This window comes from Telopea speciosissima, chromosome 4 (assembly GCF_018873765.1).
Source record: "Telopea speciosissima isolate NSW1024214 ecotype Mountain lineage chromosome 4, Tspe_v1, whole genome shotgun sequence".
In the NCBI taxonomy this organism is placed as follows: domain Eukaryota; kingdom Viridiplantae; phylum Streptophyta; class Magnoliopsida; order Proteales; family Proteaceae; genus Telopea; species Telopea speciosissima.
The window spans coordinates 21,441,664-21,565,614 of record NC_057919.1 but is presented as its reverse complement, the minus strand read 5'-3'; the positions used below and the strand labels follow the sequence as shown (position 1 = coordinate 21,565,614).

The 123,951-nt window shown below is 39.8% G+C and overlaps 3 protein-coding genes and 1 long non-coding RNA gene across 6 annotated transcripts; 1 reads left to right on the top strand and 3 right to left on the bottom strand.

The window, feature by feature from the left end:
- Nucleotides 1–5,503: 5,503 nt before the first annotated feature.
- Nucleotides 5,504–8,748, bottom strand: LOC122657562 (transcription factor SAC51-like). 3 transcript variants are annotated; one of them, XM_043852300.1, is made up of 4 exons: nt 8,560–8,748; nt 7,554–8,119; nt 7,244–7,385; nt 5,504–7,146 (listed from the first exon to the last, which is right to left on the bottom strand). In XM_043852300.1, the coding sequence occupies exon 4, from the start codon at nt 7,127–7,129 to the stop codon at nt 5,879–5,881; it is 1,251 nt and encodes a 416-aa protein (XP_043708235.1). In that variant the 5' UTR covers nt 7,130–7,146; nt 7,244–7,385; nt 7,554–8,119; nt 8,560–8,748; the 3' UTR covers nt 5,504–5,878. The 3 variants fall into 3 exon arrangements, with proteins under 3 accessions (XP_043708235.1, XP_043708236.1, XP_043708234.1); XM_043852301.1 differs by having other exon boundaries at nt 7,554–8,121; nt 8,564–8,748; XM_043852299.1 differs by having other exon boundaries at nt 7,554–8,117; nt 8,564–8,748.
- A 23,210-nt stretch (nt 8,749–31,958) lies between these two features.
- Nucleotides 31,959–111,849, top strand: LOC122659801 (ATP-dependent 6-phosphofructokinase 5, chloroplastic-like). The gene is made up of 13 exons (XM_043854935.1): nt 31,959–32,319; nt 53,663–53,753; nt 55,448–55,521; nt 93,909–94,020; nt 94,452–94,547; nt 94,675–94,776; nt 94,898–94,972; nt 97,638–97,778; nt 97,960–98,076; nt 98,211–98,315; nt 105,257–105,337; nt 106,794–106,922; nt 111,502–111,849. Exons 1-13 carry the CDS (start codon nt 32,021–32,023, stop codon nt 111,667–111,669), a joined length of 1,590 nt encoding a protein of 529 aa, XP_043710870.1. The 5' UTR covers nt 31,959–32,020; the 3' UTR covers nt 111,670–111,849.
- Nucleotides 100,974–120,634, bottom strand: LOC122659803. The gene is made up of 3 exons (XR_006332554.1): nt 120,247–120,634; nt 113,996–114,000; nt 100,974–100,987 (listed from the first exon to the last, which is right to left on the bottom strand). It is a non-coding gene; the product is annotated as an uncharacterized LOC122659803 (long non-coding RNA).
- Nucleotides 117,798–120,233, bottom strand: LOC122659802 (cyclin-D3-1-like). The gene is made up of 6 exons (XM_043854936.1): nt 119,874–120,233; nt 119,219–119,305; nt 119,016–119,114; nt 118,696–118,900; nt 118,446–118,567; nt 117,798–118,321 (listed from the first exon to the last, which is right to left on the bottom strand). Exons 1-6 carry the CDS (start codon nt 120,192–120,194, stop codon nt 118,094–118,096), a joined length of 1,062 nt encoding a protein of 353 aa, XP_043710871.1. The 5' UTR covers nt 120,195–120,233; the 3' UTR covers nt 117,798–118,093.
- Nucleotides 120,635–123,951: the final 3,317 nt, after the last annotated feature.

Genomic DNA, 123,951 nt, shown 5'->3' with positions numbered 1-123,951 from the left:
GTCAAGCAGTCTTTAGTGATGACTGAAAATCCATGCATAGAATCTAAACTTGGATATAGCCAGTTGTTTGAACTTTTCTGTTCATCAACCTGCTTATATTCTATGACCATCATCTTTCTGCACTTTCTTAAGAGTCGCATCACTCCTCAAAAAGTTAGGAAAGCATGAGACCAGATATGAATGGGAGAAAAACAAACAAGTATTAGAAATTTCTTGGGTCTTGTGAAATCCTAAATCAAATCCATACAGTGAATTAGAACATGATTGAATAAAGAAAACAGGAGAAACAGTGTGTATCTTGCACCCACGTATGTTGAAGAAGATTTGGTAAAGTTCCCCACAATGAACACGAACGAAAATCTTGGTTAGGATCTTCTCCAGTCTTCTTGTCTCACATGCACTTCTCAAATTCTTGGTAAGAAGAACAAAGAATGAGATCAATTGATTGCATGGACCCCAATCTTATACTTATAATACAAAACCTTAATTCTTGTCCACCCCCCACAATGGAAATGACTAGTATACCTCCATCAACCTCAAAGTGGTCTCAAGCCGGGTTTTATGCCCATGGACCCACACCAATAGCTAGGGTAGCCCAATATAACTTTGGAAATATCTTACAACAAATACCCCAACTAACATGATCTCTCCTTGAAATTCAGCTTTAGAGATGGCCTGATAGAAACAATCTGAAATATAGATAAGAGTTATAAAAACTTATCTGAACTTAAAAATCGTACACAAAATCACGAACTTGAAAATACTGAGAAAAAAAAAACCTTAAAAAAATAAAAGTTGGGATTATCTCAGAAATTATTAGTAATAGTGAGACAAATGGCTGAACCTCTTCTCTGTTTATAAGAGAAGAAGAGACATCACCAAAGGTTGTCTCCAAAATAGATACCCACAAACATATCTTTCCCCATTTCTCTATTGACCATTTAGAACCTCTGATTCAGGGCAGATTCAAGATCCTACAAACCTTAGTTTCTTCAGGTATATTACTCCCACAATAACAGAATTAACAACAGCAGAATTTCTAGATTTGCAGCTAAAGTCTCAGCATGAAAGACACCAAAAAAAAAAAAACAAAAAAAAAACAAAATTAGTAATAATTATCGGATATAGGTAGTAAAGTAAAACCAGTAGCTAGCTCGAACCAAGTAATATTCTAATGTTAACCCACAACTAAACTCCATGCGCTCGCAACCAAAAAGTCTTTTTTTATCTTACCTCTTTGTTTGATCCGTGTTTTGTTGTATAAATGTCGATATCAGAATCAGCCTCCATTGAAACAGGAAAGTTTTGGAAGGTGAGGAGGGGAATTTGTTTTTTTTTGGTCAAATCGACGGAAAAATCAAACCTAACCGAACTGATTTCTTAATGGACCGGCTTCAGTTTGAGATATTATACAATCAGCTGCAAACTGGACAGCACCGGAACGAACGAAAACCACATCAAATATGGAAAATCGAACCGATACCAAAACCAAACCGATATCAATCCGAAAACCATAAAAACGAATGTGTTTTTTTTTCTCCATCATTATGTATATATATGTTAAACTGAATTTAAACCGGACCAAACCTGATATTAAATTGATAGCAACTCGACAAAAGAAAACCCAAAATAAATCAAACCCAAACTGAAACTAAACCTTCTCTTATTGGTTTCATCCATTTTCATCCCGAAACTGATTCAACCCGATCAAAATCGGACTGAACCAACCGATTGACACCTTCACACCCCTATTATGGACCACAAAAAAAGGCTTCCTATATGGGCCGTGTAAAGAACCCTGGCACAATTTATCCACTAAATTAAAGCACTAATTTAATTTCAACATTGTAGTCATAGCTGACTTGCGGAACCCAATGTGGAACTTTTGGTTCCATTGGCAGTTTGAGCCGGTTTGAGGAACCAAATCTGTTAGTTATAAGTTTTCAAATGGGTGGTCCGGCCCAATGGGTTTCTTAGCTCTTGTGGTTACAAGTTTAGTCTTTCACTCTTCTGCTCCTCTTCCATAAGCAAGGTCCACACTTAAGATGGAGCTTAAACTGGTTACAAGTTTAGTCTTTCTCCATATATGTTCTAAATGGTGTGTCTTGGGACTGCAATACTAATTGTATAATTCATCCACATAATCATATATCTCTTCAGCAATAAATCTTAGGGAAAAGGTTGGACACGCCGTGGGGGTGCCCACCCTACGTACATCTATCTATCTCCCTCCCCCCCCCCCCCCCCCATGGGAAAGGATCACTTGCCCCTCCTATCCCACCCCTCTCATTGGGGCAAGACCGCTCGCTTACTTAAAGCAATCCTCTGCCAAAATCTTATTTCCCATGTGAAGATAAAGAGTTTTACAAATTTTGTTCAATATTCAACTTGGAAAGTTTTTAGTCATCCATCATCCAGGGTGAAGAGAGAAATCTTTTCATTCATGGTAGTGAATTGACTCTATAATTGGATTCTGGAATAGTGAGTCTCATCATTAATTGTTGTGAAATAGGTATAGATTTTATATGAGAATCACTTATCTGTTGTAAGAATCCTGTAGAAGAGTGTGACAAACTTGAGTCCTTGTTTAAGATGAAGATGGAAGGCTAAGACGTGCCACTTGCCACTCTCCTAAAGTCAGTATTTGTCATTTTTTGTGCAACCGAATTTGAATGTAAAACTGTCTCCAATATGGTACATTCTTTGGCTTTCAGCAGCAAGTGCACTCATTTGATGCGCCCTTTTGAGTATGTCAGAGTTGTGCTCAAGCCAAATTTGGATGCAATACAATCGTCAAGACACCATATAATGGTTTTACAAGAAAACGGGCAGCATTAAAGTATGTAATAAGAGAAAGAGAGAGAACACGAATTTGTGCATTAGCATTTGAAGGCACGCACTCCCTCTATTTATAGAAGAGTATACACCCCTTTGAGGTATCCCATGGAATGAGTGTGTCCATTGGTTCCAATGGATAGGAATGCAGTTATGCACATAGACATATTTATACGAATGGGATTGTCTCACACATTAATCATTTAAGGCCTCTAAGAATTAAAAGAGTATGTGTTTTGAAGTGAAGCTAGTGTCCTTCCTCCTGCGAAGATAAACACTTTCTTTCAAAACACTGTCTTTATAATTCCAATAACTATGTATATGTCTCTTTTTTAACTCATCGACTTTCAATGTGGGACTATACATCTCATACAAAAATGCATTACCTAAAAAAACAAAACACAAGAAAACAACAGTACGGACAAAACCATACAGAACGAAAAGCACAATTTCAATAGGGAGATACGATATTTTGGAAACTCTTTTATTAAAAACCCATTAAATAAAATATCAACTCCTAGCAGCGAAGCTCCAAAATACCTTAATGTCATGCAATTATAGGAAAGATAGTCTTCCTCATATGTTCCATGATTTAAGCTTTGAACCAGTCCTGATTGATGGCGATTGAAGTCAAAACATTGAGCTAGAAGCACCACCCATTGTTTTGGAGAGAGGGAGAGAGAGAGACAGAGAGAAACAAATTTTATATATTTAATTTAAGAGGTACATATGTAAACAACAATTGATCAACTCAACTAGTCTTTAAACTCGAACTAACTCAGTGCGCTCATGCATTATAACTCTTTTTTTTAATTTTGAATAGAGCGCACCCACTAATGCCCAATGGCAGTGGCTTCCAAGAGCCACACTCATATAGTCATATATGCAATAAAGGAACGTATAAGACACTGGCTTACTGGCCAACCAATCATTCTCCAAATCTCTGTATAGCATGCCTTAGAAGAGTGCCTGAATAACAATAGAGACAGACAGCTTTAGACCATTCAATCCAAAACACCAAACCTACTCTCTGCCACTCCCAACCTTTCTTTAGCTGCATTTCGTTCCCTAATTTCTAACACCAGAGAGAGAGAGAGAGACTCATTCTTCCATGCCAACTGGGCATGCCATGTTAACGATTGCCATTGGCTGCATTGATCAGTTGCAACTTTCCGAATCTAGCTCTTCTCAAGTTCCCTGCCCGGTCAGGTTCGTAGGTTCCTCTCATAGGGGATCAGAAATGACGACCTCACCCCAGGCCCGAACACACTGCCCGGGTGGGGTGAGGTCGTCATTTCTGCCCTCCCTATGAGAGGAACCTACGAACCTGACTGGGCAGGGAACCTGAGAGGAGAAAATTTGCAACTTTTCTTTTCATAGGTCTTTTCAGGGGTGTCAATTTCAGGCCCACACGCCAGAGACCGGCCCTGCCCATTTAGTAAACGTGTCGGGCTTGAGCCCAGCCCGAATAACAGTCGGTCGTTCTCGGTGCAAGGGTCCATTTATGACCCATTTATAGTCCATTTTGCTCAGTCCGACACATTTAAAGCCCATTTAGCCTACTTAAGAACCGTTACCCGACCAACCATTTATAAATGGAACCATGCCCAGCATACTACGAGGCCCAATTACTTGAACGGGCTGGTCAGTGGTCAGTGGTCAAGGTGCAAGTTCCTAAAGTAGGGACGTCCGATTTGGCTCGACCGAAACTGGCCTGGCCCGGCCAGGCCAATTGACACCCCTAGTCTTTTGCTTTTGCAACTTGGTCACCTAATATACCATCAAGTGTGAAATGAAGCCTCACAACATTAGACTTTGGCCACCAGAGCAGACCAAGAATCCCCACATCGCTTTCTCATTCTATAAGCGTGCATGCAGCAATGTAATTACATTTGCATAAAGACAACCAACCAGGTGAACAGCACATCACATACTTTTAAATCAACCCTAACTCATTACTCATTTCTCATAACATACCCTTAAAAAGATACCCATGAAAGAAAGAAATCCTTATTTATTTGTTACAAAAAGAAAGAAAGAAAGAAAACATTATGATGATGATGATCATTATCATAAGAACCATAAGAAGAGAGTGAGACATCAAGGAGAAATATCATTATCATAATTAACCCAGTGGAATACAAAAGAAAAGTTACATAAAATATACTTCTACTCAGTATAATAATGGGTTGGTAATGGGGCCCCCAATAGGACCCACAACAAAGAGACATGATGGAGACTCTTCCCCAACCCCTTCTCGAGTTTGTCCCCATTAATCACCAAAGCCCTCCCTTTCTTTCCTTCCTTCCTTCCTTCCTTCCTTCCTTCATGCTTTCTATGACTTTACAACAGCGTAATTTTAGACAAACCATATCCAACTCTTAAAAGTTCACAAACAGTAAAACATGATTCAAAAGAGAACAAAAAGAAAGGGAAGGGAGAGAGAAGGGCTTGAATAATGGGACCCAATTCCACCGAACGCGCATGCACGCTTCTTATCCTATGACCCACCACCACCACCCCTTCAACAGGATCATCGGCTCATCATATCCACAGTTCCCCCACATCAGTTCATCAATTCCAACCTTGGGTAGCTTTCTCACAGCCCTAGAAAATTTACACACCAATTAATCATTTTCTGGGTCAATCAGACAAAAACACCATTTTCCCTTCCAACTGAATCATCATTCACATGAACTTATGATGAACACTTCCCCTTCCTCAAAACTCTTAATTAGGGCATCATCCAGTATTCCCACGGGAAGAACCAGGCCGCCCCAATTGCAGAAACTACTGATTCCCAACTATAATCATTTCAAGTCAGGAATAGTAGAAGACTGATCAGCTTAGAGCTTTCTCAGTTTCTCTCACTCACCACCCTTTTCTTTCATCTGGGCTTTGGATTTGAGACTATAGATACTCGTTATCCTGAAGAGCAAATCCACCATAAGGCTACTACGATACTAATAGTCTAATACTGCATCTAAAGTCATACAACACAACCATGACTAACTACTGGTCTACTGGTACAGGGAAGATCTCTCTAATTGAGAATAGTAGTAGAGGTCCCAAGAGCTTTGGCTTTAACCTTCAGAGATCTCAAGTACTGGATTGCTTCGTCAAGGACCATTGCTGCATCCTTGCCCTTCCCACCAGGAATTATGTTCTGCAGAATGCTCACAGTTTCCCTTATCCTTTCCTTCCTTAACCGCTTCTGACCCAGCGGCAATGCACCCATCTTTCCTCCCTGGGCCCTGCCTCTAATGCAGCTTGATTCTGCATCGTCCTCGTACTCCAACAACAAACCATTGGGTTTTGCTGAATTTGCAGTGTCCATGACTGAACATGTTGCTTCATGTTCTCCATCAAGAAGTTTCCTCTTCTTATTTGGGCCACCTGAACTAGCAACTTCTTCTTCTTCTTCTTCTTGCTTCTCGTGGCCTGTCATTTCACTAGGGGAATGACCAGTGCTAGCTACCTCATCATCTTCTTCACTACAGCCAGTATCTTCATATTCATCATCCGAGTACAATAGAGCATTGAGTTCTTCTGTGTCTTCACGCATTTCACTCCCACCATCACTCTCGTGATTTTCATTCAATCCATCTGAAACAATAACAGGCCCAGATTGATAGATTGGATCCCTATTAGCTGCCAGTTCTTCATGTATTCCTTTAGCATCAAACTGGCTAGGAATCTTACAACTCTGGTGTTGGAATGGAATTGTAGGTGCAATCACAGAACTGATAAAGAAGCTTGTTTGATTCCCAGAGTGATCGAAAACAAGGAATCGCTTCTGAACAGAACCTGCTTCTGCATTGGGTGTGGCTGCCACCTGACCAAAATATCCATTAGGAAATGCAGAAAACTTGTCTTTAGCAATGCAATCCGATGAAGCAAAGGCTGCCTGCCAATGGAATTGCTTCTGAACAGAAGCTGGTTCTGCATTGGGAGCGGCTGTCGCCTGGCTAAAACATCCATGTGGAAGTGCAGAAAATTTGTCTTTGGCAATGCAATCAGGGGGAGCAAAGGCAGCATGCCGATGGCGTGGTAAGCAATAGAACCACCCTTGCTGTTCAACTGGTTGGGCCGTTTTCAAGTTGCCCAATTCAGGAAATGCAAACCCTGGCAATGGCATAGTGTCATTAGCAGAAGCCATGCCAGTCTGGGGGTTTGCATAAGCAGGGAATGTATTTTCAAGCCCCAAACTCAGAGGAGGGCTCATGCAGTTTTGAAAGGGTGATTGCAAGGCAGAATGCTGCTGATGAATCCAAGAATCACAGTTCTTTCCCATTCAACTAACACAATCACCTGAGACGCAGAAAAACACAAAGATATTACAACTGGTTGATCTAAGAATCGAAAACAAGTTACATCCATTTCTAGCATCAAGGTCTTGGAACCTTACCAGAAGTAATGGTTACAAATGGCTTGTTTGCTGCCTCTCTCAGGATTAACGAAAATAACTACAACCTCCAGCTTAATTCAAAGATGCAAATCACAAAGTATATCTACGTAACGGGCTTGAGTAAATGACGAAAGTATTCAGCCTGGCATCACAGGAAAGAACAGTTTTTATTATTACAAGTCTCCATAACAAAAAGAGAAATTAAGACTGCAGAGACTATTTGCATAATCAACCTCTCTCTAGCTCAGAAACGATTACAGATCCCATTATAGAAACAGATACAGAACAAGATTAATTTTCCTTTACTCACCTGACAATCCTGCAACGGTTGAAAGCATGCTATTACTCTAACTATAATGGTCGCGCTCCCAGCAATCCCATTCTCATGTTTCAAAGCCCGGAATCTTGTTTGGCTCGCTGCTTGGCTTACCATAACTTCTTTTGACCCTTTTAAACACCCCACAATCTACCCAGAAACCAGATGACAACTGAAAGAAAGAGGCTAACAGACGAATAAAAGACCAAACCGGAAAGAAGGCTAAACTTCAAGTACAAGCCCAGATTAGATTTAGAACAGACGAGATTAACTAGTAACGAAAGGGTTTGTATTACTTGTCTTGATTTCAGCTAATCCTAAGGACGTAGCAAGGAACAACGACGAAGAGGTTGGATCCCATGGACAGATAGCAAAAAAATAAGATGTCAGGAAACAGGGTTCAATCCAAGAGGAAGAGTTACAGAATAACTCGACAATACAAGTTTAAAGACACAACTCTCCGGTACACATCAACAGATAAACTCAACCACCGCATGCTGTACTCTCTCTTTGCAAACAACAGTAGCCACGACGATTTCTTCTGCTACTACTCAACTCCTCTCTGCAATAGTTTCAAACGAGAGTTAGATCTTGAGCTAGGCATGGTAGTTAGACCAAATTCATTTGCAACAACCCATCAAGCATCTATTTTTCATCCTCTTTTTTTTTCTAAAAAAAGCTGGAGGAAAAAAAAAAAGTTAATAAAGAGGGAGCTTGAAATCCCAATAGGTAAGTAAGGATGTTCAGATCTTGCGATTTGTATGCCGAAACATACTGTTAAAAGGGAGAATTTTTCAGAAACTACTCAAAATCTTTGGAATAAACATATCCTTCATTAAACTTGTTAGAATCTAAATGGGTTTTTTCTTTCTACCGATTTTCTCCGTACAACAGTGAGAAAAATCGTTCCTTTTACTCAAAAATATAACAGAAAGGAAGAAACACCGAAACAGGAAACAACAAGAAGCATTAGAACCAAAAGTATCAAACACCAAAGAACTTACAGAGAGAATAAACAAGTTGAAACCCAGATAAAAGCTTCAGATCTCAACTGCTCAGTTCGATGGAGAAACTTAAAAGGCGAAATCAGAGATCCCAGACAGGGAAGGGAAAGGAGAAACGAAAACGGATTACGGATAAGAAGCTTAGCAAGAACTCTGAGAAATACACACCCACTAGAGTCAAAAGCAATTGACAGAGCACAAGAATGGGGCATCTTAACATTATATAGATATTGAAATGACGATACTACCCCTGTTTGGGAGAGAAATTATTTCTATAATAAAATATAAAATAAATCAATGAGTTAATTATGTCACGGAAGTAATGATCTCTGAGGGCTCTGATCAGTCCACCCCGTTCATAGGGGTGGAGGGTAGAATTGGAATCCGATAGAATCTTCTTCACTGGAGAATAATCATGCTAGTATCATCTTATTTCTCAATTATACCCCTCTACTTTTTCCATAACTACCTTTTTATGCCATAACCTGAATAATGGCATGTGGGCATAGTTAGTGAGAACTGTGAACGTTTCCCATTATTAAAGTTAAAAAGCAATCTAAGAAAGGAGAGGGGAGGTTCCTGAAGGACGAGGAAGAGAAGCCATGAATATGCTTTGTCATCCATAATTGGATTTTTATTTTTTTTTTATTTTTTTTTTTTATTTTGATAGGAAAAGAAAATTATATCCTCATTCCAACAAATTATAGAAAGAGAAAATATGATGACAAAAAGATTTTAATTGTTCCAAAATATAAATAGAATTAGTCCATCCAAAATTCAAACCCCATTGTAAATCTTTCAAAAGCCCCCTAGCTTATGCTTCTAAATATTTACAAGGCAAAATATTGTTCATTTTCACAAAAACAAACATTCTATTGTACAAAATTCCTATTAGCCCATCTTGCTTTGTACAAGAAACCCATGCACAGGAGGGGAGGAGCATCGACGCTACGAGAATAGGGGTTTAATCATTTCAATGGGGGATCACAGGGGTGTCAATTGGTCCGATTCTGGTCTATCAGTCCGGTTTCTTAATGGTTCCAGTCTTAAGGAGTCAAGACCAGAACCGGATCAATAAGCTAATTGGTTCCACACTTTAGATCCAGGACCATTAACTAATAGGTGGGCCAGTTCTGGTTCCTAAACAGTTCCAAGCAGTCCAAATTTTTTTTTTTAAAATCCCCTAACATATGATACATATATTTAATAATATTATAATAAAACACTAACTTCAAACACATGAGATATGGTTCTTTTTTTTTTTCAAATCACAAAACTAGTTTATATTACCTCTTGTTTTGTATTTTAATTAAATAAGTAGGAACACCACCATTCTCATAAGTTAGGATTATTTTAAGGTATGTTTTGAAATTAGCATTCCCAAATGAACATCCATGTGAAAATACATTTATTTAAGGACGCTTGAACTCTCATTATCATTAATGACGCATTTTCTCATTCAATCTACAAATCCAGTTTTAATCATAGTTGGAAAATCATATTTTTTTTACTAGACTTGTCTTTCAAAAAAACCTTGTGACTCGGCCTTATCAAACCCGGTCAAGGTGAGTCACGCCTTTTAATTTTTTTAATAAAATAAATATGTATAAATTAGTTTAAAAAATAAAAAAATACAGAGAATATTGAAAAACCAACAAAAAAAAAAAAAAAAAAAAAAAACCCCAAAAAACCACATATCAATGCATTTTGAGTTTATACCGTTGAACAAAAGGAGATAACTTAGGAGTTGAGAGTTTTTACTATTTTAGAATATGGATTTACTATTTTACTCAACTCATATTCTAAGTGAATCGGCTTTATGATTTTTTTTAAAACGACTAAACTCTCCAAGCTTGTCATGACTCGGGTAAAAATACCGAGTCTTATTTGACTCGAACGATTTATGACCTAGTCTCGTCATCTTTTACCCTGGCCTAGTCTACATGTCTCTTGATCAGGTTTTCTAAAATTTTGACTCGACTTGGGCAAATCGCCCTGTCAAAACCTGGTTTTCCAACTATAGTTTTAAGTGAATGTAGATATACAATAATGAAAAAATGTTCTCTAGGGGGTGGGGGCGCAGGCCACGCCCAAACACAGTGGGGGCCGAAATGGCCGTTCCGCCCCCATGAAAGGCGGAAAGTCTATCCCCAAGATGCCAACATGCGCTCTCATTGGTTGCCACGAGCGCTTGGCCCTTGTGCTCTCCCACAGAGAACGCTCCTGCCCTACAATAATAGAAGAAATAAAAATCAATAAAATTGTTACAATGTTAAATGCCAACAGCCTCAAAACTCATTAATCAGTTGCAACCATATATATGAAGAACTACTTACCCTCCCCTCCACCAAAAAAAAAAAAATCAAATCAAGTCAAATAAAGTAAAAAAGTTTTAACATACTTAATTACTAACTGCTAAAAAACAAGAATTTTAGGTCTAGTTTTAATTACATTAAATGAATATAACATATCAATACATAGAAACACCTAACAGGGTGGTTCAACGGTCAAACTATCAAAGAAAATTTCGCGCAATTAGTATTTGAAGGGACTCTCTCCAAAAAACAAAAAAAAAAAACATAATTTATTTTATATCTATGTTTCTAGGTAAAAATAATGTAAACAAAAAAATTTAGATTAAGATCATGTTTCCATTCGAAGTTTTATCACATATTGATGTATACAGGATCGACTCTCCAATAGATAAATAACACGGGGGAGTCTAAGCTTGAGACCACGTGAATAGTCCCACTTGTGATCAGTTCAAGAGCACGAGAAGGCCTCTAAAGCCAAGATTCCCCAAATTGAACCGACAACTAGAGCCTTCCACGTGACCACTCAATTTGAGATTCCTCCCTATGCCAGTTGTAAGTCAGTTAGACGATTTCCTCTCAAGAAGGCGCACTAACGTAAGCCTAGGACCACTTGGGCCTAAAGCTTGCATAGACTCGACACATTCCTTCTTGGAGACATAATTATAAACCGCAATAATCAAATAACACAAAGTGAAACCATTCTATCATAAGCCTATTGTTCTTTTTGTCTTAGTTCCATAACTTTTGTTTCTCTAAAATCTGGTTTAGGCATTGAAGAGTCTTCGAAGCAAGGCATATTTTAAGAAATCGTTTTCCTTTTATATGTTTTTGGACATGTTTTTTTTTTTTTTTTTTAATCTAAAAATAAATTGAGATTCCACTGTAGTCTATATTTTGATCAAAATATTGACTATATCAAAAATATCACCAATAGTACTTCATTAATATGGCAGGTGGTTCAATAGTCAAACCAAAATACAATAGTTTTGAGATAATGATTATTAAAATTGCAGAGTTGAATGGTCAAACTATCTTATAATCCAAGCTTCAAAGCAGTACTACCATCCAACGGTGTCGTAGTATAGGAGACAAATGAGTTAAGAAGACATTACTTTCTTACATAATAATAATACTATTTACAATTAATGCCCCTACAACATTAAATCCTCCAACCCCATCTGTAATTTTAACCTTCTTATTACTTATTAACAACATTCACCATTAATTTACTAATATTTATGTAAAAAAGTTTAGTTAAATCTTTCCCAAGCCTAGTTTTTGCTCTTCATTTCACCATGTGCCACCTATCCTCCTTGTCTTCTCACACAAGGGGATGTTCTGTTTGGACTCAAAAATCCCAAATTATGGCAACCACTTTCCATCTATCCTTTTTAACCCCAAAAGGTTGCAAAAAAAAAAAATACTAAATCAAATACTATCAGTGTGACAATCAGATTAAATGGCTATTTAAAATTAAAGAAAGGAAAAAAGAAGGCTAACTAGTCATGTTGTTAGCGTGGTTCCTGCGCTTAGACACAAACCAATGTCTTTGTGTACGAAAAGACTGTTCAACCCCCAGTGAAATAAAAAAATCAAATCCAAACCAATGCCTCTGTGTGCACTTTCATTAGTTACCGCACTAGTGTAGGGGCTAAATGATGGATTAGCATTCTCTTGTCCAAAACAAAATTTTAAGAACGGTCTATACCTAATCGTGTGGCCTATGTCGCTCTCGTTCCTAAACCTAGAAGCTCACGAAAGTACTACGCTGTCCCATGGAAATGTAGAAATCCCGCCCATGATGATGCTTTACTACAACAAAACACACTTATAGTTACATATAGACTCTAGAGGCCCAAACAACGATCTCTTTCCCATATATAAAAATTAAAAGGAGAGAGAATGATGCTTGATTGCATGGCCCCTACACCAATGCAGGGGCCAAATGAAAGCGCATTACCAAACATCCAACATGGGGGTAGGGTGGTTATTTTGCCACCCCTATGTTTGGGCATAGAGTCACGCGACCAAGTAGCGTTCTAGTTCTCATAATTAAATATAGCATTGGATTACTAATTATAAAAGCAGTCCAAATTCTGTTAAACTAGCCCTCACAGACTGAACCCATGAGTCCTTATCTTTTTTGTTTTCTTTTTCTCTCAGTATTTATCCCAAAGTAGTCGAAAATTAAAGTAGTTGTAATTTGTCTACTTCATCAACTTCACATGTGCATCTTTGATGCCTCATGCCTCACAAGGCAATCAAGCTACTCCTCACTCCATTATTGGTCGTCTTTGGTGCTCTTAAGGAATTTATTCCAATTTCTTTGATGTTCAATTCAATGATTCTCTTCAAACTGCTTCAAAGGTTCCCGTCCCACCCACCCGTGCATTGTATACACCTTACAAGCTAAGAAGTTGGATGAGGAGAAATAAATAGAAATTTAAATGAAAAGAGAGAGAGAGAGAGAGAGATCAAATGCATAGATAGGTATCCAATGTAGTAGAATTAAGGGTTATGAGTAACAATTATTCTACCTTTGACTGAGTCAAAACATTATAAATTGTATGGACATGGGGCATGGGACCCCTTACACCTTTAAAAGAGTAGAGTAGACACGAGTGAGTGATGGGCCATGTCTGCAGCTTGTATTGATTCTATGTGTTAAATGTGTTCATAACAGATGTGATGAGTGACCCTGGCCCACATAAGAACTTAGGTTATTGAAATGATTGGTGGGCTAAGTAATAATCTCATTTAATTTTAATCATAAGGATCGATGGTCCATATTTTATAGAACAATGAAAATTGTTTATCAAAAAAAAAGAAGTTTGTTAAAAAAAATCATATATTTTTATAGAGAAAAAGAACGCTAATTGATCGTGTGTGATGAGCGGCCCTGCGTCCTAACACAGGTTACATAAAATGACCAATATGTCTTCAAGAATTTCCATCCTTCTATGGGGACACAACGGTCATTTTGCATGACCCTGTGTCTAGGCGCAAGGGGCACTATTTATTTGTAATTTTCCTTGATATGGGTTTTACTTTTAGATCACTAAATAATACGCATTAATAATAAACTCAAAGGATGTGTCTTTTTCTGCCTGGATCAACCGGTTCAGTTACCCTTTTCACCCGGTTTGACAGAAAGTAAGATAGGCATCCAGTTTTTAATCCATTTTACTTTCATCTTGATTGAATCAACCTAACCATAACTTTAGTATGAAAAAAAGATAGATAAAAAGACCACCCTACCCTCCTCCCCCTTGAAAGGTGAAAATTCAGTCCCTCTAGATATACCTTCATATTTATTTAATCTTTCATTTGTAGACTTCATCTAAACCAAAAATAAAAATTAAATAAAAAAAGAAACAAAAACAAAAGAGAGAGAGAGAGAGAGAGGGGGGGGGGGGGAGACTTTTGTTAGCAATACATAACCCCATTACACAAAACCTTAATTTATACTGAGACACTGCACCAATGAATATACAATAATAGACAAATAGAGAAAAGAGAAAGTTAAAATAGGAAAAGAAAAGAAAGGGGAAAAAAAAATAACAGAGCTGCACATGATTCCATAACCTGGAAGATCTTATGCACAGAAGAGAAAATCTACAGTGTTAATAATTTATGTATTATCTTACCCAAAAAATAATAATTTATGCATTATGGTATAAAGAAATGAACATTATATGGGTAGTGTCATGCTCTATTGTTTAGGGTGGAGGGAACAGGGAAGAACACCCAATCAAGTTCAGCCCCCTTCCCCCAAGGTCCACGTTTTTAGCTGAGATATATTTATTAAAGAATTGAATTCCCCTTAAAAGCTTATTTTATTAAATCTAATATCCAACTTATTTATAATCTCCATTATTTAAAACATCATTAGTCCATGCTTGATGATCCCATACATGACAGCAAGATCTAAAGGGGAAAGGGTAGTCGTGCAATAGTCACTCATTAGAAGGAATTCTTTTGGAAGGTCCTATGCAGAGCACCACTACCTTTAATACGGAGAAAAAAAAAACTATTTAGGGCTTTCTCATTGGTTTATGGTTGTGGAGTCCACCACACACCCACTTAACCACTAGGGTCTCCTAATTGTTCTGAGAAGCCAAATCAATGGTTTTCTATGATTAAGATGATCAACTTAATTGGTCATTTTTAGTGACACTTTGCAAACCCTGATTGGTGGAGATGAAAACTTTTGAATAGAAAAATCTATTTGAGTCAAGGGTGGTAGTGGTGGTGGTGGTGGTGGTGGTGAGTGGGACATTGAGACCATGGAGGGAGGAGCCATTTGGTTGTGGATTCTCCAACAAAAACACCCCACGCTTGGAAAGCCAAACAGTACCCTCTCCACCATGCCGCACTAAAAGATTACAGGTTCATGCTTTGCCCTTAAAAAACCAAAAAGAAATATAAAGGAAGGGAATCCATGCTTATATGTTGTTTATATGTTACATATACAACCCACCTCCTTAAGAACTTTTATCCCATTTAGTATTTAAAAAACTTAAAATAAGTAACCCAAAAAGCCCCTTAAAAAGTGTCAATTCCTCACTTAAAAACTTTTTCTTTCTTGGTGCACCCTCCTCTCCTCTCCAGTCACTTGAAATTTGGTGAAACAAAATAGAGGGAAGGGGGTGAGGGGTAGGGTCCAATGGGTCCCACACCCAAATCCTTTTTGTTGCCAATACTTCAAGTGATTGGAGAGGATCCAATTGGCCTTTCATTTTGGGAAGTGGGTCAGAGAGGCTGAGATGGAAAGTGGACTGGGTCAACTTATTTGATTGAAACCCCATCATCAAACACGTGTGAAAGGCACGCTTATGATATGATTTTGAGGTTGGGTGGACAATGAACATAGATGAACTTGAAAGAGCTCAACTCCCAGTAAAGCCTAATTAAAGGAGAGGTACTACCAATACTATTGTGTGTGTGTTTTGGGTTGTAATTCCATGGGAATGTTGAAAGCAATGTGTTCTGTTTTAACTTTTGAAAGCTTTTTAAAGTTGAATTAGAGGGTTTGTATCACATTTAAGCATTAACTTGTGTTTGATGGAACATCATTTAAGACTTTGTTGTTGCACGCTTATGTGCCTTGGATTGCAAGAAAACTAAACTCATCATGGTCTCTTATAGAGATGTGACTTTGAAGGTAAAACTTCAATCGATCCTTCCATCTTTTTACCATGAGAGGAGAAAATTTTGTGGAGGATGAGACACCATTAATCCCTTTCATTATGCTTTGTTCTAATAAAGCCCAGTACAATATTTCCTATAGATATTAAAATACTCATACGAGAATTCCATGCCGTATGATAACTTGGTAAGGAAGGTTCTGTCGTATACTCGTATATGATAGAATGGTCACATTCCAATCCTTGGCTTCATGGACTAGTTGTTCAAAAAGCCATGTGTTGTCCATATTTTTCTCATGAATGAATCTTCTACTTACCGAATGATATACCTACAATCAATCCATTTATGGCAAGTTGACATCTGGCAAGGGTAAGATGAGGGATTAGAACTACTACTACTATGTAGATTCTCTAAGTCAACATTGCAGTGTGCCAAAGATGTTAGAGCATGCCATGCCGCCATCTTCACACAGAAAGGTCTAGGCGCACCATCTTCACGCAAAAAAGTCTGAACACAGTGCTCTCAAGCAGATAGATCTATAATCTCTATCGTCATGCTAAGAAGTCAGGTTAGATCATTTACCATTTCTGCTATAAATAAGAAGGTGAAACTCAAAGTAAACTCTCTAGACTCTATTGCTTTCTTATCACCCCAAACTCTTATCATGTTGTTTGGATTCTGAGTTAAGCATCAGAGAGTCCCTCATGAATCCAATGCCGCTCCTCACTTGTACTCACTCCTTAATTTAAAGTGTGTAGGTCTCGTGTGACATGTCATCCATTTAAATTTCAGCAACAACACTGAAAAGAAAAATTCCTATGTCATATAATGCATGACTTTCAAAGCAAAGCACATCTAACAACAGACTCAGCCTTATCCCCACTTTATCCGGTGAGAGGGAAAACAGGGTTACAATGATTAAAAGGTCCTCAGATAAAAAAGAACCCCCAAACAACAAGCTGAGGGAAACTTAAAGCCCATTTAGCAATACAATGAGTGTGGGAATTCTCAGCTCTCCTAACATGAATAAAAACATGCACAAGACACAAAGCTCTGTTAGAGGAGTTAGAATTGCAAATCCTCTAAGCAACGAACCAGAACCTGACAGTCTGAGTGGATGGAGCCACGAAGGAGTCCAACAATTCATGAAGTGACCATAACAAGCCTTTCTATCGTTGCTTCACCAATAATTGTTGAGGGGTACAGCTGGTGATTTTAGCTATATAGATTTAACATCCTTGTCTGGTCAATTAGAATAAAACATCCTAGCCCCATTGCCATTGGCATTGTTTCTAAGGAGGATTATAGCCAGCAGATGTTAAGAAAGTTTTTACTTATTGTCTCCCAAGGTTTTGTGCATTGCCGTGCATTATTCACGATTGTGCATAAGACGTGGAACGGAGATAATAGGGGGGTCAGGCCGAACTCTTCGTCCTATTTAAATAAACGTTGGATCCTTTGTTTAATCGTGCATGAATCCCTTCCCATATAAATAATTTAATTTGTAACTTTATTTTTTTACTCTTAGTACAACTTACTTATTTTAACAATGTATTTTTTTTTAATCATTTTATATGTGTACTCGAAAAACATGTAAAATAGGTATAATTCTTGAAAATGACATGATAATAAGTACAATTTTCAAAATTTTTTTTTTCTTTTGAAAAACATTTTTACCTTTAATTTAAAGAACTTTTGGTAATAAATCAAAGGGTAATCAAACAAAGGTTACACATTCTAAATACACAGATGGGGCGAAATGACCACCCGCCCTTAGAGGTGTCAATCAAAATATCAATCACATGTATGGTAATAGGTGGTTTATTTTATGTTAAATTGCATTTTCAACATATGAATAAATCATATAGGAAGAAAGTTCCTTTTGAGGGTAGTATATATATCGTTCGTACCAAGACATAAAGGAGGGTAAAATAACCATGCCGGCCTCATAATGCCTACATGTGCTCTTATTAGCCCTCGTACACCACAGGGGCCGCTCCCCCACCCCCTCAAAAAAGAAAAAAAAAAAACCAACCCAATCTTATAATAGAATCAAATCATCCCATCTAGTGGCACTGATTATTTTTGGAGCTAAAACTTATCACAGTAAACTTAGGTGGCTAAAATGTATATATGGAAAAATATGTAAGCCTGCTACATAGATAAAATAATCAAAGGTTGAAGTTTGAATTCAAGCCATTATAGTAGTGTACATATTTAATTTAAAAATATGAAAGTGTAGATGGAGGAGGTGCCACCATTAATTCACAGATGCCCTTATCACGATCGATCGAAACAGTATTTACCAAAGTCAAAGAAAGAGGTAGATGAGGCTTGTTGAATTCAAATTAGCCCATCAAATTCTAATTGGAGAAGGAGAGAAAGTCATACCAGTGTTGGGTGATATTATTATAAATTAAGTTCCATGGTTGACAACATTGATAAACACTTTATCTCCTCTGCGGACATGCAAAGCTGTCCCTGGACTGTCAAGATTTTCTTGGTGCTACACAGTCTGGTATACGAAGTTTCAGTGATCTGAAAATGGCAAACAATTCTTTAATTAGGGCTGATTTAGGGATCTGATTTGGCATGATTTCTGATGTGACAAATGGTCACCAATCGACCAATCCTCAGGCGACACGTGGCAAGGTAAAGAATACACTCCGACCCCTTACCCGACCGAACCTAGCCATACAAATCCCCTACGGACCAGAAAAGAAACCAACTTAACCGTACGGGTCGAACATCGGACACCGGCCGCCTAAGCTAACTATCTTGGTTAATTTCCGTTTGGCCAGAAGACCGATCCAAGAAGTCGGTCCAGTTCCAAGAAGTCGGTCCAGTTCACTCAGCCAACTCAGATTCATTTACCCATAAGCATACACCCCCACGTCACTCATACTCGGCAGACACATCGGACGAACTCTTAGCTTGAACAACAAGTAATTAAACCCCTACGGTAAACTAACTTGACCAATGCCTAGGCCGGTTAAGGTCACATTTTCTTCATGATTTCAATTCCAACCTGACTGGTATCTAACTTGGGAAGCAACACATACACATATACTGATTGAGAAAGTTATATACCGATTTATCATCTTAATTCTATACATAGCAACGCCAAATCTAGGTAAAAGGGTCTTTCATTTCTCTACTTTTGTATTTGAATATTATCTGTTGTAAGAGATCTGACTTAAGCATCGAAGTGTCTCGATCGATTTAGATCGGCACTCCTTTGTCTTGTACTATTCTCTTGGGTAGGTCAGATCGACCACAGAGGACACCAGATCAGATCTCACTCCAAGAATTTCAATACATGGGTAGGATTTTCAAGGATTTTTATCCTCTAAAGTTCGCATCTCCCCGTTCTTGGCCCAGTACCCACCTAAAAATTGGACATGTGGACAAGACAAATCCAACGATCATTTTTAAATCAAACCACTTACCCACCCAACCCTAACCCATTCGAGTGTTTCTCTTTCATTGCGGCGCCCCATCTCTTCTCCTCTTCATCTTCTTCACTTTGTTGTTCATCCTTTGATCATTGACAAGGTAGGTTTTGATTTATTTGATTAAATAATAATGACCATTGGATTTGCCTTGTACTCGTGAACAAAGAGATCAATGGAACTATTGTTCATAAATCAATTTTACTATTCATAACCTCATACTCATTAATAGTAATTCACAAATCTTCTCACAAATATTAAAATCATTGGATATTCAATTCATTATTTCATACTCAATAATTTTTTTATCAGTTTCATTAGGTTTACTTTTCGATCTAAATATCAGTCGATTTGATTTGATTTGATCTGGTTTTCATTCTGTCCCATCACTAGTCCAATAAAACTCGGTTCGGTTTATTCGATGACTTCGATCCGGAGTTTTTCAGTCAGTTTTATCGAGGCTTCGAGGTTGGTTTTGACTCTTCATGTTTTCTTATTTTTTTCCTTTCTGGTTAACATGTTTTGACTCCTCTAACAAGTAATTATAACTAATGACAAATTGGTACATTAATAATATTACTAATTAATAGTAAAAAATGAGAAGAAAGAAAAAAACAAAAAAGAAAAGAATAAATGGGTGAGGGCGTGACCCGGAGATACGCCGACCACGAAATCTTCAGGCTCAGTAAAATCTGCGTACTTTGAAAAAGCGTATCACGCGGCTTCACCCTCCCCACGCTTCCCCATTTCCTTATCCTTTTTAGTCAAAATTTTAAAAAACAACCAATCCTACACAAATCTAAATACTCTACATTGTTTAACCGTCGGATTTCCATTCAGACATACCCACGACAATCGAACGGTTTATCAAACAGATTGGTTTCGTAATCCAACGGTGCGCACTTATCATCCCATACTGATTCAGAGCAGTGGAAACTGTAGAATGGTAGACTTTGACATGGTGGATGCCTCGAGATCGCCGGCTCGAAATAAAAGATGAAACAATGATGAGCGCGAAAAGAGGATTACGGAGTTTGGGAGATTTCCATATTCTCGGCACGCGAGGGGATTGCCGAGAAGGAAGGAAGGAAGGATCTTGGAATAATGGCTGGCGGCATCCACGTGGCGAATCGATTCGATGCACGCGTGGTTCGTGGATCGATGGAAGTATAGACTATAGAGAGGTAGGTAAGGTAAGGTATCCTGACTATCCTCTATCCTTAACCTTTTTATAATGAGTCTGAGTCAAACTTTAGTTAAATGCCCTTCCCCTTCTTCCTCCTCTGATCCCCCTCTGGCATCGTTTCAGGGTTTTCACGTTTTGTTTTGCTTTTTATGTCGAGTCGTACGAAGGAGAGAGAAATTAAAAAAAAAAAAATGATAGATGCCAGGTTGGTATATACACGTGTCAACCTAGAGATGACCTCCCAACGTCGGCTGTTATTGTGGAAGTGGAAGCCGCCACGGGCATGCTTTCTTTCTTCTCTCAAAGCCTAACATTTTCACTGCGGTGGAATGTGGACTCCTCAGTCCTCGGTCCTCAGTCATCGCGCATGCCGTCCAACTTCTACAGACAGTCACAGTGAAGAGAGCGATGTCCTAAGACTCTATAACTTGATCCGTGATTAATTTAAATAGATTCTCTCTCCAACATGGGCTACAAAGTTACAAACATGGTTTCAAGTATGGGTGTCTGTATCGTCCGATACCGGATTTGCATGTGACTGATTCTAATACTATGTCAATATCGTGTTGATGAAATAATACGGATAAGGGGTAAGATGGTAAGAAACTCCATTTTTAAAGAAAAACAAAAGTTAAACTTGTTTGATATGGTGCCAATCCAATAACATCAGGGTTGACTCTATCAGATTCAAATACCGCATACTAAAACCATGATATCAAAAGGTGGAGGACTAAGAGAGAGATATTGAGAGACATTACGGTGGGAAAGAGATTGAGATCCAAGCCAAAAATTCTGCACTATAGCCCTTTTTGGTCTCTTGGGTACCCTTCTTTTCCTGGGGTAACCAACCACGGGCAAAGGTGACTGGGCATAGATATAGAGGTAGAGGATGCTAGAGGGGTTAAGAGTAATGGAGAGGCTGCAGGAGGGGATATTGTATGCTGATAAGGAAGTTTACTTTTTTTAGGGGGGGAATCAGAAATAAGTTTGAAGTAGAGACATTTAAGTGATTATAGGTTAAGTTTATGGGAGTGATAAAAATTTCCTCTTTTAGAATTAGAATCCAAAACAATCATAGCCTAAATCAGTGGATCAGTGCATGTATGAGGTAACCACACTAGGGTTTCGTGCACTAGCCGTTCCTGTTGCAAGGCCTACTAAAGGTCTTTAATAAACTTAGATCTTTTTTGCTGTCTAGCAGTTTTGAATAATGGAGTTTGAGTTATAATTGGGCAAGTATAAGGGATTAAGAAATTAATCTTTAATTAATAATCAATAGTTTCTTTCATATAAAAAGGGTCTGTTTGTTTCGACGTAAAATTCTATCTGAGAATTTTTACTTGAAATTTTTCACTTCAAAAAATTTGACTTCAGTTTGTCAATGCTTATTTTTTTTATGGAAACAAACATTGGAAACTTTTTCAGGTAAAATTTTACATTTAGAAACTAAAATTTTAACAAAAAATTTATCAGGTAAAATTTTATGCCAAAACAAATGGAGTCTTAAGTGGAAAAGTTAATGGAGAAACTGTACATGCAGAAGAAGATAAAGGGATTTGCATCTAGGAGCTTAGAAATTAAAACTTGATGCTATTGGATTAAAAGCTTCTTCAAATGGAAGGATTAAATATAGATGTAAATCAAATGAAGAAACAACACAACAGGAAGGAAGAAAAAAAAACAGAGTAAGGATTAGATCAAATTAAAAATAAAATAAAGAGATGAATCAACTAAATTACATTTCTAACATCATAAGAGAACTTATTATTGCAACTAATAAATTGGACTCTAGCCCAGCCCAATTCCGTTCTTTTTGTAATGTGGGCTGGGCTCGGGATATGTTGCCCTAACCTGTTTCTGAACCAATTATACCCCTATCTGGGACTTAAAGTTTCGTGTATTTTTTTGTTGTTGTTTGATGGGCAGTTTAGAGGAAGGCAACACGCAAGGTCAAATGGCAGGAATAAATATTGAAGTTAGAGTAATCTTATAAAAAGCTTTTAATACTAGAAGTTCCAAATCTAGATTGGCTTAATCAGTAAATTTGAATGGGTTTAAGGGAAACATAGCTGCATTGATTTTATTTAGGGGTATGAGAGGACAACTCAAAATTGAGCTAGATCAGCTATTGTCCAAGGGAAGAGATGTTTATGGGTCAAGCCCATCTACCCCAATTTAACTTTTTGATGGGCTAATTTTGATCCTAAAGATCCAAAACTATTATACATACAAGTACTTGGTGTGTTTGTTTTGATCCTAAAATCAGGCCCATTGTTGGCCACAATTATGCAAGTTACATTTTGGATGGACAACAGCGGGTCCTATCTTGGGAGTGCTTTTAGCATTATACGATGAGTAATGATGTATGAAACTGAATGTTGGACAGTAAAGAAATAACATATAATCAAACTTAGTGTAGTTGAAATAAGGATGTTGAGGTGGATTAGTGGTAAAACTAAAAAAGATAAAATAAGGAAACAATAAATTAGAACTCATTTAGGAGTAGCTCCGTTACATGATAAGTTGCCAAAAAGTCCATTGAGGTAGCATAGACATGTGTAACGGATTCCTTATGCTTTAGTACGAAGGGGTGATTTGATTCAAATTGAAGGAGCTAAAAGTGTTACGGGTACACCTTTTTTTTGGGGGGAGGGGGGGGGGGGGGGAGGGGTAAGAGGGTGCACCTAAAATTACTCTAGGAAAAGTGGTGAGAAAGATATGCATAACTTAGGACTAGTAACAAATATGACTTTGAATAGAATTGATTGGAGAAAAATGATCCATGTAGCCACCCCGTCTAGTTAAAATAAAGTTGAATTGAGTACAAGATATCATATAAATAGATAATGGGCCTAAAACTTTTGACTTTACGGGTAGATTAGATGATTTGTAATTGGTTATGGTTATATGAGGTGATCCTTGAATTAACATTATAAAAAGGGCAAGAGAAGGCTAACTGGTCATGTAGCCTCAACACCAATGCGGGGCCAATGAATGTGCAGAGAGGTATTGGTTTGTATGGGGATTTCCAATTTCACTAGGGGTTGAACGGGTTCTTTTTCCCTTATAAAAATATCTAATTCTCTTCATTTAGATAGGGTAACGTGTTGTCAGACAAGGAGGGTGAAATTATGTTATCCTAACCATCACCTTTGTCTTGTAGGGTAGGAAATCTTAGCCTTAATGTCCAAAGTAGAGATGGTTAAGGCCAAAGAACGCTGCTTGGTCGCGTGGTTCCTATGCCTAGACATAGGAACACACAAAATTACAATCTTGCCCCATTGAAATCAATAGTGCTATCTATGTTGATGCCCTTGCGCAGGCTCACATTGGCCCCTGCTGGTGTAGGGGCCGTGGAATCAGGCAGCGATCTCTGGCCCAATAACAATAAGCATGGATGCTTGACTCCAATGTAACATTGAATGGTCTTGGATGAGCATGGGCAGGCCCAGGCCCATGACCATATTACCAAAGGATGTTTGGGTGGGGGCCTTCCCTATTCAAGTGAAAGCCCTCTTCACATTATCGTTTTCCCAGTTGGGCAAAGGAGAACAAGTGGGTTCCATTACAGCTTTAATGGTTTGTTGGGGACTGATAACAACAGTATGTCAGTGGCAGTCGAATCTGGATCTGGATAAAAAAAAATTAAAATCTACCGTTGGATTTTACATTTTACACATGTCACGCTCCTGTTACTGGGCAGGACAGATGGCTGCTATAGTCAAGCCGTAGAGGATCCAGATCCATGGAATGCAAAGTTTATTTTATATGCACAATAATATTATATTAACATGATTATGCTATTGATGCATGAAATCAGAATTAACATGAATTTTATCAAATGTTTTTTTGGTAATTTATTTTATGAATTTAATTGCCCAGAAAACTCTTGTAATGGAAATAACCATATTAGTTTAAATGCATAGAAAAATTTATTAAATACAAAACATAATTAGTTATTATGACCAAAAGATCAGCCACCAGCTTGAAAGTAGTTTACTTTCTTCCACCGTCTCATAGACACCATCTTAAGGTTCACAAACACTTATAGGATTTTAATATATTTCTCAAAATATCTTCTCGATACCCCCACATGCATCTAAATCTATCACGATGAATGAATTCCCATGCACCATAGCTGAAGGAAAACTTTATCCAATTAATGTTGTCCTAGTTGTGTTTCCATATTTCTCAAAGTTCTTCATGACATGGGAGTGAAGATGAAGATTTGATTCATGCATGAGCCAGATGTGGTGGGTGATCAAACTTATAAAAAGTCCTCCTCAACCAATAATGAATAACCAAACGGACTCAGTTCATAATTTACAATAAAGCTGTGAGCACAAAAATGAATCCTTTTATGATCGAATATACAAAAATCACCTAGACGATCAAACACACAAGAAAAAACCAAACAAAAAGAAAGCCAAAGGATTGAAGGTTATATAAAAGAAGATAATAAATCAATAGGAGAAAAGAATAATGTTTATACATTCGATTTATACATCGATCGAGTGCTCTCATCGTTGATTGATAGCATTCTCAAGAACCAGCATCAAGCGGCGAGCCATTACATCTAGTTCCGCCGCTCTTTGCTCTCGCCACCTCTTCTCAAAATCTATTGCCCTCCCCTGTTTCAACGATTCCGCTGGAGTAGACGAAGACGTAGACGTCTGGTCCGAATAAAGAAGCTCATGGCGAACGAGTGTCATTCTCACCTCCTTGTGAGCTGCGGCCTTAATGGAGAGGAGTTGGGGTTGTGGCTGTGGAGGGGTCGGGGTTGAGGCCATGGATGGATGGCTTTCCCTTTGGTCTTTGGGAGAAAAGGGATTGGGGTTTGATCAAAACTTCGAAGGTCGAAGGGTGAAGGGCTCACTGACTCGCTGCACGAACCAACCAACGAACTTCAACCTTCGCGCTAGTTGCAAGAGGAGGAAGATGAAGGAGTGGGTTCGCGCCAGATGGTGTAAGAGGAGGAAGACGATGGAATCGGTTCGCGGCAGACAACAGAAGTTGCAGAGGGACAACTTAGATCTTCGACTTCGCCAAACGGTGCAAGAGGAGGAAGACGATGGAGTGGTTGTCGAAGGAGTGGGAAGAGACGATGTTACGGTTTTGATTTTGAAAATGGGAAGATGAATGAATAGTGTTTCATTTTAGTTTTTTTTACTTTAGATCGGTCCGGTTTGGTAAAAACGGTTTTGGTCTAGATGGGTTTGGTTTTATACAATTAAACCACTGAACTCTTAGATTTCAAAAAAATTTAAAATCTACAGTTGGATTTTACTCTTTACACATGTCACGCTCCTATTACTGGGCAGGACAGATGGCTGCTATAGCCAAGCCGTAGAGGATCGATCCCGTAGAGTCTCCATGCCATAGTTGCTTGACAATGACCATCATGAACTAAGCCTCTTACCTGTTCAGTTGGGAGTGGGTTGAGGAGGGCTTCTTATAAGTTTGATCACCCACCACATCTGGCTCATGCATGAATCAAATCGTCATCTTCACTCCCATGTCATGAAGAACTTTGAGAAATATGGAAACACAACTAGGACAACATTAATTGGATAAAGTTTTCCTTTAGCTATGGTGAATGGGAATCCATTCATCGTGATAGATTAGATGCATGTGGGGGTATCGAGAGGATATTTTGAGAAATATATTAAAATCCTATAAGTGTTTGTGAACCTTAAGATGGTGGCTATGAGACAGTGGAAGAAAGTAAACTACTTTCCCACCCGTTAAGCTGGTGGCTGATCTTTTGGTCATAATAACTAATTATGTTTTGTATTTAATAAATTTTTCTATGCATTTAAACTAATATGGTTATTTCCATTATGAGGGTTTTCTGAGCAATTAAATTCATAAAATAAATTACCAAAAAAACATTTGATAAAATTCATGTTAATTCTGATTTCATGCATCAATAGCATAATCATGTTAATATAATATTATTGTGCATATAAAATAAACTTTGCATTCCATTTTAGGTATTTTGCATATTTCTAGCATTTGGGTCATTTTTTCTTTTTACCATCATATTTTAAATTTAAATTTTATTATAATTATCGAGAAAGGGATCTACAGGTTGTCCATTTATATTGGCATCTTACACGCCAAGTTAATAGTTGACAACAACACAATATTATTAATGAGAAGAGAGAAGAGCCACACATATTTAATTAGAGAGATAAACTCTGAGAGGGATAAATTCTTTTCTATAATTATTTTGTACATTCTTTCTATGTTTCTCAAAAGAATTAATATCATATTAATATTTTTTTATATTTTTAAGGTATTTTTTGTATTTATTTTGTATTTTATAATAGGATATGTCATTAAGAATATTTTTGTCATTTTTAACATGTATTTTCCCATGATTTAAAAAATGGTTTTCTAGGTTATTTTATGTTAGTATATACTGTTTAGGAGTATTATGATTTATTATTATTATTTTTGATGTTTTTAGGATATTTTATTAATTTTTATTATTAATACATTTGAGAGGCATTTTGGTTACTTTAGGGCATAATACGTGCTTATGATTTTTTATATGGTTTTTTGATCATTTTTAACATAAGTAGGTGTTTTAAGTTTTCTCATATTTCTTATAAGTTTCTTATTTTTAAGGTATTTTTAGGGATTCATGCACTAGAAAGGTATTTTAGCATTTCATGTATTTTTTAAATTAAAAATTCTTATTTTATTTTTTATGTTTTAATTCTCTTTTTATATGTGATGATGTCAAAATGGGATAACTGCGTGCATTCATGTGATATAATTATTCCTTTTTTTTCTTTCTATTTTTAGTATGTTTAGTAATATTTCATGCATCATTTGTTAAGTGGCATTGTAGTAAATTATATGCTCATAATTTAGGGTTTTGATTTTATATTTTATTGATAAACACTAGCTTAGGTTAGTCGACTGACATTTAAATTATTGTAAATTTTTTGGTTAAGTTATATATACTCTTATAGCACATTACATAAGTTCAAAAAATATTAATTATTTAATCAATGGGGAAAAGAATGATGCCAGCTTGCATAGTGTATGCTAGAGCCTTCTCTCCTCTCCCTCCTATTAAATGATATACCTACCCCTATTGTGGGAGAAGAGAGATAAATAAGGAAGGCTAATATACTATGCAGTTGGACAGGGACTCAATCCCTTGATAAAAATACTAAGTGCATGGGAAGAATGTCTTAACGGGTAGACCGAGGTGTCAAACATATTTCATGGTTTGCAACGTGACATGAACTAGATCTTTTTGCTGTACTAGTTGATTGGAGTCATGTATGTTTAATGTAGATACTAAATCTAAATCTAGGCGGTGACTCTTATTCCTTCTCTTCCAAGAGGAGGATTATTTTCTCGAAGATGAAAATCATTGTTCTCTATTCACATGTCAGGTTTCAATTTATTTGAAGTTCACCCGACGCTAAATAATGCTTTCAAAAATTCAGGACTACCAAAGGGTTGTATAAAAATGCTCAGACTATCAAGAAAGTGTACAACTCTACATAAAAAGTCTGTTGATTCTTCATGTTTGTTCAACGTTTGATTGTTCAAAGACTCTATCATCAAGTCATTCTTGAAGGAGATCTTTTATGGTGAGTAGTTTCTCAAAGGATTAAATGAAGAAAGAGTCTTAATGGAGAATAGCTTCAATAATTGCACATTATTGGAAGTTATGCGCTATATTTGTGAAAATTCACTTCGCATACGTGAAGTTTCCCTGGACCCCTTCGGCAAGGCAATGATGTATTGGATTATCCGGAATATAATCTATTTATTTTAAATAGATATTTAATTAACAATAATAAATTAAGTAGTTAATGATCTTGAGGGTTCTTGAAGATTCAATAGATTCTAGAGAACAAGGAAAAAACATTTAAGACAAATGTGAGACATAAATTGAGAGTAAATTGTCTCCGTCAAGGAAGGAAGGTCTAGGACTCTAGGTTATATAAGTCAAGGATGCAAATAGATAGTAAAAAATCCATATTCGATTCGCATCTGCATCTGTTTATAAGTATCCATGTTTGGTTAGGCGATATTCGGATCCAATTGCAACCGATTCATGGTTCCATGATGGAACCAGTCGCCACCATAGTTTTAAGAATAGGGTATTGGATCGGTGAATCGGCTAACATTGATACTGATTTCTACTATTCTTAATTGTTGCTTGCTGAATCGAAATTGGATTGATCAATTCATAGTTATTTTCTTTATAAACCATCTTGAATTGGATTGATTCCCCGATTTTTAAACCGCTTCGATTTTAACCATAAAATAACTTAGATTCCCAATTTCTAAACTGATTCAGATTTATTCGAATCCAATTTTCAAATCGGAATCGTCTCAGACCGATTGTGTTTCTGATTCTGAGTTTAAAATCTGGGTTGCCAATTCGCCACCCTCCCTTCCCCCATACAAAAACAAAAAAAAATGAATAAACATCTAGTACACCCCTTAAGGTTTGTTCATCTATCTTGTAACACCCCCCCCCCCACGCAATTTATTAAAATCTTACTTACAGACCATTGGGAATGACAGAATATCCATACCGTTAGAATGAACAAGTTAAGTGATGATGTCATCAGTTCATAAATATGGAAATGACCAAAATCACCTTCTTCTTCTTCTTCCCCCTCCTGCAACTCCACAACCACCACCACTGCTACAACCCAATCCAACGCCACCCGCCCCTTCCCCACGTTGCAGCCCAATCCCACCCAACACGTTTCCCCTCCCTCTATTCCTTCTCCAAGGATAGAGGAACTCACACCCAAAACCTTGGGAAAAAAGGGAAAGAAGGGAGATTGACCCAAGTCTTTAAGGGACTGAATACCGCCGGATACAGGGAATGATGAGGAGAGTTTAAGAAACTCAAATAGGAAGGAAGACAGACCAGGAGATAAGAGTGATCAGAGAAGAGATTCAACCACGGAGAGGCGAGGAGAGAGTGTGAGGAGAGGGAACAGCTGTACACACAACTCACAACCTGTGAGGAAAAGTTGCAAATTTCATTCAATATTCAACTGCATTTCTAATCAATAATTACAGCATTTAGACTCTTTCAAAACTGAAATTGACTCAAAACAAGAAAACTAGAACAAATTTGGACTCTGCTCTACTCCCTATCCATTGGTAACAATAGAATAATGTAACAAAATAAAATAACAAAAACAACCCCAATAAATAAATTCCTAAATACTAATCCTGGTTCTCTGTTTTACCCCTGCCCTCTGTTCTTCTTCTTCCTCCTGCATCTCTGTTTTTCCCTACCAATTCTAATTTCTAGGGTTTCAACTAACATTTCAAAAAATGAGAGATCTATGGATCGACCAGTGCGATTCTTATCGGAATCGGCTGGAAACGGAGTAGAATCCCTCCTGACGATTCTTGCCTACAAATCGAGGAAGTTTATAGTGATTAATGGGTATTTTGCAACACTTTGAGCAATGCTTCAGGCATTCCCTCTCTTGGACTGGGCTTCTAATGCGATTGTGGAGGACAATTTATCTTTGCTTTTCTTTCATATTTTAGATTCAGATTCATTTATAATAGGGATGCCCATTTCTTGGAAAGGGAGCTTCCATTTTTGGGCTGAGGCTGAGATCGCAGCAAGGGATGGGGTTGCGGTGAAGCAGGGTGTGGTGGGTTGGAGAAGGAACAGAGGGAGGGGGAAACGTGTAGGGTGGGGTTGGGTTGCAACGTAGGGAAGGGGGGGTGGCGTTGGGTTGGGTTGCAGCAGTGGTGGTGGTGGCCTGTGGAGTTGCAGGAGGAGGAGGAGGAAGAAGAAGAAGAAGAAGAAGACGACGACGATAAAGAAAGAAGAAAGAAGGTGATTTTGGTCATTTCCATATTTATGGGTTGCTGACATCATCATTTAACCTGTGCATGTTAACGAAATGGATATTCCGTCATGCTTAGGGCGTGTGTAAATAAGGCTTTAATACACAGGAGGGTTACACGATAGGTGAACAAACTTCACGGGGTATAGAATATGTACTATATGTTTACTCAAAAAAAAATTAAAGACAGTGACCTTCAGAAATCAGAATCGAAATCACCTGAAGTCCACAGGGATGCACCCGTATTGTGACAGAGACAAGAAAAGTCAGCCAAGGGAAAGGAATATGCGAATCTGAACCTTTCTGATTAATCACATGTATAAGTTAGTTGAATTCAACCCGTATTATAGATTTAGACAGGTGACAGCAACAATTTATCATGACACGTCAACCCTCTATTGGTTCTTTACCGTCTTGACCTGTAGACACCGAAAAAGATTCCAAACCGCACAGATTTTTTTTCCCTCTTTAGTCCTTTACACGTACTTACAGCTATGATCACATGACTCTCGTTTCACCCACAATTACTCATGGCCCCCTAAGACCTACCTTGCTGTAGGAGGACAGACTATGGCAATTGATGAACCGTAAGATTCATATGTTATTATCGTAGGATTAGAATCTCTGATCTAACAAGTAATTGATTCCAATCCAATGGATCCACTAAAGGAAATGTAATTTCTTATTTTTTGGTTGTCAATGTTGGATATGAAACAACTTTATTTTTTTGTTTTGGAAACTGGAGGTGTTTCCCGGGAGATATTGTGACCCCATGTTTACCTGGGAGTTTCTTCTCAACCAGGTGGCCCCAAAAGGGAAGCGAAGTCATATCTTTAGTTTCCTTAGGCCTCGTCCCTTGCCAACTCATGCTGCACCTTGTGTTAATAACTTTACATTTTTCATTTTTGAGGATTGGTGTGTGATTTGTGTGATTACAATTTTGTAAAAAAATAGTGTGTGGGTTTAGTCCCACATCGGGTGTGTGAGTGTGATGTGCGTTGTATATATTTGTCATTTCACAGGGCTAAAAAATCGGTTAACTTTTGGGACTAGTGTGTGGTTTGTGTGATTACATTTTCATAAAAAAAAAAAAAAAAAAATTTACATTTTTTAGGTAAAAATGAAACAACTTTACGATTAGGTAAAAAAAGGTATCAAAATGGCGTTTGTTGAAGTCAAACTTCGTTATAAACGTGCGTTAACCTGCCTTTCCGCGCTTTGTTTTCACCGTAGAATCTTCTGTTCGTGAACTGGAGAGCATGCACGACAAGGTCAAAAAAGTAATTTCAAGCTCCATTCGAGAAGTGAGAGAGTCGTTGGCTTGTAAATTGTAAGGAAAGCCGCCTACTCATACTTTGAATAATAGTGTACGGACACCTATCTCAGTTATTGTTTTCACATCCTCCTCTGCTTCAACTCCATTTATATCTCTGCTCTTCGAATTCTCACAGTAGAGAGAGAGAGAGAGAGAGAGAGTGTGTGTGTGTGTTTTGATGGAATCAATTTCGCCGCCGCCGCTCGGCGCAAACTTCGTTGCTTTATCATCGGTGAAGAGACCTGCTTGCACTGTCGGGTTTTCTGGTTCAGTCGCTCCAAGATTGAGGAATTTTGAGAGAATTTGCAAGAGCAATCGTGTTTTTTCGGAGACGAAAAATCCGGAGATAGATTTCAGTGATCCTGATTGGAAGACTAAGTTTCAGGCGGATTTCGAGAGGCGATTCAACATTCCTCATCTTACTGACATCTTTGACGACCTTGTTCCTATTCCGTCTACTTTTTGTCTAAAAAGCAGGTCATTTTTCTCCTTGCATACTTTGTTTAAACTTCGAAGCGTTGTTTGAGTTGTTATTTACTGAGAATTCTCATAGTGTTCACGCATTCTGAGCATAAGGTGTAGCTTCGTCGGTTCTCGCTTTGTAAGCAATTTGTTTCTTAGTTTAGTTGCTGCAATTGAGTCGGCTTTTGTTAGGTTTTTGTTATTGGACCTTAAGGCTACAGTTGGTTGCGTTCTCACATAAAAGTAAAGGAAAAGTAAAAGACAAGGAAAAGCCAGTCTCTTCCATTGCTTGTTAGGTTGCTTTGGGAAATTGAGGGAAAAGAATACTTTCTTCAATTTTTGTTTGGTTGTACAGGTGGAAAAATTGAGAATATTCAAGGTATATGGTTCTCTAACACACATGCGCGCACAAAAGGTAAGGTTTGTAGTCATCAGCTACATTGGAAGAGTAGGGCTAGTGCCACTGTTGCATTGAAGGAAAACCCAGAGATTAGAGAAGAAACTTCAACTCTTCCCCCCCCCCCCTTCCCTCCCACACATAAGAAACAGTGTATATATTTTTGCAACCACATACAATAGATACACCACAGTATGAAAAGCTTTGTTAATTGACAGAAGAAGTTCTGACTTCTGAGGCTCACAAGGAGAAAGATCACCACTTGCTAAGGAGTCCTTCGGGCTTGGCCGCTTGGGTTTTGGTGGATAAGGTAGAGAGGTTTTGCAGTGGTATAATAGATGAGGAAATTATGTAATTAAAAAAAAAGAAGAAAATGTGTTAAGAACATCCCCAAATTTCCCTTCCCTCCATTTTCCCACATAACGGGTGAGACGAATTTTTTGGGAGAAAGCATTTTGCTGTCTCCCAGCGGTTCCAATTGGTTCTCTGTAGTAATAGTTTCTTGTCTCAGATGAGTTTCAATAACTCTCTCCCATAATCTCAGAATACGACTCATTAATTTTATGCCTCTATAGTTATTGCATCTCTAAATATCACCTTTATTTTTATAAAACTCGGAACCACAATGCTTCTCCTCCATTCATCTGGCTTTAAGCTCTTATTTAACTAGAGACATTCAAGGTCAGGTTCCTTGGTGTTTGATTTTTTGCTGATGATGTTGTTTTGGTGGGTGAGACAAAAGTATGGATTAACATAAGATTGGATGATGGATATCAACCTTGGAATCAAAAGATTTTACGATAAGTAGAATGAAAACGGAGTATATGGTGTGGAACTGTAGTTACACTAGGATAGATAATGAGGTGGTGAAAATTGATGAGAGGGAGATTCCGCAAAGTAATTATTTTAGGTATCTGGGCTCAATCATAAATAAAGAAGGTGTTATAGAGGATGATGTTTCACAAAGCATTAAAATAGGATGGATGAAGTGGAGAGGTGCGTCCAAAGTGTTGTGTGATTGACGTATTCCTTTAAAACTTGAAAGAAAAATTTATAGAATAGTCATACGACCAGCTACAATGTATGTTGCAGAATATTCGGCAAGAAACATCATATAGATAAACTCAATGTAGTTGAGATGAGGTGTTGAGATGTATGTGTGGCAAAACTAGGAAGGATAAAGTAAGGAATTATTAAATTATAGCTGATTTGGGAGTAGCTCCAATACATGATAAGCCACGAGAAATTCGTTTGAGTTGGCATGGTGATGTAGCAATAGCCTATCCAATGGGTTTATTTGAGTCCATTAAACATGTATTTGGACCATGTCCTGGGTCTATTCATGCTTACCGAGTCAGCACTCTATGAGGAGATTGACATGCATATAATGGGGGGCCCCAGCTAGCATTGAAGACCAAGTTGGAATTCAGCCAACAAATTCCAGCACTTGCGTGGAGATCTTGTTAGGCTTAGATTTAATTAGTTATTTCCTATTCCAATTATTATTGTAATAGCCAATAGGATTCTTTCTTATATAGTCAGTTTAGGATTGTTTTAAGTCTTCTATAAATAAACTGTATTAGCCATTGGGGAGAAAAAGATTGTTTAGAGATTAATAAAAGTTTGAAGAGATTACTTCAAAAAGGCTGTGAGATTCAGTTTTGGTGTGATGCCATTACACTATTACAGTGAGAGACAGTGATGCAAATTCATCATCGAAATAGGCTTATTTCTTTAGAAATAAGTCTAGGGTTGGGATATATATATGTTGGGCCTTTGATCCCAATGTTTTTTTATGTAATATGCCACTTTTATGGGCCTAAAGTTGGGGTACATGAGTTGCATACGGGATTAGCTCTATACTTAGTTTATTTTCATGTTTTTAATGTTTTAAATTGAACCGGTCCAAAGCTGGTTTGAACCAGTGGTTCAATTTAAGTGATTTTATTAGTTTTTCTTTTAGTTGTCTAGTTGGGTTGGATTAGGATTCTATTTTGAGTCTATTTCAGTTTCCTAGTCAGTTTAAGTTAGCTAATAGGTTGAGGATTGGGTTAGGCCTTTCCTTTTTAGTGTCTAAGTCTATTTTGAGTATTTTATATAAGTTTGTAAGGGAGGCCAGCATTATATACGAATTTGATTAATGAAAAGCTTTTGTTTGCTGCCATAGCTGCTCCTTTGCTCCTTGTGAGTGTGCATCCTTGTGGATCTCAAGGTGGATAGGGTGGGTGGACTCCTGTGACTCCTTGCATCGAGAAGATCGGGAGGTTTCTTCAATTTTCAAGTTGCTGCTTTGGAGTTCTTCAAACCAGTAAGTTTGATTCAAGGTTTCAGTTATTCCCTTCTACTTCTCATCCTCTAACCTAAACTTACCTTCCCCATCGATCCAATTCAGATAATTAAACCAGAATCCTTATTCCCTCCATAAATCATCATTAAACTTCATCCACAGCCTTCATACTTTACTCGACAACAACCCTAATTTCAATTCTCCATTGCAGCCTTATAATCCCTTAAACCCTAATTAAGTCCTATAGTCCTCACTTCAACCTAGACCTAACTACCCATCAAAATCTGATCTTTTTATTTTCATCTCACTCCCCATACTGCCATTAACACTCGACCAGCTCACTTTCCCCAGATACCTTCTCTAAACCCTAGATTCTAAAAACACCCAATTTTTACAAGGCCTCTAACCCGAAACCCTAGATTTCCAACTTCATCCAAATCAAACCAAACTTACATTAATAGACTCCTAGAAACCTGCACATCTTTACCAAATAAAACCCTAGCTCAAAACCCTAACCCTAACCCTAATTCTGCCCTAGTTTATCTATTCTGTCCCATTCGGCCAGCATAGTTAAAAAATCTGATTGAATTGGCTCCTAGTAGGTCTCCTACCTATCTAGGACTACTTTAGTCTGACTTATCGGTGGGATACCATAATCACCTTATTAATTTCCTTCTTCGTACCCTATTTTAGTGCAACATAGGCAAGGATTTAATTATTGAACCGTATCGTCTTGTCTCGGCCGATACGTATCGGTATCACAGGGTATCGATACGATCCAATGAGATATGTCTCTCTTTTTTTTTTTTTTTGAAAAAAAAAGGTATTGATCAGTATCGCATTGTATTGGCTAATACGGTACGATACGATACATATTGATACTCTTGATACGATTGATTTGGGGGTTGAAATTTAAAAAAAAAAGTATCGGTATGTATCGCATTGTATCGTGCGATACGGTGCGATACAATGCTATACATTGCGATATGCACATTAAAAGGCACATGTGACTTTAGAATCGTGATTCCAGAAACCAAAAAGCATCAATAGCACCTGGACGGACAAGTTATCACCGAAAACTTCAATTTTTTTACATCTTCTTTCATATTTCATGCTTGGGGCTTTTATTCCTTGCTGAAAAATGAATCAAATCAAGGAAACAAACTGCAATATTATTACTTATTTATATTGTTTTTTGCTCTAGAGGTGTATTCTCTATGTGTATTTGGACCATTTCCATGTGTATCTGTAGCATGCGATACATAACTTTGATACGATATGATATGTCTCTTAAAATCACCCCACCGATACGATACGCGATACGGGTACTTTAAACCTTGAATACAAGTACTATATTTCTGTCCATTAATTGTCTATTCTGTTTTCAGTTTAAATCTCAGATTTGATGTGTTTTAATTTCCAGATTTGGTGATTGTTATTGATGGAAATTTCCTAATAAATTTAGAGTCATTAACCACTGTTTTAAATCCTGCGGCTCCCCTGTTTATTTAAGAGATATGTTGGGGTCATCAAGTCACCCCCTAAAGGGTAACTCGACCAGGGTTTGGTGAGTTTCTGACCTGTGGATTTGGATCTACTGGAAATCTCCCTATTTCAGTCTATTTGTGCCAAGATTTGATGTCCTTTCGATTACTTTGAATCTGTCCATCAGAATTGGACCAGGTTTGGGGAATTAACTGAAACTACCTAGTATGAAACTGTTAAGAGTTCATTTAATAAGGGTACTTTGGGTATTTTGACATTATGTGGTATTGTGCTTTTACTTTGTTGTAATATAGGTTCAGGGGTAATATTGTCCTTGTACCTATAGTGTCTAGGTTCATTATGCACATGTTAAATGTGTTAGGTGTGTTAAGTGTGGTAGGTGTGGTAGGTAAGGATTGAGTAAATCATTCCATATTTGTACTATTCTGAAGTTATAAATAAAGGCTTGGCCTCTGTCTCATAGGCAAGCCAGATTCACGGATTTCTACATGGTATCAAAGCCAAAAATAATCCGGGAATATGGGACCTAAAGTTCTTTCTGTTTTTTTTCTTTCTCTTCCTGTCGTGATCTACCGCTAGCAGCACCACCGCCCTCCACCACTTCCGTCAGCAACACCACCACCCTCCGCCAGCCTCCTACACTTCCATCAGCCTCCGCCAACCCTCATACCCTTCCACCACTCTCCCGCGACCTCTCTCTTCTTTCTTCCTTCGCGCGGGAGCTTTTCCCAGCCTTGCAGATCTATTTTTGCACCCCTTGGTGGTGAGTTGACTCCCACCAAGGGCCTTTTTTCCTGCAGAATTTTAAGATCGATGCAGTAATTTTTCTGCAGCTTTTTATCAGGTTTATGCAGTAATTTTTCTGCAGATTTTTTTGGTTATTGACAACTTATCTTCGACCAGCAACAATGCTTGACACTTCTGAGATCGCATCAGCCTCTTCTGGCCTCGACGGCACGTCACAGCGTGATTTTGTTCCGTTTCCAGCCAGCCCTATTAAATTAAATGGGGCCAATTACCTGTTATGGTCTCGTTCTTGTTTGTTTGCTATCGGTTCCCGTGGTCTCTCTGGCTACATCACCGGAACCTCTGTCAGGCCTTCTGAAACTGGAGCTACGCAAGATAGGTGGGTGAATTTTAATTTTCTGGTTATGTCGTATTTGGTCAACTCCATGGACCAAGAGATTGCCGGACGCTACCTTTTACTTGATTCGGCTGCCAAGATCTGGAAGACAGCCCATGACAGCTACTCTCAAGTGGGCAATGCTGTCCAGTGTTATGAACTTCGTCAGAAACTCCACCCCACCAAGCAGTTAGAGCTGACCCTCTCTCAGTATTACAATAAAATGTGCACAATGTGGCAGCAGCTTGATTTTTTGAGGACCTTCACTGCCACTTGTGATGTTGACACCACTGCTTTCCGGAAGTGGGAAGATGGCTTACGGGTGTTTTATTTTTTGGCTGGTCTCAACATTGAATTTGGTCAGATCCGTGGCCAATATTCTGAATCGTGATCCCCTACCAACTCTTGAGCAGGCCTATGCGATTCTTACAGCCGAAGATACTCGCCGGACAGCTATGATTACTCCTGTCACTCAGGAACGATCAGCCCTACTTTCTGGTTCTCAGCCTACTTCTCGTGGTAATTCTTTCCGCAGTTTTGGTGTTACTAGTGATCGCCCTCCTATTAAATGTGATCATTGTGGGAAGGAATGGCATACCAAGGATTGTTGCTGGAAGCTTCATGGTCGCCCTGCAGATACCCGTGGGTGTGGGAGGGGTGGCTCCAATCGATCTAATAATGTCCGGGCAAACCAGGCATCTACTGAGGAGCGGGCAACTACTGATCTATCTCTTTCCCAAGTAGTTGAAGAACTTCAGCATCTTCGGACTATGATGACTCAGCTGGACACCTCTTCTTCTGGGCCTCCTTCTTTGTCTGCTTCTGCTGTTTCCTTGCCATCAGATTCCAATACACCTCACTCTTCAGGTATTTCATTTGGTGGGAATTACACCTCGGTCATACCTGACTCTTGGGTTATTGACTCTGGTGCAACCAATCATATGATAGGTTCTTCCTCCCTTTTCTTCAATTATTCTCCTTTATCTGGTCATAATAAAGTTCGGGTTGCTGATGGGTCTCTCTCGCCAATTTTTGGCAAGGGGTCTGTTCAGTGCACTCCTTCTCTTTGTCTTTCCTCTGTGTTGCATGTTCCCAAATTCTCTACTAATTTATTATCCATTAGTAGTTTAACTAGGGACTTAAACTGCAAAGTAATTTTTTTCCCCAATCATTGTTTATTCCAGGACTTGGTAACGGGTTGTACGATTGCATGTGGTAAGGTGGTTGGTGGTTTATATGTGCTTGACAGTTCGCCGACAGCTTTGACTTCTCAGCCGTCCTCTTCTACTTATACATCTGCATTACTGGAATTAAATAAGTGGCACCGCCGTTTGGAGCACCCACCATTGCAACTCTTATCTACTTTATTTCCTAGCTTATTTAAGCAATGTAATCCAAACAATTTTTCATGCGATGCTTGCACTTTAGCAAAGCAAACTCGGAATGTTTACCCTATTTCTGACAAAAGAAGTATGACACCATTTGGATTAATTCATTCGGATGTGTGGGGACCAGCCCGATGTGTTTCTACTTCTGATTTTAGATGGTTTGTTACTTTTATTGATTGTTTTAGTCGCACCGCATGGGTATATTTGATGCATAGCAAGAGCGATGTTTTTACTTGTTTCCGTCTGTTTCATAAGATGGTTCAAACACAATTTGATGCCAAGGTGAAGATTTTACGGTCTGACAACGGCAAGGAATACATGGATGGTGCTTTTCGCACTTACTTGGATACTCATGGTATTATCCATCAGACATCTTGTGTTGATACTTCGGCTCAGAATGGTGTAGCTGAGCGTAAGAACAAACACTTGTTGGAGGTTGCTTGCTAACTTATGTTTGCCATGCATGTTCCCACATGTTTCTGGGGTGATGCTATTCTTACAGCTACATACCTGATCAACCGTCTTCCTTCCCGAGTCATCGATGGTCGCTGCCCATTAGAGGTATTATTGGGTTCTTCTAATTTTGTTGTTGACCCCAAAATTTTTGGTTGTGTGGTGTTTGCCCGAAACCATCATATTCATGGGAAATTTAACCCCAAAGGTCTTCGGTGTGTCTTTTTGGGTTATTCTGCTACCCAGAAAGGGTACAAGTGTTACCACCCCCCTACGAGAAAAACATTTGTAACAATAGATGTTGTCTTTCGGGAGTCTGAAGCTTATTTTGCACTACCGGTACCTCTTCAGGGGGAGATTCCAGATGATGAAGATGTACCTTTGATTGCTCCTCTAGATGTAAATATGCCTACTATAGAGGATGTGTCAGTTGAATTGGAAGATGGGATTACCAGTCAAGAACAAGAGCAAGGACAACAGTATGAGCAGCCTATAGTCCAGGGGGAGTCTAGAGAATTAAAGGAATTGAAGACATACTCACGTGGGACTCACTTCCCTCCTCATGGAACTGAGCACAAAGAAACCACCACCACTGCTCCCACACAATCAGCGCCTACTCCAAGTCTTACTCCTCACTTTGGTAAGCCTATTCCTATACCTGATCCCAGTCTTGATCTTCCCATTGCTGTCCGGAAACTAAAGCAGAGCTATACTCAGCATCCAATTTCCAATTTTGTTTCTTATAATTCTTTAACTCCTGCATTCCATGCCTTTGTTTCTTCGTAATCCTTTGTTTCCATTCCTAAAAACAGGCAGGAAGCAATAGCCGAGCAGAAATGGAAGGAAGCAATGAATGAAGAGATGTTTGCCCTAGAGAAAAACAAAACTTGGGACTTAACAGTTCTTCCACCAGGAAAGAAACCCGTTGGCTGTAAATGGGTCTTTGTTGTGAAGCACAATTCAGACGGGTCAGTAGAGCGATACAAGGCGAGGTTTGCTCCTGTGGTAAAAATGAGCACAGTTAGAGTCATCATCTCTTGTGCAGTAAATCAAGGCTGGACTCTCCAACAGCTTGTTGTCAAGAATGCTTTTTTACATGGAGAGCTAAAAGAAGATGTCTATATGGAAATCCCTCCTGGCTTTGCTACTCCAAATACCCAGGGAAAAGTGTGCAAATTGAAAAAGGCCTTATATGGTCTAAAGCAATCACCCAGGGCCTGGTTTGGTCGATTTCACAAAGCCATGATTGCCAATGGCTATAAGCAAAGCAATGCTGACCACATGTTGTTTGTGAAGAAAGTGGGACAGCATATCACGATTCTACTAGTCTATGTGGATGACATAGTGATCACAGGGAGTGATACACAGGAAATTCAGAATTTGAAGAATTATTTGGGGACAGAATTTGAGGTCAAAGACTTGGGGCGTTTAAGATATTTCTTGGGAATAGAGGTTGCTTATTCAGCTAAGGGTATATCTCTTTCCCAGAGAAAGTATACTCTTGATCTTCTGAGTGATACAGGGATGCTCGGGTGTAAACCTATTGATACCCCTTTGGAACCTAACACACACTTAAAGAGCAAGGAAGGTGACCCGGTGGATAAAGGTACTTATCAGAGGTTAGTAGGACGGTTGATATATCTCTCTCATACCCGACCTGACATCGCATTTGCAGCAAGTGTTGTAAGTCAGTACATGCATGACCCTTACTCATCTCACATGGAGGCAGGCTACAGAATTCTGAAGTACCTAAAGTCTTCTCCTGGAAAAGGAATCTTATATTCTCCCCACAGTAATCTTCAGATAGAGGCCTATACTGATGCAGATTGGGCTGGCAGTCCCGATGATAGAAGGTCAACATCCGGATATTGTACATTTGTTAGAGGAAACTTAACTACTTGGAGGAGCAAGAAACAAGCCGTGGTTGCTCGGTCTAGTGCTGAGGTAGAATTCAGGGCCATGGCACAAGGGGTCTGCGAACTTTTGTGGCTCAAGGGGCTTCTTCAAGATATAGGTATGGCTGTTGATCTTCCTATGCGGCTCTACTGTGACAGCAAGTCAGCAATCAGTATTGCCCATAACCTAGTCCAACATGATCGTACCAAGCATGTTGAAATTGACCGACATTTTATCAAGGAGAAGCTGGAGCAAGGAGTCATTTGTGTTCCATTTGTTCAGTCTTGTAACCAACTGGGTGATATTCTCACTAAGGGAATAAGTAGTAAATTGTTTTGTTCTGTTATTAGCAAGTTGCGCATGTTTGATATGTATGCACCAAATTGAGGGGGAGTGTTGTAATATAGGTTCAGAAGTAATATTGTCCTTGTACCTATAGTGTCTAGGTTCATTATGCACATGTTAAATGTGTTAGGTGTGGTAGGTAAGGATTGAGTAAATCATTCCATATTTGTAATATTCTGAAGTTTTAAATAAAGGCTTGGCCTTTGTCTCATAGACAAGTCAGATTTGTGGATTTCTACATATTTTTTAACCTTTTTATCTCCCTTTACTACATTTTATTAGTATGGGGGCACATATATAATTTCTCCTTTTATTGGCCAAGTGAGTCAATATAGGAGAGAGAGAAGTCTATTCTCTCCCACACAACTTCTACTGCCAACTTCTCTTCTTCTTCTACTTCACCTTCTCCCCTCTTCTTTCATCTTCTTCATTTGTTCTCTTGCAATGTTTAATTCTATCTTGGTATCAGAGCTCCAAGGTTGGTTTGAGAGTCGTATTAGAAGCTTCACATCTCTACTCTCTCTTTGTAACCATGTGAATAGATTGAAGAAAGTATGCAATAGGTCCTGAATGGAAGCTATAAGAACACCAAAAGAAGTTCTATGTGAGAGTGCGAGCTCCTTGAAGTTCCAAATCAACAAAGACAGGTTTTTAGGGTTACCACAACCCTTTTTTTTTAATTTTCTCTCATTCTCTCTCTTCCGGCATCACTTGAAGTTGGGTTATGGCCCATATGAATCTCCTAAAGGTCCTCTTTGATTGTTCTATGGTCTCCATCATTGAAAAAAGAAATTGTTAGCATACAACTCAGTCCTTTGTGGTTTGCCAGGTACTGCCAACCCCCTTTTTTCCTGCTTCTTTGTGCATTCGAGATGCAATGTGCGATGATTTCTGTTACATAATAGTGGTGAACTACTTTTTATGGATTCTTTGAGCCACCATGAGATGATGTTACCCTTTGACAAGTGTGTTTGAGTGGAATTACTTCAAAATGGCTCTCAGCCTACTATGATGGCCTTTGAGAACCCCAACACCCAGATTTCCATTCTGAAGTTGGACAACACCAACTACTTGGACTGGGCCCATTCGGTAAAGCTTTCCCTCAAAAGTAGGGGGAAGCTAAGGTATGTTACAGGTACGATTCAATCCTCCGACCCCAGTGCTCTTAACACATTTGAAATGGGAGACCGAGAATTCCATGGTTATGACTTGGCTGATCTTTTCAATGAAACATGAGATTTGTAGAAGGTTTATAAGAAAGGAGACTACCAAGGACATTTGGGATAGTGTTTCCAAGACCTTTGATTGAGTCGTTGACTCGACGAAGGTTTACCAACTCCTCTGGAAAGTCATAACAATGAAGCAGGGAGATAGGATCATTTCTAAGTATTATAATGTTGCTATTGGTCTGTGGGAGGAGCATGATCACCATAGGGATCTCCAACTATCCAACCCAGAGGATGAAGCTAAGGTTTACTGGATACTTGAGAAAGAGTGTCTTAATTCTTCTTGGTGACCTAAACCTGGAATATGAGCCAATCCGGATACATATTTTGGGCTGGTCCTCTCTTCCCTCTTTAGATGAAGTCTGCAACTACTTGCAAAGTGAGGAGACCGCAGAGTGGCTATGGATCATGTATCTTGAGCGGTCTGCTCTTACTTCTACCTCTCACGGAGATTGGTGTGGCGACGGAGGCCAATGGCTACCCCGTGGGATGACAACGATAGACTCCGATGCGATCACTATGGGAAACCTGGGCACACTAAAGAGAGGTGCTAAGTACTTAATGGCTGTCCCCTTGGTATGCTTGGTGGTGGGTGAGGGGGAGCTAGAGCACATACTATGATGGCTGAGACTAACCCTATGGGGTCTTCATCTAGTATGCAGACAGATCACAGTTCACTTAATAAGGAGGATATTTGCAACTTTTTGCCGCATTATGTCACAGCTGGGCAGGTCCTCTTCTACTCCTACAATGCCAGACACTTCGGCTTCAGCCTTGCATGTCTCCTCAGCTGAAGGGAAAGCTTGTCTTCTCAAAAAGCTCAGTATGGCCTCAAACAGTCCCCAAAGGCTTGGTTTGAGAGGTTTAGATAGGGTATTCTGAAGAATGGATATACCGAAAGTCAAGCTAACAACACTTTATTTACACAACGAGGTAATGGTACTATCATAACCAAGGTTTAAAGTATCGGTATCGTGTATCTTATCGGTGGGGTGATTTGAAGATACATATCATATCGGAGATACGTATCGCATGCTACAGATACGCATGGAAATGGTCAAGATACACAAAGAGATACACTTTTGGAGCAAAAAACAATATAAGTAAGCAATATTACAATTTGTTTCCTTGATTTAACCAAAGTGCAGTTTGTTTCCTTGCTTTGATTCGTTTTTCAGCAAGGAATCAAAGCCCCAAGCATGAAATTTGAAAAATGTCACAAAATTGAGGATTTTGGGTGAAAACTTGTTAGTCCAGGTGTTGATGCTTTCGGGAATCACGATTTTAAAGTCACATGTGGCTTTTAATGTGCGTATGGCAATGTATCACACTATATAGGCCGATACAATACGATACATACCGATGCTTTAATTGTTTTTCAACCCCTAAATCAATCGTATCGAGAGTATCAGTACGTATTGATCGTATCGTATCATATCACGCCGTATTGGCCGATACAATGCGATATTGATCGATACCATTTTTTTTTTCCAAAAAAAGGAGACGTATCTCATTGTATCATATCGACACCCTACGATACCGAAACGTATTAGCCGAGACGAGACGAGATGGTGCGATACTTTAAACCATGGTCATAACCCTAAATGTGGATGATATTGTGGTGATTGGAAATGATATGATTGAGATAAACAGACTTAAGTCCTACTTAGCTCAACAGTTAGAGATCAAGGACCTTGGACCTATTAAAAATCTCTTGGGGATTGAAATGTCACGGTCATCAAAGAGAATAAATATCTGTCAAAGGAATTTTTTGCTGGATTTGTTGAAAAAAACAAAAATGTTGGGCTATAAACCAACAAACTCTTCTATTGAGCAAAATCACAAGTTAGGAGAAGACTGTGGTCCATCATTTGTTGATGTAGGAAAGTACTAGAGACTAGTGGGGAAGTTGATCTATCTCTCTCACACCCAGATATCACCTATACAGTTAAGGTGGTGAGTCAATTTATGCATCCCCCAGGAGTGGACACTTGGATGTTGTATATCGCATCCTCAGGTACTTGAAGTCTACCGCAAGAAAACGACTATTGTATGCCAAGCACAACCATTTGAGGATGGAGGGCTGCACTGATGTTGATTGGGCTGGTTTAGTTTGTGACAGACGGTCTACATCAGGCTATTGCACATTTGTGGGTGGTAACTTGGTTACATGGAGGAGCAAAAAACATCCTGTTTTGGCTCGATCAAGTGCAAAGGCAGAATCCAGGGCTATGACTCATGGAGTATGTGAACTCCTATGATTGAGAAGGCTGGTCCAAAGTTGGGATTTGATACTGAGGCTCCTATGTGGCTCTATTGTGATAACAAGGCTGCTATAAGTATAGCTCACAATCCTGTGCAACATGATTGGACAAAGCATATTGAGGTGGACCAACATTTCTTTAAGGAGAAGATTGACTCTGGCTACATCTTCACCCCTTTTATGAAAACAGACAACCAGTTGGTTGATATCTTCACCAAAGGGCTCATCTCTCACCAGCTCAGTACTCTTCTGTGCAAGCTGGGAATGTATGACATTTATTCTACAGCTTGAGGGAGAATGTTACAGTTTATGTAATTAGGGTACTTTGGGTACTAGGTTAGTATTTTGTATTGTGTTTTTACCTTTATACCTCCCTTGGCTATCTTATGTTTGTATGGGGGGTATGTATGTAATTTCCCTTATTAGGCAAGTAAGTGTATCAATATCGGGGAGAGAAATCTGTTCTCTCCTAAAAACATTACCGCTGACTTCTCTTCCCCTCCTCTTCTTTTTCTACCCCTCATTCTCATCCTCTCTCTTCTTCTCTTGTTCTATTCCTATTTCCTACACTTTAGATTTCAACTTATACTTTTTGGGTATTCAAGTTGTTTGAAGCATGAAAAGTATTAGTCTATCTTAGATTAAGTATGTGCTAGACCTTCTTGCTAAGACTCATATGTTAGGCTCCAAGCATATTGATACGCTCATGGATCGTCATTTGAAACTTGGGTCCAATGATTGGATTTTGTGGACAAACACAGATATAGAAGGCTGGTTGGTAAGCTTATTAATCCTACTATCACTCGACCTGACATATCCTTTACAGTTGGTGTTATTAGTCACTTCATGGAAAGTCCTAAGCAGGTTCACTGGGAGGCAGCGTTTTGTATCTTTAGATATCTCAAGGGTGCTCCAGGAAAAGTCTTATTTATAAACCTCATAATCCCATTGATATGGTTGGTTATTTTGATGCCAATTGGGCTGGAGTTGAAGGTCATAGAAGGTCTACAACTGGTTATTGTATATTTATTGGTGGTAATCTAGTCACTTTGAGGAGTAATAAACTAACTATACTGCCAGGTCTAGCGCAAAAGCTGATTATACAGCCATGACACATACTGTAGCTGAGTTGATGTGGCTGAAATCCCTTGTCCATGAGCTTGGATTTCCAGTCAACAGGCCGATTGATATGTTCTGTGACAATTAAACTGTTATTTATATTGCTAATCATGTTTTCCATGAGCAGACCAAGCATACGGAGGTTGATTGTCATTTTGTCAAGGATGCCGTAATATGGAAGCAGATTTCTACTCCTTTTGTTAGTTTTGCTAATCAACATGGTGCTATGTTTACTAAAACCTTGTTTTGGAATACTTTCTTCAAGGTAGTTTCAAGCTAGGCATGGGTGATAGTTATGCTTTAGCTTGAGGGGGAGTGTTAAGAAGTAAAACCACAAGGGGGTGCTTTGTTATGTTTTTCTTATTACCGGACCTTATGTTTATGTTGAGATGTGTTACCCGATATTATAAGGGTATTTTTGGTTTTTTATTTATGCTTTATTTATGTACTTTTGAACAAGGGTAGGATTGTAATTTGGGCTGTGACACTGTTCACGTGAACAGTGTCGTGAATAGTGTGGTGAACAGTGTTTCCCTTTGTAATCTCTTTTATTATTATTATTATAAATAGAGAGCTTGACTGATCTCATTGATCATTCAAGCCATTCACGAAATTCCTGTTTTGTTAACATGGCATCAGAGCCAAATACACTCTGATCTAGGTTTTCAAAACCCACCTCCCTCCCTTCGATTTTTTTCTCCTTCCCTCCATCGACCTTCTTCCCTTCTTCTTTCTTCCTTTCTTTTGGTTCTTCTTCTCCCATTAGGGCAGCACTACTGAGGTGATCGTAATGATCTAGCTGCTGCCCCAATATACCTCCTTTTTTATGCCTCTTTTTTGGATCGAGTGGAGTTGAAGCACTGTCTGCGATTTGAAGATTCCTATTTTTTTAGGAGATCAGGCCTCTACATCTGTTTCGGCTGCATCTTCTATTGTGGGATCTTTATTTGATATTGTTCTCAGCCCCTATTCACTTCATCAGATTGGTTGAAGACCCCAGCCCCTTATCGATCTCTCTTCTCAGGGTTTTTTTCAAAACCCTGTAATGTAGTCCTAGAATAGGAATTAATCCCACTACGAACCAAGTAGAACCAAACTTAGGGTAAGCCTGCTGTTTAGGGCTGATTAGGGGCTGTTTTAGGGCAAAATTAGGGTTTGGGATGGGAATTTGGGAATGGGGTTTATAGGGTTTTAATCTGCAGGTTTAGAGGGTCATTATGGTATAAAAATATCTGAATTTGAACAAGTTTTAATTTCCTGCAGAAATTAGGGTTAGGTTTCGGGTTTTGTAAATAAGGTAAACAACTAAAGTTATGGTTTAAAGTAGGATTTAGGGGCAGGGGTTAAGGTCAACTGTTAGAGGGGCTAGGGGGAAGATTCGGTTGCAATATGGAAGGTTTCTGATGGCTGAATGTGTCCCAGCAGAAAATTAGGGTTTTTAGGGTTCAATGGAGAAGAGGGATCTTAGGGTTTGGATGGACAGAATGGGCAGCAGCTAGGGTCGAGTGGAGATGGTGATGAGGGGAAGTTATGGTCCAAATCTGATCAGATTCCAATGGAGCAGATCTGAATCAGAGTTTAGAGTCTTCTAGGGTTTATGAAAATAGGACAGAAGAGAAAAGGAATTGATTGGGGAAGGGAAGAAAGGATAAACAGAAAATAATAAATTCAAACTCACTCTCGAATCCTCTAACAGCAGTTTGAATGGTTGAAGGATGAAGCCACCTTCGAAGAAAGATCCTCCCAGCCGTCCCGGTGTAAAGAGTCGTAGGATTCCACCCACCCTTCCACCTTGATAGAACCACAAGGATGCATAAACTCTTGAGAGCAAGGAGCAGCCGGGGGGGGGGGGGGGGGGGGGGGGGGGGGGGGGGGGGGGGGGGGGGGGGGGGGGGGGGGGGGGGGGGGGGGTAACCAGCCACGAAATCAGTGTTTTAATTCAAATCTATTGTGGGGGAGCCTCCCACGATATTCTTTATTTAAATAAAAGGCCTACGGCCAAAACCTAATACAAATCTAATACCTCTCACTTAAAATCGTGGAAGGAGAGAATATATCTAACTTAAATTAAATTTAAACTATAAATTGTCCTAACTACCCCTACTTGACTTAAATTAAAAGACTATAACTTAAAACTACTAATTAAAGGAAGATTCCTTATTAGCCAATAGGATAAAAGAACCTATTAACCAATGGGAGCTCTTCACTTAAATTAGACCCATTAAACCCACTGAACCAATTGGATTCAACCAATTTATCTAAAAAATAGAAAAATAACTAAGTATGGAAAAATAGAAATCCTAGCCTACGGCTCCCTATTTAAACCCTAAGTTCAGGGTTTCTTCTTCTTCTTCCTTCTTGGGGTTGCATCACCCTGACATTAATCGATCTTGGGGTTGGGCTGCTGGTTCCTGCTGCATCTGATTGGCACCCTTGCTGCCTTCATTCGACATCATTTCCAGCCTACATATCTGAGATTTTTTGCTCCAATACAGCCCTTTTCTATTGGGGGTCAATTCCAGAATTTTTTGGGATATTTTTTGGCTGTTTGTTGCTTCATTGAAGATTGGTTACCTCTTCTAGCATTGATGGCCAGCCCCGGACTGATTTTCTTCCCCTTGCTACCCCAATCAAACTTGATGGCTCTAACTACCTGAAGTGGTCTCGGTCTACCTCTTTGACGATGGCGGCCATGGCCTCACCGGCCATCTTCTTGGGACAACAACTAAACCAGTGGAAGAGGGTTCTCACTCAACAAGTGGTTATCGAATGATGCGATGGTGATGTCCTACTTGATACATTCTATGCAAGGGGATATCTCGGACAATTTTCTTCTCTGACACTGCCATACTATCTGGAATGGTGCCAAAGAGACTTATGGTCGCACGGGGAATGATGCACAGTCTATAAGATTAGAAAGAAGGCTAATGCCACTACCCAACAGGCTCTCTGTCTCAAATACTATCTGCTCTCAAGAACATGTGGCGGCAATTGGATCATTACTCCGACTATCGCCCTCTCTATCTGCATCGATCCGGCTGCTATCGCAAACACGTTGACAAAATACGTGTCTATGATTTTTGGCTGGACTAAATATGGAGTTTGATCCTATTCGGGTGCAAGTACTTGGGCAGTCCCCTTTTCCATCCCTAGAGCAGGCCTTTGCCTTGGTTCATAATGAGGAATCTCGTCGGGCTGCTATCTTTGCATTCCTCTCACTTGTTGATCGCTCCGCCTTGCAAGTTGCTTCCAGATACTCCTTCTCTTACCACTACGATGGTGGTACTGCTGTCCCTAAAGGTCTGTCAGTGTGAACACTACAAAGGCTCTATCATACTAAGGCTCAATCTTTGGAAGCTCCATGGGAAGCCTGCTGATTTTGAGGAAAAGAAAGGCCGTGGGAAGTTTAAGCCCAAGGCTCATATGGTTGATTCTCCTACTACTGCTGCTGCTGCTACCCCTTCATCGACATTGGGCTTACTCGGGATGAGCTCTTAGCTTTCCGTCGCATGCTCACAGAGCCTCTTCGCTGCCTCCATTACGGCATCTACACTGCTGCCCCTCCTGGTTCTAATTTTGCCTCGGTACTCCATCGTGGTTTGTGTGCATCGGCTGTATCCAATCCTTGGATTATAGATTTTGGTGCCACTGACCACATGACTGGCTCCTCCCATGTATTTCATCTTGATTCTCCTTCTTTTGGCAAAGACTGTGTTCGAGTAGCTAATGATTTCCTTTCTCCTATTAATGGGAAGGGTTCCATACGCTGCTCACCTACCCTTTCATTAAAATCTGTTTTGCATGTTCCGTCCTTTTTTACCAACCTTCTTTCTATTAGTAGTCTAACTAGAGATCTGAACTGCAAACTGACTTTTTTCCCTTCTCATTGTGTCATACAGGATCTGGAGACGGGGCGCACGATTAGGGGTGGTAAGATGCAGGGTGGTCTCTATTGCAGGGTAGTCTCTACTTAGTTGACCCGGGTCAGCCTTCTACTTTGCATTCGGCTTCCTCTACAGCTCATCATTTACAGTCCACCTCATCCCCTGACCTTCATCTCTGGCACTGCCGACTTGGTCATCCATCCCTTAGTACTTTGTCTCTTTTGTTTCCGAGCTTGATAAAGCATTGTAATAGGAATGAGTTTTTATGTGAGGCTTGTGTTTTGGCCAAACAGACTCGTTCCAGTTATTCTTCATTAAATAAAAGAAGTGAGTTTCCTTTTGCTATGGTTCATTTTGATGTGTGGGGCCCTGCCTGTTGTACTTCCCTTTCTGGTCATCGATGGTTTGTCTCGTTTATTGATTGTTACACTCGTGCCACTTGGGTGTACATGATGAGCCATAAAAGTGAGGTCTTCCGCTGTTTTCAGTTATTTCATCGTATGGTTCAGACCCAATTCAATGCCACCTTGCGCATTTTACGCAGTGATAATGGCAGAGAGTATATGGAGGGTCAGTTCCAACTTTATTTGGCTGCACATGGTATTGTCCATCGAGACGCGTGTGTTGACACACCGCCCAGAAATGGGGTTCTTGAAAGGAAAAATAGACATCTCCTTGAGGTAGCCCGGGCCATTATGTTTGCACGGCAGGTTCCTTCTTACTACTGGGGTGATGCCATTCTTACCGCTGCTTATCTCATCAACCGTGTGCCTACCCGTGTCCTTGATGGTCGTTCCCCCGTTGATCTCCTCCAGGGTTCCTCCTCCTTTGTGGTTCCCCCCAAAGTTTTTGGTTGTGTTTGCTATGTCCGCAATCATCATCCTCATGGAAAATTTGATCCACGGAGCATTCGGTGTATTTTTCTGGGCTATTTTGCGACCCAGAAAGGATACAAGTGTTACCATCCACCTTCTCGTCGTACTTTTGTCTCCATGGATATTGTCTTCCATGAGTCCTTGTCATATTATTCCCAGACACCTCTTCAGGGGGAGCAGGATCAGGGTTTTGAAGATGTGTCTGCTACTCTTCCGGCTTTTATTCAGGGGGAGCCCTCTGTAACTTCAGCTCCTATAGTGGCTCCTATTCAGGGGGAGCGTAGACCAGTCAGTCAAATCCCTGTTGATAAGGTATATACCCGGGAGCGCACAGGACAAGTTGAGACTACCACCACCACCATACCACCTCCACAATCGTCTGCACTTGATCCAGATCCAGACCCTACTACATCATCTGGTAAGGATCCTTCCCTTGACTTACCTATCGCTGTTCGTAAAGGCGTTAGGTCATGCACCCAACACCCCATCTCCAATGTTGTTTCTTATGATGCTTTATCTTCTTCCTATCGTGCATTTGTTTCTTCTCTTTCCTCTGTTTCTATTCCTCAGAAATGGCAGGAGGCGATTGCAGATCCAAAGTGGAAAGCAGCCATGATGGAAGAAATGACGGCCTTACTTAAAAATGAGACATGGGAGCTAGTTGTTCTTCCTTCGGGTAAGAAACCAGTAGGGTGCAAATGGGTATTTGTTGTCAAGCAGAAGCCAGATGGAACAGTGGATAGATATAAAGCCAGGCTTGTGGCCAGAGGCTTCACTTAGACTTATGGGATCGACTACCAGGAGACGTTTGCCCCTGTTGCGAAGTTGAACACTGTCCGGGTTTTACTGTCTTGTGCTGTCAACTTTTAGCTGGGACCTACAGCAGTTGGATGTAAAAAATGCATTTCTTCATGGGGAGTTGGAAGAGGAGGTTTATATGGATGTTCCTTCGGGTTTTTCCTCTGACAAGACCTATGGGAAAGTTTGTAGGCTCAAAAGGGCACTCTATGGGTTGAAGCAATCTCCACGGGCATGGTTTGGTAGGTTTCATAAAGCCATGGTCTCCTGTGGATACAAGCAGAGTCATGCTGATCACACTTTGTTCATCAAGCGAAAGGGAGAAAAGGTCACTCTTCTCATAGTTTATGTTGATGACATAGTTGTGACTGGTAATGATACAAATGAAGTTTCTCACCTGAAGGCTTTCTTAGGACGGGAATTTGACATAAAAGATCTAGGACAGCTAAGATATTTTCTTGGGATTGAAGTTGCCCGTTCTCCAAAAGGCATCTTTCTCTCCCAGAGAAAGTATGTCCTAGATTTACTATCAGAGACTGGTTTGCTTGGTTGTCATCCTTGTGACACTCCCTTGGAAGCTACTACCCGTCTGCAAGAGAAGGATGGTGAACCTGTTGATAAGGGCAGATATCAACGATTGGTGGGCAAGCTGATTTATCTCTCCCAGACCAGACCAGATATTGCCATTGCTGTGAGTCTTGTGAGCCAGTTCATGCATGATCCTTATTCCACTCACATGGCTGTTGTTCTTCGTATTCTCCATTACTTGAAGTCAGCTCCAGGAAGCGGATCCTTTTGTCTCCTCATGACCATCTTCGCATTGAGGCTTACACGAGATCTTGCCGGGTGGTAACCCTGACAGGAAATCTACCTCCGGCTATTGTACTTTTGTTGGAGGAAATCTAGTCACATGGCGGAGTAAAAAGCAAAATGTTGTGGCAAGATCTAGTGCTGAAGCTGAATTCCGTGCTATGGCCCAAGGCATATGTGAGTTACTATGGCTTCAGAGTTTACTCCTTGATATCTGTGGTTCTGTTCATCTTCCAATGATGTTGTACTGTGACAACAAAGCAGCAATTAGCATTGCCCACAATCCAGTGCAGCATGACCATACCAAACATGTGGAGATTGATAGACACTTCATCAAGGAGAAGTTAGAGAGTGGGCAGATTTGTATTCCTTTTGTGAAGTTTGGAGATCAACTGGCTGATGTCTTCACCAAAGGGTTGAGTGGGAAGTTGTTTTATCCTAGTCTAGTCAAGTTGGGCATGTGTGATATCTATGCCCCAACTTGAGGGGGAGTGTTGAGATGTGTTACCCGATATTATAAGGGTATTTTTGGTTTTTTATTTATGCTTTATTTATGTACTTTTGAACAAGGGTAGGATTGTAATTTGGGCTGTGACACTGTTTACGTGAACAGTGTTGTGAACAGTATCATGAACAGTGTTTCCCTTTGTAATCTCTTTTATTATTGTTATTATAAATAGAGAGCTTGACTGATCTCATTGATCATTCAAGCCATTCACGAAATTCCTGTTTTGTTAACAGTTTAAATACACATAAGCATGGTCCTCTTTGTAATTAAATAGACTGTCATTATTATTATACATTTTTTTGGTAGCCGGTTAGGTTAAAGTCTATGCTTCTTCTTCTTGCTCTTATATGTTGCTTGAGTACTGGTTGTCTTTGTTCTGATTATGTTACAATCAGAACTATGCTTCTCCATCTGTTTGAACTGTGCAACTTTGTTTCTTTCTTTGAATTTCCTTTTTTTTTTTCTCTTTCTATCTTTCAGGACTCCAGTGAGTGAGGATTTCTCAGGTAGCTATCCATCAGATGAGAAATGGCATGGATACATTAACAATAATGATAGAGTGCTTCTTAAGGTATTTTCCCCTCCCCACTCACATCTTTTTCCTGCATTCTTTCGGGATTTTGATATGTACATTGTATGGCCCTCTTACATGCATAGAGATGCACACAACCATTATTACTGAGCAATCAGCTTTGGAAGTTCGTAGACTACATAAATCTAAGCCATAATATACAACTTCCACAACTACAGAATCAGAAAATTTATTTTCTCAATTCAGAGTTCAGACCACTACCATTAAAGATAGTAAATGCCAAAACTCTTTATGATCACATGTCGAACAGTGTGGGAAGGACTAGATTCTTACTTGATTGGGTTTAATTTTCAAAAGTATTTCATTCATCGTTTGGTATTCAAATTGTTTTGGTGATGTTCATGGTGATGGTGATGTCAATGCATTGGGGAACTGTGGTTCAAACAGCTCTAAATCACTTTGCAGGAAAACACTAAACAGGGCCACCTTTATCCCTACTATTTGAAATGCCTAAATTTTACTATCTCGAGAACATCTGCTTAAGGTTTTGATTCAACCCAAGAAAGATTGTCTTAATTTCTACCCTCTTTTCTTTGGTTTTATGCTGTGGTCTCTTTCTTTTTCCTGGATTTTTATTTTGGAGGAGAATGGAAGGGAAGAAAAGGCTATGTTTTGCGAAAATAAGATGATCTTCATAAAAGGATTTTTACAAAGAATATTGGATATGCTGGGATTGAACCTACAACCCCACGATTGAAATGTATAATTTTAACCAAACAAACTACTGCCTCAACCTAAATTTCGTATGGAAAATATAAGGTACATGTAGACAGGGTTCCTAGTGCTTGATTTGGGATGTAGTTCTCCCCATTCATGAGAACAAGGGAAATATTTAGTTGAGTCAATTTATCATGAGATCAAAGTTGTCAACTGAATACAGACAAAGTAAACTAGTTAAACAACTGAAATCTCCCAAAATTGTTTTTGGATTTCCACTGTTGGGTTTGATTGTAGAAGCTATTCTTACTGAAGCAATTGACTGAAGAGTCCAGAGTTACATGGTCTTTCTCAACTTGTATAATGTCTATAAGTAGGTTTTGGAAAAGAAAGGACAGGATATGACAATGTTAAGGATATGCTTTCTGCAGTAGTTAGTTAGTTGGTAGTGTGGAGGAGAAATAGATGAGTGCTCAACTGCAGAAACCATGGTGTTGAGCCCATTTATCTTTTCAGAGTGATACTAGAGGTATACACAACATAAAGGTACCCAAGGGGCATATAGTTCGTTGATGATGAAATTTTATTGAAAAGTGTTGATGTATACATTGATGCTGCCCTTCCTTAACAGTTCGAGCTTTTAGGTGAAATGATAGCGAACAAAAAGATTATGGATCGAGTAAACTCCTTTTGTCTTCTCAATTTTAATGGACACAATATTTTCAAACATCTGTATTTATCAAACATCCATATTTACAATTGAATTTTGTTACTGCTTTGGAACACTTAACCTCATAAGCTTAAGAAATAGTTTACATACTACGTTTTCAACTGCATCCGTTTAATTAACCCATTTAACTTTTAATTAAACCTGGCCTTGCAATTTTCTGTCACTGCTTGCTCTGTTTTGTTGCTGCATCAAATGTGACAACTACTTAATTTTCTGCTTTAGACATGTGTTGACTTTGTTCGCATCTATTTGTAATATGCTGTATATTTCTAATCATTTTTGTCAGACCATACACTATTCATCACCTACATCTGCTGGCGCTGAATGCATCGATTCTAATTGTACCTGGGTGGAGCAGTGGTACGTGTGTTACTCAACTTAAATAATGTTTCAAAATTCTCAAGCAAACCATGCTTTTAGTATATTTAAATAATTTGTTGTCTTTTACTCCAAGATAATTGCGTTAAATAATCTTGTTTCTTAAACAACTGGATTTTCTAATGTTTGGTTTACAGGAACGTAAATTTTTTTTCTAGGATAGGAAATTTGTCCTGAGTTTCTTTAATTTGAGGGACATGATCTTGCAAACAAATGTTGTGAGAGACTATATTGTATGCAGAATACATCACATGAAACACCTGGTGCTATTTTTGCAGATAGATTTTCTTATGCAAATCTAACAACATTGAGAAATAATATCTACTTTTAAATACTCCTTTTGCATGAACTGAAAACACTTATGTACTTCTATTTTCTGATTAATGAGGAGGAAATATCAGTTGAAAATTAAGATTGGAGAAGCAATCAAATTTTACAGCTACAAGTCATTCATTCTCAAAAGTCTGTCTCAAGCATTTTTTAGAGCACTTGAAGTTCTAATCTGTTTTTACAACTTTTTTGTGTAATGATGAGTATATGCTTTCGAAATTGTTTAGCCAGAGGCAATCATGCTATTTTTGAATGTTCCAAACATTTTATGGTGAACCTTGATTGAAAGTTTCTGATATTGTGTTAGGAACTCTATGTAATGTAGTCCTAGGTTTGAAAAGTCAAACTAGGAGCCAAACAACCTGGATCTATTATGAAAAAATAGGGTTTTTGGTCAATTTAGGGTTAGGGTTTGAGGGTACTTAGGGTTTGATGGTAAGGTTAGGGTAAGTTGATGTAGGGGAGTCTATCAGTGAAGGTTAAGTTTTGATAGGTTTAAGAGTGTAAACTTGGTTTGGCAGCGACTTAGGTTTAGGGTTTTGGGTTTTTGAAAAAGAGAATAATGAGGGAATCTAGGGTTTAGGATGGGTTTAGGCAGGGGCTTGGATCGAGTTTCCCTAAGGGTGACAGGGAGATTCGGCCAAGTTTGGGCTGATTCTGATGGTTGGTTTGGTCTATGGAAGTTTTAGGGTTTTTGGGGAATGATTTGAGATGGGGATGTTAGGGTTTTAAATGGTTGGAATGGGAAGCAAAGGAAATTGAGTTGTCCTAATGGGCAGGGGGTTAAGTGTTCCAATTTTGGGGTTTCGTAGATGGCGGGTTAGGTCTGGACAGGTTTATGATATTGGCAAAGTGAAAATAAAAAGGGGGATTGCTAGAGTTGGGATGTGAGAGGATTAGAAGAAGAATAGCGAGGATGGGGAATACTTCTAACTCACTGTTGTTGCAGAGAAATCTTGGCAGCAGCTTGTTTGAAGATGAAAACTTGAATAAAAATTGAATCTTGAACTAGAACTTGAAGGAGATCTTCAAGAACCATCCCGGGCTTCATACCGCAAGGTGTCGATTGGATCAAACACCAATCCCACCAGCCTTGATCAGACACAAGACAATTCTCCAGAGGAGGAATCAAAGTTGCAGAGCAGTTTGAGCAGAAATTATCAGAAATTGCGAGGTGAGAGCTCCCCACGATTTTACTATTATTTATATTGGCCTAAGGCCTTTTTCCTATGCAGCCTAGGAGTAGGAATCCTAGGCTGTCTAAAAAACCAAAGCACTCCCTCTCTAAAATTCGTGGAGAGGGGTGGGAGTCTTAAATTACAATTTAAACTAAAAAGATTCTATTCTAAAAGAATATCCTAAAATCACTTTAATGTAGTCCTAGATTGGTAGAAGACTAACTGGGAGCCAGTAAACCAGGATCTGATATGAATTGGTGATCCGATTAGGTCAAAATTAGGGTTAGGGTTGGGGTTTGAGGTGTTGGTTATGCTAGGCAGGTGTGATGGAGTCTATCAGTGAAGGTCCTGAGATGTTTTGATGAGCGAAAGAGTGATGGGATGGACCTAGGGTTTGGACCGAATGGTATGCATTGTGTGAGTGAGGTTCGGTCCAATTTTGGACAGATTCTGATGGTGGATTAGTGCTGTGCAGGTTTTAGGGTTTATCAGGTTTGATTTAAGGTGGAAGGGATTAGGGTTTTAATGGTGGGAATGGGCAGCAGTGTGGATTGAGTATTCCTTATGGGCAGGGGGTGTTATGGGCGAAGTTTGGTGAATTTTTAATGGCTGGTTATGTCTGTGGGTGACTTAGGGTTATGGGAAATTGAAAACAATAGGGGGAAAACTTAGGGTTGGGCTGTAGAGGATGAGAAGAATAAGTATGGGGTTGGGGCTGCTTTCAAACGTACTTGCACTAGCAGGGAGTAATCGGCAGCAGCTTGTAATGACAGTAGCTTGAATAAAAATTGAATCTTTGACAGAAAACTTGAAGGAGAACTTGAAACAAACCACCCGGGCTTCACACTGCAAGGTGTCGATTGGGTCAGACGCCACTTCCACTAACGAACCACCCGGGCTTCACACCGCAAGGTGTCGATTGGATCAAACACCAATCCCACCAGCCTTGATCAAACACAAGACGATCTCCCAGGCAAGGTTTAAAGTATCGGTATCGGGTATCGTATCGGTCGGGTAATTTTAAGAGACGTATCGTATCGTATCATATCGTTTCGGAGATACGTATCGAACAATACAGATATGCATAGAAATGATCAAAATACACATGGAAATACACTTTTGGAACAAAAAACAATATAAATAAGCAATATATAATAAGTGTCATGCATAAACCTAAAATGGTGAATAATGTATAACAAAACAATGCATTAAATTGAAATTGTTATAAAAGATGAGGTTTCTTACATGTAATCGTCTATAGCCATGAAGAGTATTGGATGATGCAAAGGATGATGTTGTTGCATTCTTTGATTCGTTTTTTTAGTTTAAAAGTGTGAAAAACCAAGATTAAATGCAAGATTTTAGACTCTTGGTTAAGAGTTTTCCTTCATTTTTTCGTTAGATTAAGAGTTGTATCGAGTCTATGAGTGAAAATGGTTTTTTTTTTATGGAATATATCGATGGTATCGGTACGTATCGGTGCGTATCGGTATGTATCAGTACGTATTGGTAATGTATCGGTATGTATCGAGTCGAATTGGCTGATACGGATCGATATGTATTAAACCAGCCACAGAACCCTTTATTGGACGTATCGATAATCGGTCATATCGAAACGTATCGGCCCGTATCGGTTGATACAATTCAAGACAGTTCATTTAAAAAAAAAAAGAAGACGTATCGGTATGTATCGTATCGGTCGATACTTTAAACCATGCTCCTAGGGAGAGAACAAAGCTGCAGAGCAGCTTGAGCAGAATTTTCTAAAACAATGAGGTAAAAAGGAGCCCCATGGTTGTTCTTTATTGATATTGGCCAAAGGCCTAAATTTCTATGCAGCCTAGGAATAGGAAATCCCAGGCTGAGTCTAAATACAAAACACTCCCTCTCTAAATTCGTGTAGAGGTGTGAACCCTAAAATATAACTAACGGTAAAAAGATTCTATCCTAAAAGAATATTCTAAAATCACTTAAATTGGACCAGTGTTTCACCGGTTCAATTTAAAACACTAAAACATGAAAATAAACTAAGTATAGGGTTAATCCCATATGCAACTTATGTACCCCTACTTTAGGTCCATAAAAGTGACCTATTACATTGAAAACCCATGAGACCAAAGGCCCAACATGTTTATAACCCAACCCTAGACTTATTTTTAAGGAAAGAAGCCCAATTTGGTGATAAACCTGCATCACACTTAAATTGGTCCTCTGGTTCAACCAACTTTGTGTTAGAGTGTATGTACTAGGGGTACTTTAGTACATGTCTATGTCATATTTCTTAGAGTTGCATTTTGTAACTTTTATTATGTTTCTCTTTTACCTCCCTAGGGAGGTCCTTGTAATTTCCTAATTATGGCTTAATGAAGTAAATGGATGTTAGGAGAAGAATCTCCTAACTTTCCACGATTCTCTCCAATTGTCTTCTTCTTCCTCTCTTCTTCCTTCTTCCTCTTCTCCTTCATGCTGTAAACTCTTCATTCATTACTAGAATCAATCAACCATAAATATTAACTTGGTATCAGAGCATCAAGGTCCTCTAGTTTGAGAGTCGGCTAGGGTCTGCCTTGTTTCTTCTACCTCTCTTTGGAACCCTTCTTCTCTTTAGGGTTCCATTAGGGGCTGTACCATGTGAAGCAATACATCCCTTTGGAGTTCCATTATTTGATTCAATAAAGCATGGAGGGACTGCAGATGTTGATGAAGCAGAGTTGAAGCTCCAGCAGCTGCACCATTTTACCGCCAGCCTCTGCAACTTTTTTTCGTTTCTCCCTCATCTCTCAACCTTTTGGGATGAGGTGTGGTGCATTTGGATCGCCCAGGGGTGTCCTTTCAACCCCTCCAACAGTCGGTTGAAGAGAGAAGCAGCTCGAGGAGTGCTGCTCCAAATATTGCTGCCCAGTTTTTTCCGCCAGTGGGTTTCTTTTCTCTGTTCGATTCTGCCTGTTGGCAGCTTGATTTGCTTTGGGGCTGGGAATTTTTGAGTGCCTTGAGGTCCTTTTTAAGGCTCATAAGGTGTTGATTGCTACATGAATCAGGTTTGAGAGCTCTACTCTGTCATCCACGATACTGCCAGCAGGGTATTTTCTCTTTTTTTTCTGTTGAAGACCTTGTTGAGGATGTGCTGTCTTGTGTGGTTCTTAATTGTTGTGAGTGGCAGATTTGAGTAGTGTTATGGCCTTGGATGATATGTGCTGCTGTTGTATGGTTTGTGGAAACATTTAGTTTGTGTTTCTTTTTTTTTTCATCAAGTGTATGCTCTTGGCTTGCCTGTTGCTTGCTGTTCTCCTTGCTGTGTTTGGGTTGAGGTGTCTCCCCATTTATACAAGGCTCTATTTTGCATTCCCCTGAGTTGTTTGGCAGTATGTCTACGGTGTCTGGGGCTGATTCTGAGGTCAGTGGACCAATTCCGGCCAGTGGTTCTCCAATTATGGCCTCCTTTGACAATCCCAACACCCAAATATCCGTTGTGAAATTGGACCATACCAACTACTTGGATTGGTCCCGTTCTGTGAAGTTGTCCCTCTGCAGTAGGGGGAAATTGGGATACATTACTGGATCTATCAAGGCTCTTGCTACCACTGATACAGGCTATGTCCAGTAGGAGACTGAGAACTCCACTGTTATGACTTGGCTGATATTCTCCATGAAACCTGACATAGGTAGGAGGTTTATGAGCAAGGAGACTGCGAAGGATATCTGGGACAGTGCCTCCAAGATTTATGATTGAGTTGGTGATGCAACTAAAGTGTATCAAATCCTTCAAAAAATCATTCATATGAAACAGGGCGATAGGAGCATATCTGACTGCTACAACACTGTTATCAGTTTGTGGGAGGAGTATGATCACTATAATAATATCCACCTGTCCAATTCTGAGGATGAGGCAATGGTCTACAGGAACCGTGAAAAGGAAAGAGTCCTTATTTTGCTGGGTGGTCTTAACCCAGAATATGAGCCTCTTCGCTTGCAAATCCTAGGGAGATCTCCCTTTCCATCTCTGGATGACGTGTGCAGCTACTTGCAGAGTGGGGAAACCAGGAAAACAACTATGGATGTTACACCATCAACAGAGAGATCTGCTCTTGTTTCTAGTTCCCACAGAGACTGGAAAAGTGGGGGAAGAGGCCAAGGGCCAACTCGTGGAGATCACCGTGAGAGGTTCAAATGTGATCACTGTGGCAAGCTTGGACACACCAAGGACAGGTGTTGGGATCTTCATGGGCAGCCCCCTAGTATGTGTGATGGTTCCTCTAGTGCCCGTGGAGGCAAGCGTGGGGGGGCTTGGGCTCACTCTGTGACATCCGAGTCTGAGACATCTGGACTCCAGTCTGCTCATGATTCTTTGTCACAGGATGACATTGCCGCCCTCCGCCGGCTCATGCCTCACCTTGGAGGGTCAGCTACTAGTTCTACTTCAGGAGGGTCAGCTACTTCTGCTTCAGCTCTGCAGGTCTCGTCTACTCCTTCTACTGCACCCACCTGGATTATTGACTCTGGCCCCTCTGACCACATGACTGGTATGTCCCAGTACTATGATTCCTACTCCATTTGCTCTGGCCAGGACAAGGTAAGGGTTGCTGATGGTTCCCTTTCTTCTGTCTCTGGTAAGGGTAATGTGCGAGTTACTCCTTCTATTTCCCTTGAGTCTGTCCTTCATGTTCCTGATTTTGCTACTAACCTATTATCAGTGAGTCACCTAACCAAATCCTTACATTGTTGTGTTACTTTCTTACCTTCCTATTGTGTCTTTCAGGATTTGGAGACAAAGAGGGTTATTGGCAGTGGGACTGAGAAAGGAGGACTCTATCTTCTTGAACCACGGTTACCTGCCCAATCTACTGCTGCAGCTTATGTTTGTGGTCAGAGTGACCGTAGTACTTTGGAGTTTGTACTGCTTTGGCATCAGCGTTTGGGTCATCCCTCTTTTGTTGTTATGAGGAGACAGTTACCCCATTTGTTTACTTCTTTTCCTTCATCTTATGTTTTTCAGTGTGAATCTTGTATTTTTGCTAAACACTGTCGTACATCTTATCCTTATCGTGGTAATAGATCTACTGCACCTTTTTCCCTTGTTCATACTGATGTTTGGGGGCCTTCGGCCTTCCCCTACGACTTCTTTATCTGGATTTTGTTACTTTGTTTCATTTGTGGATGACTATTCTCGGTCTACTTGGACTGTTTTGTTGAAACAAAAGAGTGATGTTTGTGATGCTTTCAAGGATTTTTATCATCTTATTAGTACTCAGTTTGGTACCCGCATTCAAATTGTTCGGTCTGATAAGGGGGGTGAGTACATGTATGGGGGACTCCAACAGTTCTTTACTGATAATGGCATCCTCCATCAACTGGCTTGTATTGACACCCCACAACAAAATGGGGTAGTTGAGCGCAAAAATCGCCATTTGCTAGAGATCATCAGGGGTCTTCTCTTTGGTATGCATGTGCCTAAGACCTTTTGGTTGGATGCACTTCTTACCACTGCATTTCTTATTAACCGGATGCCAACTCCACTTCTTGGCTCCAAATCTCCACTGGCTCTTCTTTCTCCTCAATCCTCCGTTTTTTCCTTACCTCCGAGAGTCTTTGGTTGTGTTTGTTATGTTCATGTCAATAAATCAGCCCGTACCAAGCTCGATCCCAAAGCTCTCAAGTACATCTTCTTGGGCTACTCTGATTCCACCTCCTTTCCGAAGGCGACTTCTCTCCAAAGATGTCACCTTCTTTGAGTCTATCCCTTATTTTTCTTCCCCTCAACATTCTGTTCAGGGGGAGAGTACTAGCAGTGAACAGAATGCTGATGTCATTCCCTTTCTATCTCCCTTGCCTACCTCCACTTCCCCATTCCTATTTGATATTGGAAAGTACAAAGAAGTGGATGTTGTTGTTGATATTGATGCTAGTAGTGGTGGTGATGCTAGCAGAAAAAAAGAATACAAGGGAATAAGATTCAAAGAAGATGGTGTATTCACAAGAGGTGAATGCTTGTTGAAGGAAAAAGGGAAGCAACCATGGTATAAGCAACCCTGCCGAAACCCCTCTTTGGATCCACATCCTCAGTCTCATCCTCCTCAGTCAGGTAATTCCTCTCCTTCTGAATTAGATCTTCCCATTGCTATGAGAAAGGGGAAGAGAGCCTATACTAACCCCATAGCCCAGTTTGTTTCCTATGACTCCATTTCTCCTAAAGGTATTGTTTTTTTCACTGCCCTTGAGTCTTCTTCTATTCCCAAAAATGTCACAGAGGCCTTATCTGATCCAAAATGGATGCAAGCAATGACTGAGGAAATGGTGGCTCTAGAGAAGAACAATACTTGGACACTAGTTGATCTTCCCAGGGGGAGAACTCCAGTTGGATGCAGATGGGTTTATACAGTCCAGTATAGATCCAATGGTACAGTGGAGAGGTACAAAGCTAGACTGGTTGCAAAAGGGTATAATCAGGTGTATGGCATTGACTACCAGGAGACTTTTGCCCCCGTAGCCAAGCAAAACTCAATCAGGGTTCTTCTTTCGGTGGCAGCCAATAAAGATTGGCCAATGTACCAATTAGATGTGAAGAATGCATTTCTTCATGGAGATTTAGTAGAGGAAGTGTATATGCAACCTCCACCTGGTTTTAAGTGTCCCTCAGTTGAAGGGAAAGTGTGTCCCTTGAAGAAGGCTCTCTATGGCCTCAAGCAGTCTCCTAAGGCCTGGTTTGAGAGATTTAGACAAGCCATCTTAAAGAATGGGTATTATCAGAGCCAAGCTGACCACACCTTGTTTATCAAGAGAGGTAATGGTACAGTTACAGCTCTCATTGTCTATGTTGATGACATTGTGGTAACTGGGAATGATGTTGCGGAGATAAACAGCTTGAAGTCTTATTTGGCTAGACAGTTTGAGATCAAAGACCTTGGACTCTTGAAGTACTTCTTGGGTATTGAAGTATCTAGATCAAGGAAAGGAATCAACATCTGCTAGAGGAAATTTGTCTTGGATCTTTTGAAAGAGACAAGCATGATAGGGTGCAAACCGGCAACTTCTCCCATTGAGCCGAATCATAAGCTTGGTGATGAATGTGGTTCTTCTCTTATAGATGCAAGCAAGTACCAAAGATTAGTTGGGAAACTCATCTATCTCTCCCTGACTCGACCAGACATCTCTTATGCAGTTGGAGTGGTGAGTCAGTTCATGCATGCCCCCAGGAGTGGACATTTGGATGCGATGTATCACATCATTAGATACTTGAAATCCTGTCTGGGAAAAGGCCTTCTATTTGCCAGACATGACCATTTGCAGATTGAAGGCTATACAGATGCTGACTGGGCTGGCTCAGTCTCTGATAGGAGATCTATTTCTGGTTACTGTACCTTTGTGGGTGGTAATCTAGTTACCTGGAGGAGCAAGAAACAACCAGTTGTAGCTAGATCCAGTGCAGAAGCTGAGTTTAGGGCCATGGCTCATGGAGTGTGTGAGCTTATATGGCTAAAAAGACTTCTTCAAGACTTGAGCTTTGAAATTGAAGGGCCAATGAGACTTTATTGTGACAACAAAGCTGCTATAAGCATTGCCCATAATCTGGTTCAGCATGATCGAACCAAACATATTGAGGTTGATCGACACTTCATCAAAGAGAAGCTGGATTCTGGGTGCATTTGTACTCCCTTTGTGAAGACAGGTGATCAAGTAGCAGATATCTTCACCAAGGGTCTCATTCCTAGTCTCTTCAATACCTTATTCTCCAAGCTGGGAATGTATGACATTTATTCTCCAGCTTGAGGGGGAGTGTTAGAGTGTATGTACTAGGGGTACTTTAGTACATGTCTATGTCATATGTCTTAGAGTTGTATTTTGTAACTTTTATTATGTTTCTCTTTTACCTCCCTAGGGAGGTCCTTGTAATTTCCTAATTATGGCTTAATGAAGTAAATGGATGTTAGGAGAAGAATCTCCTAACTTTCCACGATTCTCTCCAACTGTCTTCTTCTTCCTCTTCTCCTTCATGCTGTAAACTCTTCGTTCATTACTAGAATCAATCAACCATAAATATTAACTCTTTGGACCGGTTCAATTTAAGTCATAATATAAAAACTAAGTATGGAAATAAAACTAAGTAGGGGAGTCTACTATACATAGGCATCCTTACTAAACTACTCTAACACTTGGACTACTTCTTGTTTTTCTTCTTCTTGCGGATGTAGGACTTCAGTTCTGCATCTCTATATGTCCAAAATATAATCGTAGAACTAGTGCTTGGATGAAACAAGAATGAATGGAGGAAGGAAATGTAAACAGGTAAAATATTCACTATATCTTGTATTCATGAGGAATACCATATAAATACACAAAAATTGGAGACCTATACAAGGTAAGTCTATACAATGAAAGAGCTTTACATGGAAAGGAATATTACACAATTATAAACAGCTATACAATGGAAGAATCCTATCCTGTATTTTTACACACTCCCTCAAACTAATGTTGAAGACAGCTTTGGTAAAAATGTCCACAATTTGATGAGCAGAAGCTATGTAAGGAAGAAGAATGAGGTTGCTAAGATATTTTTCATGAATAAAGTGACAATCAACCTCAATGTGTTTTGTGTGCTCATGTAAAACAGGATTGGAAGCAATGCGAATGGCGGTGTAGGATCTGATGATGAAATGGAGAAATCACAGAGTAACCCATGAAGCCAAACAATCTCACTACAAACTGATGACATGGAACGGTATTTAGCCTCAGTAGAAGACTTGGAAAGCGTATGTTTCTTCTTGCACTTCCAAAAAATAAGTGAGTTGCCAAGAAAAACACACCAGCCAGAAGTAGAGTGCCGAGTATCCAGAAAACAGGCCCTATCAATGTCATCATAGGCACGCAGCTGAAGAGGAGGAAGATGAGAAAAATAAACCTAATCGCGTAGGTGTACCTCTCAAATAGCGAATAATACGGTGAGCAGCAGTGAGGTGCCACTGACAAGCCGATGAAACGAACTGGCTTACAATATGGACAGCATAGGCGATATCAGGACGAGTCATCCCACAGGGTGTCAATATGTAGTAGGATCCGAAAGAGGTTCTCCAGTGTGCTTAGAGTATTTAACCTTAACTTCCATAGGCGTATTCACCTTCCTATCATCAGTCAAGTTTGCCAGTTTAATCAGATCTTGGACATATTTGTGTTGGTTAACAAAGTAGAGTAGTGTTCACACCTTCAGTCCAAGAAAATATGGGAGATGTCCCAAATCCTTCATTTTGATGGGAAGGAGCTCAAGATTGATTTCAGTGTAGAAACAGTCTCGTTGCCATCTTAATGTAGAATAGCTAGGCTGCAACCAATTCTACAGGAGGGTCGTAAACTCTTCAATGAAAAGCAGCATCCACTGGGTATTAGGGGCTTTCTTCAATTAGCAACTATGAAATCTTTTATTGAATTAATATTCCCAACACTAGGTTGGAACCTTGGTTGATCTCAGATTTGCAGGGAATTGAAATATAAAACCAGAATAAACAAAGAAGAAAATAGAGAAGGTTGATAGAAAGAAGGGGATAGGGATGGGTCTCTCACCCATGGAATCTCACCATTCCTGCCTCTCACAGCCATTAATGGCTTTAACCAAGCTCATTCTTTTCTCCAACTCGACTTGGCTGTTTCATCCCTTTTTCCTTTGTTTATAAACTTCAACTCAATTACAGCATTATGGACTTTTCCTAGTTAAAAACAATTACAAAGTAAACCCAATCCCAACTAATTAGCTAACAAACAAAGAGACCTAAAAATAGAAACTATTGGACTGCTAATAAATCTCTACACAAGATACGATAATTCCCTAAATTATAGGATGATTACAAGCTGTCATAGCCCTCCAAAGGCTTCTCCACGCAATGGCCATGGGGCCCACCAAAATCTGAAGATTATTTTCTCTTACATAGGCTGTATGATGTCTAATCTTTAGCAGAATTCGATTCTGGAAATATCTCTTCAAATAAAGTTGGTCGGTATGGCCAATCACTTCCTAAAAATAAAGCTGGTCGATCCCTATCATGTAGGCAGAATATTGGATTGACATGCTGGACGATATCCTCTTCAAATCTGGAAATATGCTAGCTCAAAATTTATTTAAATCTGTTGATAATTTTCCACAAAATATGCTGGACTATAGGGGGGATGAACCTGGACAGGTTCTTGTTCATCCCTTACTATATGCTCCTCAAAATTAGAAATCTGGTCCGCTGGAACGTGCTCCATTCAACCAACCAAGAACCAGGCCACATCATCAGACCAGGCTGCCTCCCTGATAAATCTTAATGTAGTCTTAGATTGGTAGAAGACCAACTAGGAGCCAGTACACCAGGATCTGATATGAACTGGTTGACCGATTGGGGCAGAATATGAGTTTAGGTCAAAATTAGGGTTAGGGTTTGAGGTATTGGTTATGCTAGGCAGGTGTAGGGGAGTCTATCAGTGAAGGTCCTGAGATGTTTTGATAAGCGGAAGTGTGTAAACTTGAATGGCAGCAAGTTAGGTTTAGGGTTTTGAAAGATGGAAGATGATGGAATCTAGGGTTTATAGTAACAGGAAATCAGGTGGTTGAATGGGCTTAATATTTAGGTTGTGTGGGTAGGGTGGAGGGTAATATATGCTGAAAGTTACGGCTAAATCAGATAGTTAAATCTAGAGTTATGGAGGTTTCCTAGTAGAGATAGGAGAGAGGGGTAAAAGTGTAATTTCAGACAATCATCTGGGTGGATGGTAATGAAATTTGGATCGAGTCCTCTAAGGGTTTGAGGAAGATTCTATCAAAATTGTAGCAGGTTCTAATGGTTAGATTTGGCTGGGCAGATTTCTCGTGAAATTCACCTTGCATGTGACCTTGTAGAAGGGAAGAAGAATAGTTGTGGTTTGCAGTTCTAGATTTACCTGGTGATGATGAACAGAATGGATCAGACTTGGGGTGATGTAGTAGACTTGAACAGTGCTTGATGATGTAAATTCACTCTTGAAATCAGAACTTGAAAGGAGAACTTTTTTTTTTATTTTTTATAACCCGAACTTCTCGGGGACCCGGGCCAGCCCCTAAATTTTATTAAGACAAAAAAGAATAACGAATACAGGGGGGGAGGTCCCGCCTTACCCCAGCCCAAAGCTATACAGCTAACAAGAACACACCAAGTCCTAAGCTCTAAGGACCGGCAGGCCCTCTTTATCTTCCCTCACTATACATCGAAAGCCGCCTAGCGGCAAGTTATCCGGCTGAAAGGTTATGGAGCATTGCGATGCACAAGCCTGCTTGGCCAGCTAGTCAGCAGCCCTGTTGCTCTCCCTGTAAGCAAAAGCCACCGTCGCCCTAGACGCTTCCATCAGTTGGAGGATCTCATCAAACCAGTACCATCCCTGCCACAGGTTACACTTCTTATGATTTATCTGTCTAACAGTGGTCTCTGAGTCCAAGTGAACAAGCACATCTATGTACCCCAGATCATGGCATAAGCGGAGGCCATCCCTCAGAGCCCTCAGCTCTGCAATAGCATTAGTGCACATCCCATAGCTGTTAGAAAAAGCTGCCAGGACTGCTCCCTCATTATTCCGGATGACCCCTCCTCCTCCTCCGTTCCCTGGATTGCCTCGACAGGCTCCATCAACATTTAGCTTGACAGCAACAGAAGGTGGGCACCAAAAAACAGGGAAAGGCCGAGTGGCCTTGGCCGGAGGAACCACTAGCCCGAACCACTGCTGAATCAGCCCATACCTTGCAGATCCACGTTTGCCCACCTATGAGGGGAGCGCGAGCTCTTTCACCCACCTTCTAACGCGATCAATGATAGTGGCAGCAGTACGCCTAGACTCCCCATGCCTCCTGTTGTTCCTCTCTTTCCATAGCTCCCACACGATCAAAGCCGGTAAAAGCCCAACAATGTAATCACTGATGTACCTATAGCTCGCCAACCCATGCCGTAGCGCTAGCCGACCCCTAACATCCTGCCCTGGGTGAGGCACCAAGTCAAATAGGCGAGAGAAGAAACTCCACACCTTAGCCACAGTAACACCACCTATTAGGCAGTGATCAATAGTTTCCCTCTGGGGGGAACCATAGCAGTAACAACGAGAGGCCAATGGAATCCCTACTGACATTAAGGTAACTTCCGTAGGTATCTTGCCATTCAACAACTGCCAAGAGAAGAAAGCCACCTTGGTTGGGAGCGAGGGGTTCCATATCCACTTTGCATAGGCAGCAACTGGCCCCACCGTCCTGATCTCATTCCAAACCGATTTGGTCAAAAAACGACCATCACTAGCCGGTGTCCACACTAGAACATCATGCCTTTCAGAGATGTGAAAATTACCTTGGACAATAGCCTGCCGGATGGCCTCATCTTCAATGTGATCCAAGATGTCTTGCCTCCAAGAGCCATCCCCCTCAACAGCATCTTTCACCCGCAGGAGGGCATTGTCCACTGCATCAATCGAAGGACCCGCCCCAGACCAGTTATCCAGCCAAAAAAAGACATTTCCCAGTGCCAACCAGCCACCGAGACTTCTCCAGGACCATTCCCCTAAACGCCAACGCATTCCTCCAAGACCTAAAGGTCACCCCCTGTGGGTCAACCAGCACCACATGGAGACCCTTGAAGAACTTGGCCTTGAAAAAACTGCTCCATAAAGAATGCTCCGTCAGAACACGCCAAAGTCCCTTTAGCCTCAAAGAGAGCCCAACCTCGTCCAGCAACCTAACACGAAGGCCCCCTTCCTCCTGTGGCCTATACACTTTCTGCCAGCTAACCCAGTGCCTTCGTTTCCCCCATTCCGAGGTTCCCCAGAGAAAGTCAGCAAAGATGCCATACAGCCTTCGCAACACAGCTTTAGGAGGATCCAACGTGGCCAGGGCATGGATAGGGATAGAAGAGAGGGCATGCTTCAGCAGGGTAACCCGGCCCCCCGTTGAGAGGAGCTTACCCTTCCATCCTGCCACCTTACTATTGATTTTATCAACAAGACCATCAAAGAAGCAAATCTTGAGCCTACTACAGTGAAGAGCGGCTCCTAAATAAGTGATAGGAAGTGCCTTCTGAGTAAAGCCTGTAACTGCCCCCACCATCCTAGCATGGGCCGGCGTAGCCTTGTGCACAACCACAAAACAGCTCTTCTGTTTGTTGACAAGCTGTCCAGAGAAGCCTTCATACCTAGAGAGGAACCCCATGATCTGCTTAAGAGAGAGCCCTTGAGACCCCTGGAGAAAATGATGGTGTAGTCAGCAAAGAGACTGTGAGAGATCCCTGGGCACCCCCTCGGCAACCTGAAGTCGGAGGCATGTCCTTCCATAAATAACTCCTTGATTCCCCTGCTAAGCACCTCCTCCGCCAAAATGAACAGCGAAGGCGACAGTGGGTCCCCTTGTCGCACCCCCCTGGTAGATTTGAAGAACCCTGACTGCCTGCCCCCAAGCACCACCGAGAACCAACAATTCTCGACTATCCTCCTGACCAGATTGACCCAATCCCTACAGAACCCAAACTTCAAGAGCATACTCCACAGAAACTCCCACTTAAGCCGATCATAGGCCTTGGCCATGTCTAACTTAAGGATCACATTTCCCCCCCTCGCCTTCCTGTTCAACTCGTGCGTAACCTCTTGCACAAGAGAAATGCTATCATGAATACATCTCCCCTGCACAAAAGCACCCTGCTCCTCCGCCACCAAGGTAGGCAGCAAACCCGCGAGCCTAGAAGTCATAATCTTCGCAATTACCTTGTAGGAGAAGTTGCACAGGCTAATAGGCCTCAAATCAGCCATCACCTCAGGGTTGTCCTTCTTTGGAATCAGGACCAAGTTGGCAGCAGTGTAACTCCTAGGGAGAGACCCACCTACAAAAAATTCCTTCACCGCAGCCCACACATCAGCTCCCACCACCTCCTAGCAAGCTGTGAAGAAATGGCCCGAGAACCCATCAGGCCCAGGCGCACTGTCCGCAGACAAGGCAAAGACAACACCCTTAACCTCCTCCAAGGATGGGGCCACCAGCAGAGCCGCATTATCAGCCTCAGTCACCACCTCAGGGATCACCGATAACAACCCCTAATCCATCACACCGCCCTGTGAAGTAAAAATTCCAGAAAAATGTCGTACGGCCTCTTCTTGCACCCCCTCCACATCCGAGATCCACTCGCCATTAGCCCCTCTGATGCGCTCCACACAAGCAATTCTCCTCCTGACATTGACCATCGAATGGAAGAACTTTGTATTGCGGTCCCCCTCCTTAAGCCAGTGAACCCTGGACTTTTGCCTCCAGAATATCTCCTCCTGCAACAACACCTCCTGGAGATTATCCCTAGCCCTCCCCAGAGCAGCCCTGGTCGCCTCTTCATCACGTGAGTCAAACTCAGTTTCAGCCCTACATACCGCATCCTCTGCATCCCTAATACGCTGATGTATGTTGCCAAACACCTCCCTGTTCCAGCAGCGGAGGGCAAAGCGAAGCCCTTTAAGCTTCAAGAAGAGCACATTCAAGGCAGACCCTAGCACCGGCTTATTCCACTGCTCCTTCACAAACGAAAGAAACTCAGGGTGTCGGAGCCACATCTGTTGAAACTTGAACCCTGATGAAGGACAACGCCCTTCCACACCAAAGGAGAGGCCAAGAGGCGCATGGTCAGAGCAAGTCTTGCTAAAATGAGTCTCTGAGCACCTAGTAAATACATTTACCCATTCTGCATTCACCAAAAATCTGTCCAGCCGAGCCATCACCCTACCAGTACCATTCTGGTTGTTAGACCAGGTGAACATGTTCCCAACATACCCTGCATCTATAAGCGCCGCCCTATTAACAAATCCTCCAAAGTCCTCTAGCGAGAGAGAGCAAGCGGCCTCCCACCCACCTTCTCAATCAAGCCACAACAAGATTAAAGTCACCCCCACCGCCCAAGGAGTGGAAACAGACTGGGAGAACTCCTGTAGCCTCTCCCACAAGCCCCTCCTGTCCATCCTGTCACAAAAGCCATGCACAAAAGAAATGAGAAAGGAGCCTGCACTGCCCCCCACACACTCCAAGGTCACAAACTGGTCACCCTCATCCAATGTAGAACTTGAAAGTAACAGCAATGGAGAAAACAGATTATAAATTCAAACCACCCGGGCTTCCCACTGCAAGGTGTCAATCAGAGCAAACACCGATTTCTTGAATGATCTATCGGGGCTTCACACCGCAAGGTGTCGATTGGATCAAACACAATCCCACCAGCCTTGATCAAACACAAGACAAAAGTCTTCAATGGAGAAGAAGAGCAGCAAAAAGCTTTTCATTAATCAAAATTCGTGTTCCATGCTTGCCCACCTTAGAACCTTATATAAAAGACTCAAAAATAGACTCCTACTCTAGAAAGGAAAGGCCTAACCCAATTCTTAACCTATGACTAGGAAACTGAAATACTAAAGTGTTAGTTATATTGGGCCAAAATACCGTGGAGGTATTCTGGAATTTTTTCCTTTATTATTTGTTAGTTTCTTATGTGGTTTAATCCCACATTGCTTATGTAATTATTTTTACTATTTCATTATAGTTATAAATACAATGTGCTTGGGATGAACTAATCATCCAAGCATTAACCTAATTCAAATCTGTTTCTACATGGTATCAAAGCAGATTTCGAACTAGGGACACCAATTTTTCTCGATATTTGTTCTTCTTCTCTCTCTCGATCTTCTTCTCTTCTAGTTCTCTCCTTCTTCTCCCTTGTTCTTCATTCCCATATAGGGCAGCACTGATGAGGTAATCATGCGCTCTAGTTGCTGCCCCCATTACCTCATTTATGACTTGTAATTCTGTCCGATAGACTCCAATCAACACTGCTGCGATATTGGTTCTTCAGTTCCTTCTTGGAGATTGCTTTTACATCAGATACAAGGGCTCCTCTCCTCTCTTTGAAGACCAGAAGCTGCTGCAGAATTGTTGTTTTATTGGTTCAGAAATTATTCCTCAAGATTGAAGACTTCCTTAAGATCGATTCCTCCATTATCAGGGTTTTTTCAAAACCCTGACATCTATCGATCTTAGGGTTATTGCTGCCCACTGTTGCTGATTTTGTTGCAGGTTTTTTCTTCACTTATAAGGGCTCCTTCGACAGCTATATCAGCTTCTACAGATCTGTTTTTGGTGTGTGAAGACCTTGAGATCGATCTCATCATTGCAGGGTTTTTTAACCCTAACTCTATCGATATTGGGCTGCTGCACCTGTTTGGATCTGAATTTTTCTGCAGATTTGTTTCTCGTATTAAGGACTTCTCTACCTCAGTCTTTCAGCCACTTTGATATTATTTATTGCAGCCTAGGCTCCTCCATCGATTCCATCACTTTAGGGTTTTGTTCAAAACCCTAAAAACCATAATCGATCAAGGTTCTCTTTGGCTGCTGGTTCTATTTGTTTGGGACTTTACTTGAAGATTGTTTGGCCTTCTCTCGCTGCCGGTATGGGTGACTCTATCAACTCTCATCGCTACTTGCTCATGATGGCAATCACAAGACAGATTATCACAGCTTTCCACCTAACCCCATCAAACTGGATGGCTCAAATTACCTTCTCGTGGTCTAGATCAGCCTCCTTTGCCATTGCTGGCCGTGGCCTCACTGACCATATTGATGGCACTATTGTTAAGCCTAGTGATAAAAGCCCTGATCAAACTAAGTGGCTGGCCAATAATGGTGTTCTCATGTCCTACCTCATAGGCTCTATGACTTCAGCCTTACAGCATAATTTTCTTCTTCTGGACACTGCCGACCAGATTTGGGCTGCTTGCAAGGAGACCTACGGACAGCTTGGCAATGATGCCCAAGTTTATGAAATTCGAAAGAAGGTCCTTCACACTACTCAGGGAGACCTTTCTGTTTCGGACTACTATGCTTCTCTCTGCAGCCTGTGGCAACAGTTGGATCATTACTCTGATTTTCACCCCTCTACAGTTGTTGATATTGCCTCTTATAAGAAACATGTGGACAAGATCAGAGTCTACGATTTTTTAGCTGGTTTGAATATGGAGTATGATCCCATTCGTGTTCAAGTGTTGGGCCATATACCTTTTCCCACACTTGAACAATCTTATGCATTGGTTTCTTCTGAGGAGAACCGTAGGGCTGCCATGTTACATCCTCCTATTACTGACAGATCTGCTCTCAAGGCTGCTGCCCCCATTACTCCTACACCTATTGGCACTGCTTCTTTTGGTGATTCTACTACAGGGACTGTTGTTTGTGAGTACTGTCACAAACCATATCACACCAAGGAGAGGTGCTGGAAACTTCATGGGAAACCAGCTGATTTTGAAGCAAAACGGGCTGCCAAGACCAAGACCAAGACAAAGCCCAAGGCCCATCAGACTGAGACTATTACTACAGACCCTACTACTGACCCTGGTCTATCCTAGGATGAGCTACAGGCATTCCGACGTATGTTGAGGTCTTCCGCTGTTGCTGCCTCTACTACATCAGCTACTGCCAATTCTTCCGCTCATTCAGGTTCACACTTTGCCCGGTCAGGTATTCCTTTTGGCGGTCATTGTGCTTCTGTAGCCTCCCATCCTTGGATCATAGATTCTAGGGCTACAGATCATATGACCGGTTCCTCTAGTTTGTTTCATCGATACTCTCCTACTTCTGGGAAGGACAAGGTCAAGGTAGCTGATGGTTCTTTTTCATCTATCTCTGGAAAGGGAATCATCAACTGCACCTCCTCCCTTCCCTTAACTTCTGTTTTGCACATTCCTAATTTTACTACTAACCTTCTTTCCATTAGTAGTATTACTCGTGATCTTAATCGCAAGTTACTTTCTTTCCTTCTCATTGTGTGTTTAATCGCCTCTAGGAAGACGATTGGATTGGGTAAAGTGCATGGTGGGCTGTACCGCTTGATGATGGTTGCTTCTCTCCACCACCATTACCTTCTCCACCGCACTTAACTCCATGGTCTCTTCCAACTCTACCAGTGGCACTCTCGGTTAGGTCACCCCCTTTTAGGAATTTTAGCACATTTATTTCCTAGTTTGGTCACCCTACATACTAAGGATGACTTTTTTTGTGAGGCGTGTGTTCTGGCCAAACAGACACGTTCAAATTATCCTATTTCAAATAAAAGAAGTTCTTCTTGTTCTGAGTTAGTGCATTCTGATGTTTGGGGCCCTAATCGGAAACCCTTTATTTCTGGCCATCGGTGGTTTGTATCTTTCATTGATTGTCATTCTAGGAACACATGGGTTTATCTCTTGCACACCAAAAATCAAGTTTTTTCATGCTTTCAACACTTTCATAAAAGGTCCAAACTCGCATGTGCTACTCTTAAAATATTGAGAAGTGATAATGGAACAGAGTATAAAGAATCACAATTTCAAAAATATTTGGCTGACTATGGCATCATTCATCAGACTAGTTGTGTTGATACCCCTGCCCAGAATGGAGTAGCAGAAAGGAAAAACCGCCACTTGTTAGAAATGGCCAGAGCCTTAATGTTTGTAAGGAATGTCCCGTCTCAATATTGGGGAGATGCGGTTATCACGGCAGCCTATCTCATCAATAGGCTGCCATCTCGGGTACTTTACTCCCGTAGCCCCTCTGATGTTTTAATTGGTAATTCCTCCTTTATTGTGCCTCCCAAGGTGTTTGGTTGTGTGTGTAATGCTCGAGACACTAAATCTCCCAGCAAACTTGAACCTCGAGGACTCCGTTGTATTTTCTTGGGTTATTCTCCAACCCAGAAAGGATATAAATGTTACCATCCCCCTTCCCGCCGTACCATGGTTAGCATGGATGTTGTTTTCCATGAGTCCCTTTCTTATTATTCTTCGCCACCTCTTCAGGGGGAGAGTGCTGGTGAAGATGTGGCTTTCGAGATTCTTCTACCTGAGGAGCCTCTGGCTGCCCAGCCCTCTTTACCACCCACGGCTGCTGTCCAGCCCTTTTTGGATGCTTCCCATCTACTCTTGGATGCTGCCCATCCTACTTTGGAGACCTCCCAACAACCTCTGGCTGTTCCTCCCTCACCTAATGGGAATCCTTTATAGGGAGAGACCATAGAAAATAGTGTTGTTAATATTCCTACTCAGGGGGAGCAGACTCCGGTCCAGAGAACTATTGGTGAATTTCAGAAGAGAATTGACAACTCCAACATGATCACCTATACAAGGGGAAGGTCCACAAGAGGGCGCTTGCATCCCACTATAGCACTAGTACCCATCCAATTGCCGCTCCGCATACGCATCCTACATCTCCTGGTAATCCTTCCGACCAACCTATTGCACTTCGCAAAGGTACTAGGACTTGCACTTTACATCCTATAACTCATTTTGTTTCGTATAACTCTCTTTCTCCCTCTTTTCGTGCATTTGTATCTTCTCTTTCCTCTGTTTCGGTTCCTAGAAATTGGCAGGAAGCATCTACATATGGAAAGTGGAAGACAACAATGTTGGAAGAAATGAGAGCACTACACAAAAATAATACGTGGGATCTTGTAGCTCTTCCTCCAGGAAAAAAACCAGTGGGTTGTAGATGGGTCTTCGTAGTTAAACAGAAGGCGGATGGTTCGGTGGACAGGTACAAGGCACGTTTGGTTGCAAAGGGGTTTACTCAGACTTATGGAGTTGACTATCAGGAGACCTTTGCACCAGTGGCAAAGCTCAACACTGTCAGGGTGTTATTATCTTGTGCTGCAAATCTTGGGTGGGGTCTTCAGCAGTTAGATGTCAAAAATGCCTTTCTCCATGGGGAGCTTGAGGAGGAGGTATATATGGACATTCCACCTGGTTTCTCTGATGACAGGACTAAGGGCAAGGTGTGTAAATTGAAGCGTGCCCTTTATGGCTTGAAGTAGTCACCCAGGGCCTGGTTTGGCAGATTTCGTAAGGCTATGATTTCAGCAGGTTACACGCAGAGCAATGCTGATCACATTTTGTTTATCAGACGACTTGGTGACAAGGTTACTCTTCTCGTAGTCTATGTGGATGATATTGTGATCACTGGTAATGATGATGCTGCAATTAGGGATTTGAAAATTCTTCTTGGCCGTGAGTTTGAGGTCAAAGATCTTGGTTCCCTAAAATATTTTCTAGGGATAGAAGTTGCTCGATCTTCAAAGGGCATCTTTCTTTCTCAAAGAAAATATGTCCTTGATCTATTGATTGACATAGGGCTACTTGGCTGTCATCCTTCAGATACTCCTATGGAAGCTACTACGAAACTTAGGGAGAAAGAGGGTGAGCCGGTTGATAAGGGTGCCTATCAGCGGTTAGTAGGCAAACTAATCTACCTTTCCCACACATGCCCTGACATTGCAGTTGCTGTGAGTTTGGTGAGTCAGTTCATGCACGATCCATATTCCTCTCATATGGATGCGGTCCGTCGTATTTTGAGGTACTTGAAGTCTGCTCCAGGAAAGGGAATTCTTCTATCTGCCAATGGTCACTTGAAGGTTGAAGCCTATACTGATGCCGATTGGGCTGGTTCTCCTGACAGGAAATCTATCTCTGGCTACTGTTCCTTTGTGGGTGGAAACCTTGTCACTTGGCGGAGCAAAAAGCAGAATGTTGTGGTAAGGTCTAGTGCTGAAGCCGAATTCCGCGTAATGGCACAAGGAATTTGTGAACTTCTGTGGCTTAGAGGGTTATTGCAGGATATTGGTGTTGCTGTCCATCTTCCAATGATGCTTTATTGTGACAATAAAGCGGCTATTAGTATTGCTCATAACCCTGTCCAGCATGATCGCACGAAACATGTGAAGGTTGACCGACATTTCATCAAGGAGAAGCTTGAAGCTGGCCTCATTTGTGTTCCCTTTGTGAAGTCTTCTGATATGCTAGCTAATGTGTTCACTAAGGGATTGAGTAGCAAGCTGTTTCATCCTATCTTAGTCAAGTTGGGCATGCATGATATATATGCTCCAACTTGAGGGGGAGTGTTAGTTATATTGGGCCAGAATACCGTGGGGGTATTCTGGACTTTTTTCCTTTATTATTTGTTAGTTTCTTATGTGGTTTAATCCCACATTGCTTATGTAATTATTTTTACTATTTCATTATAGTTATAAATACAATGTGCTTGGGATGAACTAATCATCCAAGCATTAACCTAATTCAAATCTGTTTCTACATAAAGTAAATAGACTCAAAACATGGCTGGACTTATAGAGTCCTAATCCTGCTCAACTTAAATAACAATTAAATAGTCACATGACCACTTAACCAAGTCACATGATCACTTAAGTGATCACATGACCACTAACCAAATAAAAATAAATCTACTAACTAATCCATATGTAACGTTAGTACCTATATTTTAGGCCCAAGGCCCAACATGTATATTATCCAACCCTAGATTTATTCCTAATAAAAGAAGCCCAGTTTGGTGATAAATCTACATCACTCCCACAGCAATGGAATCCCACAACTATACTGGGCTGGTTTTGGGGCCTTGTTCCTGCGGCTACACATGGACCTAGGACTTGTGATCTACATCACATCTCCAGTGATAAGAATATCATCCACATAAAACAGGAGAAACTCCATATCTTTAGGAGAAGAATGAAAGAACAATGAGTAATCATGATGACTCCGAGTAAACCAACTTGAAGAACCACCTCTTAAAAATGTTCAAACCAAGCCTTTAGAGCTTGTTTCAACCCATATAAAGATTTATTCAGTCTACACACCATAGATCGATCACAAAAAATACCAGGAGGCCTCATATAGACCGTTTCCTTTAAATGGCCATGGAGAAAAGCATTTTTAACATCCATTTGGAAAATGGTTCATTGATGAACAATTGACAAAGCTAAGGTTACACGAATGGTTGTCATCTTAGCAACTAGAGCAAAAGTCTCAAGAGTAGTCAATACTGTATTCCTGTTCATTTCCCTGAGCTACTAGGCGAGATTTATACCGATCAATAGAACCATTGGACTTGTGCTTCACAGAATATACCCAATGACCGGAGTATTCGGAGGAGTAGGCACAAGATCCCAAGTATCATTTTTCACTAATGCCTAAGTTCTGAATCCATGGCCTCTTGCTAACAAGGAATACAACATGCCTGTTGGTAAGATTTAGGACGAGAAACAGGATCTAAACATACAAAACCCTTATGTTCAAAACTTTAGCCCACTAACATACACAGCAGCCTGAGGAGAAAGTTTGGTTCTTTTATGCGGAGGTAATTGAGCAAAACACAAACAACCAAAAACATGATATAAGGAATAGTCATGAATAGTGCCAAACAAGCAATAATTAGGTGATTGTTTTTGTAATACAGATGAGGAAATGCGATTAATGAGAAATACTGCAATAGATACTGCCACAACCCAAAAGGTCACAGGAACATTAGAATCTTGAAGTAATATCCAAACAACAGCAAGAATATAATGATTTTTGCGTTCAAAAACCCCATTTTTCTGAGGATTTAATGGACATGATTTCTGAGGTAAGGTACCCTGTTGTGCCGGAAACTGAAGAAAAAGACTATCAGTGTATGCATCACCAGAATTAGAGCGAAACACCTTGATTTTGGAATTAAACTGTGTTTGAACCATAGTAGAAAATGATTTGTAATGATAAAAAAAATTCAGATCTTTTACGCATGAAATAGATCCACGTATATCGAAAGTATAGTCAATAAATAATAAGAAATAATGATATTCCAACCGAGACAAACCGGCGAGGGTCCCCAAACATCACTATGAACAATATCGAAAGGAGCATTGCTAATAGAAGAGTGAGAAGAAAATGATAAATGAGTGCTTTTGCATAAAGAACAAGTCACGCATGATTTATCCATAGATTGCAGAGAAGAAATTTTATACTGTAAGCTACCATTGTGAAACAAATTGTCCAATCTGTCATAATATAAATGACCTAACCAAAGATGCCACAGAGTCCACAAATTATTATATGAAGCGAAATTCGAAAGTCAAGAAACAAGAAAAGAGGAACTAGATGAACAGGAAGAGGAAAGAGAAGACATTCTCTTTTGTGTTTTAATTCCAATGCTAATAGACGACCAACTTTACGCCCCTTCGCCACCACCTTCCCAGTGCGCGGGTCCTATATCACACAACCATGAGAAGAAAAGTAAATAAAATAACCCTAATCAAACTAATTGACCAATAGAAATAACATTGGTATTAAGCTAAGGAACAAGAAAAACATTGGTTAACTGAAGGGGATGAGAAGAGGAAATAGATAGGGACAAATTATTAGTACCAATGATGTCTAGCTTATTACCATTGGCAGTAAGAATCTGTCAGCTATTAGTGTAAGGTTTAGGAACAACAGTAGAAGAAAAAACACCGGTCATATGATTAGAAGTACCAGAGTCAAGAATACACAAAGGAGTAGAAGGAGAACAAAAAAAAAATCAGACAAGCCAACTGTAGAAAATGCAGAAGAAATAGCAGAGGTCATGATGCTCTGGGCTAATTGCCTAACCTCATCCGACATACCAGCAGAAGAGGAAACAGTGGTTCCCTCAAAGCCAAGTGAAGGTGCAGAGGATGATGTCTCAGAAGCCTTATAAGCCCTTGGTTGAACGGTGTGCTGACTAGAGATAAAAGTTCTCAGAGATGATATGGCCATCTTTCTTACAGTAAACACAAAAATCATGCTTCTTGCAGTGAGAAGCAGTATGACCAGTAGCCTTGGATTCATAACACTGAACATGAGAAAAGTCATGTTCGTAAGATTTAGATCTGGTCTTGTTGGCAAAGAACACTACATCATCCTTTTTCCGTTCAAGAGTAGTCTGAGTAATAAGTTGAGTCTCTTCCCAAAGCAACTCCCCAAGAACCAAATCCATATCAGGTAGGGTATCCCTATTGAGGATGTTATCTCGAACAACCTCATAGTCAGCCCTGAATTTAATTAGAAGATGCATAACTTTTCTCTCAGCATGTATCTTCTGTAAAATGACGATTCCCAAAGCAACTCCCCAAGAACCAAATCTATATCAGGTAGGGTATCTTATTGAGAATATTATCTTGAACAACACATAGTCAGCCCTCAATTTCATTAGAAAATGCATAACTTTTCTCTCAGCATGTATTTTCTGTAAAGTGTTGACGCAACAATCAGATAAACCAATTCCCATATGAGCCCGTTCATACTCATTCCATAAAGTGAGAAAGCTAACATAATAATCTTGGATGCGCTTCTCTCCCTGACCATATGAAATTAAATCATTTTCAATTTGAAATTTCTGGGCTAAATTTGATTTATGATAAACCATTCAAGATTTAACCACATCTCCTGAGCCGTGGAAAAACCGTGCATAGGAATACCAATGTGAGGATCAATATTACTAAGAATCCAAGTAATAATTTTAGCATTATCAATCTTCCATTTCGCCAAAGCAGCCGACTTGGATGGATCAGTGGCAAATGGTTGAGATACAGATCCATTGACATAACCCCACTAACCTTCCCCTTCCACTAGAAACTTAAAATAAACCTCCAAATACCATAGTTTGTGCCATCAAATTTAGCAGATAACATCTCAGATTTTTCCATTTTGAAGAACTATCAATACCAGAATCAAAAAAGACCAATTGTTGGCAGAATCGTGGCTTAGAAAGAGAGAATGAGAGAAAATAATGTGTTGAATACAATACCAGAAATAAGAGAACCAGATTAGAGAAGGTGGGAGAGAAGAGAGAAGAGAGAGAAGAGAAAGAGAGCAAGCCGTAAGAGAGAAGACCGGCGTGAGAACTTAATGTTCTCTCGCAGGTTAATATGATTTATTTATATAAAACTTAACTGGACAGAATTGCCCTTACATAGTCGAAATATAAAAGACAGAAATATAAAGGACAGAAACAAAGGAATAAAGTAACTACACAAAGACCTATTTGCCCCATATAACTCACGACTTCAACACTCCCCCTCATGCTGGAGCATATATGTCACCCATGCTTAGCTTGTTACAACAAGACCGGAAAGTAGGAGCAAATAAAGACTTTGTGAACACATCAGCAACCTGATCAGACGAAGAGACAAAAGGTGTCTCAACCAGCTTTTGCAACACGGCACTGCGAACAAAGTGACAATCCACTTCTATATGCTTAGTCCTCTCATGAAAGACGGGATTACTTGCAATATAGATGGCCGCCTGGTTGTCACAAAACATCTTCATTGGGGTTGGAATAGAAAAACCCATCTCAAGAAGGAGAGACCTAACCCACATCAGTTCTGCGGTGGTATGGGCCATGGCTCTATACTCAGCTTCAGCACTGGACCTGGCAATCGTGGTCTGTTTCTTGCTCTGCCACGTAACCAAGTTTCCCCCAACAAAAGTGCAATATCCTGTAGTAGATCGACGGTCACTAGCAGAACCTGCCCAATCAGCATCAGAATAAGCAACCAGCTCCATATGTTTATTTGGACGATAAATCAGTCCTTTCCCAGGGGCTCCCTTCAAATACCGAAGAACACGGATAGCTGCATCCCAATGATACTTGCAAGGGGACTGCATCAACTGACTAAGAACCCCAACAGCATAGGAAATATCTGGCCTAATGACTGTCAAATATAACAACTTCCCAATTAAGCTTCTGTAGGAATGAATATCTTTAAGACTCTCACCATCATTAGAACCAAGCTTGTGATTAGGGTCCATAGGAGTATCCACTGGTTTTGCAGCAAACATACCAGTTTCAGTCAACAGATCTAGTACATATTTCCTTTGAGACAGGCTTATTCCTTTCTTGCTTCGGATAACCTCAATCCCAAGGAAGTAGTGAAGCTGGCCCAAATCTTTGGTCTGAAAGTGCTGCTGTAAGTAACTTTTCACCTCCTGGATCCCATTTTCATCATTTCATGACACAATGATGTCATCAACATAAACCACTAGAACCACCAATTTCTCTCCTTGGTGGCGAACAAACACAGAATGGTCAGAGAAGCATTGAGTAAAACCAAATTGTGTGACAACAGAACTAAACTTCTCAAACCATGCACGTGGAGACTGTTTCAGCCCATAAATGGCTGTGTGCAGCCTACACACACGACCACTATTCTCCCCCGGAGCAACATAGCCCGGAGGTTGCTCCATATAGACCTCTTCAAGCAGGTCACCATAAAGAAAAGCATTCTTAATGTCTAATTGATACAACGGCCAAGCAAAATTCACAGCCAAAGAGATAATGATGAGAACAGAATTCAGTCTAGCCACAGGAGAAAAAGTCTCAAAGTAGTCAACACCGTAAGTCTGGGTATACCCTTTAGCCACCAGGCGCTTTAAGCCACTCAACAGACCCATTGGAATGGTACTTAATAGTGTACACCCAACGACACCTAACTAGGTCATTACCAAGAGGTAAATCCACCAACTCCTATGTATGTCGAGTCAGTAAAGCATCCATTTCCACATCCATGGCCTGTTTCCAGGCATGACTATGAAGAGCCTCAGTGTGAGTGCGGGGAATAGTATATGAAGACAAAGAGGTAGCAAGACCATGGGGACAAGGAGGAAGATGAGATAAAGAAACAAATTGTTCAATAGGATAGGCAACGAGAGACTTTTGAGTACATGAAATTTACCTTTCCGAGTAGCAATAGGCAAGGCATCAGGATCCGGATCAGCTGGTGCGACAGGAGGGACAGGTAGAGTAGGATCTTCACCAAAGGTTGAGACAGGTGCAGGAAGCGATGCGGATGGGCCAGGCTGATTCGGATGGAGTTGCCCAAAGTGCCTCTTGCGCCGGTACACCTGTAGTGGAGGAGTCATAGGGACAATGGCAGGAATAGGAGGAGCCTCAGACACAGCTAATGGATCACTAGATATAGTAGGGTTATCAGAAAAATAGGATGTATTCTCGAAGAAGGTGACATCCGCACTCACAAATTGTCTGCGAGTGAGAGGGTCATAACATCTATACCCCTTTTGGGTCCTAGAGTAACCCAAGAAGATACACTTGGTGGACCGAGGGTCCAACTTATCACCATGAAGATGGAGATTGTGAACAAAGCAAACACACCCAAAAACTCTAGGAGGCAAGCTAAAAGTCGAAACACCGGGAAATAAAATAGAGAAAGGGGATTTGTCACCAAGGACAGAAGAGGGCATGCGATTAATCAGAAAACACGAAGTAAGTACAGCATCACACCAAAAATGTTTGGGCACCTGCATATGCAACATGAGGGCCCTGGCAACTTCAAGTAAGTGCCTATTTTTCCGTTCCGCAACTCCATTCTGTTGAGGAGTATAGGAACAACTAGTCTGATGAATCATCTCAGTAGAAGCACAGTAAGAAGAGATCTCATTTTGAACAAACTCTAGAGCATTATGAGACCGAAAAATTTTAATAACAGCATTAAATTGAGTCTTTATTTCATTGCAAAAATTCTGAAAAACATTTAAAAAATCTGATCTATCCTTTAAAAGATACAGCCAAGTGGTCCGGGAATAATCATCCACAAAAGTGACAAAATAACGAAAACCATGTCTATTGCTAGCACGACAAGGACCCCACACATCTGAATGTACCAAGGAAAATAAAGACTCACTACGGGGCATAGAACGAGATGGAAAGGTAGCACGATGATGCTTACCCAACTCGCAGCCCTCACACTCTAATTTATTCAAACTCTTAAACTGGGGAAAAACAACCTGTAATCTAGATAAAGATAAATGTCCTAGCCTACAATGCCATCGAAACGGAGACTCTCCACCAACAGAAGTAGCTGCAGCCGAAGCAGACGGGGCAGCGCCATACAAATAATATAGACCATCTTTCTCACACCCTCCACCAATCGTCTTCCTCGTGTGAAGATCCTGAAAAACACAGTAAGAGGGAAAGAAGGTTACTGAGCAGTTTAGATTTTTAGTAAGTTGGCTAACAGACAAAAGACTTAAAGGAAATTGAGGAACATGTAGAACTAAAGAAAGGGAAATATTCGAAGTGAGAGATACAGTACCATGCCCGGTAACAGAAGTGGAGGAACCATTGGCCAAAATAACAAGAGGTGTGTGAGAGTTAGAAAAGATAGAACTAAAAACCGATGACTTACCAGTCATATGAGCGGAAGCCCCCGAATCAATGATCCAGGGTGTGGAAGTAGTAGAAAGGAGAGCGGCAGGAGTACCTGCATGAGCTAGGGTGGTAGTGGTGGTGGAGGCCCCAGAAGTGGAAGTGGATGATTCCAGACTCTTGATACGAAGCATGAGTTGTTGCATCTCATCACAAAGGTTGGTAGAAGAATCTCCCACGGTCGAACCAGCTTTAGAATCGCTAGGTGCAGCAAAATCAGAACCATCTTCAGAGACTGCATGATTGGCCAAGTTTTGAGCCCATTCGGGTTTCCCATGCTTGGACCAGCAAGTGTCAACAGTATGATTTGTCTTCCCACAATAAGAACATAAATGGGCTGCTTTGTCAATATGCTGTCCGCCAGAATTACGACCACCAAATCTGCGTCCTCCCCCTAAGCCACGGCCTCTACCGCGGCCTCTAGTAGTAGTGAAAGCAGAATTTTCCTTTGGATTGGTGTCGGGCTTGGAGCTAGAAGAAGCAATACGCTGCAATCGAGAAAAAGTGTCATTCAATGTAGGGACAGATTCCCCAGCAAGTATATGTCCTTTAACAGCCTTGAGACTAGGATTCAAACCAGCCAAAAATTTAGATACAAAGAATTCGTTTCTTTGAGACTTCAACTTCTCAATATCAGTGGTGAGGGGCTGGAACATATTTAGTTCTTCGACCATTCCCTTAAAAGTACTGTAATAGTCTTGGAGAGACTTGTCCGATTGCTGAAATTGAAATAGCTTCTCATAAAGGTCGAAGATACGTGTCATACTCTTCTCTTGAGAGTATGTCTCCTTGAGATCATCCCAAACTCCCTTTGCCGTGGTGTGGAACATAACATTCGCAGCAATGTCTGGCTCCATGGAGTTCCACAACCAAATCAAAATAATAGCATTCTCCCTTTTCCAAGTACTATAATCCTTAGAGTCAGCCGCTGGAGGAGGAGAAGTGAGATAGTCAGCCTTGTCCTTGGCCATAATGTAGACTCGAACAGCCTGTGCCCACAATAAGTAGTTGGAACCTCCCTTCAACTTTATGGATGTAATCTGAACATTCACATTGTCGTTGGAGGTCTTCGAATCAGCCATAGTGTATATACGTCAAAAATCGAGGCAGAAATAATGTAAATATGCAGCAGCCAATGTCACTCAATGAAGGCAGCCAAGAACAGCAGTAATAAGTAGCAGCAGAGGATAATAGAAGGATGAATAATCTCCAGCAACCCAGAGGTAATAGACAGCAGCAGCCCCACACTGATAGAAGCAGCCAGGCAGAATCGATCTCAGAATTTCTGAGAAGAAGGGATCTTCACAGCAGCAGCAGCATCACCCCAAAACAGGGTAAGATAATTTCTAGAATCACTAAATACCATGTAGGAGAAGGCCAGAAGAACCAGACATCAAGGAAGAGCTTCGAAAGAAACAAAACAATAATTGTCAGGGTTTTCTCCTGTACTCGATCTCAGTAGCCTTCAAGAAAAAAAATCGAGGGAGGATTCCAATCGATCATCAAATCATGTAGGTACCAATATGTATCACTCCATTCATTCTTCAAGGAGTGAACTTACATCGTAGAAGAGACAGCTATAGGTGGCTGTACACCACAAACCAGAAATCGATAAAGGGAATCAAAAGAGAATCGTGGGGGTTTCTCCAATCTGATTATTCAGGCTCTGATACCATGATACAATACCAGAAATAAGAGAACCAGATTAGAGAAGGTGGGAGAGAAGAGAGGAGGGAGAAAGAGGAGAAGAGCAAGAGAGCAAGCCGTAAGAGAGAAGACCTGCGTGAGAACTTAATGTTCTCTCGCAGGTTAATATGATTTATTTATATAAAACTTAACTGGACAGAATTGCCCTTACATAGTTGAAATATAAAAGACAGAAATATGAAGGGCAGAAACAAAGGAATAAAGTAACTACACAAAGACCTATTTGCCCCATATAACTCACGCCTTCAACAGTATTCATTGATAGGTAAGCCCCTCTATTATGAGGGGAAATTACAAAGAGACTAAACTAGGCTATGTGGGACTAAAACCCACATAGCCCACTTACACTTAATAACATAAGAAGAATAAAACTACAACAAAAAGACCAGAATACCCCCACGATATTCTGGATTACATATTCCAACACTCCCCCTCAAGCTGGATTACACAAATAAGCAAAAAAAGAAGATTCAACTTGAACTAAAGAAAAAATAACTCCTAATAATGCTAACACTCCCCCTCAAGTTGGCGCATACAAGGTACTAATACCCAACTTGAACAAAAAAAGGGAAAAAACTAAGTTGTAGTAGAATCCAGCTTGACAGATGAATGCAGCTCCCAAATAAACCTTCAAGAACTTGAAAAAAATAGATCTTCAAAACCTGGGCAGACTTTGAGCAGCAAACTTTCACCAATCTTTAACAGATGTTCAGTGATGAATCTCTGATTGATAATCTTGAAGATAAGCAACTAGGGCAGCATGCAGATGAATCAAGCAGCAGAAAAGATCAAGCAGCGGAAAAAATCAACCCAACTGGAGAACCTCATATAGGTAGGCAATAACCAAACATCATCAATACTTTAATACTTCAATCTCCCCCTTATGGCAAACTCAACCCAATAATAAAGTAGATACCCATTGGCAATGGTGAAAACTCTGATCTTCTATGTTTTGCACCAAGTGTTCCTGCAAATTTTGCTTCTACAATGTTTGCAGGTGTACTGTACATAATCTCCCCCTCACGTGTAGTAGTACATGTGGATATAATAGAAATGATGAATGAGATAGTGCAAAAGGATAACATTCCAGAATATTCCAAGAGGTGCTAAGGGTAATGGAAAAGGAAGAAATGGCAAATTAGAGAATACCATTATCGTCCAAAGTGGTTATGGGTATATGCCAAAGGTATGTTTTGGGAGGTGGTGAAGTGAAAAGAGTAGTGGGATAATGAATTACGGAGTCAAACAATTCAACATATAAATTTTCAACCATCTTCAAACGATCAAACAAACACTTTTGATGGAAACTCCTGCAGGGGAGAAACTCTGAACTCCAATATTCAAATCTGATAAGTATACAGATATGATTTGAAGCAAGGAAAAGCTCCAATCTTCAAGGCTTGATCAATCTTCAAACAAGGAAGAACAAGTGTGCAAAACTCCAATTTATAAACTCCCACATGCAAAATAGAACTGACGAAGATATCTGGACAGCAATTGATGTAAGAAGCTTCAACAAAAAAACTCGGATCAGATCTGAATTAGTGAACAATGCCAGGATCAAGCTCCAAAATAAGCCGGATATGAACTAGAAAAGCTTCACATAACTGAATAGGTTCGTAGTTGCAACCAATAACCTTGGAACACACTGTTGTAATCCCAAATAAGCTGATCTCCAGGGTAGTAGATTTAAGTCTTCAATAATGAAAGAAATTCGATCTCCAATAGTAGGATACTCAGTCTCAATAATAGGGCAGCAAAAGTCCACATAAAGGTAGCAGTAACATGTCAACCAGTCATGCTTACAGAAGCTAATCAATAGAACCAGCAAGGTAGGTAGTAAAGCTCAATAGAACCAGCAAATATAAGATAATCACTCAGTAGATCCAATAGGTAGTTGAAGCAGTCAGCCACATAGAAACCAATAAAAAATAGATTGATAATTGAAGAAATCGAGCCATAAGTGTGAACCTGAATTTTTTTTCAAAAATAACTGATGAATGATGCTGAAATATAGGTTGAATACTCCTCTGACATGTATAAGACTCTCCTCAAAATATGAGCTTGATAGGAAAACCCTAACTCTAAAATCGATTATTGTCAGGGTTTTAGAAAACCCTGAAATTGAGATAGATTTAGGGAAAGGGGGCTGTAATTGCTGATGTAGACATGTAATAGATGCTGACCAAGGTTGCTAGAATGGAACCTCCAAGGTGAACAATCAATCTCCAGTAAGAGTGAGACCTGATCTTCAAAGGGGTAAGACTCCAAAAAATCGCAGAAGTAGAGCAAGGCAGCATTACAGCACTACACCAGCATAAAGGACCTTCTTCAAGCCTTGAACTGATGAAGGAGAGTTCTCTTTTAATGTTAGAACCACCTCTAAAGTACTCGAACAACAGCAAACATCCCTAGCCCAAATCGATTTTTATCAAGGTTTTGGAAAACCTTGAAAAGAAGAGATCAATTGGGGTAGGGGTCTTCAAAAAACTTGGATAGGTGCAATAGTGACGTCGATTGGTCCTTGAAGTGGGAGTAATCAGCCCTCCAAAAATTAGCAAAAACTGAAACTTGAAAGTCAGGGTTTTTGGCAAGTAACCAAATTAGCTGGTTAAGGAATTTTTGCTGTAGAAACAAATCCAGCCATCAGAAAGGTTCCAAACTTAGGTCGAGTAGGGCTTGTAGTAATAGGGAATCACCCCCAAAAGATCAGCTGCATATGAAAAAGGAAACACCAAAATCGATTGGAGTTAGGGTTTTGAAAAACCCTGACAAGTTGAGATTGATTACGGTATGGTGGCTGGAATTAATTAAAGCTTGGAGAAAAAGGAAATAGGGAATGAGAATAATGGAATAGGGTAGAAAGGGACTAGAGAACGGTGCATAGGGAGCTTCAATGGTGGAAGGTCAGCCTTCAATAGTAATAGGAAGTCGATCTCCAAAAAATTCTGGAAAACCCCAAATCACAAAGATGATTCCAGCAGTATTTTACTATAAAAAAGTAGATAGAATGGAGGAGGGCAGCAACTAAATCATTGGTCAGGGATTTTACCTCATTAGTGCTGCCCCCTTACAAGGAGAAGAAGAAGAAAACCAGAGAAAGAGAAGCCGAGAGAGAGAGAGAGAGAGAGAAGAAGGAGAGGTCGATTGGAGAGATGGAGTAGGATTTTTTCTCTTTTTCTAACTGAGATCAGACCAGCTCTGATACCATGTTGGCAGAATCGTGGCTTAGAAAGAGAGAATGAGAGAAAATAATGTCTTGTATTCATTGATAGGTAAGCCCCTCTATTTATAATAGAGGGGAAATTACAAAGAGACTAAACTAGGCGATGTGGGACTAAAACCTTAATAACATAAGAAGAATAAAACTACCTCAAAAAGACCAGAATATCCCCACGATATTCTGGATTACATATTCCAACACCAATATAGCAGTCAACGGAAGAATCAGTTACAAAAAGCGTAGCGACGAAGACTACAACAACATATGGGATACAGGTGATAGAATCACTATGGGTGACAGGTGACAAACATACTTTATTTTTTAAAAAATATTGATATAAAGAAAGAGTAATGGGAAAAAAAATTCCAAAATTGTAAACAATGATCAATAGCGAACAAGGGAAAGAAATACCAATGTAGAGCTCTCCGAAGCAGGTAGTGAAATCGAATCTGGTGCAAGCGATGGTGCAGCTGCAGTGCGAGGGAGCTGTGCAGGTAGTAGAGCTGGAGTAAATGGATGCACAGTGCTGGAGCTCGATGGCAAGTAGAAGACATCGGTCTGCAGGTCGGAAGGCACAGGGTGGTCTGCATACGTCAGAAGGCAAGGGTGGTGTGCAGGTCGGAAAGCAAGGTGGAGGTGGCAGGTGTGCAGGTCGTAGCGCTGGGTGGGTGTTCTGGCCGGAGTGAAACAGGGGAAGGGTAGGCGGGTGTTTTGGGAGGAGCAAAACAGGGGGAGAGCAGGGGGGTGAGTACCAGAGGTTGAGCACAAGGAGGCAGGGGGTTGCATACAAGGAGGGCAAGGGGATTATTATGGCAGGGTGGGTCGTGCGCAGGGGAGAGCTCGGAACACAGGGTGGGTTCCAGCGGAGGAGATTTGTAGGATACAGAACACAAGATCGGAACTATTGCTAGCAGAGATGATCGAAGGCTTCGGAGATCCTGGAGATGGCTCTGATACCATTTAAACTGGTAAAAATATTCCCTATATCTTGTATTCATGAAGAAAACCATATAAATAAGCAAAAATTTGAAATCTATACAAGGTAAGTCTATACAAAGAAAGAGCTTTACATGGAAAGAAATATTACACAATTATAAACAGCTATACAATGAAAGAATCCTATCCTGTGTCGTTACAAGAAATATCAGCCTAAAATTGTAAGAAATGAGATGCATTTCTTCAGTTGCTCCATTCACACAACCATGGAGAGCTTTTAGCCTTCTCTTTGGCTGTCCTAGCGTCTGTGGACTAATAGAAAGAAACCTAAGACTTGTATCCATAAGGGACTATTTTCCTGGTTTGTGGGTCTGACTTTAAGTTTTGAGTTAAAATAGAAGTTTCTGCTCAACTTTGTTAGAGCAACCTCCACTAACACAGAGTGAAATTTTGAGTCACAGTTAAAAACTGACACTCTTATTAACAGTGAGATTCCAAATTTACTCTGCAATGATCCAATTCAACTTATGCTAGTTATGTACTCATATGCAGCTCCATCACCTTGTCACATAGGAACATTCTTTATGCCAGGTGTATGTCACCAACTTTCAATGTTTGGGGTTTTCTGTGAAAGTAAATTTTTTATTGTTGTAGTATGAACCCGAAAGGATTTAGAACTTCACCTTAATGGGAAAAAAAAAAGCAGATTTAGATTGGTGGATTTTTGTAATACCTTGACAAATACTTTTGGTGTAAATTGTGGGTACAGGTTTGATGAAAGGATATTTCATTTAAATGATTGTGGGTATAGGTTTGATGAAAGGATATTTCAGTTAAATGATCTCTTAGAGCTGTTGATTTCCAAGAAGATGGTAAAGAATAAGGGGAGAAGGGTTGAAGGGTATCCTGGGTGATGGTATTGGCAGCCATAGTAGCTGGAATTACAACACAGTTAAGGCTTGCTCACCAGAAAAGTACCTAGATCTGATCTGATTGTTAGAATATGAGGTTTCAACTTTCACGACAATGAACATCCTGGTTACGATAAGAATAGAGAACCAGAAATTCCTCATTTAGAAAAGTTGTAACACAAATGTCTCACTTTTTCTGCGCTGGATATGTATAAAAACCTAAATAGGTACTAATCTAACCAAAAGAGAAACAAGGAATTCCAAAGATTCGTAATTAAAACCAAGCTTCTTTGATATTCTTATTTTCTATTTTAAGTGTCTCTTTAAAATAAAAAAGCACATATACCATAGAATGAGAAATAAAATCTCTCTTTTGTTTTTTTTTTTTTTTTTTTAAAGATTCCAGTATTTAAAATGACCCTATGATACTAATTTAAAAATAGGTCCTACATTGAGGGGAACAGTAAGGAACCCATATGTAGCTCTCATATTTGGAATTATGGGTTTTGGGAAAAAAAAACATGGCCCAGATGCTGTCCTACAGAAGGCCTAAAAGTAAATCTGGATAAATTTATATTAAGCTAGGTCCGTTTCCAAAACCATGCCCAAGGAAAGTTCCATAAGGGCTGTATATGTGATGATTCACTGCATGTCTATGGTGCCTTCCATGTGGCAGGTTTGTGGGTTCCGTGTCCATGCCATCTGTTCCCCTTTACATTGCATGAAGGCCAAAGCTTTACATATAATATCCTATAATTTACATAGGGAACATGTTTCCAGCAAGAAACCATAAAATGTACCATGAGTAAAAATTTCATGCAATTTGATGTTAAAAAAGTTCAGCTATATTTGGCTCTGGTCATTCCCTCAAGATTATTAATAATCAGAAAGAAGTTGCAACTCTATGTGGGAGGGGTGGAGGTGGGTTAGATGCCTAGGCATGACTCCCAGATACATATACCTCCAAATAGAAAATAAAAAACTTTTATTTTATTGTGATCCTTTTTTTTCTTGGATGGATGATCCAGGTTCATTAAAAAGGGCATACCCAGTGCACGAGGCTCCCGCCACTGGATAGGCTGTTTCCTGACTCGAACCCGCGACCACTAGGTTGCAATGGAGCAACCTTACCGTGGCACGGAGGTCCTCTCTCTATCCAGGTTCATTATAAAACAAATACTGTTTGGAAGGATCTGGCAGAGAAGTTGCATCAGTAAACAGCTCGAGCTTTTAGGATAAGCGGTTGTAACATGGTATCACAGCAGGGAGGTTGAGTGTTCGATCCTTGGGAAGTGCAATGGGGTTCCCCAACACATTCTCCCTTCGGAGTCTCTTGATGGTGTTTCTACGTGAGTGCACGTGCAGGCAGTGTGTGTACAGGCCTGCATGTGCGGGGGGTGATATTCATTGTTGTTGTCCTTGACAGCTTGAACTTTTAGGATAAGCAGTTGTAACAGAACATGTGTTGTCCTTATCATAGAATCTATGACCGTATTGCATTCTCTAAAGCAAAATTGGTTGTATCATGAACATCTAAAACTGTTTTTAATCCTCTGACTACTTGTATCAGTGCTACCAAGTTGAACAATAAACACTCCACTTCCAACTAGAACAGTAAATGCCCCTTGAGAGGTTCCTAAGGAACATTTATATTAATCACCTCCATAATTAAGTCCCAAGTTCTTACAAGCTTCAATCTAGTAGTCCATGCACCTGGCTAATTTTTTTTTTCTAATATGGCAATAGAAAATTAGAAATATTTTTATAGCCGACTTTCATCTATCATCATGAATCACAGCTTCATGCACTTAAATATATAATCAGTTAACATTATCCAATTATTAAGTTCTTCAAATACAAAAACAAGGAAATTGGCTGTGAGAAAAAAAAGTTATATATCTGATGACTGAAACAAAGCATTTCTTATTTTATTTGGTCATATAAATTTATCATGATTAAAGTATTTGGAGTACATATGTGGATAATAACTCCTTATTAAGTGGCTCTATTTGAGTACTAACTTATATCTGACCAATATGGTCCTGAATTGTCTATAGGGTTCACCGTGCGGGACCACGTGAGAAAATTTACTTCAAACCAGAAGATGTGAAGGCAGCAATTGTAACTTGTGGTGGGCTTTGTCCTGGTCTTAATGATGTTATCAGACAGGTTGTCATGAAGCGATGCTGCTGTCTTGCCTTTCGTTTCTGTTTAGTTCCCACTTAATTTTCTTGCACTATGCATTTAGCATGTCTATACCTACACACATACTTACATATGGTACTCTTCCATTGTTTGCATCTCATATTTACAAACCTGAAAATCTAGTTGTAGTGGGAGATCTATTTGAGTTGGAGATCTGTTCCTTGCATTGTGATTTCAGATAATCAACAATTAGTTACACCCTATCTGCATGGGTGACTGTAAACAAATTGGAATGCATTAATAAGAAGAGCAAACATTATTTCATATCAAATATTTTCTACAATAATAACCTGAGGAAATGTTTGTTTCAATTTTACCCATGTATGAAAATGGAACTTTTTTTTTCCCTTCATACTTAATTGTACTCTAATATTTGAGGTTTTCTGATTCTGCAGATCGTTATCACACTCGAAATCTATGGTGTGAAAAAGATTATTGGGATCCCTTTTGGTTATCGTGGCTTTTTCAATGAGGGAATACGTGAAATGCAGGTATGCTTGTTTTTACTTGAGAATATTCTATGAAACAGCAGCTCAAATTCAAGTATACCATTACCTAGTATTAGATGTTCAGGATACCTTATTGTGTAACAAGCTTTCAATCTGTCTGGATTTGAAGCTATCTCGTAAGGTTGTTCAAAATATTCACCTTGCTGGTGGAAGTTTATTAGGAGTTTCTCGTGGTGGTCCGAATGTCAGTGACATTGTCAGCAATATGGAGGTACTCAGTTTCTATTAATTGATGGTTAATTTTGTTGTGAAAAATTGAGTGAGTTGCTAAAATTTGCATCCCCATGACATATGCAAATCTTCTTGTATGTGTGTCTGCAAAATGTTCTCAGGAAAGAGGAATCAACATGCTCTTTGTCTTGGGTGGAAATGGTACTCATGCTGGTGCTAACGCAATACACAATGAGGTTGTTTTGCATTCTTCTCAATTTCGTGTAGTACATTGTCATTTGTGATTTTTTAAACTTCCAGAGGTCCTGTTTTGATTGTTGTTTTACCCATGCAGCATGCAGAACTGTTTAATATCCTGACTTGCTTAATCTATGTGGTTGGAATCATTTGAAACAAAACAATCAATGTGCTTGCTTGTTTTATGCCCTTTTTTCTATGTATTTAAGTTCATTCATCTTTTTCTGTTCTTTATAGATAAAATATTAGTTTATTAGTATCACAGAGCTGTAAGGGGCCGTAATCCAGTGCAAGTCCCATTTTGCAAGGTTCTTCCATCCTAGAACTCTAGAAGTGGGGGGTGGACTGTAGTCAAGGAACTAAAACTTGGAAGTTGGAACTCGACCAGGTTTCGACCTTGGGAAAAACCAAGTTGACTCAAGATCTCGGTCGAGTTGGTGCGTTTTTTTTTTTCAAATCGAAACCTGGTTTCGGTTGGTTTTAGACCTAGTTTGGATCTGAAACTTGGTACTTGACCTATTTTAGGCCATTTAAACACAATGGCACTATCAGATTTTGAAAGAAAAAAAAAATCCGAATATGAGTTTCACTTCGGACCCTAGTAAGCGACGACGTATTAAAATACCCTACTTTACACATAATTTAGTAATAGAAAGCAATCAAAGCATTCAATTAATGTAAAACATCTTAAATAAGCATTAGAAATGTTAAAGTGTACAATACATCAATTTGTTTAACAATGTTACATCTATGAGATACATCTATTCTTCCAAGACATGTTTCCGACGCCACTAAGGCTCAAATTGTGCCACATAGGTTTCCCATGTCATAATTTCACGTCAGAAATGGGTGGAGTCTACCACACAGCCTGCATAAGTGTTGTCATCAGCTATCTGAAGGTACCGTCTCTTAGGGTATGGAACTGGAAGAGGCGGTTGCAATGGGAAGAATGGGATGAATCAACCAAGGTTTGAACAATTTTTAGATTTGGGGAAAAAATGGTTACCTTTCAAAAGTTCTTCAAAATTGATGTAAAGAACCACAAATCATGCACAAATCTTGCTTTGCTGTAGCTGAATGATGCCGGCAGCAGCTTCTTCGACGAAATCCAGCTCAGAAATGGTGAAAAACCAGTGGCAGCAGCAGTGGAGCAGCCTCTCGGTCGAGATAGCTCAAGTTATCCCGAGATTTGGCACTTTTATAACGTAAGTTGGATCGAGATCTGGGTCGACCCGAGATCTCGACGAGATATTGTAGTTTTTTAACTCGCATGGCATCTCGACCTCCAGAAAAACCGAGTTCTCGCTAGATTTAGTTCCTTGACTCTAGTCAATCGTAAGCTTCGGCTTTTCTTGCCATTATAATATCACAGTTCATATGTTGTCTTGGGTTAATAAAAGATTGTCCTCTGAAGCTATTTCTTCACCTTAAGTTGTGAAGTACCACCAAAATTTCAGTGATTAAAAGGATAGCTTTTCCATCAAGTTAGAAAGTTCTGTAATTCAGTACCTTCAATTTCTTCAGCGTGGAATACCAAAAGAGTTAAGGATTTGAATTTATGTAGTTCTTCTTTGGACTACAGTTTACACATTAAGTTCTTTGGGGGAGGCGGGGAGCAAGGATTTAAGTATCGCACCATATCGTCTTGTCTTGGCCAATGTGTATCAATACCGTAGGGCATTGATACGGTACAATGAGATAAGTCTTTATTTTTTTTATTTTTAAAAAATGGTGTCGATCAGTATCGCATTGTATCAGCTGATACGGTGCGATATGATATGATCCGTACTAATACTCTCGATACGATTGATTTAGGGGTTGAAAAAAAAAATTAGAAGTATTGGTACGTATCGCATTGTATCAGACGATACGGTGCGATACATTGCGATACACACATTAAAGGCACTTGTGACTTTAGAATCGTGATTCCAGAAACCAGAAAGCATCAATAGCAACTGGATGGACAAGTTTTCACCCAAAACTTCAATTTTTTTACATTTTCTTTCAAATTTCATGCTTGGGGCTTTGATTCCTTGCTGAAAAACGAATCAAATCAAGGAAACAAACTGCAATATTGCTTATTTATATTCTTTTTTGCTTTAAAAGTGTATATCTATGTGTATCTAGACCATTTCCATGCTTATCTATAGCGTGTGATACGTATCTCCGATACGATACGATATGATACGTCTCTTAAAATCACCCCACCAATACTTTAAACCTTGACGGGGAGGACCGACTGTTCTATTTCTTCTAATGGTCTCACTTGTTGATGATCCTTCTTTAAGCCCCCCCCCCCCCCCCAATTTTGGGAGGGGGTGTAATTTCAGATTTTTTCTGAAGCTGATATTGGATGCATGGATTTGTTAGGTACATTAATAAACACAATGCTAAATTAATAATGATATCTTATAAATTTTATTATATAGACATAGACTTGGGTATAAATAAAATTTAACAATGCTATCTTTGCCACTTAGAGCATTACTGCAGGGAGGGAGGTTGCACCTTATTTTGGCATGTATCTGGCAGACTCAGCACATAAATGATCACTTTCTGTATTGGATTTTGACAGATGTTTTATCTAATTTGTTGCTGTTTTCAAGTCTCCTCTGTGAACTTGCCTTCCATGAAGGTGCATCTCATGTTGGTTCTAATATGTAGTGTCATAAGAGACGGATGAGGGTAGCTGTTGTTGGTGTCCCGAAAACTATTGACAATGATATTCTTTTGATGGACAAGACCTTTGGTTTTGATACTGCTGTTGAAGAAGCACAACGGGCAATAAATTCTGCGTATATTGAGGTAAAATTAGTTTGATGCTTAAAATAGCTTCTCTTCAAAGTTTCAAATCATCTTATATGTAACCTGTTTTTTTATTGGTTAACCTTCCATGTTTTCCTATTAAATCTTTCTTAATATTGGTACCTTTGCACCAAATTGGCAAAATGATACATGGATTTTATTCTTTTCAATCTTATAATAGGCACATAGTGCTTACCGTGGTATTGGCATCGTAAAATTGATGGGCCGAAGTAGTGGATTTATAGCTATGCATGCATCCCTAGCTAGTGGACAAGTTGATCTATGCTTGATACCGGAGGTGCGTTTTGACAGATCTCAACTCAAGAAAGCCTTATCCCAACTGTTTGGGTTCCAAAGGTGTGTTGGAAAAATATTATTGGGCACTCTTCTGCTTTAATCTTGTTACTGATGCACCACATCTTTTGTTGTAAGGTACCTTTTCGTTTACATGGTCCTCATGGTGTTTTGAATCATCTAAAGTATCTCCTTGAGACAAAGGGATCAGCTGTAGTCTGTGTAGCTGAGGGAGCTGGACAGGTCAGTTAATTCAACATTTTAGTAGCATTTTTTAATAGTAGCTTAAAACAACATGAAGTAACATTTTTCTAAGTTTTGTTCTAGTGAATCTTACATCTCCCTTTTAGCAGACAAAAAAAATCTTACATCTCCCTTCTGCTGTACATACAGTCTGTTTCTCCTCCTTATTTTTGAGAAGTTTAATAACAAGTTCATTGGAGAGAAAAATAATAGAAGACATCCTTTGTATGTGATGTTTTGAAATATGAGTGAGTCTACTTCGAAACTTGTCTTATAGATTATAAGGTGCTTTAAAGTTTGATTTTTTATTTTCCAGAAACATATGTACAGGTTTTTAAAGTTAGGACAAACTTTAAGGACGGCTGTGTAATGGCTTGTGCGTCAATACACCCCCTCAAGATGGAGAATCGGGACTGTGAATCTTCAGCTAGTCTCTTAAATACTTGAAACTCGAAGTACCCAAGGGCTTGGTGAGAATATCGGCAAGCTTATCCTGGGTAGAGATGAACTGCACAGAAAGTTGATGCTGGGAACACATTCACGAACAAAATGAAAGTCAATTTCGACGTGCTTCGTTCGAGCATGGTAGACAGGATTGGCTGAGAGGTAACTGGCCCCAATGTTGTCGCACCAAAAAATGGGTGGACCACGTAGCAGATGTCCAAGTTCCTGGAATAAAGAATCAAGCCAAATAAGTTCGGCCGACGCATCAGCCAGTGCCTTGTACTCAGATTCGGTGGACGAACAGGCAACCGTTTTTTGTTTGTGTGACACCCATGAAATAAGATTAGGGCCTAGGAAGATTGCATAGCCCCCAGTTATGCCGATCAGTACCAATACCAGCCCAATCCGCGTCAGAGAAGGCTTGGAGTGAGATGAGGATCGGCTAATCTGTAACCCATGATCAATTGTAGCTTGAAGGTACCGCAAAATGCGCTTGACCATGGCCCAGTGATCAGCACTTGAAGATTGCATAAATTGACAAACCTTGTTAACAACAAACGTAATATCAGATCGTGTCAAGGTAACATACTGAAGGGCCCCAATGACGGTGCGATACTGAGTGGGTTTTCGATGCGGGGCACTCCCTAAATCTGTGCCCTGCGCAGATATAGCCATAGGTGTCTGAATTGGTTTACAATCAACTATGCCAGCTTTGGAAAGCAAGTCTTTGGTATAGCGAGTTTGTGATAATAATAAACCAGTAGACTGATGAACAACCTCAATACCCAAGAAGAAATGTAGATCACCAAGATCCTTAATGGAGAATTTTGCGGCGAGTTGACGAAGAAGTACAGATACTTGAGTAGTGTCACTACTGGTGACCAAAATGTCATCAACATAAATTAAAACATAAATGACATGAGAGCCAGCCCTGAGAATGAATAATGAAGGATCTATCTTGTTTGCAATGAAACCCAACCCGAGAAGGAACTGGGAGAGACGATGAAACAAGGCACGGGGTGCCTGTTTCAACCCATAAAGAGACTTGTGCAGGCAACATACATAATCTATGTGGTTGCGGTACTCAAACCCTAGCACTTGGGACATATAGACCTCTTCCGACAGGAGGCCATAGAGAAACGCATTGTGGACGTCCAATTGTCTTACTGACAACCCTGAGAAATTGCGATAGTCAGAACAAACCGAATGGTGGTAGGCTTAATTACAGGGCTGAAGGTCTCGTTGTAGTCATGACCAAATTGTTGATGGAATCCTTTTGCAACAAGGTGAGCTTTGTACCGCTCGAGAGAGCTATCAGCTTTTCTCTTGTTCCTGTACACCCATTTGCATCCAACCAAAATTTTCATGGCAGACGATCGTGGCACAAGGGACCACGTACCATTGGGAACTACGACATTAAATTCCTTAGTCATTAGCGTGCCATTTAGAATGCTTGAAGGCTTGCGTAAAACAAGTAGGTTCCGTGGTAATGGTTGTGGTGGTAAGGGCGGTGGGTGGTTTGGTACAGGGATGAAGAACCATGGAATGGGTCCTAGTGAAAGGGGCAGGCGGGTCAGCGGAGGGCACGAGCATTGGAAGACCAGAGGGTGAGGCGGTTGGCCGGCCAGGGGTGAAGGGGCAGTGGGAAAAGGGTTGAGGTTTGGTGAGGACTGATCTAATTTATGGAGTAATATGGTCCGAGCCTATGGTGAGTTGGCAATGCTAGATGGGCTGGTAAGTGGGGCAGCCAAGGGAAGTGGGAGTAAAGGTGCAGAGGAGGACCTAGATTGAGGGGAGACTACCGATGAAGAAGAGGGGGCAGCTACGTGGGGCTGAGGGGAAGGTGGAATAAATGGTGGTAATGGTGGAGGCTGAATAGATGTAACGGCCCGAGGAGTTGAGGCAGGAGAGGGTCACAACGGAGGACCCAAGATAGAGTGCGAATGAAAGGGAATGTGGATTCATCAAAGCGGACATGCCTAGCGATGTATGTGCGATTCGTTTTGCGATCAAGACATCGATAGGCATTGTGAGAGGGACTATATCCGCGAAACACGCACGGTTGAGACCGGTACTCCATTTATGATGATTATAAGGGCGAAGGAAAGGATAACAAAGACACCCAAAAACACGTAAAAAGGAATAAGTTGGTGGTTTGTTGTGAACAAGTTGGAAGGGGGACACACCACTAGATACCTTGGATGGCATCCTATTAATGAGAAAAACCGCTGTCTCAAAAGCATAATGTCAGTAGGACATTGGCACGGATCCATGGGCAAGAAGGTAGAGGTCGGTTTCGGTGATATGCCGATGACGATGTTCAACAGCCCCATGAGTGTGAGGGACGGCCACAGGATGGATAATGCCAATTTTGCTAAAAAGGTGAGGAAGAGAGCGAAACTCCCCTCCCCAATCAGTTTGAATAGATTTGGTTTTATGGGAAAAGTGTAGTTCAGCCATAACTTGAAATTGGAGAAAAATAGAAAAAACATCAGATTTACGCAATAACGGATAAAACCAAATGTACTTGCTATGATCATCAACAAAAATTACATACTAACGATGTCCCAACAAAGACGGAGTAGCAAGACCATAAACATCATTGTAGACAAGTTCTAATGGAAACTGACTGCGAAAGTGAGACTCAGATAAAGACAATCTACTAGATTTACCTAACTGACATAAAGGACGAATGGGACACAAATGTGTGGACTGGCATGCGAGATTATTGGTTTCAACATGGAACGAAGCAGACGTTCATGTGGATATCCCAAACAGCAGTGCCAGCCATCAAGAGTGGTGCGTTCGGCTACTTGAACAGACGGATACGAATGGGAAGAGCTGGAATGGAGAGTGTATAACCCTCCTTTACTCAGACTGGACAGCACTGTTGATTTGGTTACCTGATCCTTCACAAGAAAATGAAAGGGATGAAATTTAAAAAAGACATTATTATCTTTGGCAAATTGGACTGAAAGAAAATTTTTAGAAATAGATGGAACATGTAATATGTTGGATAACTTAAACGAAAGAGAAGGGAGAAGATATAGAGCCGCTACCAATATTGGAGATGGGCAACCCCTTACCATTACCGACATGCACCTGATCAGTGATAAGGACCAGTGTACTCATCATAGGAAGACAGAGACTGAATGTCGGAAGTGACATGGTGGGATGCGCCTTTATCGGGGTACCATGTGAGGGCGGTGGAAGGATTAGGGGTAGGGAAGTGGAGGATTGGGAGTAGGGTAGGTGGTGCCGGGATTGTGGTAAGGGGAATAGGAAAAATTGGCATTAGGGGGGAGAGATGGGTATTGGGGATAGGACTTCTGGGGGCAATAAAAACAAGTGGCATTGGAATGATTGTTGCTATGGCAAAAGGAACACCATTGATAACAGCGGCCACCAGAAGGACCAAAGCGACCACCACGACCAGAAGAGTGGCCGGTGTCATCAGAGGAGAGGGGCCGTTGAACGGGTATTGGCAGAGGGAGTGGATGGAGGAGCTGCATCAGTGATGGTCAATTTCCAGAATGCGCACATGCTCTTATGACTAAGTAGGAGCCCATGAAGTTCAGTATAAGACGGAGGGTGGGACGATTGATAATGCCAGAGACAACATCCTACATTTTGTCATAGAGAGCCCGCAGGACATGAAGATTGAACTTGGTTGGCTTGAGAGCATTGTCAGAGGCTGCAAGTTCATCAGATATCGTTTTGGCACGGCGAAGAAGAGAGGTAATTGACTCATCGAGCTTTTGACAAAGGTTCTGCAACTCCAGATGCTGAGACATGAGCTGGGTAGAGGAGGCCGCACCATAAGCTTCATGAAGAGTGGTCCAGCACTCAATATTGGTCTCCTTGTCAAGAAGAAGGGGAACCAGGTCTTCAGATAGCGAAGCAACAATGAGACTGACAACCTGAGTGTCTTGTTTCTGCCAGGCAGCAGCAGTAGTAGGATTGGTGGGTTGTTGGTGAAAACCAGCGAAGAACCCAAACAGGCCTTGACCCTTTAAAAAAGGGATGATTTGCTTCCTCAAGATCAGAAAATTGGACACAATTAATTGGATGGACAAGAAGTGCTGCCCTGATGGGAAGGTGAGTGGGGTCATGGTGGATGAAGTGGTTGTGAGAGAAGGTTCGGTGGCCATGAGGAAGCACCGACTGGAGAAGAAAAAGGGGAATAGTTGAGTTGAAGATGCTCGCTGGAGGAGTAATGTAGTCCTCGGTAGGTAGGAGACCCACTAGGAACCAGTACAACAGGATCTGCTATGAACAGGCAGTCCGATTGGTGTAAAATATGGAATTAGGTCAAAATTAGGGTTAGGTTAGGGTTTGAATGGTTGGTTATGCTAGGCAGGTGTAGGGGAGTCTATCAGTGAAGGTCAAGTGATGGTTTGATAAGCGGAAGGGTGAAAACTTAAATGGCAGCAACTTAGGTTTAGGATTTTGAGGATTTAATGGAGATGAGGGAAATTAGGGTTTGAGGGCTGTATGGGGGCGGAGGTCTGGATCAAGTGGAGGGGGTGTTTTGGAGATGCTGTGGTTTAAATTTGAAATAATTCTGATGAAGGGTTAGGTCTGTGAGTGAATTAGGTTATGGGAAATTGAAGAAAACAGAAGGGGGAAATTAGGGTTGGGGTTGTAGAGGATTAGAAGAAGAATGGGGATGGGGATGTCTCAAACTTACTGTAGTAGCAGATTACTCTTGGCAGCAGCAGCTTTGTTTGAGGATGAAACTTGAATAAAAATTGAATCTTTAACTAGAACTTGAAGGAGAGCTTCAAAAGAACCACCCGGGCTTCACACCGCAAGGTGTCGATTGGATCAAACATCAATCCCGCCAACGAACCACCCGGGCTTCCCACCGCAAGGTGTCAATCGGATCAAACATTGATCCCACTAGCCTTGATCAAACACAAGACAAAAATCTTCAATGGAGAAGAATAGCAGCAAAAGCTTTTCATTAATATCAAAATTCGTGTTGCATACTTGCCCCCCTTACAACCTTATATAAAAGACTCAAAAATAGACTCCCACACTAAAATGGAAAGGCCTAACCCAATCCTTAACCTATTAGGTAACCTAAACTGACTAGGAAACTAAACTACTAAAGTTTATCAAAAAAAAAAAAAAAAACTAAAACATGGCTGGACTCATAGAGTCCTAATCCAGCTTAACTTAAATAACAATTAAATAATCACATGACCACTTAACCAAGTCACATGATCATTTAAGTGATCACATGACCACTAACCAAATAAACAAAAATCTACTAACTAATCACGTATGTAACCTTAGTACCCATATTTTAGGCCCATATAAGTGGCCTATTACATAGAAAACCCATGGGATCAAAGGCCCAACATTTATATTACCCAACCCTAGACTTATTCCTCCCTAGACTTATTCCTAATAAAATAAGGTCATTTGGGTGATGAATCTGCATCAAGGAGGAGTAGAGAAGAAAAATTGCTCGGTGGTGCTTCTATGCTCTTGATACCATGTTAGGGAATGAATTTCCATTCAATTAATGATCTCCTCAAGGGGAGAATATATAGATTACAAGGATATGAGATCCAAGGATATCTCAATAACAAGGAAAGGAGATAACTAATATCACATGTGATATGGTTGCTATACAAGAGAATCAATCTTTATTTTCCTAATATAGGACGGCTGTGTAATGGCATGTGTGTCAATACGACTCCTGGGAAGTGCATCGGAAGAGTTTTCCTGACATTTCTTCTCCCTCGGTTCCGTGCTAAGTAAATGCCACGTGAAAGGACCATGGGATCTTGACCTGCATGTGCGGGGGAGTGTTGATGTATACATTGATTCTGCCCTTCCCTAACAGTTCAGTTCAAGCTTTTAGATGAAATGATAGCGAACACACACTCTCCCAAACCCCTTGAAATTGTGCAGAGTAATGGCCAGGTTCTAGGATTATTTATAGATTTATGGAACCCCCAAATAGTAATCAATTATCTCACATGGGATAACTATGTATTGTACCCACTCTAACAAACTCTATGTATTGTAGTCACTCAAATAAAATAAATCCATACCTAATAGGAATCTGAAACAAAATTTGAAAACCACTAAATTCTTAAAGAGAGGGGGTTTGTTATGGGAAACTACCAGTATATAAGCTACAATACAACAGAATATTCATTGTGTGCATTTGTGTATTTGAAACTACCTATTTGATCAAAATATTTATGATTTAACAAAGGATTTGTCAAACATATCAACTTTTAAAGCTCAGAAGACAAAACTTAAGAGTATCATTCACCCATATAAGTCGGTAAAATGATGTCACTCTTCTGTTTTTCCAAGATAGTAAAGATTCTGAACATGTTCTCTCAGAATGTCAACTGAGAAATTGAGAATAAGGATCCAACCTTAATGTTTAAATTGTTAATACCTGCCACGTCACCCTGGACATCTAAAGAAAAGAGATGCTGATAGTGTAATACTGTTGCTTTATGATGCAGAATTTTCTTGAGAAGACTAATGCTACAGATCCATCTGGAAATATTATACTTGGTGATATTGGCGTCCATATTCAACAAGAGGTCAGTGCTCCAATCTCTGTGGGTATCCCTAGGGAAATATTTTAATGGTCATAAATCACCTTCTTAGCTAATTTTATTTGCAATTAATAATTGTTGCATTTTGATTTAATCACTTTGAGTGTTAGATTGAGTTTCAAATGAACTCCACTTCCACAATCGCACCAATTTTATGTTTGAGACACATTGGCCTTTCTTCTGTTGCTACTGCGATCTTTCCACTAGTTCAAAAGGTTATATTTCTGCAGTATTCCTTCTTGGACTTCTTTTCTCCCCCCACCCCTCTTCTGGTCCCCCTTCTCTTTTGGGTGAGTGGAAATTCATTAATGAGCATTTGAGAACGGAGTGCATAGCTCCATGATTTGAAACATGGAGCAAACACCTCAGGGAACAATGCTATTGTAAACAGCAGTGAAAATTAATGCTTGAATGACCTAGATCGATCACCCAGCCCCTTATTTATAATAATATCAAATTACAATCAAAGTATGAATCCCCCCCAATCCTAATCCTACTAGGAATTCCTACTACAACTAGGAATCCCAAATAGAGATCGGATAGAAGAGAAGAAAACAGAAAAAAAGGAAAAACTAAAACATAAAATAACTAAACCAAATAACTAAAATAATGAGGACTAAATTACCCCTATCAGGTAAAGTAGTCAATCTCAACAGCTATTTAAAATTTTGAATTTCCTCATCAATTTCTTGCTTGAAGAGAATTGAATTTCAACCTCTTCTTCGTGCGAATGCAAAGAAGAGAAAATCAAGTTGATGTAAAGTGATATGAAAAAGACCTTGGGATCACAACATAGAATAAGGCTTCAAAAGCTTGGAGTTGTATTTATGCGGATTGTGGTATGTGGAAAACAGTCATTTTAGGTAAACTATTACCCAAAAAGGAAAAGTAGAACATGCGTTGTTCTATAACTAAAAAATAGGAAATCAAATACATGATCAATTTGGTTCTAAATAGGAAATCACACTCAATCCATGTTAACTTGGGATTAAAGCCACACTTAAACACTTGGTTTATGGTTGGACATGTTTTGTTCTGTGGTCATTTATGGTCACAATTGGATTGTGTTTCCTTGTTGAAATTCAGAGTAAACGGATCAGTCAAGAAGCTGGCATCTTCTAGGGACTGATTACTACTCCCAAAACCAAATTAGTTAATAATGTCGGTACAAATAGTTAAAATTAATTATGATAAGCAAAGAGCCTGTAACCCCGTGCACGTCCTTTCTTCGCCCCTTCCCCTGAGTCATTTTTTTTGGGAAGAAATTTCAAATTTTCTCCAAGGAAAAATGTAAGAAATCAGTCATTGTTTTGACAAAATTACCTGTAATTTATACACAGTGTATTGAAATGGTGAGTGATTAACTGATTATTAGGGGCGTTTATTTTTTAGCTGGTTCACCTTATGTTGTTGATATTTGAATTTACTTATGTTGTTTCAGTCGAAGAAGTATTTTAAGGAGATTGGTCTTCCAGCTGATGTGAAGTATATTGACCCCACATACATGATCCGTGCATGTCGAGCAAATGCTGCTGATGGAATTCTGTGTGCTGTTCTAGGTCAAAACGCTGTAAGTACCCTTTTTTACACAATCTTCCTCACTGTAAACAAATAGAGTAGGAAATACTCGAATTTAATGCATTACATGCATGGCTTATAGACCATGTGGTATATGTTCTGCTTAAATTACCATGGTTCTCTTTGGTGCATGGAAGTTAGCTGGTTAAGATGATAAGAAGACTCATAGTAATTGGCAACCTTAAGCAGATATTAACTGTTAGAATGTAACTGTATTTGCATTTTTTAAGATGTTTTACTATTAGATCATATTACTTCAATGCTTGATATAACAATATGTTAGCAGCTCTAGAACTGAATGCTTGAGTGTTCAATAGAATCATCAAGCTCCTTTATTTATAATAAAAGAGAAAGAAAACAATTACAATAATACCCCCCATTAGCCGATTCTAATTAGGAATCGACTATAGGGGGAAAACCCCATAATGCCCATCGGGCTACATAACTCAACACAATAATAACTAGGTATCATTAAAATTACATTGAAATGCTTGACATAGCCAAAACTAATGGAGTGAAACTGCTAAATACTGCTAATATCATGACCTATTTTAAGATGGCTGATTAGTGGGTTTTTTTGGGGTGTGTGGGGGGGTGTTGCATGGTTGGTTAGTGGGGTTTTTTGGGGTGTGTGTGTGGGGGGGGGGGGGGGTGTTGCATGGTTGGTTAGTGGTTAGCATTGTTATTAACAGAAAGAATCTTCATCACTGAATTTGTTTTATTTAGGCTGAAACCTGTTGGTCCCTTTCAAGTTACCAAAACATTATCATTAGAAGAATTTGTTTCATATTTTAGTTGTTTTGGTTCATTTCAGTCTATTTTGGTTTATCATCCAGGCCTCTTAAAGTGAAACTTGATTGGCTTAAGAATCTGAGCCAGATCTAAGATTTGACTTATTTTTTATTTTTTATTATTATTATTATTAGGGCGTATGTTCAGCCACACATGGTGCGGGATAAGGGCGGGGTTTGGGTCATTCAGGGGGGGTTGTGCCGGTCATTTCACCCACACCCCATGTGTCTGGGCGTACCCTGCGCCCCTAGTGCAGAGACTTTATCCGTCATTATTATTAGGGAAAATTTCACAGACACCCCCTGTAAGTATATTGTATGTCACGGACACCCCAAAAAGTCAAAATATCAACCTTCTCCCTAACGTTAAGCACAGTTAGCACCCAAAGATGAAATGTCCATTTTAACCCTGGCGGGGAGGAAATGCCGTGTGGACTAATCTGGGGTTTGGGTTCTGGTAGTGAGAGACGATGGGTAGAGGAAATGGATGGGAGTGAGGTCAGAGAGATAGAGTCGAGTGAGGTCCAAGAGAAAATCAGGCGGTGAGAGTCAATGGGTTTGGATTCTGATAGTGAGAGACGATAGGTAGAGGAAATCCGGCAGTGGGTTGGGCGAAGTCTGGGGAGGAGGTGAGGGGATTGGGAGTCAGCTGGGCCAAATGAGTTGGGGCCGCTGCAAGGTTGATTCCATGGCTTCTTTCATTCGAAGCAGGTAGAAGGGTCTGCAACAATTGAGAAGTTTCTCTCATGTGTAGAAGCATAGCACAGATGGGAGATATAGCCCCAAGGTTTCAGATCAAATGGATCTGATTTAAGCATGTTTGAACTAGAGATTAAATGCATCAAGGAAGTTCCTGCAAGTGAGTACGGAGAAACCCTGAAATCCAGTGAAGGGTATCTCCATTGGACCCCAAATTATCTCCAATAACCAGATGGGTAAGATGGATTGCCACATGCACTAGTGATACTTGTGATCTGGAAGAAATTGATCCTTACATGGAGTCATGTTAAGAAATGGATAGCTAAAAGGAAGGTGATGCGAGGAAAAAATTCCTATTTTAACTCGATTATTTGGAATTGGCTTTTAATTGATCGACCAAAGCAGAACAGAACAGATCGCCTCTGTTTTAGATTTTTGGTTCACCATGGTGAGGTTTCATGAGAAGGCAGATGAGGGTCTAAACAACAGATAACTGTTCCTATGGCTGGGGCCATATTACTGAATTTTCCATCGCCCAAGTGTTTAAAGGCAGTTCCGGCTGGGAATTTTAAGGTCGACTGCTTCACGGATTAGCCGCCATTAACGGCGGCTGTAAACTTGGAAACCCGTAGGGGTTTTCAAACACTTGCCGGAATTATTTTTTTTAGGCGTAGGCCGCTGGATTAGCTGTGCGCCAGAGTCGGCAATTGATAGCATTAACCCTAAACGGGTTACTGTTTTGTCATTTTGGGGAAGAAGAGGGAATATTTCTTTCATTTCCCCTAATTCTTTAGAGCATGGAAATCAAAGCAGAAATGGCGCAGTCCCCTTCCCTGTTCTTGCTTCTTCCGCCTTCAGAACAACGAAGACGATGAAGAGAATGATTTGTAATTTGGGGTTTTACCCTAAAGGTATTATGGGAAGTTCACCCTGTGGTAAGGGTAATTTCACCATTATAAAAGAATTAACAGTGACTTAACTGCACAGACCTAACTGAGTGGACTAAATTGAAATAAAATCATGGGTTTTTTTCACGTACCTCCCCTGAGGTAACACGTAATTATAAAAACACCCATCAGTTTTGAAAAATTTTGAGTGTCCCCCTGAGGTTCTTAAAAGTTAACACATGTCCCCATTCCGTTAGTGTAGGACTAACAACGTTAAAAGCAAGGGGTGAACTGACAAAAATGCCTTCATCTTCCCCAAATCGTTTAGGGTTTGAAAAAAAAAATCTGAAACTCATCTTCCCCAAATTGTTTCCCCAAAACCTGCAACTCATTTTCCCCAAACCTGCACATCACTTCCCTTTCTCCTTGGAGTTATCTGATTGCCATAGTCTGACAACACTCACAAGAATGCCAATGCTTTCGGTGCTGGGAATACAACATCTCATGACCTCTCTCCGAATATTGAAAATCCGTTCTCTTGATAAATTGGTGTCTCTGCCTGAGTACTCTGCTCCTGCAACACTAGACGAGCTACACATCAGATTCTGTATACGTTTGGTGAGCTTACCAGACTGCTTCTGTGTGAATCTCAAGTTACTTTCCAAGTTTGAATTTCATTGTTGTGATAAGTTGCCATCTCTACCAGAAGGGATTCGACACCTCATTGCACTGAAGCGGCTAGAAATTGAGAGGTGTTCAGAATTGACAACATTACCTGAGGGCTTGGGACGTCTCTCATCCCTTTAAAAGCTTGTGATTTGGGGTTGCTCTAAGTTATCGTCTCTACCAAATGGGATTCAACGCCTCTGCCTTGAAAGAGTTGAGAATTGGTAGATGTTCATGCTTGAGAGCATTACCCGATGGCCTCCAAACCCTCGCATTGCTTGGTGTAATTAAAATTTCGGATTGTACTAATCTGTCTTCTTCCTATGACTTTCCTAAAGAGGTCTCCTCATAGAAGGTTGTACTTGTAGCAGCTACTACTACTTTCAGCCCTATTGAGCTACCCCCTCCCCGGGGTTCAACGCCTCTTTATTTGAAGGAATTAGCAAATAACAGTACTTTTCATCTTCTTCAGGTGATGTGCAGGTTTGGGAAGCTGAGTTGCAGGTTTTGGGGAAACGATTTGGGGAAGATGAGTTTCAGAATATTTTTTTTCAAACCCTAAAAGATTTGGGGAAGATGAGGGCATTTTTGTCAATTCACCCATTGTTTTTCACATTGTTAGTCCTACACTAACGGAATGGGGGCATGTGTTAACTTTTAAGAACCTCAGGGGGACACTCAGACTTTTCCAAAACTAAGGGGAGTTTTTATAATTACATGATACCTCAGGGGAGGTACGTGAAAAAAAACCCTAAAATCATAAAGTAAGGGTGTCTGTGATATTTTGAAATTTTTTGGGGGTGTCCGTGATATACGATATACTTACAGGGGGTGTCCGTGAAATTTACCCTTATTATTATTATTATTATTATTATTGAGTATTTACTTGAATGCTTGGATGTTTCACTGAAATATTCAACCAAGATATAGGATGCCAAAATATTTCATGTGGAGACAAAATTGGAAGGACCAGTGAAACAATTACACAACAGAGGTTGCAATGGCTGTTCCACAACATTTCTGGTGGGAGTTTAAAATGACTATGTTAAATTATTTAGTCACCCGTGTCCACATTTGGATAGTCCGCCGTGTTAGAACTCATGTATGATATACATATTGTTTTCTCCTTTTCCGACAAGATCGATTTTTTAGAGGAAGCGGTTTCTACATGATATCAGAGAAAGCAGGGGTCATGGTATTGAGTCCCCCTGGAAGCAGGCAGGTGTTAAATTATTTATCCACCTATGTCCATATTTGGATAGTCCACCGTGTTAGAGCTCCTGTATGATATACATATTGTTTCCTCCCTTTCCTACAAGGTTGGCCTTTTAGAGGAAGCGGTTTCTACATGATATCAGAGGAGGCAGGGGTCACGGTGTCCATATTTGGATAGTCCGCCGTGTTAGAGCTCATGTATGATATACATATTGTTTCCTCACTTTCCTACAAAGTCGGTCTTTTAGAGGAAGCGGTTTCTAGAGACTGGTTATAAACTTATAATGACTTTATTGCTTACATGGTTTGGTAGGTTCATGGAGCGTTTGCTGGATATGGTGGCATTACAGTGGGCATCTGCAATACTCATTATGTCTACCTTCCAATTCCTGAAGTCATTTCTCACCCCAGGAATGTGGACCCTAACAGTCGGATGTGGCATCGTTGCTTGACTTCAACAGGTCAGCCAGATTTTGTCTGAACTATCGATCTCACAAGTTCTCTTACCCATTTATCACGGGCGTGCATCAAGCTTATATACTTCCAGATGTGTATATTAAAGAACAAGAAGCCACCTTTATTCCTTCAGAAGGGTCATGGAAATTATTACCACAGGAAATCAGTGGTAGCATGATGTGCAATGACTCAGGTGACGGATTCCACCATTAAAGGCTTAAAGCAAGGTTCATGTCACATACGAAGTATGTGTCCCTACTGTGAAGTAAAATTAAATATCGTCTTTTCTGTGAGACTCTCAATTCTTAATTTAAACCTGTACCAATAAAGGAAGGGGAAAAAAAAAAAAGTTAATATAAACCAAATAATTTCTCTCTACCATTTCAAGCGGAATCACCAGATTATTTTTGGAATGTTTAGTTTTCTGCTTAACCACATTTTCATATTACTAGTGGTTAAAATTTAGTATTTTTTCACACACAGGCCTTTTATAAATTGATATGTATTAACTTTTACTGGCAGTGGGAAGGCAAGTGCAGTGCACATGTATAGATGTAAGTGAAATGCCTAGGAACTCAAGCTTTCTAATATGGAGGGAAGCTTTTGTTTTGTTTTTAGAATTATAATAGTAAAAATTTCCAACGTAGTAATCCAATCATAGCAATCCATCCATATAGATTTTGCTTATCGGGAGAATATATAATTTAACAATCTATGCTTTTTCTTTAGTCTTTAGTCTTTACATGGCCTTTCTCAGTCCATTTGAATATGGAAGACGAGGAAAAAAATAATTGTTTCAATGTTCCGGGCCGGGTCAGCCCAGGCCAGGCTAAATTCTGTTTCAGCCCTTCACTTGATGTCATTTGTAAAACCTAACACGATCCAGAGAAGAATGGAAATGAACACAAACACAATCACACAATGCGTATAGGGATTTATGTGGTTCGGTAAGGTAGCCTACACCCACTTTGAGATGAGATCTGTTTCACTATCAATAGAGAATAGGGTTACAGTCATTCGTTCCTCATGCCTCTCTCAAATTTTCATTACAAAGAAAGAACTCTCGCTACAAGTTTGTAGCAAAACTATATACAAGAAATTTATCGAAATACCCATGGCGGCTCCACACAGTAGTCTAATCATCAGAAGTCATGACACCAATCCTCAACATAAAATGGACTGAAAGAAGAGATCAAGTTTCCAATCAAAATTGGCCAGAGGCTTAAGAACCAAACAATTGAGACAGCTTTACAGCATAGAGACCTACCAGTATGTGCACCACTGCACCATGTGAGCAGATATTTGTACTTTTCTCATTTTGGGAGAAAGATGATTATTTCTAAGCATCCATACTGTAGGGTGTATAGTCTTTAGATTGATGAGAAATACATGATACAGGTGAAGCTTTAAATTAGGGTTTTGGCCACATATGTCTTATTACTCATTTTATCAGAGATTGTTTTTGTCTTTTTTAGTGGGTCAAATCTATGAATATCCCTGCAATGTCGCTGCCACATATCACATGAACAATCAATTATCTGATCTCACCTACTGTATTAACAAAGGAAATGAAGCGGGTGGGGGTTTGAATGAGAATCTATTGTCGTGGTGTAAAATGGTGGAAGGTGCATGCCGGAATCTTCTGAGACCGGCAACAGTATGTGTAACTGTGTACCTCTTTGATTCTTTAAGACTTGAGAGTTAAGACCCTTACTTATTCTTCTAGGGTTTGTTTGAGATTAATATTAACTTACCCCAAAAGCTCACTACTAAGCTTCAGACATGATGGAATGCATTAAATCAAGTCCTTTAATCTATCTCATATTAGGTTAAATAACTCAATCTAACGTCTATCGAATCTCATTAATCACATAACATATAATGTTAACAATACTTGCAAACAGCTTGTGAAATTATTAATGCAACTTGTATATAATAAAAGCACTTGAAAACTGAAATGCTCTTTTTTTTTCCCTTTGGGGAGGGGGGGGGGGAGAGGAGAGGAAGGCTTGCACTTTATCTCTCTTTCTGTGAACTTTATCTCTCTTTCGGTGGAAGGTTTTGTGTGGATGCCACGTGGTGTCTGGGATGAAATGGAATAGTATTGATTTCATTAAATTCTTATGTCTTATACCTTATAACTCAACTTACCATCCAAAGAAATAGACAAATAAATCAGGTCTGAGCTCCTCAGCGACCCTGACCCATCAACCTTTAACCCTTCTCTTCTCGCTCCTCTTCCTCTACACTTAAAAAAAGGTACCATTGGTTCTTGTGTAGTCACTCAGACACATTCACACACACAACTACCAATTTCTTATTTCACTGTTTCCCAAGTCACTAAAGAGAACAGACCCTTAAAATCATGGCCCCCCTGCCCTTCTGTTAGTCAAACAATAAGAGATAAGATGGGTTTCCATTTCCCAGTTTTCTTGACTCTTACTGCAACCATTCATCTCGATCTCCAAGTCTTCTCTTATCAACCATAATCTTTAGCCGGATTTTTGTAGGTCCAGAGACATTAGTTTGAGACACCATTGAAGAAATGTCTCTACCTACCGGCTACCGTAGTTGGTTTTTGCATTATCATGTAATTTAATTAGTTCAAACACAGCACACACAGAAATAGAGGGAGAAATTGAAACAGTAAATAATATTAACTTTGGCATTCAAACTGACCATTCTGTTCTGTGATTAGTTTGTTTGGTTTAGGCATGGGCATTTTACAGTTATTGTCTGTTTGTTCGGATTATCAGATTAACAAACTGATTAGATGGTTTGATTAGTTTAAAAATGTACTTTGACCATGCTTAGCTGTTGTTAATTGTAGTTTTTTTATCTGACTTGTCAGTAATAGTAACTTTGGTCTATGGTTAAGGCATGGGTATGGTTTAGAGGCGGCTGAGACTGAGAGTAAGCACTCAACCGCTCTCCTCTCAGTACTCCTTAGAAAATTCACATAAAACGGACATACTCGTTGTGATGAGGTTTTGATCAATTTATCTTGGCACCCACTGTCATTTTTATTTTATTTTATTTTTTAAAAAAAAACATAATCAGTTTACTAGTTTCTTCTTCTTTCTTTCTTTCTTTCTTTCCTTCTTTTTTTTTTTTTTTTTGGGGGGATTGTTAGTACCATATAACAATGGAAGGTGGCGTTTCCAAAAATCACAAGATATACACGATATATTTGTCAATATAAACACACAGAGTTGGGAGAGTGCACAATAATAACTAGAGTATTGGTACACATGCATAGATATACACCTGGTATGTGTTAATATAAAAATGTGGTATTTGATTGAATTAGACTCTGAAATTCAACACAAGACTAATGTAAACCATGTCCCCTATCTTACTACTAGAAGCCTAGAATGGACATATCATTTGTCAACGTGACATTATAGATGCTCTGTGATATTTGGAAAAATAATTGACCATTGTGATAATAATAATAATAATAATTCACTGTTTTTTTTTTTTTAATGTTTTACTTCCTATTTTGGTTTTTTAGAGATCTTTTAGTTGGGTGATTCCTAGCTTAGCTAAGAAATAAGAAACCATGGTTAGCATAAATTCGAAAGAGTGCTCTCATCTATAGATCTAACCACCCTGCTTACTCTGGCATAGGCTCTGAAAGAGGACACATCAATATGTATGTGTTAGGGGCATGTATGTCATTTAGCAATTAAATTAAAGAGAGGTGTGTCCTACTCATTTTCACCCCCAAAAAAAAAAGGTGTCCTATTCAAGCTTCAGTCTAAAAGAGCTTATTGAATAAAGTGGGATACAAATTTGTCTTGCAGACTATATTTATAGTTTGCCAAACCAAAGGAAGAAAATAAATTGGGGTTGAAGACATTTAAGGGATCTGATATGAAATAAACAAAATTTTTTATGGAAGACAATTTTTTATTGTTTACTTTTGTGGTTAGATTTTTATGGAAGACATGAATTAAATTTTGGAAGTAAAAGTCTCCACAGTGTGCATACGTTGATATGTTCTCTTTGATGGATCAAATTCATTATCAAAAATGAGCTCCAAAGATTTTTAAGATGATATTTGAAGCTTATTAAGGAAAATTTTCTTGCCATTTAGCACCAACGATTGTTTGTTTCGAGGATCCGACTCCTCTACTTCCGCTTGCCCGGTACTTCTGTGCGCCCCACATACAAGGCGGGTGAAATGTACGGCCTTACCCCTGCTCGGGCGCACGAAAGTACTGCCCGCAGCGGTAGTAGAGAAGTCTCATCCTTGTTTCGATCACATATTAGTGTTTGTTGGTAATTGACTATTGAATGTATGAAAGATGATTAATGCTTCTTGTTTGTTAATCCTAATCAGTTCATGTCTTATGTAAACATTTCTTCCAAAGTCATTTTGGGTTTATCTGTTCTTTCTCATCTCCTCCAATTTGAATCGTATCACTCCTCCTTACTAGTACATTTTATAGATTTTCGTTTCATATATCCATACAATGTCAAGTGATTTCTTTCTTAAATTATCATTTGTCAAATTTCAAAAATAACTAAATCATATCATCACTATGTATCGAATCATTTTTCCAACCATACAAACCTCGATCGAATCAGCTATCAAAAAGGTGCCAACTAACTCAGCTAGTAAGGTCACTAACTAATTGTAATAGTGACCCAAGATCAAATCCTGCCTTCATGGAGGTTTATGGAAATACCTCTCTAGACCAGGGTTTTAATAATCGTTATCAAGACTGGGCGATATAGATCCGATACCAATCTGGATCGGACAGATTTATCCTTATTTTGTTTAAAATTCTGATTTTTTTTTTTACATTTTTACCCTTGATCCATATCGATTCAATCTAGCCAATCCAATACCAATTCCTCAAACCATGCTCTAGACATGTTGCTCTAGACAGATTGTCCTCAAAATTTAGGGAAAATATTCTCAATATTCAAGTTGGAAGGAATTTTTCCACCAAAAAAAAAAAAGTTGGCAGGAATTTGAGAATAAATATCTTTCTATAACCCGGTTTTTGGAACCAGTAGACCGATTTAGACCCGGTTCGGGATACTATTAACCCTTCTTTGCTTTTAGTGGCCACCAAGATATCGTACAAGGAGAGGCCCAAGGCCAGTCCAGGCCCATGTAACGGTACATTCACAGTGTAGGCAGGTATCCTATCCGTACAGCGATGCCACCATCCTGATCAAATCCACACCGTACATGTTGGCACGCGCGAGTGGCATTGATATTGGCTTAATGGGACAAAAGAAAACTAAGAAGTAAAAACAGGACCAAAAGCAACAGTACAAGAAAAGAAACAAACTAGAGAATTATTCCTCCAATCATTTTTTATTTTTTTTTTTTTGTTTTTTTTAAGAAGTCCCACTTTTGACGATTAGATACTCTCCCGTCCAGTAAAAATCCCCATTCCGCCCACAGTCTCCCACCCCAGTCCCTACCTAAAACCATATTTAACTTCCTGACAATGTCAGTGGGAGAAAAGGTACCTAATGGCATTTCTGTAATACTTTTTATTTATTTATCATAAATACCTTTAGATACCCTTTCCCCTATTCTGATACGACCAGGTTACCCATTCTCTACACCCTCTAAATAATCCCTTCCTTTCTAGTTTCTCCTCTATCTTTGGTTTATTCATCTGTTTCTTTCTATCTTTCATTTTCAAATTCCGAAGTCCCTCTCTCCCTCTCTCCCTCTCTCCCTCTCTCTTCACACACACAGAGGTAGGGAGAGATGGAGAGAGAGATTGAGAGAGCAGCAAACCCCAGATTCTTAGCAGACACACAGTCAAAGGGTGACAGGGGCCACTGGAAACCCAAAATACCTGGCAACCCAAAATATGAAATACCCATATGAAAAGAAAAAATTATTAATGGCCAGAAAATAAATTCTCTTTTTTTACTATTTTAATCCAAAATAAATAAATAAATAAATAACAATTTTTTTCTTTTTCCACTATCTATTACTGTCTCTGGTGCTATCTTTTTTGTCCCCTACAGGGAAATTTCTTTCTCTTCTAGTTTTCACATAAATTAAAGGACAAACACAATAAAAATTAAAAAATAAAAATATTCCTCTAAATTTTTGCTCCTTCCTCTTTCTTTCTTTTTTTTTTTTTTTTTTTGGGGGGGGGAACTCTCCTTCCATGCTAAACTACTGAGAATTCTCTTCATAAACAGCTGATGACTGTTTCCTTCATGCCACACGCATGAGACATTGCTACTGATTCCATCTCTCACTTCAGATTATTCAATAATCCCTTCCTCATTCTTTTCCTCCCTCTTTCTGTTTTCTCTTCTTTTCTTTTTTTCTTTTTTTTCCTTTATTTTGTTAAGGAGCAACTTCATACACACACCAAAACTCCCATTCCACCAAACCAAAACTAAAATTGATTTGGGTAGTGAGAAATGAGAGCAGCCCCACTCCTCATGACTCCTCCAATTCAAATGGGTCTGTTCAGTTTCCTCCTCTTAGCTTCTGGACTATTATGAGAAGAATTTGCACATGACCCAACTGTTACATCTGTTTTATAGCTCAAGCATGCAGCATCCAGCACCCCTATTGGGCTCTGTGGCACAGATGGAGCCGAAGCAGTTGCTGCACCAACCTTAACTGACCCATTAATCAATGACACATCTTTGATCAGTTCAAGACACTTCAACACTCTCTCCTGCAAACCAAAACACAAAAACACCACCACCCACCACCCACTTAATCAAATTGTTCAGATGGCTTCATAATAAATTTGAAAACAAGAACTTGCAAAATCAAAACACTCTTCTTCTGTACTTTACCTTTTCTACATGAATGAAACAAGATAAAGCCTTATCAATGTCCACTGTTTTGTTTTCTGAGGACACAGATATAGCCACTGCTGCTGCAATCTCTGATGGTCTGAAATCTATGAAGCCAATCCCTGCATTCATTTCCCACCCAACCACTGGGTCAGACAATTTCTCAATTTTACATCTTTTAATAAACATTAAGAGGTTGAGAGAGACACAGAGAAAGAGAGAGGACAAAGGAAAAGGGGGAGACAAAAACCTTTAATTGTGCTTAAGATCAGTTGAACTGCTCGAGAGATGGACATTTTTGGTGGTGGTTGGTCTTCATTGTTGATCTTACGAAGAAAATAGTCTATGAATGAGAAAGGAGTCACAGCTTGCATTCTCCACTTGAGTGTACTCAACACAAGAAGTTCCATTCTCTGAATTGTTATAGCTTCAAAGAGGAATTTAGAATCTCCAACCTGATAATTTATAAACCCATATCACCAAAACCATCAATTCCAAATAAGATTAAAAGAAAGGTTCTGCAATTAATAATATAGCATATATATACAAGATCAATGTGATCCTTTTCACCTGTAAATCTAGAGACATGGGCACTTCTGTTTCATCCATTTTGGCTGCCAAAGATAAACAAGCCACAGCTAATAACTGCATCATCCAAGCTTTCCCACTCTACAAATAACAAAATCAAGAATGGGCAAAGATTAGAGACAATCATCAAATGAAACTCAATAACTATGAAATCATCCTCTTCCGGGTCAATTTCCTGAACTTACAGGAAGTTCATAAGCTGAAAGGAACCGATCCAAGTAATTTATTGATAAATAGGCACTCAAAGGTCCAAAGCTGTAATAGGCATGAACCTGTTAAAGACCAAAAAAGATAATGGCAATAGTAATCAATGAAAAGGACAGCCAAACTCGGTACAAGAACAGTAACACATTCAACAGCGACAATCAAATCAACAATAATCGGAAAACAGGAACCCCTGAAACCCAATTGAGAAAAAGTAATTACTACTACCCATATAAATATTTCGAAAAGGAAAAAGATTATCCTTAACTTAAGAATGAAAGGTGATTAGAAATAGAGATTCCAAACTCAGTTTCAGAAAGGTAGAATGAATGGAACAAACACAACAACTTAAATTCAGAAAGGACTTCATCGCCATAAACGAAACTAAATGAACCCACAAACCGATTCATGAAATGCATGAATATGAGCAGAGAAAAAGAAAAGGTATCGAAATCGATGTCAAAGATTTATAAGAATATAATCGGAACAAGATAACGCCAAATTCACAAAACAACCTTAAAGCATCAGAACTTAATCAAAACCCATTTCAGAAACCAATCACAAACATGTAACCATTGAAAAGATAAAATGACGATTAAAACAGGGGGGGGGGGGGGGGAAAGCTCTGCAGCCCACCTTCCCCATCCAATCTACAGCCTCTCCTCTAGCACCCATATCCAAGTCCCCACTCTGCAACCTCTTCATGTAATCATTTTTCGGTAAATGTTGGCATTCCTTTTCAACCATCAAACTGAAACACTCCTCAGTTTGCAAAGGAAGTTCAATCAAGAACTCCACACCATAAAAGCTCTGATTTTGATTCAGTGTACGATGGTTTTGTCTCAGCCAAGCATCCCCACCATCAAACTCCTCCTCAACCCCATCACACTCAACATTTGTAAACAAGTCTTCTGCACAGAGAAGGTTAGAGGTTGAGCAATCAAAACTGGGTGCCATTACAAAATCCCTAGAAGCCTCTCTTGCCCCCCTTAAATCTAAAATAGATTACTTCTGAAAGGTTACAGATGAATAGGATGAGTGGGTTCGTTCATCAAAACCCAGCAAAAGAGGCTGCAGAGACAAAACAAAGACTCAAAGTTGTTGTCGACGAGACTGATGTAAGAGAGGAGAGCTTATGTAGGGAGCTGGGTAGGGAGTCTCAGGTTTAGGGTGAGAGAGAGAGAGAGAGAGAGAGTTTATTAGAACAACAGAAAAAATAAACAATAGAAAAGAACAAAATTAATGGTGGCCTGGAAATGAAAACAAAATTTGGAAAAAATCGCAAAAAGAAAAGAGAAGAAACATTTCAAATTTTGTTTTTCATGAGAGATTTGTCTTGTGATTAAATATATGATTAGTGATAATTTAATTTATTAATTACGTTCACACAGAGAGAAAAATTCTTTCATAAATAATTTCGTAAAATTTTAAGATGTTCCGTACCGAAAACGTGATTTAGTGGAAGGATTACGTTCTACAAATGCCCTTCCTTGTTCTACTTAATTACAGAAAATTGCCATTTCTTGGATTCCCAAACTACCCTCAATCTCTAATACAGAATTGTCTCTAAAAAACAGAAATTACAATTTAAGCTGTATTGTATCCAATGAAGACAAAAAATACGAGGAAAACAGCTCAGCGAGGCCTAAAAGGTAATGGTTTTTTGGTCAATTTGATAGGACGGGTGTCAAGTCAGACTTGCCATTTATTTGTTTTTTTTTTGGGTAGAAAGACTCTTGTTTTTTTGATAAAATTTTGGTAGAAAGACTTGCCATTTATAAAAGCCAGAGTTGGGAGCTTCTGGTAGAGTAATTTGACTAAAAATACAAGGGTAGGATTGGAAAATCAACATTGTATACTATAGAGTGACCAATAGTTCTTGTCTTTTTATGACCTTTAGTGCTGGCCCACGCGTGCCTTAAAATCTCTCTCTTGGTTGGTGACCGGAACAACCGTTTCTTACAGAATTTACAGTTTTTTTTTTATTTTTTATTTTTTTGGTAATTTACAGAATTTACAGTTAGAAATTTGGTCTTTTTATACGTTTCTTTTTCCTAATATCTTTCCATTGACCAGCTTGATAGAAAAAGCCCAATGGGCTCCATAAAGCCCAACATATTTGAGATAAAGGCCCTTTTCAGCTTAAGCTTGGTTTTGAGATTTTTTAAGTTCCCCTTTGGTCCTTTACCTTCTTCCTTTATAAGAATATAAAGCTATCAAAAAATTTTGTTTTATGAATTATTATGTATTTTCTAGAGGAAGGTGAAAAGGATCTTTTGAATGGAAATATATAAAAAAAATTAAGGGAGAGGGTTTCTTTCGACACCCGTGTCTAGTTTTGCACCAATGGGTGACATGGGTTTTGAACCGTCAAATAAGGGGGGTTTTAATAAAGGAGAACGAATTTGAGTGCCAGAGCATTGTGACGTGACATACGAAGGACTCCACGCGACAACATCGTGTGATTCCTTTTTTCAAAAATTAATATTAAAATGAACTAGAGTCTTCCTATCTAAGAACCGGTATCATAATGATACTCAATTATAAATATAATGTGAAAGAATCGCGATTCAATAATGCAAACATGAAGTCTGAGATTTTATAGTTTTGATGGAACCTTAAAAGCACTTCAATTGTAGAAAAATGATGTTTGTCTGCGGAAATTTATTGAACTACTTCAATCAATGGAGGAAAATGTAAAATTGTAACCCATTTCAGTAATCTAGAATTTCGTATTCAAAAAATTTATGGAACTGAAGATCTTTCTCGCTATTTTAAAAATGTGAGCTTAAATGATCAGGGACAAAATGATCTGAAAATTAAAATAGTTCAATACCGATAAATAGTACTTAGCAAGTACACCACCATTTTAGAACTATCATAACAATCCAATGGATTATAATAGTCCAAGCCTTTGGTTAGATGTTTTCATAATCTACCTATCTTTATTTAATGGTAATTTGAAGTTAATTTTCATTTTATGTTCCTTAGTAGTTCCATCTTGTCTTGTCAAGTAAGGAGGAATAATATGCTTCAAATTGAAGGAGCTAAAAATGACCATAGAAGAAATGGTGAGGAAGAACATGCATACTCTAGGTCTTGTTCCATTTGACATTTCCAATATTCATTTCTCCTCTTTTCCCATTTTTTTATTTTTATTTTTTTTGATAATAGGTCTCATGAGTACTTGATCAATCATTTGTTGGAACTAGACCCATGCCTCAACAACAGCTAAGAAAATTAACTATAGACCCAGGCCCAGGCCCACAAAACCTACTACCGTACTACCCCATATACACCAACCACTATTGAGTGATTTCCTAAGCATGAAAAGGTTTCACTTTTCTATTTTGTTAGTTAATAAATTTCTATATCTATCATCATCGTATAAATATCCTATCATGTAAATAGAAATAATCATCCTCTACCCAAAAAAAAAAAAAAATAGAAATAATCATATAAGATCTAACATTAACGCAGCAGAAAGGGAAGGATTTCCTCATAACTCCACGTGAAAAGATAGAAAATCCCAATATTGCATCGTTGTCAATTACCGGATATTGTGGGTTACTCCTCTTAACTGGCTTTTGTGGGTAATGGGTAGAAAAACTAAAAATAGCTTATTTCACAACTCTCTATGAGAATTAAAAACAAAAATCAGAAAAAAAAATATATTTTCAGTTTTTTTCCTAATAGAACTACAAAGTCAGAGGGAAAGCGTTCTCTGTTTGGGAGTGTGGCCCCTGCGTCAATGCGATGACCAATGGGAATGTGCGTGGAAGTATTATCATGGGTGGGATTTCCATCTTTCATGGGATAAGAGGTTGATCATTTCAACCCATCATGTGATGAACAAAAGAACGTTGCTTGGTACATGTAGCCTCTGTACCAACGCGAGGGTAAATGAGAGCACACGTAAGAACATCAATATAATTAAGATTTTTTATTTTATGAGAGACTGAACAATAATTTTACGCGCTCGTATGTTTGGAGTCTAGACATAGAAACCATGCAACCATGTAAAATCAGAAAATCATTTATAATGAAAATTTAAAATCAAAGTTTTAGAGAAATTAAAAGAGTGTCCTTTTTTGGGGACAGGGCAAAGCAGAATGAATCACAAAAAAAGGACCTTTTTACTTTTTCCTCTAATGGGAGCGTGTTTCCTTTTGGGGGAGTTCTAATTTAGATTTAATGAACAGCAAAATTTGGTGATTAAGACAATATATGTTGATTAGGAGAGTCAATAAGTAATTATGGTCGTAAGTACCACAAAATAAAACCCCACATTCACATTGGAGTGATGCTTTTGTAGTCATTGAATGAATGATATAACAGGACATTGTTTCAGATGAAAATAGAATCTGATAATTGACAAGTTAACGAAAAGGAGTTTCAATTCTCACATGAGGTTGCCCAACACCTATTCTAATTCTAATCCGAGGGCAGATAAATGTATGATGGAAATTCACTACTTTAATTGTAGGGAAAAGAATTTGACTGATCGCGTGGTTCCTGTGCTAGATACAGGACCACGTGAATTTACCATTCAGTCCTAGTGAAATAAAAAAATCTCATTTAGATAGATCCTCCTACGTGCACTCACATGGACCCCTCGTGTTGGTAAAGGCGCTACACCACCAAACAATGATCTCTTTCCCATAATTGTGATAGTGAACATGCCCCAAATCTAAAATAAAATGACCATGTTGTC

Coding starts and splice junctions, on each gene's coding strand:
- LOC122657562 (XM_043852300.1), bottom strand. CDS start 7,129: ATGGGAAAGAACTGTGATTCTTGGATTCATCAGCAGCATTCTGCCTTG.
- LOC122659802 (XM_043854936.1), bottom strand. CDS start 120,194: ATGGCACCCAGTTTTGATTGCTCAACCTCTAACCTTCTCTGTGCAGAA. Junction 119,306..119,873: donor CTGTAGATTGGATGGGGAAG/GTGGGCTGCAGA, acceptor GGTCTTTAACAG/GTTCATGCCTATTACAGCTT. Junction 118,568..118,695: donor GATCTTAAGCACAATTAAAG/GTTTTTGTCTCC, acceptor AAATGAATGCAG/GGATTGGCTTCATAGATTTC.
- LOC122659801 (XM_043854935.1), top strand. CDS start 32,021: ATGGAATCAATTTCGCCGCCGCCGCTCGGCGCAAACTTCGTTGCTTTA. Junction 32,320..53,662: donor ACTTTTTGTCTAAAAAGCAG/GTCATTTTTCTC, acceptor TCTATCTTTCAG/GACTCCAGTGAGTGAGGATT. Junction 53,754..55,447: donor ATGATAGAGTGCTTCTTAAG/GTATTTTCCCCT, acceptor CATTTTTGTCAG/ACCATACACTATTCATCACC.